Source organism: Myxocyprinus asiaticus, chromosome 45 (assembly GCF_019703515.2).
Source record: "Myxocyprinus asiaticus isolate MX2 ecotype Aquarium Trade chromosome 45, UBuf_Myxa_2, whole genome shotgun sequence".
In the NCBI taxonomy this organism is placed as follows: domain Eukaryota; kingdom Metazoa; phylum Chordata; class Actinopteri; order Cypriniformes; family Catostomidae; genus Myxocyprinus; species Myxocyprinus asiaticus.
In genome coordinates this window covers 32,071,085-32,215,263 of record NC_059388.1, presented here as the reverse complement: position 1 = coordinate 32,215,263, position 144,179 = coordinate 32,071,085, and the positions used below count along the sequence as shown (strand labels likewise).

Sequence of the window (144,179 nt, the reverse complement as noted above, 5' to 3'; positions counted from 1 at the left end):
TTTTGCGTTCCCTCTCAAAAAGTTTTGTATTCCCTCGCATTAGTATTGCGTTCCGTCACATTAGTTTTGCGTTCCGTCACATTAGTTTTGCGTTCCCTCTCAAAAAGTTTTGCGTTCCGTCACAATAAGTTTTGCGTTCCCTTGCATTAGTTTTGCGTTCCCTCTCAAAAAGTTTCGCGTTCACTCGTATTAGTTTTGCGTTCCCTCACAATACATTTTGCGTTCCCTTGCATTAGTTTTGCGTTCCCTCTCAAAAAGTTTTGCGTTCCGTCACAATAAGTTTTGTGTTCCCTTGCATTAGTTTTGCGTTCCCTCACAATACATTTTGCGTTCCCTCACAATTAGTTTGGCGTTCCCTCTCAAAATGTTTTGCGTTTGCTCACATTTGTTTTGCGTTCCCTCACAATAAGTTTTGCGTTCCCTTGCATTAGTTTTGCATTCCCTCTCAAAATGTTTTGCATTCCCTCGCATTAATATTGTGTTCCCTCACAATAAGTTTTGTTCCCTCACAATAAGTTTTGCATTCCCTTGCATTAGTTTTACGTTCCCTACAAAAAGTTTTGTGTTCGCTCGCATTAGTTTTGCGTCCCCTCACAATAAGTTTTGTGTTCCATCACATTAGTTTTGCGTTCCCTTGCATTAGTTTTACGTTCCCTACAAAAAGTTTTGTGTTCGCTCGCATTAGTTTTGCGTTCCCTCACAATAAGTTTTGCGTTCCCTTGCATTAGTTTTGTGTTCGCTCGCATTAGTTTTGCGTTCCCTCACATTAGTTTTGTGTTCCATCACATTAGTTTTGTGTTCCATCACATTAGTTTTGCGTTCCCTTGCATTAGTTTTGCATTTCCTCTCAAAAAGTTTTGTGTTCCCTCGCATTAGTATTGTGTTCCCTCACAATAAGTTTTGCGTTCCCTCACAATACATTTTACGTTCCCTCGCAATTAGTTTTGCGTTCCCTCACAATTATTTTTGCGTTCCTTCACATTAGTTTTGCGTTCCCTCTCAAAAATTTTGCGTTCCCTCTCAAAAAGTTTTGCGTTCGCTCGCAATAGTTTTGCGTTCCCTCACAATAAGTTTTGCGTTCCGTCACATTACTTTTGCGTTCCCTCACATTAGTTTTGCGTTCCGTCACAATAAGTTTTGCGTTCGCTCGCATTAGTTTTGCATTCCTTCACAATACGTTTTGCGTTCCCTCGCAATTATTTTTGCGTTCGCTCGCATTAGTTTTGCGTTCCCTCACTATATTTTGCGTTCCCTCACAATTAGTTTTGCATTCCGTCACGTTAGTTTTGCGTTCCCTCACAATAAGTTTTGCGTTCCCTTGCATTAGTTTTGCGTTCCTTCTCAAAAAGTTTTGTTCCCTCACAATTAGTTTTGTGTTCCCTCGCATTAGTTTTGCGTTCCCTCACAATATATTTTGCGTTCCCTCGCAATTAGTTTTGCATTCCATCACATTAGTTTTGCATTCCCTCTCAATAAGTTTTGCATTCCCTTGCATTAGTTTTACGTTCCTTCTCAAAAAGTTTTGCGTTCGCTCGAATTAGTTTTGCGTTCCCTCACAATAAGTTTTGCGTTCCCTTGCATACATTTTGCATTCCCTCGCAATTATTTTTGCGTTCGCTCACATTAGTTTTGCATTCGCTCGCATTAGTTTTGCGTTCCCTCACAATATATTTTGTGTTCCCTCGCAATTAGTTTTGCATTCCATCACATTAGTTTTACGTTCCCTCTCAAAAAGTTTTGCGTGCGCTCGCATTAGTTTTGCATTCCTTCACAATACGTTTTGCGTTCCCTCGCATTAGTTTTGCGTTCCCTCTCAAAAAGTTTTGCGTTCGCTCGCATTAGTTTTACGTTCCCTCTCAAAAAGTTTTGCGTGCGCTCGCATTAGTTTTGCATTCCTTCACAATACGTTTTGCGTTCCCTCGCATTAGTTTTGCGTTCCCTCTCAAAAAGTTTTGCGTTCGCTCGCATTAGTTTTGCATTCCTTCACAATAAGTTTTGCGTTCCCTCGCATTAGTTTTGCGTTCCCTCTCAAAAAGTTTTGCGTTCGCTCGCATTAGTTTTGCGTTCCCTCACAAAACGTTTTGCGTTCCCTCACAATTAGTTTTGCGTTCCTTCACATCAGTTTTGCGTTCCCTCACATTAGTTTTGCGTTCCCTCACAATACATTTACCATGGATTTACTAAAATAACCATATTTTAACCTTGATATTCATAGTAAAATCATAGTACTAATACAGCAAAAACAAAAATTATGGTAATAAAAAATCATAATTTTGTGTTTATTTTGATTTTACTATTTGTAGTAAAACTATAGTAACCACAAGATTAACCATGGTTAATCTATAGTAAAATAAAAATAAAAAACACTAAAAAAAACATGGTTACTTAACTTGTTTTCATAGTTACTACAATATTACTATAGTAAAACCATGGTTTCCATCAAAAAAATAAAATACATTCATAAATAAAAATAATAATAATAATAATAATAATAATAAAAGCGGTTAGCCTAAAACAATCATTGTCACTAGAATATTACTATAGAAAACACATGTTTTCCCCAAAAGAACTATGGTAACTGCAGTCTATAATATTGGTAGCACTTTATTATAAGGTTACATTAGTTAACATTAGTAAATGCATTAGGTATCATTAACTAACAATGAACAAAATATTATTATAGTATTTATTCATCTTTGTTAATGTTAGTTAATAAAAACATTTTTCATTGTTTATGTTAGTTTATAGTACAATAACCATAGTTAAACTATTGTATTTGCATAGTAAACCCATTGATATGCACAAAATTATGATTTTTATTAACATAGTTTTTATTTTCCTGTTATCACTATGGTTTCACAATGAATATTTTAGTAAAGGGAACGCAAAAAAAAAAAAAAATCCCGCCCTGTCCTCTAAGGCTCCGTAGGTATCTGAGATTTACCCCAAAAATTTGTAAAATGTTCAAATTGACACTACTCGAAAATTTGTATCGCTTGACACATTTCTACTGGTATATCGGCCACTATTAGTAGTACGTAAACTTGATATCCATGAGCAAAACTCTGTTTTTATAAGTGATGTCTGTTAAATAATCTGAACTTATTACATTAGGTCAGACAGGTATTCTCATCACTGAGTCTACACACAATTTCTGCAATTTTATGTATTTTTTGCAGCAGATTAAAACAAAACAAACTGTGGTTGGTTGCGTTACGTGTCAGTCTTTTCCTGTCTAAGTGGGCCATTCTTGGCCAAAATAAACTGCAACATGGACCAGACTTTATGCTGAAAGTCAAAGGTCTGTCTACATGAGAGATATTACAGTAAACTGACCTACACACACCTGCTTCGACTGTCTGGACATAAACATGTGACTGAGCTTCAGAATGGACCGCTTCTACACACGTGAATCTCTTTGTGTTTAAAGTCCCAGATGTTTTTTTGGAGTCTCATTCTTCAAAGTGATCTGAGCTGCTGCACTTCAAATGCTGTAATTAACACACACATGCACGACACATTGTGGTCAGTCAATGAGCGTTTGACACCCACAGAGTTCATATAATCATAGAGTGCCAAATAATGCCAGTAAATGATGTGATGAGAACATTTGACAAACGAAAACAAATCAAAAGTTGGACAAAAAAACATCATCAATGATGACCAAATTATTTCAGAGGAATTTTTATTTCCAAAGATTGCTTTTATGACTTTTAAGGGTGCCTTCAAAGAGTCTGTTTCAGATTTGTTTTGACACAAAAAAATCCCTTCACACTCCAGAAAGAGACTTTAATGCTTTAAAACATTTTCTCCTTACTCTCAATTTGTCTTCTTTGTTTCTCTTTGAACCTTTCTTGTTGTTCCGAGGGAGTGTGCATCTCAAACCATTTCCACGTGAACATGGAGAATACTTGCAAACATCTGCATTTTCCATCAGAACTGGTTTCTGGCTGGAGTTTTGAAGGGGTTGGGAGATTGAAGAGACGGCCAGAGAAACCGTAAAACTCACTCAGCTGTTGAGGTGAATCTCAAGAAAACAAGTCCAGAAGAATGGAAAAAATGTATGTTTGTGAGAATGTTGCAAAGTGAAATTCATAATGTAGCACTGTCTGTAGCACCATCTTTGGTCCAGGTGTTCTAAAGTCTCACAAAAGACTCAAACCTTGAGCAAATATTTCATCTCATTGTCTCTCATCAGTCCTGGCCGGACTAAACACATTGAGCCGACACTCACAAACACACTGATGTGACAGACGCTTCACGTCTCTATTGTTCCTGTGCCATCGCTCTCAAGTGTCTCTGAAGGACGAGCAAATACTGAGAGTTTTACTGTTTGAGAAGATTAACTTTGCACAAGACACTAGAGACTTATTTCTATTGTGTGTGTAAGTGAGAGAGAGAGAGAGAGAGATGGAATTTCTTCTCTCACACTGTTTCAATTTGAATATTTCAGGCTGCCAGAAAGTTCGTTTGCCAAAATAAACAAGACTTTCAGAGGAATGATTGAGTCAGAGACCAATATCTGCTGGCCCGATCAGAGGCTTCGCCCCAACACGATGACCAGCCAATCACAGCATGCTCCCTAAAGGCTCTCAAAAGTGAATTAAACACCGCTGATGCTCAGTGTGAACACTAGAGAGTGAAGTGAATTCTCTGTGCTATTATACAAACACTGATGAGTGACAACTGAGTTTAATTAAGACTACCACTTCTTATTCTGAACCGGTTCCTTTTTTTAAATATACCTGAACTGAGTGGTGTTCATGACTTTCGGTTTTGTTTACGGTTCTTGAACATGCGTACTTACGCCAATGCGAACGCAACACTAAAATACTCTGACAGTGTCTCATGTGCTTTCATTCAGCAGTTGAATCAGCACGATCAGTGTCGTCTGATTCCTGAACAAATTACTCTTATGAATCGGTTCTTTTGAATCCACAGTGTGACCAGTGTCGTCTGATTCTCGAACAAATGACTCTTATGAGCTGATTCTTTTGAATCCACAGCACGATCAGTGTCGTCCGATTCCCGGACAAATGACTCTTATGAGCTGATTCTTTTGAATCCACAGCACGATCAGTGTCTTCTGATTCTTGAACAAATGACTCTTATGAGCTGATTCTTTTGAATCCACAGCACGATCAGTGTCGTCCGATTCCCGAACAAATGACTCTAATGAGCTGATTCTTTTGAATCCACAGCACGATCAGTGTCTGTCCAATTCCTGAACAAAAGACTCTTCTGAATCTGATATTTGGAATCACAGCACGACCAGTGTCATCCGATTCCCAAACAAATGACTCTCATGAGCTGATTCTTTTGAATCCACAGCACGACCAGTGTCTTCTGATTCCCAAACAAATGACTCTTATGAGCTGATTCTTTTGAATCCACAGCACGGCCAGTGTCGTCCGCTTCCTGAACAAATTACTCTTATGAGCCGATTCTTTTGAATCCACAGCATGATTAGTGTCGTCCGATTCCCAAACAAATGACTCTTATGAGCTGATTCTTTTGAATTAACAGCACGATCAGTGTCTTCCGATTCTTGAACAAGTGACTCTTATGAATCGGTTCTTTTGAATCCACAGCACGACCAGTGTCATCCGATTCCCAAACAAATGACTCTTATGAGCTGATTCTTTTGAATCCACAGCACGACCAGTGTCGTCCGCTTCCTGAACAAATTACTCTTATGAGCCGATTCTTTTGAATCCACAGCATGATTAGTGTCGTCCGATTCCCAAACAAATGACTCTTATGAGCTGATTCTTTTGAATTAACAGCACGATCAGTGTCTTCCGATTCTTGAACAAGTGACTCTTATGAATCGGTTCTTTTGAATCCACAGCGCAACCAGTGTCGTCCAATTCCCGAACAAATTACTCTGAGCCGATTCTTTTGAATCCACAGCGTGACCAGTGTTGTCCGCTTCCTGAACAAATTACTCTAATGAGCTGATTCTTTGAATCCCCAGCACAATCAGTAGTCTGATTCCAGAACAAATTACTCTTATGAATCGGTTCTTTTGAATCCACAGCATGATCAGTGGTGTCCGATTCCCGAACATATGACTCTAATGAGCTGATTCTTTTGAATCCACACAATCAGTGTCATCTGATTTCCGAACAAAAGACTCTTATGAATCGGTTCTTTTGAATCTACAGAACTATCAGTGTCATCCGATTCCCGAACAAATGACTCTCGTGAATCAGTTCTTTTGAATCTATAGTGCAACCAGTATCGTCCGATTCCCGAACAAATGTCACTTGTGAACCGGTTCTTTTGAATCTACACACGACAAGTGATGTCCGATTCCCGAACAAATTACTTTTATTAATCGATTCTTTTAAATCTACAGTGCGATCGGTGTCGTCCAAGTCTGTAACGAATGACTCTCATGAGCCGATTCTTTTTAATCCACTGTGCAACCAGTGTAGTCCGATTCCTGAACAAATGACTCTTGTGAATCGGTTCTTTGATCTCAATTCAGTTTTAATTTTTAGTGCAATGACAGAGGAGAGAGACATTTATAGAAATGAATGAATGACTGAATGAACATTCACAAATATATGAAAATGAAAGGCAAACACATGGACAAAAACAAGGACTTTGAAAACCGTAAATGAGCATCAAACTAAAGCTGCTGAAGTATGTGAAGTGTCTGCATGAGCATGAATCAACTGAATTCATTAAGACAGTACTTTATGTACACTCGATAGGACATGTTGCTACATGAGACAAAGGGGATGTGTTTGTGTTTGAAAAAATGAAACAATGAAACAGCACCACCTATAGAAAAAGACACTTCAGATTCTGATGTGTGAGCTGCTGTTTGATGTTTGTGTGTGTGACTTCTGTTTAATATTCTGTTTCAAAGTCTTCATGACAAACATTTCACACTCATCTAAGTTTGATTTCAGTGAGCCATAAGAGCTTTGACGTTCCTTGGAGTACCTTGTGATTACATGGTTTTTGTAAGTTAAATGTGATTTATTTACTAAATCAAAGGAATATGATGTGTTGTGGAGGTCAGAAGGCACAGAAGTGAACTTGGATGCTTCTGATGTATTAAATGCAGATTTTATATTGTTGTTTGTCTAATATAATGTCATTAGTGCACTCATTAGTGTGTTTGCTTTAGTAACTCTTAATTACTGAAGGCCTTTGTGATAGCACAGCTGATGAGAGGCAACATGAGCGGTGACCTTTGACCTGCCCCTCACATCTCTGTTGTTAATGAGAATAAGAAGATCATCTGATGATGTTGAAGGGGTATGCGGCAGGCCAAGGGGGCGTTCACTCCCTGATAATGAACCCCCTGTGGATATCAGGTCAGCGCAGGTTACTGAATGTGTAAACAACCAAGCCGAGGAACGTCAACGGCTCGTTGTGCTTATTGTTTCATTAGAAAGAGGGATGGATGAAACTACACTGCAAACGAGTTTGTGTTAATTGGCCTGATCAGAGCTGCAGTTGCATGTGAATGATGATACTGTATGTCCTCAACGTGTCTCCTCACTTTTTAAAGTGCTTGTTATCTAGTCTTGGCTTCTTCCATTGGGAACAGAGCGAACAGCCCTCATGTCTCGTGGGTGATTTGATCCGCTGTTTGAATCCCTTCATCGGATTCGTTCTGCTTCAGGCTGCAGTCTGAACTGAACACAAGCGTGACAGAGTTCATCTACTAAATGAGACTCACCCGTCATCAGGGACTGACTCGGGTCACATTTATCTGGCTGGTGTGTTTGGGGTCATCAGTCATGTTCCCTTGGTATGTTCCTCAAACACCTGCGGGCCTTTGTGACCTGAATGACTTTTAGCAGACAGTCCAGCGGTGGATATTGACCTCATCCCTGTCCTTGAAGCAAAGCAGCATTTTAAAACAGTTCTACACTTATGAATTGGTTCTTTTGAATCTACAGAGCGACTGGTGTCGTCCGATTCCCGAACAAATGACTCTTATGAATTGGTTCTTTTGAATCTACAGCATGATCGGTGTTGTCCAATTCCCGAACAAATGACTCTTATGAATCGGTTCTTTTGAATCTACAGAGCAACCGGTGTCGTCCGATTCCCGAACAAATGACTCTTATGAATTGGTTCTTTTGAATCTACAGCATGATCGGTGTTGTCCAATTCCCAAACAAATGACTCTTATGAATTGGTTCTTTTGAATCTACATCCCGAACAAATGACTCTTATGAATCGATTCTTTTGAATCTACTGCATGATCGGTGTTGTCCGATTCCCGACCAAAGTACTCTTTTGAATTGGTTCTTTTGAATCTACATCCTGAACAAATGACTCTTATGAATTGGTTCTTTTGAATCTACAGTATGATCGGTGTTGTCCAATTCCCGAACAAATGACTCTTATGAATTGGTTCTTTTGAATCTACATCCCGAACAAATGACTCTTATGAATCGATTCTTTTGAATCTACTGCACGATCGGTGTTGTCTGATTCCCAACCAAAGTACTCTTTTGAATTGGTTCTTTTGAATCTACAGCATGACCGGTGTTGTCCGATTCCCAAACAAATGACACCTATGAATCGGTTATTTTAAATCTACAGCAAGATCGGTGTTGTTCGATTCCCGAACAAATGACTCCTATGAATCGGTTCTTTTGAATCAACAGCACGATCGGTGTTGTCCGATTCCCGAACAAATGACTCTTATGAATTAGTTCTTTTGAATCTACAGCATGATTGGTGTTGTCCAATTCCTGAACAAATGACTCTTATGAATTGGTTCTTTTGAATCTACATCCCGAACAAATGACTCTTATGAATCGGTTCTTTTGAATCTACAGCATGACCGGTGTTATCCGATTCCCGAACAAATGACTCCTATGAATCGGTTCTTTTAAATCTACAGTGAGATCGGTGTTGTTCGATTCCCGAACAAATGACTCCTATGAATCGGTTCTTTTAAATCTACAGCGTGACTGGTGTCATCTGATTCCCGAACAAGTGACTCTTATGAATCGTTTCTTTTAAATCTACAGTACGACCAGTGTTGTCCGATTCCTGAACAAATGACTGTTATGATTTGGTTCTTTTGAATCTATATCCCGAACAAATGACTCATGAACCGGTTCTTTTGAATCTACAGTGCGATCGGTATTGTCTGATTCCCGAACAAATGACTCCTATGAATCAGTTCTTTTAAATCTACAGTGCGACCAGTGTTGTCCGATTCCCAAACAAATGACTGTTATGAATTGGTTCTTTTGACTCTACATCCCGAACAAATGACTCTTATGAATCTATAGCACGATCGGTGTTATCCGATTCCTGAACAAATGACTCCTATGAATCAGTTCTTTTGAAACTACAGCACCGAACAAATGACTCCTATGAATTGGTTCTTTTAAATCTACAGTGTGACCGGTGTTGTCAGATTCTCGAACAAATAACTCTTATGAATTGGTGGTTCTTTTGAATCTACATCTCGAACAAATGACTCTTATGAATCGGTTCTTTTGAATCTACAGCACGACAGGTGTCGTCCAATTCCTGATAACATTTAATGTACTTTTTTTTTTGTGTGTGTGCAAAAGCAACTGCAAAGCGTTCAATCCTGGTGCATTTCTAAAGACTTGTTCACATGACACAGCACTAGTTAAAGTTACTCAAAGTTACCACTACATTAAAGTAGTCTTATTATTTAAATTGATTGTAGGTATATATCCATGAAAATATTAAAATATGTTCTGAAGTATTCTGTTTCACTGACAGCACTTACTGCGTCATTAAACTGTCGAATGAATCTGACTGAATTGCAAATTGATTCGGTCCGTTTGGCCAATTCACTGAAAAGAACCGACTCAAAGGAATGATTCATGAAATGATTCTGAAGTAGTCTCAGGCAGGGATGGACTAGACTAGTGTATGTCTGTTTGTTAGCCCTGTGATGGACTGGCCACCTGTCTGCCTTCGGCCCGAGACAGCTGGGATAGGCTCCAGCACTACTCTTTAAAAAGGTGATTTGTCCCCTGCACTCTTTCAAGCTAAACCCATACCGAGTCCAAATGATGGATTTGTATACAGTATTCTTTGCCTATTGTTACTTTGGGCTGATTGAGCGACCATCCAGGCAATCACAGGTGAGTTTCATGAGCCGAATCAACTCTTATGTAATAGACCATCAGTCAGACAGTCTAATCAACACGGCTCCGTTCATTTCTACAAAGTGTTTATCGGCATTGATGTTGATCTAAATGAATAATCTAGAGATGAGGAACACACAAATCAGAGTTATTTATCAGCATATCGCTCTTGATTGGCAGCATTACATGAAATGCACTGCAGAAATAAACAAAGGACAATCCTTCTTTTAGATATACACATTTGAAAGGATTAACTCATTTCACGCAAGACATCACCAGAAATGGTCACTGAATCATTAAATGGATCCGAACGAATTTTGGTGAACATAATCAAAACACTCGAGCCACTTGGACACATTTAAATCCCCCAATGCACAGAGTAAAAAATACAATTGTGCACATGCACAATTGCCAATATTGATTAAATTTATTCAAGGCCCAGCTTGAGCTCAGTCTTTTATTGTCACGTGTGCAACAGAAGCAAGTGCTCCACAAGATGCCCTTTAATTTTGCAGCTAATTTAGCAAAATTTTGCAATTAATTTGCAATACTTAAAATACTACAAATATATAAAGTAAATAATATTTGTATATTAATACCACACTGTAAGTGTTGGGTCTGTGCAAGCTCACAGCTGTCCCCCCCACTTTTAAAATGACTGCTACGCCCCTGGACTGTAGAAGATGGATAGATGGACTATACATTATATTAAGTATTATATCGTTTAATATATTACTATTATTTAACCTCACTACATGCACAGTGCATAAAAAGCATAAAAATGTAGGACAGTCGTGTTTGAGAACTTCAAAATAAATTTTCTATAACATTTAATAACATTTAAAGGAATATTCAGTTTTCAAAACATTTGTGGCATATTAATAACCACAAAAGTAATTTCTTTATTTCTTTAAAAAAAGGCAAAAATCTGGGTTACAGTGAGGCACTTACAATGTAAGTTAATGGGGACTTTTTAAAGAAAATTTTAAATTTTTGTGGTAATCATCATTATTCCACAAGTGCTGTCGATTGAGCTCAACTGGAATATTTCTTTAAGTCTCAGTCAGATGTGGAAATCTCAGCATGTTATTATTTAGTCTGCTCATATTGGAGTTTATTCTTTGTCTGAGCTCATACAAACAGCAACAGCGCCACCATGAGGATGCTGCTGTACTCTCATGCACTCCGGATCACTTTGCTCTATCAGTGCATCTGCAGAAAATATATGCAAAATGTGATCTGTGATGTATTTTTAAAATGAGTCAATAACTACTGAATTATTCAATCTAATATTTCTACAGACAGTTCTGATGTTGGATAGCAGTAAACTTACACTGATGTAAAAAACATTTAATTTTGAATTATTTAAATTTCAATGCAAATATAACTGTGAAACAACTGATGTTTTTTAAGTATCATATGTGTACAGTTCAACAGTGATTTTGGATTCAAACACTTTATTATCAGAAAATCAATTTCTGCACATCTGAACATCTCATCCTGAACACTGTGGCTTTTATAAGGGACCTTTAATAAAAACCTTTATGATCACCTCTGATATAAAAAGCTCAATTAGATTTGACATCATACAACTTTAACTAATCAATAAATTAAAAAGCTTGCATCCCTTTCAAACTGATGCTCCGTTAAAGAACAATATAAATCAATGTTTTTTTTTTCTTCTCATGACAAAATGACAAAAAAGGCAAATATGTGCGTATAACTCTGATTAAAGATGCTGTAGGTGATACATGGAAAGGTATGCGAAACATTTTCCCACTCCTTGAAAGATATTAATGTAATAAGTGTCGTGAGATATCTCACCGGTCTCTGTGACAGCTCTAGACTCTGTAAACTGCAAACAAAAATGTGTCTGTGGTCTCTGACACTTACGACCTGTCAATCATCTTGCACGTTCTCATAGTATTATAGCTGCAGCGAATTATTGAGGCTTAATGCCATTTTTATGCCATGTTGTTCATAGCAGTTGTCAGTAGAGGGCGCTATTTTGCTGCTGTTGTATTTGACAACCGTTTCTGCATGATGTCAGGTTCAATAAAGCTCATTTGGTATGTTCAGAAGGCGGGGTTTTGGAAAGAGGGGGCGTGGCTAATCCAACAGCTCAGTCTCGTGGAAGTAGAGCAGCTGAAATCGCTTACAGCACCTTTAAGTTCTACTCACTCATACTTTTTGGTAAGTGTAGATTAACAATTAATTAGCACAGCATAATAAAGTGATGTTACACTGTACAAACAGACTAATTAACACTGTACACACATGTAATTGACTGGGAACAGCAGTTCTGTTATAACCCTCCCAAAAGTGTAAACTAAAGTGAATCTGTGAGAATGCAGGCAGTCTGTGCTTGTCTTGCGTAGTTTCACTTTGCTCTTTAATAAAGATGTAATAAAGCACCTTTGGGAGAATCAAACATTTAATAATGCTACATCTGTGTTGCAATTTACAGGTTTGCATAATAACAATCTTTGTTTTCAAAATCCCTGTTGGCGAATTTGGCGTCTTTCTTGCTGTGTGGGATGCGGCCGAAGGGGGCGTGGTCATTAAAACAGCTGTCAAACACCTCGTCAACCACAAGCTCCGCCTCCTCCCTGCTCACCTTCCGTACGGCGAGGATTGAACGCAGTGCGACCCCGAACGCATTCCTGCAGCAAATGGAGGAGATTCACATTATGACTTTGGATTTGCCTTTCTTTCTTATTAATCTTTCATATACACATTTTCTGTGAATAATCTCAGACTAAAAATCTAAATTAGCACATACCATAGACTTCTACATGGTTAGATAAAGTTAATTATAATGACAAAACCCTAAAAGTAAGTTTAAATGAAAAAACAACAAACACTTTAAATCCTTTTATTTAACCTTTGATGACATCACCAAAGGGATATTTACAGTAGCTCAGTTCTGGAGACACACAAACTACCGTAAAGCCAACTCAAATAAATGTTACCTGATGATGTTCTTTGAGGCCAAAGTTAAATCTTGAAATCTCATTAACGAACGAGCAGTCGCCGCTCAGACTGGCCACCCAGATCTGAAGAAAACAGACCAAGTGTGACTCCATTTTTCAGAGCATTTAAGAAACAAAAAACATTACAGGAGTCATCTAAAAGTACTTCAGACAATCTCAATCCATCTTTCTGAAGGATTAACCCCTTAAACGCTCCAAAGGGGGGCGCTATATCGCGAACAAAGTTTATGCTTAAAACATAAAGTCCACGTATACATAAGTCAGGCATATGAGGTATCATTTGAAAGCTTAGAATCTGAACTTTTCATAGATAATCATCATTTCTGCATTTATGTTACTTCAAATAACAAAATAAGGCCTCAAATCATTCGCGTCGCAAATTAGCGCCCCCTAGAGGTAATGGGGTAGAAATATTTATATGAAAATAAAAGTCCTTCATATAGCACATAAATGGACAAGTCATATATCAAATGAAAGCTCTCATTCACAGGAATGTGACTGTATAGTTTATTCTGTTGCATTAATACCACAGTTCAAAAATTTTTCAAAAGAATCACAAAGTGAAATATGATTTCTCTAAGTCATCAAATACAAACATCTCTTTTATGTTCCGATCACTGCTGCTGTAAGCCCCAAATAACTAAAAACTTTAAATCTGGTTTTATCTTAGGAAGTCTTTTAAAAAAATGAGCCATTGATTACTTGTCTGTGAGCTTGTTTGGCTGAATAATCCAATGTTATATCTTAGATGTCCAGAAGAAAATATGCCATCCAGCAGGAAAAGCATGCAAAACAAATCATCAGAAAATATGTTTTCAGCTAAAGATAATAAAATGTTTTATATCATCACAAAGGGGAGGATTTCAGCTTTCTAATGACACTTAGATTGATCTTCTAGTCCACTAAGAGGCTGAGATATTCAATGAAATAATGAGGGTGGTGCTTGAACTGTAAATTAGACTGAATGTCTATGGACGAGCACATCTGTGAGGAATAAAATGAGTTAGAGCGCCACCTACATTTCAGATCTGTATATTGTGATGGAATGTGATAGAGAACAAAATATTTTATCTAGTGCTTTCTGCTAGGGCTGGGCGATTAATCGAATTACGATTTTGGCTTACAACGGTTATGAAAACAAGATAATCGAGATAAAACGATTATTGTGTCGCATTTCGTTTCGCGATGATATGTTATATGTTTAAAGCATCCTTTATTAAAGTTTTATTTGCTGATGACACGTCTTGTTGTTTCACATGAAAACTTTATTACACTGAATCCAGAAGTAAATGAAGAGCTATCATCAGCAATACGCAGCTCTATTAAGAAGAGAAAGTTTGTTTTTTGTGAGTTAAAGATGGATGAAGTGAACATAAAGGAGAGTCTTAGTCCATTATACACCGGAACAAAATATGTTTCTGATTAGTCTTTTTTTGGCTTGTTTTCCAAAATAATATCTAAAACTCCTTTAAAACATCGTACATTTACTTTAGCAGCTATACTGCAGAAGAAAAAATAGTTATCGGAGAATGCTGAATATAATATTTAATCAGGGCTCGACATTAACGCTTGTCCGTGGATTTTTGAAGAGGCAAGTGAAAGAGAATTTTACCAGCTCGACCGGACAAACAGACTGATTCAAACATCAATAACGGAAAAATAACCGGCTGTATTTGTGATAGCCGAGGCCTGTGTCACTTATTAGAAAGTTCATATTCTTATTCTGCTGTTGAAAGTAATCCAGAGCATGTCATTTTATAATTCGCTAGTGATCTAGTAACAGCTGCGCCCTGTTTGATTGACAGGTGGCGTATGTGTGTGTGCTGAACATGCGCTTCTGCCAAAATGCCCGTCTTGGTGAGGTATTCATGTAAACACAGACAGTGATGTCTAAAGTGAACGTAAACAGCGGATTGTGTTAAAATGTGTAAGTATAAATGTCAACTAATAGACCTGCTGCTGTCTAGTGTGTCATTATAATAATCAAACAACCAGAACAAGAAAACACTCACTGCTCTTCACTGAGTAACTTTAGAAAGTATTAATGTGTTATAATCATACAGTGAAGATCAGTAGTACTGTTATGTTGAATAACTGATTCTGCTGTTAAAAAAATAGTGAATTTTCATTCTATAAAAGTGTGATCACTCCTGCTGTAAATGATGATGATGAGGCTGTTCTTTATTTCACTATCATACGTGACATAAAATAATGATCATATGACAACAGTCTCCTCCCCTCCAGTGCAGTTTACATTTCAAGTTCAAGGAAATCCACTGTTAAAAACACAAGTGTTTTAAAAGTTCAATAAATGCATGATGTTTCCAAAGTCAATGAGTAATCATGTTAATTAATTATGATCTCAATATTGACCAAAATAATCCTGATTATGATTTTTGCCATAATCGAGCAGCCCTACTTGCTGCCATCTAGTGGAATAAAATGAGACTTTTTAGAGTGAGATTGAGTGAACAGAACCAGAATTACATGTTTACAAAGTTACAAAAAAAAAAGAAAAGAAAAATCTTTTAAATTTGAGTGTAAAAAAATTGCGATCAACAGCCCAAAAATGCACCAGTTTAAGGGGTTAATGATGGAAATGACAGACTGGACTCAAAAAGTGATGACCTCTGAACAGGCCAGATGTCTGAAGTTGGTGAACCAGTCGACTCGAGCTCTGCAGTGATCAAACGCATGAATCAGTTCATGAGTCATGACTCGGTTCATATGAGCCTGCTGGTGAATGTTGTTCTGACATAAAACAATCTGACACACACAGACGAGAGAATGTTAATTATTATAATAATATTATACAATAAATATATAATCTGATAATACTTCATGTTTTTCAGTGAAGATGAACAACAGGAAACAACCTTCACATAATGACACACCACTTCAATTCAGTCTCAACAACAAATACGATATATATTTTGTGTATTTGGGGTTATAAACAGGTTAGATTGACTCACCTGAGAGGTAGCAGCATCAAATCCACCACTGATGGTCCCATCACAGTCCTCACAGGAGAAATGTCTGTCTTTAAATACTGTACTGATAAGAAACAATCAAATAAAAACACGTCAACAACATGCATCATTAACAGCTGGATAGAAAGTTGCTCTTACCAGCCGGAGCTCTTCATGGCACCCAGCAGGAGTTTCACACATGGGCCTGGATGAGAAAAAAAGGGGTTTATTTTATGCAAAGGAACGATATTCTCAATGGATATTTTGATTGGATGGGGTTCTTTTTAATGATGCAATCCAACTTAAAAACAATAAATCAATGGCGTTAGTTTAAAGACTAATCTACCCTGCAAATAGTTACTGAAAACCTTGAGAAACATGAAAGAATCTGAGATCTTGCATCTTATGTTTGTTTTAAATGCAACTTCATTTCACTCATATCTATATTCATGCACTCTCACTTTCCCTGTCTGTTGTCTTAATTGTCTTTGTATATCACTGTAATGCATGCATACAATCATAAAGATGATCTTTAACATAAGAGTGCATGCATGCAATTCAGTAATGTTGTTACTGGAGATAAACCCTAACATCTCAAGTAACATGCATGCACAGATATGATATTTAACATGAAATGCATGCACAGAGACCATATTTAACATGAGATGCATGCACAGAGACCATATTTAACATGAGATGCATGCATATTTAACATGAAATACATGCACAAAGATTATATTTAACATGAAATGCATGCACAGAGATGATATTTAACATGAAATGCATGCATAGATACTTTATTTAACATGAGATGCATGCATATTTAACACGAAATGCATGTACAAAGATTATATTTAACATGAAATGCATGCACAGAAATTACATTTAACATGAAATGCATGCACAGAAACTTACATTTAACATGAAATGCATGCACAGAGACTATATTTAACATAAAATGCATGCACAAAGATTATATTTAACATTAAATGCATGCACAAATGTTATATTTAACATGAAATGCACAGATAAAATACTGTGTTGTTGTCCTGTCTTACTAGTGTCCATGGCGAACTGCAGCATGATGTGACACTTGTATTTAAAGGTGAACAAACTCTCTCCGATCGAGCCCTCTTTATACTTGCTGGTTGTTCTTCCGGGATATAAACTGTAGCCATAGTCCTCTTCCTTCTGTTTACTGTCAGCCGATGAGTTTGACTCTTCCCTCTGTTTATGTTCATGTATTGACTGTTTATTGGTAAACCCTTCTGTATTCTGTTCACTCTCAACCATTGCTTTATCGTGCACGCGCACCTACAGCTGTCCGCCGTGCGCGCGCGCACACACAGACGTCACGCGAGCGTCTCCGAGAGTCACGTAAATAATAAAATATAATACAAATGAATTACATACAAGTCATATTAAATTATTAATAAAAACTATTTTAAGATCAATAATGTGCTATTACAAAAAAACATTATATTCTCTTTTAACGTTGGCTAGTGATGACGTATGTGTGACGTTGGCATGCGCAGATGAGGATGTCCTGAACACACACACTGCTGATTTAAATCTCTCCATCAGCAATAATACAGGTATGATTTACATCTGATGTTCACTGCCTATAAAAAGGGTTGATTCTAAACTGATCGGGATGGAGTTATCGTTTTACGTGTAAATAAAAAGTTAGTAATGACTAGAAATATGCCACACGCGTGTTAGCACGCTAGTCACTCATGCTTGTCTGTTAGGGAATATTCTGGAATATCTGGCTTTATAACGTTGTATTAAGTTATATTAACTGTATTAAAAGGCTATATTAAGTTGTATTAATTTGGTCACGTATGACAGGGTTCGTCCTCTTCGACTAGTCTTGGGTTAAGTTTCTTATTCAGGTGGCACTATGTTGATAGTTACCATGGTAACCGTAGTTTCCGCCACTGAAATACTAGTTACAGCTTCTGCTGGGAAATTATATTAAGTTAATATGGTCTATACTTCAAACGATGTGGGAAGGGTTAGTTTAATTTCTTTTTATATGACATTGCTGGCTAATAACAAGTTGCCGAGTTTTATTGTTGTAAAATATGGTTTTTAAAGACGTTTTCTAAGGGTTGTGGATCAATTTAGGGTTTAAACCTGCAACCTTTCAGTTACTAGCCTAGATGTTTAACCCTCATATGGTATTCTGTCATTTTTGACCGAAATAAATTTCCTGATTTAATAAAAATGGTTTCCTTTATCTGAAAAAAAAAAAAAAGCATCACCTTTGGTATTCACGGTCAAAATTGACCGACCATTGAAAATTAATGGGAAAGACCAAAAAACAGAGCATTTTTTTTTGACCTGTCAAATACAATCAATAAATCAGCCACAATGCAGAAAACAAACAGACAGAAATTACAGGGTGAGACTCTAAAACATCCTCAGTGCAAAACATACACACCCACTCACAAACACAAACACACAAACACACACACACACATACACACTCACACACACACACACATACACACCCACTCACAAACAAACACACACACAAAAAAATGAACTGATGAGACTATAACACAGAGCTTTTTTGAAGGGGTGAGACGATAACACACTCACAATGCAGAATACACACACACACACACACACACACACACACACACACACACACACACACAGAGAACCAGGGCATCAATAAGTGAAACTCTACAGCCATCTTTTGGTCCATGTTGGCATTTCAAGTCATCTGTTGTTTTCCAGCTATCTGACACACACACACATGTTTGCAAAATAAATTTGAAATTGCAAAATTTGCATTTTTTGATGTTCATTTTCTTGACAGTATTGTGCATTTAATTTGAGTTATTACATTTTTATATTTGAAATAAATTATTGGTGGAAAAATGTTTATTCTGTATTTTCTCTTTGTAACACCATGGTCAGGTTTGATTGCAAACATAATGACATAAACTGCATAAACTGACACTTCAAATCAATTTTAAAATGCTAAACTTTGACAAATAAAAGTTTGATAATGTCTAAATATATATCCAAATGCATATCTTGTGATAAAATCAAATTAGTTTACAACAAGTCATCAGACTACACAGTATGTGTCTACAGTCTGTTACTGACATGAACTCATGTTATTGATATTTAATTCACCAGATGATCAGCATTCTGCCTCCAGTTTATGTCACATTCTCCTATTTTCTTCATGTTTCAACTTATAGAATTGTAGGTTCTGAATTTTTTATTATTATTATTTTTCAAAAATGTGCTTATTTGTATATGCAAATTAATGGTAAAAGTTAGAAATTGACATGTAAATCAGATCAAAATAGCATAAATCCTAAAATAAATGCATAATTTAATTGTTCTTACTTCATGGATGAAGAAATACTATTATTATCTTCATCATCATCATAAAAAAAATAAAAAAATAAATAAAAGAAGTGTTACACATCTGACGCTTGCGGTCAAAAATGACCGTGAATACCAAAGGCAGGTGGCATTTTTCAGTACCATAGGAGGGTTAACCACTACACCACCAGCACCCCCAGAGTTCGCTCTAATTTTTCAGTGGTGTTATAGTTGCTCTGTAAAATGGTAAAGTCATAAATGTTGTGTGTGTTGTAGAGAATCATCTAGCAAGTTCTCCCCCGTTTGTCTGATGTGGGCTGAGTGATGTCTGCAAATAAAGCCCTGGAGCTGCAGATGCAGATGAGACAGAATGCAGAAGATCTGCAGAACTACATGAAGGAGCTCGACAACTGGGAGGAAGAAGTCAAGAGGAAAGACCAGCAGCTTCGTATTGGAAACATAGACGTAACACAAGTAAAAACACTTCTCACTCCAGTATACTAACACACTCAAGTAATCAGAAGAATCTGGGCTTTATTTGAGCTGACGTTTTTTTTGTATGTCTCAGAAAACTCTCCCGCCAGTGAGGAACAAGGATTATACGAAGACAAAGAAGAGGGTGAAACGTAAAACAAATGGTGACAACGGTCAGAAAGAGACACAGCGGATAAAGTCGTACGATTATCAAGCCTGGGACAAATTTGACGTGGTAATGCAGCATTATTGCATTGTTCTGACAGAATGATGCACGTTTTTCTTGAAAAGATGTGTTTATGATTAGTGTTAATTTCCAGGACAAGGCTCTGGAGATCATGGAAACGACGGAGAGCCCGGTGCAGTCCAGTGAGTCCGACTCTGAGAGAGTTCAGGTGGACAGAGATCTGGCGCTCGCTGAGAAAGAGAAAGTATGATTTCTACATACTCTAAATACTGGGCCAAGCGCAATCATTCAGTATTACTTCAGACAAGTTCTGACGGTTGGTTTCACATGCGTCTGTGTAATGTTTCAGGGTAATGAGTTGTTCAAAGACGGTCAGTACGACAGCGCGGTCGAGTGTTACACCAGAGGAATGAACGCAGATCCGTACAACCCCGTCCTGCCCACAAACAGAGCTGCATGCTTCTGCAGACTGAAGAAGTAAAACCTGCATTTCAACCCCTCAATGGATCTTAGTCAGGGTAGAAAACGTATTTAATATATAATCTGCCACCGTTTACTCACCTTCACATCCAAATCCATTTGTCCTTTCAAAGGGAGATGTTAGGCAGAATGTCAGCCTCAGTCTGAATTTTTATTTTTTGGTAAACTATCCCCTTAAAACCGACTGTATGTGTGTATACTTCACTGCCTCATATTTATTTGCATCAAATATGTAGTTTACCCTGACTAAGGTCCATACAGTTATTCATATTTAAGTGTTCATCTGTTTGTTTGTTTGTAGTAATGCTGATTTCAGAGGGTTGTGATTGTGTGACGTGTGCGGCAGGTTTGCTGTGGCCGAGTCGGACTGTAATTTGGCAATCGCTCTGGACAGTAAATACGTGAAAGCTTACGCCAGGAGAGGAGCCGCACGCAGTGCTCTCAAGAACCATCAGGGGGCGCTCGACGGTGAGATCACTTCTTTTATTTGTAAATTCATTCATTTCTTTCAATCTCATAATCAGTTCTTCATTCTCAATTGTTTGTCCAGATTATAAAATGGTCCTCAAATTAAACACAAGTAAACATTTTTGTTGTGCATACTAGTTTATTATGGACATACAGTTTTTTTACAATGCACCTAATGCATACTTGTGTTTGTAGTGCATTCTGTTTTTTGTTTTTTAATGCATGTTTGGTAGTGCACAATAACAAGTGCATACTTTGTTGTAGTGCATACCTTTTAATACATTCTAGTTAGTGTGCACTAACTAATACATGTTTTTTCTTATGCATATTGTTTATGTAGGAGATACTGTTTTTTTTTTGTTTTTTTTGTACAATGCATATTACCCTGTGCATACTTGTGTTTGTAGTGCATTCTATTTTTTGTATTGTAGGCTAGCTAGTGGGCACAGTATCTTGTGCTTGCATGTTTTTCAATTGCATACCTTTTAATAATACTTTCTACTTAGTGTGCACTAATGCATGCTTGTTTTTTGTTGTGCATACTAGTTTGTTATGGACATACAGTTTTTTACAATGCAACTAATGCATACTTGTGTTTGTAGTGCATTCTGTTTTTTGTTTTTTAATGCATGTTTGGTAGTGCACAATAACAAGTGCATACTTTGTTGTAGCGCATACCTTTTAATACATTCTAGTTAGTGTGCACTAACTAATACATGTTTTTTGTTGTGCATACTAGTTTATGTAGGAGATACTGTTTTTTTTGTTGTTTTTTTTGTACAGTACATATTACCTAGTGCATACTTGTGTTTGTAGTGCATTCTATTTTTTGTATTGTAGGCTAGCTAGTGGGCACAGTATCTTGTGCTTGCATGTTTTTCTATTGCATACCTTTTAATAATACTTTCTACTTAGTGTGCACTAATGCATACTTGTTTTTTGTTGTGCATACTAGTTTGTTATGGACATACTGTTTTTTACAGTGCACCTAATGCATACTTGTGTTTGTAGTGCATTCTATTTTTAGTTTTTTTAATGCATGTTTGGTAGTGCACAATAACAAGTGCATACTTTGTTGTACTGCATACCTTTTAATACATTCTAGTTAGTGTGCACTAACTAATACATGTTTTTTGTTGTGCATACTAGTTTATGTAGGAGATACTGTTTTTTTTTTTGTACAATGCATATTACCCTGTGCATACTTGTGTTTGTAGTGCATTCTATTTTTTGTATTGTAGGCTAGCTAGTGGGCACAGTATCTTGTGCTTGCATGTTTTTCAATTGCATACCTTTTAATAATACTTTCTACTTAGTGTGCACTAATGCATGCTTGTTTTTTGTTGTGCATACTAGTTTGTTATGGACATACAGTTTTTTACAATGCAACTAATGCATACTTGTGTTTGTAGTGCATTCTGTTTTTTGTTTTTTAATGCATGTTTGGTAGTGCACAATAACAAGTGCATACTTTGTTGTAGTGCATACCTTTTAATATATTCTTGTTAGTGTGCACTAACTAATACATGTTTTTTGTTATGCATACTAGTTTATGTAGGAGATACTGTTTTTTTGTTGTTTTTTTTGTACAGTACATATTACCTAGTGCATACTTGTGTTTGTAGTGCATTCTATTTTTTGTATTGTAGACTAGCTAGTGGGCACAGTATCTTGTGCTTGCTTGTTTTTCTATTGCATACCTTTTAATAATACTTTCTACTTAGTGTGCATTAATGCATACTTGTTTTTTGTTGTGCATACTAGTTTATTATGGACATACTGTTTTTTACCATGCACCTAATGCATACTTGTGTTTGTAGTGCATTCTATTTTTTGTTTTTTAATGCATGTTTGGTAGTGCACAATAACAAGTGCATACTTTGTTGTACTGCATACCTTTTAATACATTCTAGTTAGTGTGCACTAACTAATACATGTTTTTTGTTGTGCATATTGTTTATGTAGGAGATACTGTTTTTTTTTTTTGTACAATGCATATTACCCTGTGCATACTTGTGTTTGTAGTGCATTCTATTTTTTGTATTGTAGGCTAGCTAGTGGGCACAGTATCTTGTGCTTGCATGTTTTTCAATTGCATACCTTTTAATAATACTTTCTACTTAGTGTGCACTAATGCATACTTGTTTTTTGTTGTGCATACTAGTTTGTTATGGACATACAGTTTTTTACAATGCAACTAATGCATACTTGTGTTTGTAGTGCATTCTGTTTTTTGTTTTTTAATGCATGTTTGGTAGTGCACAATAACAAGTGCATACTTTGTTGTAGTGCATACCTTTTAATATATTCTTGTTAGTGTGCACTAACTAATACATGTTTTTTGTTGTGCATACTAGTTTATGTAGGAGATACTGTTTTTTTTTTTTTTGTACAGTACATATTACCTAGTGCATACTTGTGTTTGTAGTGCATTCTATTTTTTGTATTGTAGGCTAGCTAGTGGGCACAGTATCTTGTGCTTGCTTGTTTTTCTATTGCATACCTTTTAATAATACTTTCTACTTAGTGTGCACTAATGCATACTTGTTTTTTTGTTGTGCATACTAGTTTATTATGGACATACTGTTTTTTACCATGCACCTAGTGCAAACTTGTGTTTGTAGTGCATTCTATTTTTTGTATTGGTGGCTAGCTAGTGGGCACAGTATCTTGTGCTTGCATGTTTTTTTATTGCACACCTTTTAATGTGTTCACATACTGTTTTTTTACAATGCACCTAATCCATACTTGTGGCTGAAGTGAATTCATTCATTTCTTTCAATCTCATAATCAGTTCTTCATTATCAATTGTTTGTCCAGATTATGAAATGGTCCTGAAATTGGATCCTGGAAACTTAGAGGCGCAGAATGAAATAAAGAAATTAAAGCAGGTGTGTTCAGACTAACGTGAATCCGCTTGACTAATGAAATGTGAAATCGGTTTGATGTTGAAGTCATGTGTGTTTATAACGTCTCTGGTTATCGTCTCTCTTCAGGTGTTAGAATCCAGCAGACAGACAGCAGAGGTGAGAGAGAGTGAGACAGCTGCAGCGACTGCGCAGACGCTTGATCCCTTTAAACAGCAGGAGCTGCAGGAACAACACAGGAAACAGGAAGCTGTTATTCAGAAAGACAGAGTGAGAAATGCTTCTTATTCATGTGTCATAAAGTTCATCAATACTGAACACTGATGTGTGTTTGAATGTGTCAGGGAAACGCTTACTTTAAAGAAGGGAAGTATGAGGCCGCTGTGGAGTGTTACACTAAAGGAATGAAAGCAGACGACACAAACGCTCTGCTGCCGGCTAACAGAGCCATGGCATACCTCAAACTACACAGGTAACACACATACACATTCATATGAGAACACACCTGGAGCAGAGCACTGACTGCTGGAACACACATTACACAAATTACAAATATATAGAGGTTTAGAGGTAAATACTGTACAGCTACTTATTGTGCATACTAGTTTATGTAGGACATACTGTGTTTTACAATGCACACTACCTAATGCCTACTTGTGTTTGTAGTATGTTATATTTTTTAGTTATGCATGCTAGCTAGTGCACAGTAGCTAGTGCATACATGTTTTTGTAGTTCGTACCTTGTAATAATACTTTCTACTTAGTGTGCACTAATTCATACTTGTTTTCTGTTGTGCATACTAGTTTATTATGGACATACTGTTTTTTCACAATGCACCTAATGCATACTTGTGGTTGAAGTGCATTCTGTTTTTTTTTTGTAATGCATGCTTGGTAGTGCACAATAACTAGGGCATACTTTTTTTGTAGTACATGCCTTTTAATAATACATTCTACTTAGTGTGCACTAAGTAAACATACTTGTTTTTTGTTGTGCATGCTAGTTTATTATGGACATACTGTTTTTCACAATGCACCTAATGCATACTTGTGGTTGAAGTGCATTCTGTTTTTTGTTTTTTTAATGCATGTTTGGTAGTGCACAATAACTAGTGCATACTTTGTTGTAGTGCATACCTTTTAATACATTCTACTTAGTGTGCACTAACTAATACATACTTGTTTTTTGTTGTGCATTCTGTTTTTTTTTGTTTGTTTTTTTTGTACAATGCATATTAGCTAGTGCATACTTGTGTTTGTAGTGCATTCTATTTTTTGTATTGTAGGCTAGCTAGTGGGCACAGTATCTTGTGCTTGCATGTTTTTCTATTGCATACCTTTTAATGTGTTCACATACTGTTTTTTTACAATGCACCTAATCCATACTTGTGGCTGAAGTGCATTCTGTTTTTTTTTGTTTTGTAATGCACTCTAGCGCATACCTTTTAATAATGCATTCTACCTAGTGTACACTAAATAATACATACTTGTTTTTGTTGTGCACACCAGTTTATGTTGTGGATGCCTGTATTTTAAAATGTACGCTGTGTAGTTTACATTTAGTCCATACTTGCTTTGGTAGTAGTACACACTATCTAGTGCACAATAGTTTTTGTTGTGTAAAGTTGCTTTTGTATTACATACTTGTTTTATCCCATGCACACTACTTGGTACACATGAGCAGAACAAATTTGTGTGTAAATCTTTGGTAAAATGATTCTTATGTAAATTGTCCCATTCAGTCCAATACAGGGATGCAAACTACTCACCATTCAGCTAGCAGGGTTCCCACGCTTCCTGGAAATTTAGGAATGCAGTTTTCCATTCATGGAAAAGTCATGGAAAATAAGAATAATACCTAAATGTCCTGGAAAATAATTATTTGTCCTGGAAAATATTTTAGTGTAATAAAAACCTTTTTAGCAACATAGTCAAACAATTTTGTTACATGTACAAAAACTTGGTAACAATCGGGGACTCGGGATAGGTGTCAAATACACAAATACGGATCCTTTTTTCACTGTTGCCAGTTGTGCATTGTGAAACAACATAATTGCTTTACTGTCATAAACAAAGCTTTGTCACGTACATTCACTGCTCATCTGTGGTCATCTTGTTTGCTTCAACAAAATAGTTTAACCCTTGTGTGTCAATAAAAAAAAGTTACTCAGAGGTCCTTAGAGGACAAAAATGTCCATGTCAAAAAACTGCCATAATAATATTATATATTAATATTATTTTCCACTTTCAATGAGTTAAATTCTTTAACCAACATCAGTCCTGATCATAACTACCAAATATTCATTAATTTTCAGGATTTTAACCCTTTAAATGCCAGTTTGTTTATATAATGCCACTGTTGTTTTTCACACACACACACACACACACACACAAACACTCTGACATCCATACCAACACACACACACAATTTTATCTGCATCATTTATTCAGTTGGCCTGCAGTGCTCTATAATACAGCAAACAGAGAATAGGTAAAAAGCATGTATTTGCTCCATAGGCTAAACATGAGAAAAATGGCACCATCTGGTGGAAAATATTAAAAATGTAAATTTGAAGCCAGGGCTCCGGAATGAAAGTATAATATCATAGAATTCATGATTTTATGCTTTAATGGCACTGGGATCAAATATTGCAGTTTTAATGGGTTTCAATGGGGACATTTTTGTCCTGCAGGTCCTGAGTGTAACTATTTTGTGTATATAGTGTATTATAGATGCATTTTAGGAACTGAGGTTGAAATATCAAAATTCCCCCAAAATACACACCTTATGCAACGTTTGTGCCATTGGCATTAACACAGCCAAAATGATTGAAAAAACAAAAATGTAAAAGACAAAAATGTCCCGAAGGTTGCGCAAAGGATCGATATTTTGCAAAATGTAATTAAGCTGTCGAATATGTAAATTCAGAAAGAATAACCATCCAATAACCACAATACACTCCATAATCTCTTGTGTGTTTTTGCTTAAATATTAAACCTGTTGGGCACATTAAATGTCCTGGAAAAAAGAGTGACAACCCTGAGTTCATCACCTTTTCTGAAGCTAATTTGTTCAAATTGTTTGGTGAAATTTTCAACATTTTCTTTATTAAAATAACCTGAAATAGTTACCTTAAGCTTAAACGTTTAAGAGCTTTAAATACAACAGAAATTAAACATCTGGAACACCTGCCATGACTTTCTCACTCATGAGTTTGCATCCCTGTCAATAAGAATGCATTTACACACAAATTTGTTCTTTTCATGTTTCATGAATAAGGCTAATTATGTTGTGCATACTACCTAATGCATACTCATATTTGTAGTGCATACTTGTTTTTCTGGTGCACACTGCCTATTGATTGTCACTCTCTCAGTGAGTTAGTGTATTGTCTGTTGTGCAGGTACAGTGAGGCAGAGCAGGACTGCAAAACAGCTCTTGCTCTGGACAACACGTACTCGAAAGCGTTTGCAAGACGAGCAACAGCGCGAGCCGCTCTAGGAAAGATCAGAGAAGCCAGAGAAGGTTGATGATTCTACATACGTGTGTTCTACACATACTAGACAGAACTCTAGTTCACTATTTACAGTCTGTGTCATTGCTATTTCTGAGTGACACTCTTATATTTGTTCGTTGACAGATTTCGAACAGGTTCTGAAGCTCGAGCCAGGAAATAAACAAGCCATAATTGAGATTGAGAAACTCACAGCGGTAAATGTCATGACAGAATTCTTTGATGGAGATATCTCTGTTCTATATGTCCCCAAAAAAAAGTAATACATTTGATAAATGAAGTCGTATTGTTATTGTGTGTGTATTGATCAGGAGCTGAGGGCCAGTGGACTTCTGTTTCCAGAGGAGAACACACAGAGAAGAACCATCCAGCCAATCAACAAACCTGAACATCTCAGATCCACTGTGAGTCCATCACACAACAATCACAAACTTTGTTAGGGGCAAAACTGTTTGGTGTGGTGGAAATGATGCCACAACGGTGAACAAGGACAAGGTTGGATCCGGTTACTTTTAACCCTCCTATGGTATTGAAAATTGGCACATCCCTTTGGTATTCGTGGTCATGCAACCCTTTTTTTATGATGATAATGATGCCATTTATTCTTCCCTGAAGTAAGAACAATAAAAGTATGCATTTCTTTTAGGATTTATGCTATTTTCCTGCCATCTGGTGAACAAAATATAAATAACATGTCTTATGGTTAGAGTTGGCATCAGTTCATCCTCTGAAGTCCATCGTCCATCTCAGTTTAGTCGTCATCACTCAGAGACACATAGCAGTGGAGTCCGACACCAAGCAGGAACGGAGCTGGATCTGGCCGGCTCTGGTGACCTTAGGATAGGAGTCCTGAGGTTGAGACAGGGAAACAAATAAAATAATATCAGCATAGATGCTATTCAATTTTCTGCAGAGTTATAGATCATGATCACTGTTTCTGGTTCCGGCAGACCTAACTAAAGCAGCCTAATTGTGAATTGATGGATAAATTAGGTGTATGTCTGCTTAAATATGAGTCTTTAGTCGAGACTTAAACTGAATGAGTGTGTCTGAGTCCTGAACAGTGCAAGGAGTTAATAATATTAAGAAGAGGTTCTGAGATTACAGGGAATACCTCTTTTAAGAGCTTAGTTGGTATTGGATCTAACATACATGTTGTGGCTTTTGATGTTTTGATAAATTTTGTTAGCTCTTCATGACCTATGACAGCAAAGGAAGTTGATTGTGAGGAAAATTGAGACACTGTTTTCTGTGGTACTGCGACAGACGATTGCATAATTCCAATTTTATTTCTGATGATTTCAATTTTATCAGTAAAGAAATTCAAGTCATACCTATTGTGCTGCGACGGAATATCTGGATCAGTCGAGGCTTTATTCCTAACCAATTTAGCCACAGTACTGAATAAACACCTAGGATTGTTGTGGTTATTTTCTATGAGTTTGCTAAAATATGCTGACCTGGCAGCTTTTAGTGTCTGTCTGTAGCTACAGACACTATCCTTCCATGCACCGCGAAATACCTCTAATTTTGTATTCTTCCACTTGCGCTCCATTTTCCGAGCTGCTCTCTTGAGAGCATGAGTGTGATCCTTGTACCACGGTGCGGGGCTTTTCTTTTTTTTCCTGGGCGGAGGACACTATCAAGAGTGCTATTTTCTGTTATTACATCAAGTTCTTCTAGACTTTTTGGCTTATTGAGTGTATGAGATAAATCTGGAAGATTATTAGTGAAGCTATCTTTAGTGGTTGAACCACCTCAACTGGCTCCTTTTCAATGCGGAGGAGCAGCGGCTCTACTTTGAGCCCTTCCCGAATGTCCGAGCTCCTTACCCTATCTCTAAGGCTGAGGCCAGACACCCTACAAAGGAAACTCATTTCTGCCGCTTGTATCCGCAACCTCATCCTTTCGGTCACTACCCAAAGCTCGTGACCATAGGTGAGGGTAGGAATGTAGATGAACTGGTAAATCGATAGCCTTACCTTCAGGCTCAGCTCTTTCTTCACCATGGCTGGCCGGTACAATGCCTGCATAACTGCTGATGCTGCATCGATCCGTCTTTCTGTCTCACGCTCCATTCTCTCATCACTCGTGAATAAGACCCCGAGATACTTAAACTCCTCCACCTGGGGCAGCCAGTCATCTCCAACCTGAAGAGGGCACTCTACCCTTTTCCGGCAGAGGACCATGGACTCGGACTTGAAGGTGCTGATGCTCATTCCTGCCTCTTCACACTCAGCTGCAAACCGTCCTAATAAACACTGGAGGGCACTACCTGATGAAGCCAACAGGACCACATCATCTGCAAAAGTAGATTCATTTAAACCAATATATTCATCCGGTTTAAGCCAGGTTTCAGTCAAACAGAGTGCATCCAATCTCTGTAATCATATCATTTACAATTAGTGCTTTGTTTTAAAGAGATCTAATGTTTTAGTATATTATATAGTTTAGTATATAGTTTATTTAGTGTTTAATTTAGTAGCCCTACATTTATATGATATTTATCTTCAATTTTTTTATTTTCAAGTTTTACCTTAATCCAATTTTTTCTAAATTATTTAGTTTGGTAGTTCAGGGAACAGACACAGTCTCTATATGATATTTTGGTGATACAGTCTCTATGTGTTGTAGTTTATGTGACCTGTGTGACGTCTCAAGGCAGCTAGCAGACGTTCGGATTAGCCAGTTTGTCTTCTTCCTGACCTGGGCCTCAGTTAGTCAAATACTATCACTATTAAGATTATGAGCCAAATTACTAGAGAGGAGAGCCGCACCTTTCCTGTAGGAATGGAGTCTGTCTCTCTTTAACAGGTCAGGTCTACCCCAAAAACTCTTCCAATTGTCTATAAATCCTGTGCTATTCTCCGGACACCACTCAGACATCCATCCATTCAGTGACACTAATCTACTATAAACCTCATCACCACGATGAGCAGGGAGGGGGCCAGAGCATATTACATTTTTGCAAGTTCACACACCTGTTTAACATTATCTTTAGTGATCTACGACTGATGAAGCCGGACATCGTTAGTGCCGACATGAATAACAATTTTAGAAAATCTACGTTTAGCATTAGCCAGCACTTGTGAATTTGATCTGATGTCAGACGCCCGAGCCCCTGAAATGCATTTAACAATGTTGGCTGGAGTCTCTATTTCCACGTTCCTTACAATAGAATCTCCAATAACAAGGGCTCTTTGAACATGATTCTCAGTGGGTGCATCACTGAGTAGGGAGAATCGATTGGAAACCCTAACAGGAACGGGAGAGTGGTGTTGCTTTGCGGAGCAAATATGCTGCCAAGACGTCACCCAAACGCCCTGCTGCAGGGGCTCTACAGCCGGAACCAAAGTGTGTGTGTTGCTCGCTGTTCTACCCACATCTGAAACAGTATCTACCGGCTTCTCTTTCTCACTGACCTCCACTAGCTTTCATATGCATGCCTCTAACTCATTAACCTTCTCCATCATTCATCGGAGACATTATCAATCTATTAATAAACTATTCAGTTTTTGCAGTTGATGTCATTATGCTTGCAATCAAACCTGACCATGGTGTTACAACAGAATAAGTATTTTTCTACTAATAATTTATTTCAAACATAAAAATTTAATAACTCAAATTAAATGCACAATACTGTCAAGAAAATGAACATCAAGAAACAGAAATTAACCTCAAAATTCAGAAAATTCAATTAGAGTATAAAACAGAAGAAAAAAAAGCTCTGTGTTATAGTCTCACCAGTTCATTTTTGTGTGTGTGTGTGTGGGTGTTTATGTTTTGCACTGAGGATGATTTAGAGTCTCACCCTGTACTTTCTGTCTGTTCTTTTCTGCATTGTGGATGATTTATTAGTCTTTCCCATTCATCTTCAGTGGTCAGTCAATTTTGACCACGAATATTGAATCAAGCCCAATTGTTTGTTTGTTTGTTTGTTTGTTCAGATGGCAAATGGAGGAAAAGTCACCAAGTCTAAAGTCCTTTACCAGATAAAGGAAACCATTTTTATTAAATCAGAGAAATTTGGGGGACTGGGTGGTTCAGTGGTAAAGTTCACTAGCTTGAATCCCAGGGTGTGCTGAGTGACTCCAGCCAGGTCTCCTAAGCATCTAAATTGGCCCGGTTGCTAGGGAGGGTAGAGTCACATGGGGTAACCTCCTCGTGGTCACAATAATGTGGTTCGTTCTTGGTGGGGCATGTGGTGAGTTGAGCGTGGTTGCTGCGGTGGATGGCGTGGAGCCTCCACACGCACTATGTCTCCGTGGCAACGCGCTCAACAAGTCACGTAATAAGATGCGCGAGTTGACAATCTCAGACGCGGAGGCAACTGGGATTCGTCCTCCGCCACCCGGACTGAGGCGAATCACTACGTGACCACAAGGACTTAAAAGTACATTGGGAATTGGGCATTCCAAATTGGGAGAAAAAGAGGAAAAATCCACAAAAACAAAAAAAAAATCTATTTAGAAATTTATTTAGGTCAAAAATGACCGAATACCAAAGGAGGGTTAATGACAATGAGCACCTGAAACATGAAAGTGCCCGAAGTTGAAGAAATATATGAAACCTCTACATGTCATTCACAATAACAGCTGCTGTTAAAAATATTTGCCTCCTGTCATTCTCACAGAAACCGTTGAGGAGAATAGACATACAGGAAGTAGGTGGAGAGATGATGCTGTCAGTCAAACCTGAAGAAGCGTCTGCTCCGCCCTCTGTGCTGTCTTCACCCAATCACAAGATCCAGAAGATAGAGATCTCAGATGCCTTCTGTCCTCCTGCTCACAGGTGACTTCAATGCCCAACAATGATAAGTCTGAAAACAGACTTTCATTAGTCAAGAAAAGTAATCTGTGAGGTATTTGGTGTCTGTTTGTGTTTCAGGAGTTCTGATGGTGATTTAAGTAAAGAGATGAAGGATGTTCATGTAGATGCAGTGCGTGTCTCGTGTGAGGATCTTGAACAGGTTCCTGCTCCACCCAACAACAGTTTTCAGCTGGAATCTGACCTCAGAAAGATCAGCCGGCACCCAGAATCCACTTACAGATATTTAAAGGTAACGCCATTTGCACCTGCCACTGACATACAATCCACATCTGTGTTTCTCGTGTAATTAAACACTCTTTTCTATATTTCAGCAAATCAGTCCAGATGCTTTTCCAAAGATCTTCCAGAACTCTCTTGAGCCTGATATTCTTAACGTGCTCCTCAAGACATTCCACAACTTCTACACTGAGTGAGTAAAACATGGTGAATCTCTCAGAAGAACTCTTCAAGGTTACTGGAGTAAAAACTGTGTGTGTGATTTCAGACGTGAAGATGCGTCTCTCGTTCTGGACATCCTGAGGAATCTGGCGAGCGTCAGGAGATTCGACATGGCTGTCATGTTCATGTCGACTGCAGAGAGGAAAGGTAACTAGATCACGAGAAGGAAGTGACATCATCACCCCTGTTGTAATCAACACGTCTGTCAGAAATAACAAGATTTCATCATTGATGTTAATGTTTCAATCAGAATATAAATAAAGAGAACTTTTAGACCACGTCATCGATTGGTCAGTTGTTGATGATGTCACACTTCTGTGTGTTTCAGTGGTACAGGAGCTGTTTGACTGGATTCATCGTGCCGGTCTGACAGACCATTCTGTTCAAGACTTACAGAAGAAATACGGCCTGTGACCTCTGCTCACAGTAAGAGGGGAGGAATCTCACCTGTTTAAACTCGATAAAACATCTGTGACAGAAACATGTTTGAATGTGAATGCTCATTAAATATGTCTGATACCTCAAACTGGATCTCTGGTGCCTTTAAATAACTTCAAACTCACTTATGTTACTCTGACAGAATTCATATAAATGTTCATTTTTGTGCAGGATTCACAGGTGTGAAAAACTCTTCTCCACCTAAATCATTAACAGCATCATGTGATCAGTAGAGAAGATCTGTAATGACTGAAACACACGTGAGTTCAGTTCACGTGTTGAAATAAAAGATATCTGATCTCAGTCAGTTCCTCTGAATCTTCACTACAAATCTGCTCAACACACCTTCATTCATGTGAAGAACTCAGTGGCTCAGGAGGTTGAGTGATGTCACTGAGAGACAGAAGAGCTGAAGATTGCTGGTTTGAGTCCCAGAAGATCATCAATGTCCCAGAACAGCAGCTTCTCCACAAACACCAGCTGAAAAACTCACAACTTAGTTTTACACCAGAAGAATGATGTTTAGAAACTAAGTCATCATTCTCTCTTGCAGCAACAGAACTGCTGCTGGATATTGTTTCAGAGGTCCGGGGGGGGCACCCAGATGTTTGACCCCCCCCCACTCTCTCATTCATCCATCCATCCAGCCAGCCAGCCTCTCTCACCTGATCTGACATCCAATCAGATCACCATTCAACCATCATGTTTCTGTGATCAGGCCAGGTTTCAAACTGGGATCCTCCACACAAGGAGGACATGCTCACACCACTGAGCCACTGACACATCTGCACTAACACTCGTTTATTTACAGACTTAATCTGAATTAATCACTTACAAACTGAAGAAACTAAAGATCAAGACTCAAACCAGGATCCTTCACTCATACCACTGAAATTTACAAACCACTTCAATGTTTTTTCAGTGGTTTGTCTCGATTAACAAACCAAAAATATTAAAGTTAATTTTCTTTGACCAGTCTGGGATTTGAACCCAGATTTATCCACACAAGATGAACTCACTTCTACAACTGAGCAACTCACACACTCAGATATTTGCTTGTTTTTGGAAGGTTTGTCTTGTCAAACTCAAGAAATGACACAAAGTTAGTCTGAGATCTGAAGTTTTCTACACTAGAGGACGGCGCTTATATCTCTGAGCTTCTGGCACATTAACAATCATTTATAAAGAAACTAAAAGAATTCTGTCATTTTTATAATTAAAGTTTCCCATAGAAGAGGAAGTGTGTTTATACCACTGAAGCACTGGCACATCTCTCTTGGGTGTTTTTTGATACATTTATCTTAATCATTCACAATTATAGAAATGGGAAGTGTGGTTTCTTACGCAACATGACTTCACTTATACCACTGAAGCACTGGCATTTACTCAAAACCTTGTTTTAAAACCCAGACTCAGTATGGAAAACTTGCTTTAATTATTGATAAATGATATCCAAATGAGTAGAAGTACCAGTGGTTCAGTGGTGTGAGCATGCAGCTTTTATACAGAGGATCTGGGTTCAAATACCAGCTTGAGAACTAAAAATTTTCTTCAGTTTGTAAGTGATTAATTCAGATTAAGTCTGTAAATAAACGAGTGTTAGTGCAGATGTGTCAGTGGCTCAGTGGTGTGAGCATGTCCTCCTTGTGTGGAGGATCCCAGTTTGAAACCTGGCCTGATCACAGAAACATGATGGTTGAATGGTGATCTGATTGGATGTCAGATCAGGTGAGAGAGGCTGGCTGGCTGGATGGATGGATGAATGAGAGAGTGGGGGGGGGTCAAACATCTGGGTGCCCCCCCCGGACCTCTGAAACAATATCCAGCAGCAGTTCTGTTGCTGCAAGAGAGAATGATGACTTAGTTTCTAAACATCATTCTTCTGGTGTAAAACTAAGTTGTGAGTTTTTCAGCTGGTGTTTGTGGAGAAGCTGCTGTTCTGGGACATTGATGATCTTCTGGGACTCAAACCAGCAATCTTCAGCTCTTCTGTTTCTCAGTGACATCACTCAACCTCCTGAGCCACTGAGTTCTTCACATGAATGAAGGTGTGTTGAGCAGATTTGTAGTGAAGAGTCAGAGGAACTGACTGAGATCAGATATCTTTTATTTCAACACGTGAACTGAACTCACGTGTGTTTCAGTCATTACAGATCTTCTCTGCTGATCACATGATGCTGTTAATGATTTAGGTGGAGAAGAGTTTTTCTTCTGACTCACAATCAGCACACCTGAACTGATGAATTATTACTATAGTTACTGATGCACTATATAAACTTATTATTATTCTTCTGACAAAATTTCCAAAAGTAACTCCTCCTAGAGTTTTCAAGCTATAGCCACCAAACTCAGGACAGACATTTAGACTGTTCTGACTCGTGTTCCTATATCTTTACTAACTGATTGGACTTGCAGTTTCTGCACAGCGGGCTATCAAAAACTGGAAAAATCCCATTCACTTACATTGACGGATTGTTCAGATGGGCCAAGACTTTTTCAAACTTCAACTATTAAAATTTAAACGTAAACAGACCTACACAAGGCCTTAAACTGCACTATCGAATATATATTTCTTTCTGACTTTTCCCTCTCCCTCTCCTTAAACACCCTAGCAGCTAGCCAGATCACCCTGGCAACCAGCTAAAACATGCTAAAAACACCTAGCAACATGCTATCAGTGCCTACCTCCATGCTAAAACATGCTAGCAATGCCTAGCTACATGCTAAAACATGCTAGCAACACTTAACTACTTGCTCAAACATGCTAGCAATGCCAATCTACTTGCTAAAACATGCTAGCAATGCCTAGCTACATGCTAAAACATGCTAGCAACACTTAACTACTTGCTCAAACATGCTAGCAATGCCAATCTACTTGCTAAAACATGCTAGCAATGCCTAGCTACATGCTAAAACATGCTAGCAATGCCTAGCTACATGCTAAAACATCCTAGTAACACCTAGATACATGCTAAAACATGCTAGCTACACCTAGCTACATGTTAAAACATGCTAGAAACACCTAGCTACATGCTAAAACATGCTATCAATACCTAGAAACATGCTAGCAACATGCCTAAATAAGTGTTAAACATGCTAGTAACATGCTAAAACATACCAGAAAGACATAGCTAAGTGCTAAAACATGTTAGCAACACTTAGATAAGTGTTAAAATATGCTTAAAATGCTTAGCTAAGCACTAAAACATGTTAGCAACATGCTAACAACACCTCACTTAGTGTTTAAACATGTTAACAAAGCCAAGCTAAGTGCTAAAACATGCTGTCAATGCCTAGTTACATGCTAAAACATGCTTTCACAGCCTAGCTGCATGCTACAACATGTTAGCTTTCAACCTTTCAATCTGTCTGCCTAACTGAAGGGCTTGTAAAACCTTCAAACTTTTAAAACTTCTTGAATTTACAGGCCAGGCTTTTTCAAGACAACCTCAAAGTTTGTCTACAAACTTTTCAGTCTAGTTAGATAATTATATATCTTGTCTGAAAAAACAAAAAAAACAGAATTATGTTACAGAACGCTTTTTATCTTATGACAACATAGACATTTTAATACCATATAAAACCTGATCGTTTTCATAAGGCATGCCATACTCTTATACTACTTGTACTTTTTTTTAGAGTATGTGTACTGTGCACAATATGTGAATTTTCTGTGTGCTTGGAATATTCGGATGACCTATTACAGTATATACAGTGCATCCGGAAAGTATTCACAGCGCTTCACTTTTTCCACATTTTGTTATGTTACAGCCTTATTCCAAAATGGATTAAATTCATTATTTTCCTCAAAATTCTACAAACAATACCCCATAATGACAACGTGAAAGAAGTTTGTTTGAAATCTTTGCAAATATATTTAAAAACAAAAAACAAAAAAAAAAGAAAACAAAAACAAATCACATAATATGTGAATTTTCTGTATGCTTAGAATATTCAGATGACATATTACAGTATAGAGTAGTTAATAGTTTCTGTAGTTCAACTGGTAAAGCATGGCGCTAGCAATGACAAGGTCATGTGTGTTCCCTGGGAATCGAACCCAAAATGATCAAATGTATACCTTGAATGCACTGTAAGTTGCTTTGGACAAAAGCGTCTGCCAAATGCATAAATTTAAATGTAAATATAGAAAATGACCAGAATATGTATATTTTATCCAAAAATGTAATACACATTAACAGTGCTGACCCCTAGTGTTCAAAGAACGGCCATTTCCCTCATTACATTATATTTTTCCCAATGTTACTGTGGTAAACAAAAATGTGGTACACTTAAAGCCTTCATGTGTTTATTTGAGTTAAAAACAGTAGTACAGATCACTAAAATTGTCTTGATTTTAACATCCTGAAGTGCTCAATGACATTAAAATGACTTGCATGAAATGACAAAATATTGTTTTTTCCACATTTCGGAGCAGTCAGTGCAAACAAGATAAGAGTTCAACAAGGTAAAAAAAAAAAAAAAAATCAGCTGTTTGGATTAAACTTTATACAATAGAAAACATGTATAAAAGACAATCAATTAAAACCAGGAAGGTGATTAAAAGGTTAAAGTCCCTGAGTGCAGAATGCATGTCTGAAGGGTGGTACCTTCACAAAAATGAGCCAATCAGAGCGGGTCAGAGCACCAGAGGGGCGTCAACCTCATTAGCATATCGATAAAACTTTGGCCCAAGTTTCTCACTAAAACGAACAGACTCCGCCCCTTTCTGCCACTCAGCCGCTGGATAGACGTACCACATGACCACACCAGAGGGGTTGATTGACACCACAAACTCTGTGCTGTCCTTCAGTGTCGACATGGGCCTCTCCAAAAACACATCATATACCTGACAGAGAGAGACAGACAGATACAATGAATAAAATATTCAACTCAAAGAGTTTTTAAATTTTATTATATTGGTTTGAGTGGATGTGCAGACCTCATAGACTCCAGGTGTGTAGTTTAGCATCTTCAGTGATGTCATGTAGCGATACGGCATATCAGACCGCCTGCTGAAGAAAACCAGAGCGCTGGCACCTTTCGATAACGGCCGCCAGAACACTTCTATACCGCTCTTCTCCTGAGACACAGAGACAACCATAGAAATGTAAATATACGTCACAGTTAGCTTCAAGACGATCATTGTGGATGGGTTTGTTGTCTCACCTTCAGCAGGCGTTTGCCCTGGATGCCCAGTGGGTCCTGATTGATGCTGATAGCCACTTTATTCTGCAGGATTGTGCGAGCGCCACTGCTGATCGTACGCAGATCGTTGGACATGAAGAGAGGCGCGGCCATGATTCCCCACAGCGCCATCTGAGCACGTGATTGGTCCATACTGAGGCCGAAATCTCCAATGATCAACTGAGAACAGTAACGAGAGGACGTAATGAGACAAAATGCTAATCATGAAAAGAATTAGCGCTAATCATGAATAAACAGCGAATTAAATTGAAAAAGTTTTCACTGAGAAACACAAACAGATTTACCCATAAGTTAATAATAACAACATATACAGTATATCTTAAAATTAATAGTGGTTGACCGTTATATAGCCGAGGCCAATAAATCGGATGTTTTTTTTAGCGTAAATTTTCCCGTTTGGCAGATTAGTTTTGTAAGTCACAATGGCGCCCGTTTGCATGTGTTGGAGCTGTCTGAACTACCGTCTGAACTACCAATCACAGTTCGTTTCGTTGTGTGCCATCGTGTCACAGTAATAGCAACACGGTCTCATGTAAACAGTACAACATGTTATCTGAAACAGAGGTTTTCAAGTAAGGGTCCATGGACCCCCAGGGGGCCACAATGGGGTGCTAGGGGGTCCGTGGAAAATTTGAGGAAAAAAAAGTGTTTCAAAAAATGAAATAAATAAATAAATAAATTGACATTATTACGGTTTCATTCTACGAAGCCCTTTTGAGGACAGGTCAGATTTTTTTCTGAAATAGTTTTCATTCCCTCGCAATACATTTACCATGTTTTTACTTTAGTGAGCATATTTTAACCTTGATATTAATAATAAATCCATAATAATAGTAGTAGAGGAAAATGAAAACTATAGTAAAAAATTTTTTTTATATAATTTTGCAGTTATTTATTTATTTGATTTTTTTCCCTTTTTTTTCTCCTAATGTGGAATGCCCAATTCCCAATGCGCTCTAAGTCCTCGTGGTGGCGTAGTGACTCGCCTCAATCCGGGAGGCGGAGGACCAATCTCAGTTGCCTCCACGTCTGAGACCGTCAAACCACGCATCTTATCACTTTGCTTGTTGAGTGCGTTACCGCGGAGACATAGCACATATGGAGGCTTCACGCTATTCTCTGCAGCATCCACGCACAACTCACCACACGCCCCACCGAGAGCGAGAACCACCTTATAGCGACCATGAGGAGGTTACCCCACGTGACTTTGCCCTCCCTAGCAACTGGGCCAATTTGGTTGCTTAGGAGACCTGGCTGGAGTCACTCAGCACACCCTGGGATTTGAGCTCGCAAACTCCAATGGTGGTAGCCAGCGTCTTTACCACTGAGCTACCCAGGCCCCCATAATTTTGCAGTTATAATGTGCAAAATTGTTACCACAAAAATTTAATGGCAAATTAATTGCATATATTATATATATATATATATATATATATATATATATATATATATATATATATATATATATATATAAAAATACAAAATAATAATACAGATAATTAAAATGCATTACATTATTTTGGCACACGAGTAAAGCATTAAAAAAGACAAAAAGTGGCTTTAGAATGCAATATATAGTTTATTTCTATATTATTGAACATAATCCTGTCATTGACCTACAGTTCACAGCAATCTATTTTGCACTTGAATTCATCAGTCAGTTCGAGATTTATTATGAGGGCGTCAATGTACACCTGCGTCAGACGGACGCTTTTGGAGCGTCTCGGTTGTGTCATAAACGTACAGTTTTTAAGTTGCTGTGTCAAGTTGAACGACGTTGGGATTTGCGCTCCATCAAGCTGTGTTTGTATGCAAGAACATGTTCTCATCTTGTGCTGTCTGCTGTCAGTAAGTGTGGTTTGTTCTCTGTATAAGCTGCTCGTTGCCTGTACAGCGAGTTTCACTTACTGCCCCCTGGAGAAAACAAGTGGTACTACAAGCTTGAATTGCTCAAATGGAAGGAATATTCCATATCACAGTCCAGAGACATGATTAATTGCGTTAATTTTTTTAATGCTTTATTTTTTATATAATTAATTGCACTGAATTAACGCATTAAATTGACAGCCCTAATTTAATCCGAATTAAAATGTCAATTAAAAATTTTCTTCAGGTTTATACACCAAACATTACTTTAATAGTGGGTAGAAAAAAGATACACTGGCAACTTAATACAAAGTAAATATTTTCCAGATATTTTAATAATTTATTTTGGCTTTAGTGCAATTTAGTGACAATATAAAAGCCAATTATTTAATTTTGCCAGCAACATTTTGTCTTTATAATGTCACGCTATCTATTTTTCATACACAGTATAAATTAGTCTTTATACATGGGGGTTCATTTAAGAAAGGGGACCCTCTAGGGATGGGACGATATATCGAATTCAATATTTCACGAAACAAAAAAATAACGAACCATATCGTGACATAACTCGATATTTCAACATTTGCAACATTGTTTCCTGTCCATGTGATCATAAATGAAATGACCCGTCAAACATCATAATCTCTCTATCGTTTGATTTGACCTCTACTGCGCTTTTACTGCACGTTTACACGGTTCACACAAGGTCCTTAAAGTGCTTGAATTTAGTTTTTAGAAATGTAAGAACTGGAATACCTGGAAAATCTCCTTGTTTTGATGAAAAGTGCTTGAGATTGAAACAGATCCTCCGTGTAATGTGTGTCCATCAAACTTTTATTGAATAATGTTTCTTAATATCCTTTCTGTTCTGTACAGTCAGATAAAAAATACAAATATTCATTTTAATCTCACGCAGCATTGGTGCGCTAAAGAAACCGAGCGATTCTCGTTAACGTTCGCTGAAGCGGAACACTGTGAGCCGCTCGTTAAACTCTTAAAGTGACAGTAACCTTTTTAAAATTTCTTATACAAATGAATGTAAACGTTATTACTTGTAAATTGTACACATTATTTCAAACAGTGATAGCTCATATCATTATTTATATACAATTTCATGATATAATATTAATATAATGTAGAATCTTTTTTCTTTTAAAAAGTTAAAATGCGATTATAATAATGATGAAAAATCACTATTATAGAGAAACTCTTATTATTTAAACTTTAAGCATTTATATTGTGTATTAAAGAACTTTATTTTGATTAGAAATGATATTGTGCATTTTGCTCAAACATTTTTTCAGAAAATAATAAAGTTTCTGTAATATTTGTGTTACATCCATTCGAGATTTTATCAAATCGTGAACCTCATATTGTATATCGAACCGAATCGTGAGATAACCATATCGTCCCATCCCTAGGTCCCTCATGACATCATATTTGCGGGTCGTTGGCTTGAAAAAAAGTTTGAAAATTATTATTTATTTATTTAGTTATTTTATTTTTTATTTTTTTACAAAGTTCGTGTTTTGTGTGAAATTGAGTAAATATTATGCTAAATAAAAGTTAAATTTTTTGTAATTTTATGTGCATGTAATTTACTATTTATGATACAATTTACTTTTAATTTACCTTATCGGCCATCCTACACTCTAGATATCGACATCAGCCATTAAAAACATGATATTGGTCGATTACTAAAAAGTAATAACATCTTTTTGCATGTTGTTAGGTTGTGTCTGTACAGTTGTGATTGTTATAACTTGCTAAAAACATCAAACATCAGTTGCTGTAACTGAGAGTGTCTCTACACAAAAGCCCATTTGATGTCAGAATTCGATTCGCTGATACGGTTCACAATTACTATGAAAGTAATCGTCTATGGGAGTGAACTGTTATTGATGACGTATCATTTATCTGTTATAGTCTAATGCATTTTACATTGCATTAAACAGTATATCTCTATATATCTATTACGATGCATCTGCAAGTGCCGTTCTACGCGTGTTGAGTTTTGGTAGTAAAAGCAAAAGGATGTGTTCTGGAAATGCATTCAAGATCGGACCAAATAATTAAACCAAAGTGTCAGTTATTGCAGGCATCATGATCAGAGGTTAATGATCTCACCATGTCAGGGTCGTTCCATCGGCCCGGTCCAGCCGCCGGCTGAAGAACATCCTGATTGTCAAAGAACCAGTCCACGATAGACAGAACACTGTCCCATGAATCCTGGATGTCATCATAGTTACGCCACAGATTACAGATCTCACCCAACAGTGTGTAGTTCACCTGAGAAACAATCACAATCACTCACTAGAAACACGTTTTATCCATTATTATTGACTTTTATAACCTTTTCAACTCACTTTGGGTGGGAGACCGCCCTGGTAGGCGGGCCAACTGCAGGAGTAGCCAATGGGACGGCCTGTAGCATTGAGGGCCTTTGACATCATTGGATAGCCTGTGTTAAAAACAAAAAATAATAAATACTCTCCACATGGCACGTAAAACGAGTGTATTACAAAGATTTTGGTAATGGGAAGTTTCGAGGAAATTAGCTTAATTGTTCTGAGAGTAATGCAAAACAATGAAAAAGTAAAATAACATTTCTAATTTCTTTCTTTTTGATTTTGATTTTGATGTGAAATATGACCTGGGCATGTTCTTGACAGGTTTCATGTAATTCACCTGCTTAAAGTTATTTACAGTGGCAAGAAAAAGTATGTGAACCCTTTGGAATTACCTGCATTTATGTATAAATTTGTCTTAAAAACTGGTTTGATCTTGTCAACAAAAACGAATTAAAGTCAGGAGTTGGCAACCCTGGCATCCAATTAACTGATGATTCGAGATTGGAGGTGTGGGTTAGAGCTACTCTGACTTATGAAAAGCACTCAGTCATTGTGAGTTTGCTAAATGGAGATGATTTAGTACTATAGGTACTCTCTCTAGAAGTGGCCGTCCAGCCAAGATGACTCAAAGTGACACACCGCAGAATGCTCAATGAGGTCAAAAAGAGCCCTAGAGTGACAGATAAAGACTTGAAGGAATCATTGGATACTGGTTAACATCTCTGTTCATGATGTGTCTGTTGTCTCACCCTGCTCCTGGTAGGTGGCGTTTGAATAACAGCCATCCAGTTTTAACATGTCAACGCCCCAGTCAGCAAATGTCTGTGCATCAGTCTCGATTTTATCCAGGGTGGTGCCCGGGTAACCGCCGCACGTGTGTGTGCCCATGTCTCCATAGATGCCCAGTTTTAACCCGCGGTCATGAATGTAACGTGCCAACTTAGCGATGCCACCTGGAAACCTGTTGGTCACACAATAATATCGGATTTGAAATTAATTTAAAGGAATAGTTCACCTAAAAATGAAAATTCTGTCATCATTTACTCACCCTCATGATGTTCCAAACCTTTATAACTTTCACCTGTGGAAAAGGTGAGTATTTACGGGGCTGTTATGCTGTTAAAAGTAGTATCAAACTTCTTTTATGATACTTCACAATCTCAGTTCCCACAGAAGAACGTCACACAGGTGAGTAAATGACTTTAGGTGAACTATCCCTTTATTATGCAGATATTAGAAGGTCAGAGGTCAGATGAGGTCAGGACCTCTTAGGGTCAGACTGCAGTCGCCCCTGCGCGTCTCTCTGCATTGAAGACCAGCAGTCGTCGATGTTGATGTACTCATAACCCAACTCTCTCCAGCCGTCCTCGGACAACCGATCGGCCATATCCATGAACAGCGCCTCACTGGACAACGACAGGAGAGTTTCAGTGTGTCATTACTGACATATGTGTCATGGATATAAAAGACAAACCTGCAGTACCTGATGCAGTTTTTGGAGTCGTTTTGACAGTCAATGTCACAGCGGAAACGTTCCCACGCCAACCAGCCCATGGGTGGGGTCCTCATCAGACCATTGTCCAAAGCAAAGGCAGCCGTGGACAGCGCCAGAACTAAAATGACTGTTTTCATCTGCATATCTGGAAAAAAAAAAAAAAGGAAAAAAATAATAATGATAAATGTTTTATTGCTTGGAAAAACTTTATGCTTGTTTTTGGGCATTTTAGAGAAATGTTAAGGTGAACATTTGCATAAAAAAATGCAATAGAATGTGTATAAATGTGATTCTTGCAAACTGAAATGCTTATAAACAAAACAGTAAAAGTATTATCAAGTGTTATTAATTATATTTAATAGGCCTATTGTAACACTAAATGTACTCATATAATTTATGATGTTGAAAAATCAGCAGGGTCATTACTTCAATTCAGTGCCATTTAATTCTCCAGTATTTATAATCGTTTAGTTTCAACCGATAATAAGAATAAAGACTATTTATAATGTTACACACAACTGTGGGCCTTAAAGTCCAATTTTAAATTATTGAAATTATTTTAATTTGTTGCTCTAGTGTCAGTTACCACAGCGGATGGTATAAAACCGGAAAAATCCCATTGACTTTTAATGACAGAAATCTAAACAAACTGACACAAGGTTTTTATGCTTTAAGCTGCTCTCTCTCACTATATCACTATCTCTCACTCTCTCTCTCTCACTATATCACTATCTCTCTCTCACTCTTTCACTCACACACACACACACACTCGCTCACACACCCACTCGCTCACACACCCACTCGCTCACACACCCACTCTCACTCACACACACTCACACACACACACTCACTCACACACACTCACACACACACACACTCACACACACACACACTCACTCACACACTCACTCACTCACACACTCACTCACACACTCACTCACTCTCACACACACTCTCACACACACTCTCACACACACACACTCACACACTCACTCACTCACACACTCACACACTCACTCACTCACACACTCATACACACTCATACACTCACTCACTCACTCACTCACTCTCACACACACTCTCACACACACTCTCACACACACACACTCACACTCACTCACACACTCACTCACTCACACACTCACTCACTCACTCACTCACTCACTCACTCACTCACACTCACACACACACACTCATACACACTCATACACTCACTCACTCACACACTCACTCACTCACTCACTCACTCACACACTCTCTCACACACACTCTCTCACACACACACACACACACACTCATACACTCACACACTCACACACACACTCTCACACACACTCACACACTCACACACTCACACACACACACACACACTCACTCACTCACACTCTCTCAATTCAATTCGAGTTGCTTTATTGGCATGACAAAAGTACATTTTTGTATTGCCAAAGCATTTAAAACAACATAGAAAATAGTTTAGATCAATTGAATTAGGATTTGAACAAGCAATATAAAAGGAAAAACATTGAAATCATTAAAGAAAAACAGATAATCAAAATGATTATGATCAATTATGTATCAAGTTAACTTTAAATATGAAATATATAAACTGAATTAAACATTATCTACATTAATGTGTAATGAGGGGTTTGCGGTGTGAGTGGGGGGGGGGGGGGTTACATTTTTAATAATATTTAATTCTCTCTCTCTCTCACTCGATTTCAATTAATTTTAAAGTACTTTATTGGCATGATTGTGTTTACATACAATATTGCCAAAGCATTAATACACAAAACAGATAACGACAAGACAAAAAATTATAATAAAACAGAAACAAATAACAATAAAAATAGAATTAAAATCAGGTGCCAGGTAATGAATAAAATAAAATCTAGAATTATAATATACACTATACAATATAAAATGCTAACAACATGCCTGCAATACCTAGCTACGTATTAAAACATGGTAACAATACCTTGCAACATGTTAGCAACAACTAGCAACATGCTAGCAATGCCTAGCTACATGCTAAAACATGCTAGCAATGCCTAGCTACATGCTAAAACATGTTAGCAATGCCTAGCTACATGCTAGCAATGCCTAGCTACATGCTAAAACATGCTAGCAATGCCTAGCTACATGCTAGCAATGCCTAGCTACATGCTAAAACATGCTAGCAATGCCTAGCTACATGCTAAAACATGCTAGCAATGCCTAGCTACATGCTAAAACATGCTAGCAATACCTAGCTACATGCTAAAACATGCTAGCAATACCTAGCTACATGCTAAAACATGCTAGCAATACCTAGCTACATGCTAAAACATGCTATCTATCTGTCTGTCTGTCTGTAAAAAACTCCAAGCTTTAAATCTTTTTTAAACTTTCAGACAATGCTTTTTCAAGCCAATAAAGTTTTTCTCTCAATAGCATGTATACTTTTGTGGTAAATGTGTCATTTTAACACTGTTTCAGGAAGTTATTGTGTGTCCCTTAAATTACTGTCCATCCCAGCCCGTTATGGGAAGAAATGGGGAAAATTAATGTCATTTTAAAATTTCAATATAGATAGATATCATTCAATCACAGACCATTAACTTGACCGGAATGACTTCATATACTAACAAAAGTGTTTCATTTGTATGTTTTATTTTTTCATAAACACATTCATGTAGAATTAAAATACATGAATCCATTTTACTAATTTAATGTTATTTAATTATTTTTTATTTTAAACACTATATTTGTCCATGCAGTATCACGTGACTGCAGTCCGTGTGTAAAACTGCTCTAGTAAGCAGAGAAACACTTTAATAATACACAATCACACACATGACAATCACTCACCTGACAGTCACCTGAAACACACACACACACACAAAGGTAAATAAAACTCCTCACGGGTCACATGACAGAACTAATGTTTTCTTTAACAAATAGAACAATGTGACTGTAATACTGAACATCAGATCAGAGTAATTAATGTGTGTGTTATTGTGATTCAAAATCCAACAGGTCAAATTCACTTCCTGTTGTACTGGGGAGGGACGGACGCGGACACGGACACACACAGACACACACAGACAGACAGACACACACACACACACACACACACACACACACACAGACAGACACACACACACACACACAGACACACAGACAGACAGACAGACAGACACACACACACACACACGGACAGACAGACAGACACACACGGACAGACAGACAGACACACAGACAGACAGACAGACAGACAGACAGACACACACACACACACACACACACACACACAGAGCAGGGACTCTTTCAGCTTTAAAACTGTATGTTTCACTGTATAATAATGTATAAATAAAACAATCATCATCAGACTATCAACACAGAATGAATCTGAATACAACAGCTGATTTGTTCAGAACTGCACCAAACTTTAATAAAACATGTTAGAATCACCCTAAACAAACACACATGATTTATTTTAATTAAACGAGCGTCACTCACCGGATCTGTGATCTTCTCACACTCTTTAATGTTTTCAGTGTCCGTTTCACCGGCGCTCCGGTTCAGCTCTGCTGTGAGTGTGTGTGTGTGTGTGTGTGTGTGTGTGTGTGTACAGCCGGTCATGTGACAACATGAATGTCATGTGACGCAGCATCAAAATTTCTTTCAAGGCAAGTCAGTCCACTCGGCGGCTATCTTTGGAACACTCTAGTGCAGCTGTTTTCTGTGTTAAACAAAAAAACATAAAAGTACAGCTCCTATCTTCTTGAACGGGGAAAGACCGAAATCTCCAAAACGGTCGGTCAAGATTACGATTTAAAGAACATGACAACAAGGGTATCATAAATTGTGCGTTTTTAGTTCAGATCACGCTAATAAAAGACTATTTTTCAGACTGGTTCAGCTAATGCGCATGCGCGTTCTCGAGATGACTGACAGGCGTTCTAGTCAGATGTCACATGATACGTGTTGCTTTTCCATTTCCCTTATAATAACTTGATACCGATTGTTTTTTATGTGATTAATATTATGGAGACTGCTGGGGTGGATTTCTATTTGTATGTCAGGTACCCATCCTTAAAATTAGGAACTGAAACGATTATACATTGTAGTGGACAAACGTCTCCAATAGGACAAAAAAAAAATAAAAAATAAAAAAATAAAAAAAAAGTCCTGAGATTTGAATGCGGCCAAAGTCCCTTTCAAGGCAAGTCAGTCCACTCGGCGGTTAACAGTCTTTGGTGCGTCTCAATAGAGGATTCGGCTTTGACCCCTCATGCGCCCCCTGGTGGAATAACAGGTTTATGTCTCATAGGAAACGGTTATCAGCTAGTAGCATTTATGCTAACATCCAACGCTGTACATTCGATTAAAATCAAGTGCATTTTTAAATATTGTTTCTGTAAAGATCTTGAAAAGGCACGAAAAAGGCAGTCTAGTCAAGTAGAGAGTTATAACTCAACTAGACATTCAGTGTGTTTAAATACAGGTGCTGTTTGATATTTTCATGGAAAGATATGCAAAAAAATGTTCCTACTCCCTGAAAGATATTCTCTGTGACATCACTAGACTCTGTAAACAATACAAATTTAAATGTGTCCATCTGGACGCTTTCTGCCTGTCAATCATTTTGCACATTCTCATAGTATTGTAGTTGCATTGAATTATTGAGGCTTAATGCCGTTTTTATGCCATGTTGTTCATAACAGTTGTCAGATGAGGGCACTATCTTGCAGCTGTTGCGAACGCTGTTTCCTGTTGAATTTTAGTAAGAGAAACAGTCCAATTGATCTAGATAGAATAACTACTATGCAACCAAAGAACTTATACACTGCCAAAAACGACCATAAACAGCTCTCTATCTCACACACACATACAAACGTAAAATATATAACACGGCACGTTGTACACAGTATAATCTCTTTTTTATTACAAGTTGAGCTTTGAATAGTTCTCCACCCAATGCTGTTTGATCGTGGTTCTTTTCTGTAGATTACACGCGGTTTGGAGAAATCTTGTGACTGCTCGATACATTATACAGAGACATCCCACCTTCGGATAGAACACAAGCATTAACACACAGAAACAGAAAATATGCTTATAAAACAATAAAGATGATTTCTAGAGACAGAGAGACATTGTTTGCTCTCAGTTTGATTGACTGACATGTAGCGTGCATAAATCTGGGGCATCTAATGTGGTATTGTCTGACTGCCAGTTTAACCTACATTAGCTCAAGACACACCAATATAAAGATTTACTACAAAATTTGTCTGTACAAAAACTGCTTTTTTCATGTTATAAATCTCTGTTGAATGACAAAGAAAGTTAAGTTGCCTGTGAGAGACTGAATGGACGCTAGTAGAAAGGCTTTCTAGAAAAGTTGAAGTTTATCTAAACGACAGAACTTTGGCTTGAGTCGTTAATGACATGAAATGTTCATCTCGGCTGCAACATAAAATTCACACAGTTTAAACTCGCAACATACAACTGAGAGACATTATTTCATTGTTTTTACTGCTGCCTTCAAGTTAGTAGTCATGTCGGAATGATCGTTTGTATGAAATAAGCGCATATAAACATCAATGCAATGTCGTAATAACCAGTGTTGAGTAAGTTACTCAATAGTAATCCACTACAAATTACTAATAACTTAAAATTGGAATCAGATTACTTTACTGATTACTTAATCGAAAACGTAATCACATTACTAATTATTTTACTTTTGCTACTTTCTAAAACAAATTTTACAGAATTGTTTTTCTGCTCAACAAATTCAAAATGTTGTCTATATTTCCTACTTGTTTACTTTTGTTGTCCCTTAAGCTGTCACAGAAACAAAAACACGTACATGTGAAAATAATTCATGTTTCAAATGTATTTGACATAAATATTATTTTTGAAATATTTGTAACCCAAGTAATGTACTTAAAAGTAATTATTTTAGAAATATGTGTAACCCAGGTTTGGGTAAATTACTAAAAAAGTAATCCACTACAAATTACTAAATACTTCTGTAAAATTATAATCAGATTACTTTACTTATTACTTCATTGAAAAAGTAATTACATTACTAATTTACTTTTAAGTTACTTTCTAAAACACTTGTCACAATTTGTTTTGTTTTTCCACTCAACAAATTCAAAATAATGTCTATTTTCTCCTTGTTCATTGTTGCACAACCCTTAACAGTCACAGAAATGCAAACAGACGTACATATGAACATATACATTCATATTTTAACTGTATTATACATAAATAATATTTTTTAGAAATATTTGTAACCCAAGTAATGTACTTAAAAGTAATTACTTTCATTGAAAGTCAGTAACTGTAATCTGATTACAATAATGAAAAAATGTAATATGTTACACTACTAAAAGTAATTTGATTACAGTAACTAATTAATCTGTAATCCAATTACACCCAACACTGGTGTAACCTAAGTAATGTACTGAAAAGTAACTTATTTTAAAGTCATTAACTGTAATCTCATTACAATAATTGAAATTGTTACACTACTTTTTGACTTAAAAAGTAATTAGAGTACATTGAGTAATTACTTTGTAATCCAATTACACCCAACACTGGTGTAACCTATGTACTGAAAAGTAACTTATTTTAAGGTCATTAACTGTAATCTCATTACAATAATTTAAATTGTTACACTACTTTTTGACTTAAAAAGTAATTAGAGTACATTGAGTAATTACTTTGTAATCCAATTACACCCAACACTGGTAATTACTGATGGGAAATTAGTTTTTTGTTGGTGGGGCCAATTACTGAAATTGTGGCAATAACTAATTGTAATTGGTCATAATTAAATTGTAATTGATCATATATTAGCCACATGAGTATGATTTCAACTTGTTTTTTAAGATCTTGTGTTTAATTGCCAAATTCATGGTGCAGAACTACACTACCCACAATCCTGATGAGAGATCCACCAATCAGAGAAGTGGAAACAGAATCACTGGAAATGGACTTTTCTTGAAGACAGCGATAAAGGCAGAATATGATTATTTCTCCTGAATGAAGTGGGCTTCAAAAAACATTTCAAACATTTACTTCCTGTTTCACGGAACAAAAGCATCCTACACGTCTTTGACCAAAAAACTAAAGTGTAAAGTAAAATTAAAACATTATTTATTGTGTGATGTTTCTTTACATTTAAATGTCCAGCAGGACAGAGAGACAAATGTTTTATGTGTGCGTGTGAAATTCGCTGCACACGTCTCTGTGGTTTGGGACTCGAGATATCAGCTAATAAACTGCTGCTGCTCTGTGACAGATGTGTCTCGCTCGCATATCCGGATTTCCACAGGAAACATGTTTGAGTCCGTCGCTTGGACGAGCGTTACAGGAGTCCAGCGGGATTTAGAGGCATTATGGGATAGATCCTGTCCTGGCCTCTCTAGCGCCACCCCAGTGGGCGTTTTACGCCATCGTCTCTTTCCCTGGGAGTCTCCTGTCGTTAAAGGTATGCATGCTTATAACCTCCTCCGTTTTGACAATGGCGGGGGGCTGTGGTTTCTGTTGCCGTCGTCGTTGGCATTTCAAAGACACTCTGAGCTCCTCAACCATCGCGCTGCAGAATGAACGCTAGAGGAGAGACGGACAAAAAGAGAAAAGATCAGGTGAATTTAAGAACTTAAAGGAATATTCCGGGTTAAGATCAATCGAGCATTTGTGGCATAATATCCAAAATAAATTTCTTTTCTTTAAAAAATCACAAATGTGTGTTCCAGTGAGACACTTACAATGGAAGTCAATGGGGTCAATAATCTGTAAACATTAAAATACTCACTGTTTCAAAAGTATAGACACAAGACATAAACAATATGTGTGTTAACATGATTTTACTGTGATTAAATCACTTACTAACCACATCTGTGTAAAGCCAACTTTACAGCTCAAATAATACACGAGTTTTAACAGAAGAATTAATGTAAGTGCTTTTATAAAATTATAAGCTTCACTTTTCTGTCTTTAAACCCTCCAAAAATTGACCCCATTGACTTCCATTGTAAGTGTCTCACTGGAACACACATTTGTGCTTTTATAACCCTTTAAGCTCGGATGGGCCCGCGAGAAAACAAATACTTGTCAAAATATTAATAACTAGTCTTGATGGGGGCCTGGGCAACTCAGCGAGTAAAGATGCTGGCTATCACACCTGGAGTCACGAGTTCGAATCCAGGGCGTGCTGAGTGACTCCAGCCAGGTCTCCTAAGCAACCAAATTGGCCCGGTTGCTAGGGAGGGTAGAGTCACATGGGGTAACCTCCTCGTGGTCGCTATAATGTGGTTCTAGCTCTCGGTGGGGTGCGCGGTGAGTTGTGCGTTGATGCCGTGGAGAATAGCGTGAAGCCTCCACACGCACTACGTCTCCACGGTAACGCGCTCAACAAGCCACGTGATAAGATACGCGGATTGATGGTCTCAGACGCGGAGGCAACTGAGATTCATCCTCCGCCACCCAGATTGAGGCGAGTCACTACACCACCACGAGGACTTAGAGCGCATTGGGAATTGGGCATTCCAAATTGGGGAGAAAAGGGAGAAAATAAATAAATAACTAGTCTTGACCAACACAAAATGGGTATCGTTTGAAAGTTTAGAAGCTCTACTTTCCAATGCATGTAGACATTATGACCAAAACTGAACAAATGCTTTGAAATTTGCAGATAAATCAGAAGTGTTCAGTTTTGATAATTTATAAAAACTAATTTCTTTTTAAATTTCACTGCACATATTATTGCAATCAGTAAAAACATCAAACTCATCAAATAGCCATGTGTCATATGCAACTATTGAGTTAATTTAGTGCCAAAATTAAACAAACAAATATAACTTTTTGCAAAGAAAGTGATTTACAAATACAAAGTGACATTTGAGAGAAAATAAAGGGTAGTTGTCAGGCTTAACAAACAAATGCGCTGTGAGTCACGTGACTTTTGGCACAATTTTCTCAACCAAATGTGTCAATGCAGATTTCCTCACAGATGGGCTGAGGTCCTCTTTCTAAACAGTAGATGGCGCAGTGCTACCACAAACTTTATATTTTCTTTTACTCAATTATGTAGCTATTACAAGATATTACGTGGTAAAGATGACTCATTTTATAGTAAAAACAAGATCCCTGAGAATGAGAAATAAGGAATTATGTCATAAATAAAAACACTTTCTATTAAAAACACATCTGATCTGGTAAAAACAAGACATTTTCTAGTAATAACGAGATAAAAACAAGAGAGTCATTTTAACTAGATGATTTTGATATGACAATGATTATTAATGTGCTTCATTCACTTAACCGGAAATGAAATCAACCAACAGGAACAGTATTTGTAATCATCATAGCATAGTTAATCGAACTGATCTCTTTATACTTTATCCTCACTTTAAACCATAAATACATTTTAATAGCTTTAAATCTAAGGTGGGGTTTCCTGATCATGTTGCAACTTTTGCAACTTCAATGCTGCATGCTTTTAAGATCATTTTACGACACAAAGTGTTTAGTCCTGAAACCAGATGATCAATGAATGAACAAAGTGTCTCTACAGTACATGGATATATAGAGTAGTTCAATACAACGCTGAGAACCGTCACTGTAATCCTCTTGTGGTCCCTAGAGCCCATTATAACAATCAAATAATGAATGTTATTAATCCCAGTGAAGCTGAACATCAGTACATATGAAACCTGTCTTTATCAAAGCCAAAATTGTTTCTTTTATTAAATAAACGTTTAATAACTTTAATAAGGACCTATACAAGATGACGTGCAATTTTCATGTTTGGCAAACTCCTGGACATACTGTTAAAAGTTTCAGCTGTAGTTCAGCACCTTTAGACAAGAAAGCAAGTGAATGAAGCACATTAATAAGCTGTAAAATCATCTAGTCATAGCATAATTATATAATTATCATAATTATAGAGATTTTAGAGACTGTTTTAAAAGAGCATTGCTCAGGACAATTGTGACAAAATCTGCAAGTCATGTGACTCACAAGTGGGTTTGTTCAGTGATGGTGTAGAATAGATTGTATTTATTTGTGAAACATAACGTGTGCTCATATGGAACTAATTTTATATATTTGTACACCACAGCACATTTGTTTGTTAAGCCAGTGGTACCCGACAATTACCCTTTATTTTCTCTCAAATGCCACTTTGTATTTGCAAACAACTTTCTATTTGTTTGAGAGTTGAGATTTTATTTGCAAAGCAGACTGACAAAAATTTTAGACAAAAAATATAGCGAGTAATAGCTAAGTATATGCCTTTGACAGTTATGTTAGTGTTGCTTATATGCCGCGTTTTCACTTATAACTTCAGATAAAATAAACGGAACACAAAATATCACATAACATTACTTATTGTTGGTGATTATCTTTCAAACGAGTCCACACACAAGGTAATCAGATGTATAGATCATTAGATAATCCACATGAAGCACAATGTTACATATGACCACCAGGAGATGGCACCAAATACATGACACAGACTCAATGATGACTCAGATGACACAGAATGAAACTCATTCTGTGAAATCTCATTACTAAAATCATGTCTGCATGCTATGCAAACCTTTAGTCATTGTTGTGTTTGCATGTGTAATTAGTTCTTATGTACAATTATTATGTTTTATTTGTTTGGAGACGTTTTTGGACACTATGATAAATTATTTTTGTAATGTTATAACTTTTGATTGCTTTGTTGGATCAACACAAACATTTTTCTCAGACACAGTTGACATGATTGGGAACAAAACAAAAGCAGATTTTCTGAGCCATCTTATTTACACCCAGAGATATATAATGTCAAATCAGAAAAATAAGAAAAAAAAGGCTCTATTTTGTGTGATTTTTCAGCAGTTTCTAAGGCAGAGAGTCTCAGAATGTATCATAATCTATATCATTCAACTTTTGTGAAAAGTTTTCTTTACTATGAGACCAAACACTTGACTCTCCTTGTTTTTTTATTTTATTTAATTTTACCACTTTTTCTCCCAATTTGGAATGCCCAATTCCCACTACTTAGTAGATCCTCGTGGTGGCACGGTTACTCACCTCAATCCGGGTGGCGGAGGACAAGTCTCAGTTGCCTCCGCTTCTGCGACAGTCAATCCGTGCATCTTATGAATGAATGAAAGAACGTTATATTTATATAGCGCTTTTCTGACACTACACTCAAAGCACTTTACACAGTGAACAGGGGAATCTCCTCAACCACAACCAGTGTGCAGCTTCCACCTGGATGATGCAACGGCAGCCATAGTGCAGCAGTACACTCACCACACACCAGCTATTGGAGGAGAGGAGAGAGTGGAGTGATAGTGCCAGTTCATGTATGGGGATTATTAGGAGGCCATGATTGAGAAGGGCCGATGGGGGGAATTTGGGATTTTTAATGACCACAGAAAGTCAGGACCTTGGTTTAACATCTCATCCAAAGGAGCGTGCCTTTTTACAGTATAGTGTCCCCATCAATATACTGGGGCATTAGGACCTACACAGTCCACAGGGTGAGCACCCCCTACTGGACTCCCTAATACCTCTTCCAGCAGCAACCTTAGTTTTCCCAGGAGGTCTCCTATCCAGGTACTGACCAGGCTCAACCCTGCTTAGCTTCAGCTTATCACGTGACTCGTTGTGCATGACACCGCGGAGACTCACAGCATGTGGAGGCTCATGCTACTCTCTGCGATCCACACACAACTTACCGCACGCCCCATTGAGAGGGAGAACCACTAATGGCGACCACGAGGAGGTTACCCCATGTGACTCTACCCTCCCTAGCAACCGGGCCAATTTGGTTGCTTAGGAGACCTGACTGGAGTCACTCAGCACACCCTGGATTTGAACTCGTGACTCCAGGGGTGATAGTCAACGTCAATACTCACTGAGATACTCAATACTCACCCAGACCCTGACTCCCATTGTTTTTTTTTTGTTTTTGTTTTTTTGTCAAGTTATAAGCCTTTAATTTTGGGTATGCCACTGAAACAGGAAATCTTTAAAAACACCTTCAGAGCTAAAAGGATTAAGAAGAATGATTCACTGCAAAAAAAAAAGTATTTTTGTCTTGTTTTACAGTTAAAGTATCTAAACATCCTTAAAATGACATAAGATTGTTTGTCTTGTTTTCAGAGTAATCTAACAAAATTATACAGAAAAAAAGGGAAAGCAGCTCTATTGAAAACACTAAACCAATACACCTGAAATCAACTTAATACATTTATGTTTGAGATGAGAACATAATTATATTGCGTTAAAGTATGCTTATGCAAACTGCAAGGTTCAATCGAGTTATTTGAACAGATATAAGTCAAGTAAACTCAATTAATTTAAGTTTAGCTATTTAAAGTATTTTAATGTCATATCAAAGAACCAGTGTCCACAAATGAATTCAGTTAAACCAATGATTTTTCAGCGTAGTAACGTTTATGCTTATAACAAGAAAACCTATTTGCCAATGGGGAAAGAATAAGTGGGACACATCAGACATCACTATGACATGAGAGCAAGTTTTACTTTACACAAGAGAAATATCTGGCTCATTAAATGTTTCCATGACTTTTCTGTGATTTTTGACATGTTATTACTAACCATGACTCCTCCGGGCCTTGAAAGTACAACTGAAAAATATGCTGATATTTCCAGACTTTTCATGAATATGGGAACCCTGTGTTTAAGTTCCTGAGACTCCAGCGTGACTGCTGTGTGCATTTTCCGTTCCCCCTTTTGATATGTAAACTAGTAATATATATATATATATATATATATATATATATATATATATATATATATATATATATATATATATATATGTTTTGTTTCCCTAAAAATGTATGTCCTCATAGGTGGACAGGGGTACTGATTATCATTGTCCCATGTCTGTCAAACATGTTGAGTGATCCAAACATCATCTGCAGCCTGAAACTGAACTTTTGATCGGATTTTAGGAGTGAATGCACTTAACTGCATAGAGAGCTATAGGATGCTCCCTTGCTCCCTATTTAGTGAATGACTTAACCTCCAGTGTGCTGTCTGTCTGCACTGGTCTCAGAACAGTTTGAAATGCACCTTATTTTCATCCTAACTCCATATAAAGTCTCTGAAAGCAACATTTATCAGCTTTTGCATGCATTTATTCTCATTCTGATAATGTACATAAATATAGGATTTCTAATGAAAACTTTATGCTACTGTCCACACACGTGGACATTGTGTTTATCAGCATGCCGATCCGTGATAAATCGCTCAAATGTTTAAAAATGGCATACCGGATGAAACTAGAGACTCTAATCTTTTGACTCAAACAGGTTTCAATGTAAAAACTTAATGAGGTTTCTTACCAGATGTAGTTTTGTTGCCGTTTCACCCAAAGACAAACTCCGCTGTGATCAGCGCCATGTTGTTTGGTCACATGACTCGTGTGTCAAAAGTTTAACACTTTACTGACAGTACAGAGTCTCCTGAACTGAGATCAGTCAGTTTAAATTAAATTAAACTATGCGTTGCATATAGCAAAGCCAAAATACAACGTCCACACATGTGGACGCAGGGTTGCACATCATTTTAGGCATTGTGAAATCTAATATTATTTTACATCCATGTCATGTTGCACCAAATGCTTCTCATGGCTAACTGCTACTGAACTTTGGGCTTTTTAATGATATGTTTGTGCTGACTGGTACCTTCTCTATCTGAGCGTTTTGTTTGGATTTGTACAGCACCTCCCCGACAGCGACGAACACGGACAGCACCAGACCGGCAGCGAGAACGATGAAGATCCCTCCGATGTTCTGCACGCCGAGCGCGCTGGCCTCTTTACTCTCCTCCTCCGGACAGCCGTTTCCTCTCCACCACTTCTCCTTCATCATGTGCAGCTTCCCCTCCTCCTGGAGCTGCAGGATGGCGATGGTGATCTTGTCTCGATATGGAGAGCCTGCGGGGGGGAGACCAGATTACAACAGCAGGAGGTGAAAGACATGATGGGAGATCCGCAGGACTGCAGCACAATTCAAGACTCAATCATTCACATGGAAACTGTGTTTTTCAGGAGTATTCGAATGAGCCTTTGTTGAGATTTATATTCTGGCTGAAAAACAAAATCACATTTCAATATTTTTCACCCTATATTTCATTATTCAGTTTACTGTACGTATTTGCTCTGAAATGGCTTAAGAGTGAATTTACTAGTTAAAAAATGAGTTTTTTCACAAAAGGAACACAAGGAAGAATTTTAATTAATGATTTTCATTTAGGTGTGTTTTATACGGAGCCCCTTAGAGTGGTAGTGGCGTAGTGGGTTAAAGCACATAACTGGTAATCAGAAGGTTGCTGGTTAAATCCCCACAGCCACCACCATTGTGTCCTTGAGCAAGGCACTTAACTCCAGGTTGCTCCAGGGGGATTGTCCCTGTAATAAGTGCACTGTAAGTCACTTTGGATAAAAGCGTCTGGTAAATGTAGAGGACAGGGTGGGAATTATTTTCCCTTGCAATAAATTTACCATGGTTTTACTATAGTAACCATACTTTAACCTTGATATTTGTAGTAAAACCATAATAACCACAAGCCATGGTTACTATATGGATACAGTATACTGTATTAAAACCATGGTTTCAGGCAAAAACTATGGTTACTATAGACAGTTTACAAAATTATTATAGTAAAACCATAGTTAAACTATGGTATTTGTGTAGTAAAACCATAACAACCACAAAATTATGATTTTTTTTTACTATGAATATCATGGTTAAAATATGGTTACTATAGTAAAACCATGGTAAATTTATCGTGAGGGCACGCAAAACTATGTCAGAAAAAAAAATCCCGTCCCGTCCAGTAAGGGGCTCCGTACTCACAGGGGTTGATGTTTATTAGAACCAACAGATTTAATCTTTTTTCTTTGTGTTATGTGAAGGTCACATTAAAACTGAATTGGAAACTTTTCTCCAGGGATTCAAACACAAAGTGCTGAAACTCTTTATATTTGCTAAGAGTTTTATTATTATTATTCTGCCCTAAAACTGATCGTGCAGACCAAACCGTAAAACCTTGAGACATGAAACTTTAGGGAACAGCAGTACTCCAGTTGGCTACACATGCGCATGTTCTAGCTCTGATTGGCCTGTAGGGGGCCTCTGTAACAAAAGCAAAAGTGTTTTGGGCCATAAATCCTAAATCATTTTTTTTCTCGCAATTTGCGATTTTTCGAAAAAAAAAATTTGTGCGAACTAGTTCTAAGCTGGTCGACCGATCGGAACCAAACCAGTGCAAAAAGATTCTCTGGAGACCGACTATCAGTAATTATCAAAAACGCAAATGCCTATAACTCTTAAACGGTATGAGATATTATCACAAAACTCGAGGAACTTTTGAATGGGGTCATTCTGAGGACACAAGAAAAATAATGCGCACCTCAGCCACTTGGTGGTGCTATAACAATGAAAAACCTAAAATAGCTGTAACTGTGGAACCATTGGTCCGATCACCTTAGAAATTTGCATGCAGTGTTTTTGTCCAAGGTGACATTAAGGTCTATAAGGACAGTCGCATAAAAACATGGCCACCATTGACCAATCAACTTTCAGCAGTTATTTGACAAGGTTAAAAAAGGTTGACATGGTGGGCCTATTTATAAGGAGAGCTCTCCTTATTCTGAACAACTGCGTCAAGAACCATTGGTGTCAGTCAAATTGTTCATTAAATATTTGAGATTATTTAAAAAACCTTCTTTTGCAAACTAGTCTTACATTTTTCACCCGACATCAACAAAACTTGTACAGGAAGATTCTGTGGACAGCCTAGATCAATATTTATCAAAAACATTTAACTTTTTATTTTGCTCAGCTCTTACAGGGTAATTTATAATTATGGGTGTGGCCTCGTTTACCCAAAAGCCTGTAACTCCTAAAAGAAATCTTCGATTTTAATCAAATTTAGTATGCCTGTGCAATGCATGATTCCAAAGAAGCATGCAAAATTTGGTGGGGATCGGACAATAGGTGGCGCTATAACAGTCATAAATGTTAAAAATACTATATCTTGAGGGCCTGTGTATCTCAGCGAGTATTGACGCTGACTATCACCCCTGGAGTCGTGAGTTTGAATCCAGGGTGTGCTGAGTGACTCCAGCCAGGTCTCCTAAGCAACCAAATTGGCCCGGTTGCTAGGGAGGGTAGAGTCACATGAAGTAACCTCCTTGTGGTCGCTATAATGTGGTTCTCGCTCTCGGTGGGGCGTGTGGTGAGATGTGCGTGGATGCTGCGGAGAATAGCGTGAAGCCTCCACACATGCTATAGACTAATTTAATCAACTAGTGAGAGTGTGAAAAATGTTTTAACAAGACTTTCTAAAAGTCCAAAGTGATAAAAGTGACAAACGTTGAAGACACACCCTCATATGCATCAACAAAACAATATATAGATATATTTTAGCTACTACAACATTTCAATACTTGAGATTTCGGTGAACATTTTTGAGTGGTTTTACTTTTCTAGGTAGTTGAACATGTTGCTGATGTAATTAATGTACGTGGAGTTTCCTCATATGTAAAACAGGGTTTTTCAAACTTTTGCACACTTATGTAAACATATATAATGTTTAGGTCTTAGCTATACTTTCAAACAATGTGCATTTTAACGATAATAATGCTGCCCAAATAACTTCCATTATAAGTACCTTACAAATACAAGTGACAAGTCATAATATTTTTCGGTTGTAAACAACATTATGATATAAAATGCTGTTTGAACTTGAACTGAACCTGAAATATTACTTTAAGCTAATGTCCTCTGTGCCTAATTTACATACAGAGTCTGTTCTTTACATCTTTAAACATCATAACATGAGATGTATTAATTTAAAAAAGCTTCAATGTTATTCCAGGAATATTTATTTTGTCCTCCAGTGGAACCGCGCAGTGTCCCGCAGAATTAACAGCGGTGAGTCAGATTTGAACCCTCGTCCCGCGAGCATGCTAAATGCACAAACCGCAGCGGGACACCAGCAGATCAAAGTCACTTGAATCCCTAACAGCAAACGTTCGTCTGTCAGACAGAGTCTGGGGAGATGCGATTCAATGACTGTTAATCAGAGAACACAAATTGTGAATTATAAAGCGTGTTTGTAGTTAACGGGATTACACAGATGAGCGACAGAAATAACACAGAGGAAGGAAAGCCAAGTGAGAGGATTTGAGGAAATAGAGATGGATACATATTTCCTTTTTTAATATCTCAACCCACACACAGCTCCTTTCAGATATTAATGCTTATAAAGCCTTTCTCTCTCTCGTCATGATCGCTCACATACTAACAAACAGAGTGCTGTTCTAGTTACCAGAGCATCACATGACCAAAGTGAAGATGTGATTAATGAAACAACTTGGAGCAAGGTGATAATCGTTTACACGTCAAACACATTCGTACACCTCTTTTTTGTCCTGTGCAACAGTGAAAGACCACCTACTCACCTGTCAATCAACCAGTGAGCTGAAACAAGGCTGTCATGCAAAGGCAAAATGCAGTAACTACACTAATTTAGTCCAAACAAGTTGAGTTAAATGAGGCATTCATAGACAGGTGGGCTTGGCTCAAACACAGTCAGATTCAGAGAAAACATTGCGTTAAAATACCAGTAACATCCACATTAACCCTTTAAGCTGGGATAGAAAAAGAATCATCAAAATATTAATAACAGCAGTCTTGACCAACACAAAATAGGACTAGTTTGAAAGCTTAGAAGCTCTACTTTACAATGCATGTAGACATTATGACATTATGTGCTTTGAAATTTGCAGATAAATCAGAAGTGTTGCGTTTTTATTATTTGTTAAAAAAATTGCACTGTACATTTTATTGCGATCATTAAAAAACATCAAACTGATCAAATAGTCATGTGTCATATGTTGTTGGAAAGCTCTCAAAGCGTAGAATACAACCAGCCTGTTTGTTTTACTCACAGATAAAAATATAGTGAGTAATAGATAAGTATATGTCTCTGACAATTATGTTGGTGTTGCTTATATGCCGCGTTTTCACTTATAACTTCACGAAAAATAAACCAAACATAAAATATCACATACCATTGCATTGATCATTAGATAATCCACATGAAGCACAAAGTTACATATGACCACCAGGAGATGGCGCCAAATACATGACACAGACTCAATGATGACTCAAATGACACAGAATGAAACTCATTCTGTGAAATCTTATTACTAAAATCATGTCTGCGTGCTATGCAAACTTTTAGTCATTGTTGTGTTTGCATGTGTAATTAGTTCTTATGTACAATTATTATGTTTTATTTGTTTGGAGACGTTTTTGGACACTATGATAAATTATTTATGTAATGTTATAACTTTTGATTGCTTTGTCGTATCAACACAAACTTTTTATCAGATACAGTTGACATGATTGGGAACAAAACAAAAGTTTTTCAGAGCTATCTTATTTCCACCCTGAGATATGTAATGTCAAATAAGAAAAATAAGAAAAAAAAAATTTTTCTTAGAATTTAGCATAATCTATATCATTATTTTTTTTTTTACGTTTTCTTTACAATGATACCAAAAACATGACCCTCCTTGTTTTTGTCGAGTTATAAGCCTTTAATTTTGGGTATGCCACTGAAACAGGAAATCTTTAAAAACACCTTCAGAGCTTAAAGGGTTAAAACAAAAAACATTGAAGACATTTTTCTCGGTGTTGGCATAGTTTCTGCATTTTGACTTTGTAGGATCAAAGGATTTCAAAATTTGCTGTTAACTAGAAAAGCAAATAACGACCAATCAAAAATGCGTAAACCTGCCTCCTATCACAAGCCCTTTTGACGTTTAATCACATGCAGGATATGAATGATAGATTTCTACAATTAAATTTTCACTAGTTAAAATGGCAATTTGTGATATCAGTAATTAGTAGAGTTAGACCGATATATCGGTTTTACCAATTAATCGGTGCCGATAGTTGTAATTCCTCATCAATAAACCTTATCTGGTGAAATATATATACAGTATATACACAAAACTCTTCATCTAGTGAATATTTAGGCTATAAAAAGCTTAATTTGAAAAACGTACATATATAGCATTGTAACAGAGCCAAGTCCCCAGTTTATTTCAGGCTTGTTTATAGTTAAAAGTCCAGCATTACGCATCAAATTGTACTTTTTCTGGTTTTTATTGGGACTTCGGTTGCGCGATAAACTGCTTTTGGGATTTTATTCATTTTGGACTCTTGTAGCCTCAATGTCTGTGCCCGTCATAGTAAAGAAAGACTAAGAAATGTCGTATCATTCCATAAATAGATTTCTTTTTAACTATCGGCTGATTGGTTATTGACCTGTTCCACCATCTTGGTTATCGATATCGGCAAAATCCATTATCAGTCAACCTCTGTTAATTAGGTTTGCGCTTGTAAAAACTGTCATTCATGATATAAACAAAATGGAATTTCAACTAGTAAAAAACATAAGTCTTGATATCTGTAACTGAATTTTACTACTAGAATTTCACAATGATCTGTCATTCACTCTAATGTAAATAATCACTAACACTGATATAATTAATTTTAATTTCACATATCAGCTACGCACTTCTTACTAGTAAAAATGATAATTTTTGATATCAATAATTATATTGTTACAAGTGCAAATATCCGTTCCTGATATCAGCAATGGAATTAAAACTAGCGATAATGCTCATTTTTAATATCTGTAATTTGGTTTCGACTAGTGGCAAAGTTAATCTCAGATATCTGTAATTGTGGATATCTACTCTTCAATGTGTTATTATATCTGAAATACCTAACGTTTTGAGATAAATGTACATATATCAAAATAATTTTTACTAGTAAGAAATACAGCAGACACTACATGTGAAACTGGAATTTCAACTAGTAAGAAATTAATTGTAGATATCCATAATTGCATTTTGAACAGGAGCAAATGACAGATAATTGTGAAATTCTACTAGTGAAAATGTTAATTTTTGATATCTGTAAACTTATTTCAACATGTTAGATTTAGTTTTTAGATATCTGGTAATTTATTTTTATAGATATCAATAAATTAAAGAGTAATTTAAGATATCTTTAAAGGCTTTTTTTTTAATTTGTTTATTTATTTACTAGTTACAATTCCAGATATCTGAAATTAACATTGCCACTAGTAAAAAAAACAAAAACAAATTACAGATATTAAAAATTAGAATTTTTACTAGTTGTACTTCAATTACTGATATCAGGAACGAACATTTGCACTAGTAACAATGTAATTACTGATGTCCAAAATTGTCTGATTTATTAGTAAGAAGTACATAGCTAATATTTGAAATTGGAATTTTCCTAGTAAGAAATTAATCACATCTGTAATTGATTTTGAACAGGAGTGAATGACAGATAATTGTGAAATTCTACTAGTGAAAATTTGAAAATGCAAAATAAAAAAATTTACTTTTTGAAAGGTCATTTTTGATATCAAGAATAAATGTTTTTTACTAGTAAAACCAAATTACAGATTTTTTTTTTTTTTTTCACCCAATTTGTAATGCCCAATTCCCAGTGTGCTTTTAAGTCCTTGTGGTTGCGTAATGATTCACCTCAATCTGGGTGGCAGAGGACTGCCTCCGAGTCTGAGACCATCAACAGCATCTTATCATATGGCTTGTTGAGCGCGTTGCCACGGAGACATAGTTCGTGTGGAGGCTTCACGCCATCCACTGCGGCAACCACGCTCAACTCACCACACGCCCCACTGAGAACGAACCACATTATAGTGACCACGAGGAGGTTACCCCATGTGACTCTACCCTCCCTAGCAACCGGGCCAATTTGGTTGCTTAGGAGACCTGGCTGGAATCACTCAACACACCCTGGGATTTGAACTAGCGAACTAGCATAACAGGGGTCGTAGCCAGTGTATTTTACCACTGAGCTACCCAGGCCCCCCTAATTACTGATTTCTAAAATTAGCACTTTAGTAGTAATTCCATTGTTGATATCAAGAATTAGCATTTTAATTAGCCCTGCACTTGATTAAATGTCAAAATGGATTGCAATAACCTTCTACCTTCTTTTTTGATTATTATTAAAAATAGTAAACATACTAAATATCCTTGTGCGCAGTATATGAATTAATTCAGGTCTCCGTGTCAGAGTCATCAATCAGGACTGATCTTCACGGTGACAGGTTTATAATGATGGGATGGTGATGTGTGTGTCTCTCTCTCGTGTGTGTGGCTGTCATGATTTGTGTTGATGGTGAAATACATTTTGTTGTGATGGATATAAAATTATATGTGTGGCTTGGTTCCCTAATACAAGTCTATGGGGTTTTTTCAGGTGAAAATGGTTATTTTGATGTCAGTAACAGCACACCACATGATTTGATGTATAATTCATGTCTGGAGCACACGTAATAAACCCCTAATAAACAGCGTGATTGTAATTAGGATATTTAGGTGTATATTTCTCACCCATGGGAGTTCCCACGCCGTACGCCTTCGAGTCGATGAGTCCTCCGATCTGCGTGAGGTTACAGTTTCGCTGGGTGACGAACTCGATGGCGGTGGACTCCATCAGGAAGGCGTAATCAGACGTGAGCACTCGATGGATTCCCTCCTCAACGCTCTTCACCATCACTGACTGTCGACGGCTGTTCATAAACTCCCACATCTTATCATACGTCGAGATCTTCGTTTTCTATAACAGAGAGAATAAAATTAATAAGATCCAATATAACAAAATAAAGTACGGTGGGATGCAATACAATAAATAACATCATATAATATTAATAATAATTAAAGCTGCAAGCAGCAATGCGGATTCCTCCTCAAAACTGCAAATTATGTAAAAATTCACATGGTAGAGACATGTACTTCACACGTGTACACAACATTTCATTAATTTGTTATTAAACATTGCAAGAGTCTTCATATGAACTGGTGATTGAATCAAAGTATCGGTTTTATGACTAGCGGATTTGTAAAGCATTAATTTAGCATTAGCTATAAATAATAGTATACTGTAATTCTGTCATCTTTTGACATATCAAGGTGAAATTTTGCACAGTACTTCAGAGTGATGTCATTTTGAAGCCTGTTAGGTTGGAAAAAACAGTCAAAATGGCATTAGATTTTTTGGACATATGGATATTGAGACAATGTGGACATTTACATAAATGCGCACCTTTCAGCCATTTTGTATTGTATTCACTTTTGTTCAATATCAAATTGAAAGACATGTATCCTACACATACATACCGAGATTCAAGCCAATTGGAGCTATGGTTCAGGAGGAGGAGATTTTTGTAGTTTTGGACAAATTTGTATTGTACAGGAAAATCCATCATGGTGGACTTCATGGGTTCTAGAGGCTTTTTTGCTCCTCATGAGAAATGAGGCACATATACCAGGTTTCCGAAATTTTGGACTTATGGGGTGGAAATGGCAACACTTTGAAAATGGACAAATTTGGGCGTGGCCTGTAGCGCCACCTATAGGCTCACATGGGCCATTTTTGGTGTGGTAGTTACTCGTGGTCTGTAGTATCAATGTGCCAAATTTCAAAACTTTTTACCAAGGAGATCTTGAGTTATTGGGCAATTTAGAGCTACAGGAATAATAATAAGAAGAAGAATACTAACAAAAACAATAGGTTATCTCCTACCGGAATCCTAATAACATAATATTGGGTGCCACTATATGCAATAAAATATACAGCTCAGTAAAATGAAATGAGAGACAAATAAGATCATGGAGATACATCAAAAATTCATTATCTAATAAAATATACACTGTAAACCCTAAAGATGTAGAAATGGCAAGTTTTGGGCTCATAACTCAAATATCTTAGTTCCTTGAACTTATTTTTCTTAAAAATCCATACACTTAAGATTAATTGTTAATAACTCAAACTATTGTGCTTGAATTATTTATTACAATTAAAATTAAGTAGAAACAACAACATTTAAATAGCAAATCTGAGTTAAGTCTGCATCTAGTTACCTTAACTTAAATAGTTAAGTTCATTGTATATGACCACCAAGTTAAGTGAACTTAATTACACAAGTTTTGAAAACGCCATTACTCAATTCAATCGAATAAAGCCAACTTATTAGTGTTTTCATTACTGGAAAAAACAAGTTGTCTTAATTAAACATTACTTGAAATGTCAAGTTTTGGGCTCATAACTCAAATATCTGTTCCTTGAAATTATTTTCCTTAAAAATTCATGGACTCAAGATTCTAAGTGATAATTACTCGAACTATTGAGTACAAAAATTAGGCTATGGAGAATTCCCATTTACTTACAGTCAGTTATAATCTGTGTTATTGTATGACCTAAATTTGAGTCCATTAAAATTATTAAGTAGAAACAACAACATTTAAACAGCAAATATGAGTTAAGTCTACTTGCATCTAGTTACCTTAACTTAAATAGTTAAGTTAATTCTATAAGATCACCAAATTAAGTGAACTTAATTACATAAGTTTTGAAAACGCCATTACTCAATTGAATTGAGAGAATGAGTTTACTCAATCAATCTGAGTAAAGTCAACATATTAGGGTTTTTAGTGTACTGTAGATCTAAATGTCATAAAATTAGAGTTTTACGTTAATCAGGGAAATTTCGTTCTCTGAATGGACCAAATCCACCTGCAGTACCTTAAAGAAAGTCATGGTAGCGCCATCCTCCACCACACCATACAGGATCTTGGTTTGTTTTGCCAGATCATCAGCTGAATCGATGGGCGACTCCATCCGCTCTACGGTTAGGAAGGCGGCGAGGTTTGCCGTGTATGATGAAATAATAATGAGAGTGAAAAACCACCAGATTCCTCCAACGATCCTCGTGGAGAGAGCTTTAGGCATGAGCTCCGAACCTGACGAGACGAGAAAATGAGCTTAAATTCAATGCAGTGTTATCTTAAATGAGGAGTTCACACAAAAATAAAAATTCTCTCATTATTTACTCACCCTCGTGTTGTTTTCATGAACACAAAAGTGACATTTTTGAAGAATATTCATATAGATATTTTTCATACAATAGTTCATAGTGACCACGGCTGTCAGATTAAAAAAATCTGCCATTAAAACCAAAACAGCATTGTTTCACACCTGTGTAGTAACCAAATGTAATGCACATTTTTTTGTATTCTCAATGCAATCAAGTTTACAAACCTCTCTGATCAATTTCTCCCCCAAATTCAACGACTGCATAACTCTTATAACACTGCAAACAATTATTTTCCTAATTTGTATTTTTGTTTTGTTTTCTAGTAAAAATATTAAACATCCTTAAAACAAATTTACTTGAAAAGCAAAACTGTGTGTGTGATTGTGTGACAAAAGAGAGCAGAGAGAATGTATCATTCATTTTTATTCTTTTTTTAAAACATAAATAACACAATTTAAAGAGGTTTATGTGTTTAAAAAGAGAAACTTATTTGTTAAGAAAAATAAACAAAATTTAATTTACAGTATATTCTCTGAACAACAAAAAAGCCTTTGTATTTCATGCAATTCACCTCCTGAGACCCTGTGTACACATACGTGGACATTACGTTTTGGCTTTGCTATAGGCTATGCATAGTTTAATTTCATTTAAACTGACTGATCTCAGTTCAGGAGAATCTGTGCTGTCAATAAAGGGTTAAACTTTCAATGTACGTAGTCATGTGACCAAACAACATGGCGCTGATTACAGCGGAGTTTGTCTTTGGGAGAAACACCAACAAAACTACATCTGGTAAGAAACCTCGTTACGTTTTTACATTGAAACCTGTTTGAGTCAAAAGATTAGAGTCTCTAGTTTCATACGATATGCCATTTTAAACATTTGAGCGATTTATCGTGAATTGGCATGCTGATAAACACGATGTACACTAATGTGGACAACAGCACAAGGTTTTCATTAGAAATCCTGTATTTACTGAACATTATCACATTGAGAAAAAAATGTTGCTTTCAGAGGCTTTATGTGGAGTTAAGATGAAAATAAGGTGCATTTCAAACTGTTCTGAGACCAGTGCAGACAGACAACACACTGGAGGTTAAGTAATTCACTAAATAGGGAGCAAGGGAGCATCCTATAGCTCTCTATGAAGTTAAGTGCATTCACTCCTAAAATCTGATCAAAAGTTCAGTTTCAGGCTGCAGATGATGTTTGGATCACTCAACATGTTTGACAGACATGTGACAATGATAATCAGTACATAGATTCAGAATTTATAATGTATCATTTTATTTTAACATGATTGACAGTGATTGGATGATGCTGGACATTACTTTGAATCTGAATTAATTATGCTAATTTCTGATTAACATCTCAGAAACATGAATAATCAACACCCCTGGAAAAATCATAAACAATTTGATTTAAGAAATCAGACTTTCTATAGCTTAGAGTTATTTAAAATATCACAACTTAGTCCCGCTGTCCACATATGTGGACATATTTACTCCCCTTTTTCTTCCCAATTTGGAATGTCCAATTCCCAATACGCTCTAAGTCCTCGTAGTGGCGTACTGACTCGCCTCAATCCGGGTGGCGGAGAACAGTTGCCTCTGCGTCTGAGACTGTCAGCCCGTGCATCTTATCATGTGGCTTGTTGAGTGCGTAATTGCGGAGACATAGCGCGTGTGGAGGCTTCACGCTATTCTCCGCGGCATCCACGCACAACTCACCACGTGCCCCACCGAGAGCGATAACTACATTATTGCGACCACGAGGAGGTTACCCCATGTGACTCTACTCTCCCTAGCAACCGGGCCAATTTGGTTACTTAGGAGACCTGGCTGGAGTCACTCAGCTCGCCCTGGATTCGAACTCGTGACCCCATGTGTGGTAGTCAGCGTCTTTACTCGTTGAGATACCCGGGCCCTGTGAACATACATTTTTAGGAAAGCTACCTGATCTAGAATTTTTTTGTTTGTTTGTTTATTAGGTGCTACTAGTTACAAATTAAAAAGGGAAATTAAAAATGCACACGGCAGAAGATTTTCAGTGAATAACGACTCAAATCTGAATCGGTTTCTCGTGCAAAGATGACTTAAAATATAGCACACGAGTCATTTGTACTACTTTTATGGTGGTTTTTGTCATTGTCACTATGAACTGTGGCTGTATGGAAAAGAGCTGTGTGAAGATGACATGAGGGTGAGAAAATAATGACATCATTTTCGGTTATCTTTCACTTTAAAATCATTTTACACACACATTATATACATCAAAAGGCTACTTTAGCAACATACACAATGCAAAGTTTTCTGAGTGACAACCGCATTTAAATGCATAAATTAATCCCTTAATTATCATTTCGTTTGCATTGTGAATGCAGCTTGTATGTGTACAGAACTAGATTCATTTTGTTGATTGGATCTGGGCCTTGTTTCCCAATAACAACTGATCTAGTTAAGAGTGTTTTCTACGAGCGATTTTACGTACGTTTGTTATTTTTTACGTGTGTTTCCCAAAACTGCACTTAACATGAACGATCGAGGACGTGCTTTAAGCACTACTTAAGAGAGATGCTGTCCATAAACGTGAAGTACCGAAATGTGACCGTATAGTGCTGTTCGTCATTGCAACTTCATTATATTTGTTGTGTAACTTGTGCATTTTATTATTTTGTTTGTGGGTCAAGGTTAAAGCTTCCAGGATCAGTGAAGACAGTGGAGACCCTGTGTACGGTCCTGCTAATGACAACAAGCATTAATTGAATATAACGAGGTTCACCAAAATAAAGAGATGCGTGGAAGCTGCACTTTAGGGACATTCACCAATCAAAGGGAGATCTGCTCTTTACTCCCAAAAGTGATAACGGTAACAGCAATGCTACACAACATGTGCGGTACTACACAACACGTGGTGTGGGTGAGAGCGCCCTTAGGTGTCAGAGAGGAAGAGGAGATGAGGATGAGGAGCCAATATACTGTACGGACGATTTTCATGCACGGCAGCAAGTTATCGACATTTTTTCCTTCTCTCTCTGATTGCAATTTTTACAGTTTTCTGCAACAATCATCCCACCACTTTGTTGTTACCAACTAGTCCACAAAAAACTTTATTTGTTTACTTATTAATTTATATGTTCATCCAATACTGACTAACCATTTTCTGCATTTATTTGTGACTATTATTATTATCATTATTATTATTATTACTACTATTATCCTTGTCGGTTAAAAATAATAATAAAATAGAACGTATGTATACTGATATTAAATGGGCATAAAGTGTAGCTATAGGTGTTTAAATTGTATCAGGTGTAATTTCACGATTGTCCTGCAGGTGTCTGCATGAGTCTGTGTCCTTAAAATGTTCTTAGCGCTGTACGATTACTCCAGAGCACTCGTTAATCTACGAGCATTTTCAAGTACTACATAAGTTACGATGCTTTTGGGAAACGGTCTGCAAAACTAAGATGAGTCGTAAGATGGATTCTACGATCTACTTAAGACTTACGATGCTTTTGAGAAACGAGGCCCTGTTCTTTTATTCAGTTTTCTGTTTAGAAAACAGATGCTTAATCCAGTAATTTCTCTTATAATCAGGATTGTTTGCGCTGTATCTATAGCAGTGTGTAATTGCAGCTGTGCACCAGTAGGCGCTGTGAAGCTGAGGAGCAGAGAGGAGACACAGAGAGACAGAGACAAGATCTGAGGGACTCACCCTGCCGCATGAGTGCTCCAACACCAAACCAGAAGCTGTTGAGCAGCGTGAAGTTATTCTCCACCACGTCTGAGTCGGGGTTACAGGGGTGAGGGTTATACCACTCATATGGACTGAACCTGAATGCACAGAGAACACACACTAATGCATTTACTGTGACAGCACACACACAAACACAAACACAATCTCTCTCTTTCATAAACTGGTCAACAAAGAGAACAAACATTAAGATTTCTTAAAGACACGACAGCCACATCGTCAACAAACACATTTGGATGCAGAAGCATTTATGGCAGAGAATCTACATGCAAAATCCACACTGGTGCAACAACCTGCCCTAAATGACGTCATGAGCTGTTTGACTGATCACTGAACATAAAAATTAACTGTTTAATATTCAAAAATAATGTTTACAACACAATTCATGTGATAAATTCCTCCCTATAAGCCTCAAAGACCCAAGCAAAGGCATTGATGATTTATTTAATGTTTTCCTCCTTGATCGTGTTTTTAGGAGGCCACAGATTAAAATTTTTTTTACTTTGTTTTGGGGTGAATTACTGTCAGTTAATGGGGACTTTTAACCCTTTAAGCTCTGAAGATGTTTTTAAAGATTTCCTGTTTCAGTGACAAACCCAAAATTAAAGGCGTATAACTCGACAAAAAACCCCAAAAACTGCTTTTGTTTTGTTCCCCATCATGTCAACTGTATCTGAGGAAAATTTTGTGTTGATATGACAAAGCAATCAAAAGTTATAGCATTACAAAAATAATTTATACTAGTGTCCAAAAGCCTCTCCAAACAAATAAAACATAATAATTGTACATAAGAACTAATTACACAACAATGACTAAAGATATGCACTCTCTCCAAAGCATGCATGCATGAGTAACAAGATCTTATTCAGTTCCATTCTGTGCCATTTGAGTCATCATTGAGTCTGTATCATGTATTTGGCGCCATCTCCTGGTGGCCATATGTAATTATAGTGAACGATCCTCTCTGCCCATATTTGGATGACTTCCACATCTGGTTTCAGTGATCTGAATCCTAGTACAATTGGTTTAGCGTTTCATGACGCTGGACCACATACTACATCATTTTCGATGAAGTCATCTGATCCAGGAAAGAAATTTGTCTGCAAATTTTAAAGCACTTGTTTAGTTTTGGTAATAATACCTTCATATAAAGTAGAGCTTCTAAGCTTTCAAATTATACCTATTTTGTGTTGGTCAAGACTGCAGTTATTAACATTTATTTTTTAAATATTTCAGCGGGTTGGCCATATTTTGCTTTGAATGTGACTATTGTGTGACTTAAGCAAGCTGTGACATTTAAGTCAACCAAACAGTTGTTGTGATACTGTTCAGATTGTCAGCTACTGTTATGTGTAGTTTAAAATTATTATTTTTTTAAACAGAATCTGTAAACAGACGATGCAATAATCATAAAATCCCATAAAACACTGCAAAAAAAAAAAAACAAAGTCTTGTTGGTCTTCTTTTCTTGTAAAAATATCTAAACCTCCTTAGAACAAGATGCATTTATTATTTTTTATGCACAAATCTAACATAATTCAGTGAGGTTTATGCCAACATCAAGAAATATAAACAATTTTATTTTAAATGTAAGTTAATATTTAAGAAAAATTACTTAACCCTGTAAAGCCTGACATATGAAAGAATTGTCAGACAATTCTAAAAATTGTTTTTACATTAAACAGTTTTTAGTACCTTTAGACAAACTATAAAAATATATCATAAAAAATGTTTTATTTAAAAAAAAAATTATGTATCATATTTGAGGTCCAGAAATTAAATTTTGTGTAGGACATTTATTATGTGAGTTTTTCTACATGGGTAAATCTTGGGGTATTATCAGAGGACTCTCTGGACTGTTCAGAGATACTAAATGTTTGAGAGTTTGACCATGACAACTTCCTCTTCTTGCTCTATAAATATGGATTGAAATGCATCACAGTTTTTCAATAAGCAATTTTTTATCATATGTATTTTATGCACCAAACACTATATTGACATTAAAAAAGGGAAATTGTAAAACTTTTTCGCTGGGTCTCATGAACTCATGGTAAGATGACATCATAATAGCTTATAATGTAAAATAATGAGATCTTTATAATAACAGAGCAGGCTGCATATATGAAAATACACAGAAATATTAGTTCACACTTTAAATATATCTTATAAAAAGTATATGTCAGAATTTTCAAAGCTCTGTGATTTTTATTTTTATTTACATTTTTTATGGTGTGCATGAATGTAATGTAATGGTGATTGAGAGATATTCCTCAAAAGCCTGTTGAATCATATTTAATACATGGATTTTAAAGGGGGTTTTCAATAAAATAATATACACAATTTTAACCAAGCACAAGTTGCTTATATTCAGCAAATACTCATTTTAAAATATCAGTGAATATATAATCATTACTGTCACTTTTCCTTTATTAAAATAAGCTGTCATTTATCCCAACATAAGAGTCACTTTTCATTTTAAATAGATCGATATAAACATTGAAACCACTTTTTTCCATAAATAACCACTACATGGTGCCATAAACATGTGAAACTTACATACTATAGGTTGTTTGGATCATCAGCTTGAAAAGAGAGTGAAACAGGAGCCGTCAGACATTGTGTGTCATATTTGATAAAAAATAAAATAAAAAAATGTCTTATTATTTAAAACCAGCAGCAGGGGAATAAAAACAGACATTTCAGCCCAAGTTACACTGAAGAAGGCCTTTGGGCTGAAACATCTGTTTTTATTCCCCTGCTGCTGGTTTTAAACCATAAAGAAGCTATATTTTTTGTAAGACATTTCCAAAGTGCAGATCTTCTTTTTCTTGTATGGACTTAATCATTTGGTCATAGCACTTGGATTAGCTGGGAGAGCGAGGTGATTACCTCTTTCTGGATATTTTATTTGATACACACGTTATAGGGTTAAATTAACCATATAATCTCTTAAAGTCTTAATATCTTATAGAATTTTGCTTCTCTAGTAAATGTATCTTCTTTTTAGGATGCTTAGATATTTTTACTGGAAAACTAAAAATACTGATTAAGAAAATGAATTTTTGCAAAGAAAATTTTAATATATGTTGTTTTTTCTTTGTTTTTTTTCTCCTATTTTTCTCAGATCATGTTCCATGTGAAATAGGATTTGTCTGTGTGTGTGTGTGTGTGTGTGTGTGTGTGTGTGTGTTTGTGTGTATGATTGTAATTCTCAGACTGCATCTGGCAGGTAAGGTCGCAGCAGATCTATGATCATACAAGCATCCGTGTTCAGAATGAGAAAATGGTCCCTCGTTCTCTATGTACCTCTCTCTCTCTCTCTTTCTCTCTCTCTCTCTCACACACACTCACACACACACACACACACAAACACACACACACACACACACAGTCATTCTCGCTCTGCTGTGATTCAGTTGCTCCTGTCTGTGTGTCTGTGAGGTGAGATGGATCGAGTCTTTGTGTGTGTGTGTGTGTGTGCATAGCTATTTGTCCCCAGAAATGAGCTAAATCTGACAAAACCACCCTTTGTGGATATCCAGGGATGTCCTCATTTAAAAAAAAGAAAAAAACCGATTCATGCATGAATGAATATTTTTTTAAATACTAAAAATACAAAAGGTTTTCTGTTAGGGGTAGAATTTGGTTTTAGTCAGTAGTATTATAATTAGCTTTATATATAAAAAAAAAATAGAACTCTATGGTACATCCTCATTCAACTAAAATAAATGTGTGTTTGTTTTATACATGTACATGTGGGATTTGAAAAACTCTATTCTGTGCGTTTAGAGCAAAATTGGGGCTTTTCTAATCAATGCAGTAGTTAAAACATCAATATTGCAATAACAGAGTCGAATAACCTGCTATGAGGAAATCAAACAGTATATAGATGAATATTACATTCCTCTATACAAAACCAACAATGAACTTATTAGTGCATCAGTTTAAAATGTTCGCTCCTTAAGAATTGTAAAAAACCCAATTAGCATCGTTGTTATTATGTTCACTTACCGGAAATGTCATCATGTCTACCTGAGTCTCTTCAGTCTTTAGAGGATGAGCACATGTGCATATTATTTATGAGGTCAAAGTCGAAATATTATTTTTCATCTATAATGTGCATGAAAGGGAAACAGTCTTTAAAATATTATAGTTGTTGGAAGATTAAAAATAGACTCATTTGTATTTTATTTCTTGTGTAATTTATCTTTCATAATAGCACTGTAAGTTTCAGTATTACAACAGAAATGCACGATAGTGTCTTTAATATAGAGATATTGTTGATCAGTCTTGGGTGTAATCTGGTTAAAAAGTAATTTGTTACTGTAATCTACTGACTTTTTTAGTAAAATATAGTAACATAGTGTAACACAGTACATTTTAAATTATTGTAATCAGATTACAGTTACTTACTTTCAATTAAGTACATTACTTGGGTCACACATATTTCTAAAATAATATTATTTATGTTGAATAAGGTTCATATGTACCAGGGGTGGTACCAGGATGCGTTCTTATAGACATATATAAACAGTATTATATTAATATATACATTATTTTAAATTCTTTTAGTTAAAAAACAAAAACTTTTCTAAAGTGTTTTTGAAATATACTTACAAGTAATTTGATTACTATTTATTGTAATCCGTAAAGTAATCTGATTACAACTTTATAAAAGTAATTAGTAATTTGTAGTGAAATACTTTTGTGAGTAACTTACCCAACACTGTTGTTGATTAATAACAGCTGTGTTTAAAAGCGTGACCTCGTAGTCGTGTCCCATTGCCAATTGTCCATGAAACTTACCCAGATGGTCTCATCAACACACTCACTGTGCATATTCCAGACTAACTTAGGTGACAGTCATGGCTTCATTTCAGTATCATTTGGCCAGTAACATTAAACACCCAACAAAACACTGACAGTAACACGTCCAGGGCTTTTAAACAGTATTTGCCCTCCGGAGGTGTATTGATCAGCGCTTGTTAGTTTGATTTAGAGTTATGATCACAAACCCTGATGTTGGGCTCATAGTGTCTGCTCCGTAAACACAGTTTGATTGATTTCCACTGGAGAAATTTAGATCATTTCCAATGAAAACAGTCCTGTCACAATTCTCCATTGAGATTTGGCCATAAACGCTGAAGATATTGAGTTAACGGAAGGGGCGAGAGAGATATTAAAGCGAGAGAGACAGATATTAAAGAAGATAAAGGGCGAGAGTAATTATGGGATATCCAGAGGGGTTTCAACAAAACACTACGAAACAGTGGAAGACAGAAAGACGAGAAACTCATGAGACAGGAGAGAGATGCTGGTGAAATATCAGGACTGTTAGGCCTTATTTACAAGAAACAAAGCCATTTGTGTTCTATGATTTGTTCAGGGTTTAGTGCTAAAGATATTTACCATGTTTCGTTTTAATACGCCAAACTATCGTAAGATACAGCATTGAACACACATTTTAAAATGGTTAACTCCATTGATCAATGGACTCCGTATGACCTAAGGAATCCACGAAGACCACACTCTTGAATTTAGGCCAAATGGTCCAAAATCTATGAGCAAAAATACACTGCAAAAACTCTTACTGAGTATTTTTATCATATTTTCTGGTAAAAATATCTAAACATCCTTACAACAAGAAAAAATGACTTGAGAAGCAGAATGGCATAAGATGTTACGTCTTGTTTTCAGAGAAATCTAACTAAATTTATGCTTAAAAAATTTCCTTCTACTCAATTCCGACAAAACAGGTACTAATTATTGGACCAAAAACCTCTAAAAATAAGCCGCTAAAATATAATTGTACTGTTACTTCATCTTCTACAGCGAAGAACTTAGGTGTTATATTTGATACCAATCTGTCCTTTGAAAATCACATTTCCAATGTTTGTATTACAGCATTCTTCCACCTGAGAAATACTGCTAAATTACAACACATGCTCTCTGTTGCTGATGCTGAAATACTAATTCATGTGTTCGTGACCTCAAGACTAGATTATTGTAATGCATTACTGGGAGGATGTCCAGCAAGTTCAATAAATAAACTTCAATTGGTTCAAAATGCAGCTGCCAGAGTGCTGACGAGAACCAAGAAATATGATCATATTAGCCCCATTTTATCATCGTTACATTGGCTACCTGTTAAATTTAGTATTCATTTTAAAATTCTGTTAACTATGTACAAAGCTTTGAATGGTCTAGCTCCACAGTACTTAAGTGATATTCTGACACGCTATATTCCATCACGTTCATTACGATCACAAAACTCTGGCCTGTTAATAGTTCCTAGAATATCAAAATCACACTCAGTTTAAGTCTAGACTAAAGACTCATCTATTTAGCCAGACATACACCGAATTTATCCATCAACTCACAATTAGTCTGCTTTAGTTAGGTCTGCTGGAACCAGAAACATCTATCATGATCTAAAACTCTGCAATAAATTGAATGGCATCTATGCTAATATTATTCTATTTGTTTCCATGTCTCAACCTGATGTATATCATGAGGTCACCAGAACCGGCTCGGATCCAGCTCTGTTCCTGCTTAGTGTCGGACTCCACTGCTATGTGTCTCTGAGTGATGACGACTAATATGCAGCCGGTGCCAGCCAGACATCACTTCAGTCTGTTACGATGGACTTCAGAGGATGAACTGATGCCAACTCCAACTGTAAGACATCGAATACTTCATATGCCACTGCCTGAACCTTGGATTTAGGATGGACCTCACTGAACCTCACCGAAATGACCTGCTGGTTGAACTGAGATGCACCTCACTGATCTCTGACTGCATCACCTTTGTCTATTGATGGACTACACTCTTATAATGGAATACATAAACTATCATTTAATTGCCAACAAAAGCCTTCATCAACCAACTAACAAAGGACAATGCATCAATGTGAACTTCTGCAGTTAATCCAGGATGAACTTCAAAGACATTAGTCATTAATCTTACAGTTCTTACAAAATCTTTTTTTAAACACTGACCCTTAACACTTACTTAGTTTACTAATCTCAAACCATGACCTGCACTGCACATAAATAACTAATATTGTCATTATATTCATGATGTTTAGTCAGAGGGGAACTGGTCCTGAGTCTGAGTCTGGTTTCTCTCAAGGTTATTTTTTCGCTTTGAATCAAGTTTCTTTTTTCTGACCTCATTGGCAAATAGTTTTTTTCTTGTTACAAGCATAAACCTTAATTAAGTTTGCTCGATTTATCTGAAAAACAAGACAAAATATCATGTCATTTTGCTTCTCAAGTAAATTTATCTTGTTTTAGAATGTTTTGATATTTTTACTGGTAAACGACAAAAAATATTCCATAATAGCAATGTAGCCAATTTGAGATTTCTTGACCAGTAGGTGGCGCTGTCACCAAAATTGGCAGGTACCCTCAGTTTACGGTCCTAATGAAGTATACCAAGTTTCGTTTCGATAGACCAAAGCGTCGCCAAAATTTAGCCTCACTTCCTGTTTGTTATCCTCGCCACTGAATTCGTTGATACGTTATAAGGAAATGGCTTGGTCTGTTAAAAAGATTTTACTAACTTCTGGCCAGCAGTATCTCACGATAATCGGATCCGATGAAATGGGTTGCGGGACGAATTGGAAAAAGTAAGTTTTTGTTTTGTTGAACTGAGATGCAACACTAGTATTGAGATGAATGGGGGAAATTGGAATCAGTGTTATTATTGTTAAGGAAAACTAAGTGAAAACATTTTTGTCGAAATAAAATAAAAACTGACATTGGTAAAAACTGAAACTGAACTTAAATACTTTTTCATAACTCAAAAACTAAACTAAAATAATACATTTTAGTTTTAGTTTTATGATAGAATTTATAATCAACCTTAATTTAACATGAAAATATAACTAGATAGAGGTAACACAATTTCTTTTTTTTTTCCAATGCGCTCTAAGTCCTCGTGGTGGCGTAGTGACTCGCCTCAATCCAGGTGGCAGAGGACGAATCCCAGTTGCCTCCGCGTCTGAGACCGTCAATCCGCACATCTTATCACGTGGCTTGTTGAGCGCATTACCGCGGAGACATAGCGCGTGTGGAGGCTTCACGCTATTCTCCGCAGCATCCACTTACAACTCACCACGCGCCCCACCGAGAGCGAGAACCACATTATAGCGACCACGAGGAGGTTACCCCATGTGACTCTACCCTCCCTAGCAACCGGGCCAATTTGGTTGCTTAGGAGACCTGGCTAGAGTCACTCAGCACGCCCTGGATTCAAACTCGCGACTCCAGGTGTGGTAGTCAGCGTCAATACTCACTGAGATACCCAGGACCCCAAGACCCCAAGAAATTTAATAATATTAAACATGTTTAAATTGTATCAGTAAACACTTTTAGCTTTGGAAGCCATACAATACTAAAACTAAAATAAAATAAAAATTAAACTGAAACTAGAAAACACTGAGAAAACGAAAACTAAACTGAAACTAACAGGCAAAGTGTGAAAACTAATCAAAACTAAACTAAACTTGGATGACAAATTCAATATAAAATAGAAATAAAACTAAATAAAAATTCCAAAACAAGAATAACCCTGATTGGAACGGCCAAGATGGCAGGTGTCGAAAGGGAAGTCCCGCCTTACAGGTACAAGAGACAATAACATGCTTGATAGACATCGTCTGTCAGATTTGAAATTTGTTCTTTAATCGTAATCTTGACCATCTGTTTTGAAGATTTCAGTCTGTTAAAACGGCTTTCCATATAGGCCACACAGTTCATTTTTTTAACAAATGGTGGCGCTGGAGAGTTTGAGTTGGAGACCCTAAAGTTGGATAGATTGATGATCAGACCCTCAGCAATTAGTGTGCCAAATTTCACGACTTTCCTACGAACAGTTTTATGGGCTGCCATTGACTCCCAGCCAGAAGAAGAATAACACAAACGAAAATTTGGAAGGAGCTTGGCTTTTAATAATCCTGAAATTACACATATGGCACTGTTTCCAGAAAATGGGCTTTGGATGGATCAAAACGGATGAAAACAGATGAAACAGACGCATGTTTCTCCGAGGGAGGGTCACATGTTACCTGGCTATGACAAACAGCACACAACTGACACCCAAGCAGGCCAGCAGAATATACATCCAGATATCAGGAGAGAGAGGGTTGAGGAAGGAGAACACGCCGGGGTTGGTGCCGTTGGGTTTGCGGTACAGGATGCTGATTCCCAGCGTCATGTAGGGTTTGGAGAAGTCAATCACCTTCTCTCTGGCATACGTGATGGTCAACGGGGCCACGGCCAGGTCTGCTTTCTGTCAATCACCAACAGATAACACAACATACAAATCAGGAGAGAAAGATCTGGTAGAAAAAGAGCCAACCAGATGACTTTCAGGAAGTGTGTAGGGCGTGTTTGGAACAATATGAGGGTGAGGAACTGATGACAGAATTTCTGTTTTTGGGTGAACTATCCCTATCACTTTCAGCTTAAAAAATATAGTCCATCTGCTTAATTAAGAAAAATAATTTCTTGGAATTTGTCAAAATGATCCAGACTCATAGATTCCAGCAGCGCCGCAACCATTTCAAATGCAGATTATAAACGTAACGAGCAGCGAATTTAAAACCAATGTGTGAGATCCACCAAAATCAGCTGATGTGTGTCGTGTTGTTCACAGCGTTTGAGAATCTGATCATTAATTTATGTTGTGCTTGTCCCTCGGTCTGCTGTCAGGTCGAGTTCTTACACGCGAGGACGTTCAGGCTACAGTGTTCGTTAACAAGACCTCCGGAGACACAACACTGTTATAACACTTCCAGAATATCCAGCTGTATCTAAACTCACTGTTTTCTGAAACAGTAATTCTATCTTGTTTTTCAGTAAAACTAACTAAACCTCCTGAAAACAAGATGCATTTACTTGAGAAGCAAAATTGCATTTATTCCACATCAAATCAACCAAATTTCAGAAACTTTACCAACTAAAATGTTTGATTTTGTTAATACTTTTTCTGAAGATAGATGAACATAAATGATGATAAAAGCCATGCATCAATATTTACGGAGTAATCCATTATTTTGTAGAAGGGGGTCAAAATGACAATTTCCGCCTATGATTTTGGAGCAAAACTACAGGTCAAAAAAATACCCTTAGAAAGGTGTCAGCATCATGATTTTATTTGTACACAGAGATTGGTAGATCTGTTACTAAAATCAGTTGACTTTAGCAATCCTTGTTGCATTATCTGCCAATGGTGAGAGTCCAAAAATGGGAAAAAACACTTTTTTGTGTTGTTTTTGCAAAGTTGGCGTGCCTATAACTCTAGAAGTATTAAAGATATCTTAATATCCTTTTAAATTCTACTTCAGAACAAACTTTCCTTTTTGTATCTTCATTTTTAAGGCCCTATATGGTTCACTCTCAGAGATACGGGGCTCTCAACATGGCTCCAAGCATAAATTGGCCAATTTTACCCATTTTCAATGGTCGAAAACCAAATGTGGATCACATGAAGCTAGTCCAACTAAACAAAGGCCTGAAGTACAAATAATGTTGAAATTAGAAATATAAAAATAAAATATTAATGCTTCTACCTTTCTAAGATTAATTTTCTGTCCTGTAGTTTTGCTCCAAATCTCATGGGTGAATATTGCCCCTCTACCGAATAATTGAATTGAATTGAATTTTCACATATGGATTATGATCTCTGACCCATAAAAATATGTTTTTTAGAAAGATTTTCTTATGCCATTAGCATTTATTTTTTTCTCATTTTAAGCATTATCTCACTTCATTTTAGTAGTTTGATGCTTAAAACAATAATAAACCACTCAACATATATTCTTTGACAACAAGTCCTAATATCTTACGCAGTTTCAATTCCCATGCAAACTGATCTTGTTTTAAGGATATTTTACTGGATTAAGAAAATGATTTTTGCAGCTCTCCACTGAGGAAATGACTCATGCATTTAATAGAGAAGTGACAAATTATTTACTCATACAAACACCATTTTATTCACATGAATGACAGTGTGAGTCACCAACATCCGCCCACTGAACGCTTCTTTAAACATCAGCGCTGCATAACCATGGCGACCACTCACATGATCCATGAGCTCGCGCACCATGCCGTTCCACTGGCCCAAGCTCTCCTCAAACGCGCCGTACTTCCCGTCCTCCACTAATCGGATCTCGTAATGAAACCCCAGGATTCCGGAGAGTTCCCGAAGCAGATCCACACAGAACCCTTCAAAGCGGTCGTTACCGTACAGAGGTTTATCTGACTTCTTAAACATAACGTACGGCTCCTCCTGAAACAGAGAGAGAGACAGAGAGTAGCTCTGAGATACTCCAAAATTACAAAAATGTTACATAAGAACCTTCATATGTCATTGTGTTGTTAAGTTGCTGGTTTTACAGAACTCTGTAAAAATCAACGTGACATTATATTCGCAACCCATTTTACTTCTTTAATGTGACGTGTTTCTGCTTACATTTTCTTTCAACAAGATAGAAATGTAGGGCAGGACTCAATTTTATCAATGGAGAATGGTGAGCTTTCGTACAAAACCCCTGAACCACATTGTGAAATATATATATATTTTTTCCTTTAAAAAAAAAAAAAAAAAGCTTTTCTCTCAAAAACAGTTTTGCAATAGAAAATTTTTTTTAGAAAAAAAATTTGAGAGCGAAACTTTTTAAAGATTGCGTTTTGCAACTGCACTGTGAAAAAAACAAAAATATTCCTCTCCAAAATTATTTCAAAAACAAATTTAGACCGAAAAGTTTTTTAGAATTTTTTAGGATTTAGAGAACATTTTTTTTTTAGATAATTTTTTTTTTTTTTTTACAGTTTTTTTTTTGTTTTGTTTTTTGTAGGAAGGCATTTTTAAGACACCTAAAAAAATATGCACAGTGCGGTTCAGGGCTTCCATACTTTAGTGTGACATTGGAAAACATTTTTATTACCATTCACTTCCAATACCTTTAATACTGTAGCACAGGGTTTCTCAACCACTGGGTCGAGACCCAAAAGTGGGTCACGAGATCTTTTCTGTCATGAGTACAAATGACCGATTAGAAGGATAGAACTGTACATTTGCAATGTTTGGGGCAACAGTTTCTCTGATATTAATTATTAGCTGTCCAATCACAATAATCCATCAATGCTACGAATCGTTCTTTTTGGACAAGGTCTCTTTACGTAGCTCCATGCGTTACCGTGCTAGTCTGAATGCAATCCAATCTCTGAACAACATCATTTCAGAGCAGCAGTCCAAAGTAGGGTTGCCACCCATCCCGTGAAATACGGGATCGTCCCGTATTTAAAGATCTGGTGGTGTCACCGTGAAATCGTTCAAGATCATTCATTTAACCTTGTTATTTGTTGGAAATTGTGCCTACGGTGGGCAAAGGACCGTCTGAAAACTTCAGCCAGCAGCACCAAAGCTACAAATTCTGGGCTATAAATATTAAGCCGCTATTTTATAAGCATATAAACATAACTAGATTAATTAAGTACCTATTAATGACCCCACTCCCCCCCCCCCCCCCCCATGTTAATGAATCTCAGTGTTTACCAGTATGGTGGACACTCGCAGTGATTTATTGGACAGTGAGTCTGTAATGTTGGTGATTTTGCTCTTGTGATTCTCTGTCATGTTCAGGCCACGAGGAGGATCCCACGTCCCGATCTGTACACGAAACACACACACACCAATGCATGAATGCATACATACACATTCATCATGCTTTAAGTACACATACACACACACACACACACACACACCTTCTCGAGTCCGTTCTCTTTCAGACTGATCACGTCCAGGTCAAAATCTGTTCTCAGGCCGTTAGTTTTGTTGAACAGAATTCGTCCCGTCAGTCCGTCCCATGAAGCCTGAGGAGAGAAAATTAAAAAAATGACATATGTGTTCTACAGAAGAAATAAAGTTCTGTCCTGGTCATATTTAACCCCAAATCAATTTAATATATATATATATATATATTATATTATACTTTGCATAACTAAAATAAAGCTTACATTTAAGATTTTTGCATTGTGACATTATTTTATGGACACTTAAGCAAATTTTACCACCAATTCTCATTACCATAACACGTCCGGACGTTTTGTGTTTACCATTCTTATTGTTTCCAGTGATGATTCTCATTGTCAGTGTATGACTTGTGTGTAACAATGAACAAGAAATAAATATAGACATTATTTTGAATTTGTTGAGCAGAAGTGTTTAAAAGTAAATTGATCTTGTTTTAAAGGATTAGTTCACTCAAAAATTAAAATTCAGTCATTGTTTACTCACCCCTGTGTTGTTATAACACTATATGATTTTCTTTCTTTTTCTGAACACAAAGGGAGAAATTGTGAATAAATGTTGTGCTCAGTGATGTCATACAATGGCAGTTTATGGTGACCACCTCTTCAAGCTTCAAAAGAACACAAAAGTATAATTCAGAAGTCTAATAAATTATTCATGAGACTCATGATTGTTATGAAAGCATACGATAAGATTTGATGAGAAACAAACTGAAATCTAATGTATTATTTAGTGAAAATGTTCACTGACCGTTGATCTCCTGTGCACGCTCGCAGACCCCTCGCGACATTGGGGCGTTCAAGAGAAAACTCGTTTTGTTTATCTAAAAATAGGTCCGCCACAGTGATAGAGACAACAGAACACAACACAGCTGCACACAAAACAGAGAACAGAACTTACTAAACATGTCTGAAGAGTTTGTAGTTGAAGAACTGATGCATTTCTATGCCCAGCCTTATTTTTTTAAACGGAGTACTCGGAAATCAAACAGAAACATAGAAGAGGCTACAGGACGCCACAGTCACACCGTGTTCTAACCTGACAGCAAACGACATGTGATAAAAGGTATATTTTCTATGTTATTCAGAGTTTTTTCCTAACCAGCAGTAAGGAGCGATGGTAAATTCTATCGATCGCTTGTTTTCGATTTTCGGCATCGCGCAGGTAACTGGCACCGGTCCAAAAACTTTAAAAAATAAGGCTGGGCATAGAAATGCATAAATTCTTGGACTACAAACTTCAGACATGTTTAGTAAGTTCTGTTCTCTGTTTTGTGTGCAGCTGTGTTGTGTTCTGTTGTCACTATCGCTGTGGAGGGCCTGTTTTTAGATAAACAAAACGAGTTTTGTCTTGAACGCCCCAATGTCACGAGGGGGCTGTGTGAACTGTTGCTCTCGTGTCCTATCATGAACACACACAGGAGATCAACGGTCAGTGAACATTTTCACTAAATAATACATTAGATTTCAGTTTGTTTCTCACCAAATCTTATCGTATGCTTTCATAACAATCATGAGTCTCATGAATAATTTATTAGACTTCTGAATTATACTTTTGTGTTCTTTTGAAGCTTGAAGAGGTGGTCACCATAAACTGCCATTGTATGACATCACTGAGCTCAACATTTATTCACAATTTCTCCCTTTGTGTTCAGAAAAAGAAAGAAAGTCATATAGGGTTATAACAACACAGGGGTGAGTAAACAATGACTGAATTTACATTTCTGGGTGAACTATCCCTTTTAGGATATTTTACTGGAAAACAAGACAAAAACACTGATAAAGTAAATGATTTTTGTCTCAGCATTGTTTACAAACTGAGACAGAAATACTGGTAAAAAAAAATAAACTTAGAAAGTAGCAGCATTAATATTTAATTTGTATATTTCTAATTTCAACAATATTTGTACTTCAGATCTTTGTTTAGTTGGACAGGAAATTCTAGCTTCACGTGACCTAAATTTGGTTTTTGACCATTAAAAATGGGCATCGTTGTTATTACTTTTTAATGAAGTAATTAGTAAAGTAATATGATTAAAATTTTACAGAAATCATTAGTCATTTGTAGTGGATTACTATTTTTAAGTAACTAACCAAACACTGCTGTCGTACAATGATTTTTAAAATTAAAATCAGCTAATTGAAAGGCGGTATCAAGGGAGCACTACTATAATGCACTTTATAATTTAAATAATCATTATTTTTCACATTGTGGTAATGAGAATATCATAATTACCATCTTTTTTTGCATTATGGTAATTAGAATTGGGGGTAAAATATCATGGAAATGTAAAACATCTTATTGGCCCTAAAAAAGGCTTCAATTTATCATTCGTACCTTTCGATTTTGGAGTCAAATTAGACCAGGACATTTTCTTGACAGTTTTGATAGAATCACCCCTACATGAGGGTGATAAATTATGACAGAATTTTTATTTATAGATGAACTTGACAAGTACTATATAGATAAGGTCAAATTACAACAACATTTAACTCTGAATATTAGAGGTCTAATTTAGTTTGAATGATTTATTATGAATTTACAGAAAGTTTTACATCTCATTTGAGACCTTTATGTGAAGTGAATTTGAATAAATGTCGTTTTTTGCAAGTTGTCTGTTTATTAGAGGCCAAGCACTGAAAGTGCATAGGCACCAATTGTATTCGTTAGTGTTCGTATTATTATCATACTTCCGCTTTTTCTTCTTCCGCCATTGAAGTCTATGGCACCCCATAGAACCGTACATAGGAAAGTTACAACATTTGGCACACTAATAGGGAACAATATTAACTATAACTGACCCAAATTTGGGGTCTATAACTGAAACCATCTAGCGCCACCAACTGTTCAAATTTTCACTTATGTTTATGTTTATAACTTTTGAACCGTAAGGCCTAGAGTCAAAATTATTTTTTCCTTTGATTCCTTGGCTCATGCCGAGTCGAATACACACCGACTAGATTTTTCGGCATTTTAAATTTTGGTCCTGTATTATCTAGATACACTGGGAACAAAAAGTTACCAAAACATTTTTGATAGTCCAAATCTTTTTCGAATATGACATCTTTGTCTTTGCAACGCTTTGGCGTATTGATACGAAACTTGGTATATGTCATAGCCATCATGACTTGAGGGTACTGCAGCGTTTCGGCACAGCGCCACCTAGTGGTCAGGAGATATGAAAAATGGCTATTTTTGCTTATAACTTCTGAATAGTTTGGCCTAAAATTATGAGGCTGTTCTCTTTATATTCCTTGGTGCATATCGAGACGAATAATACCCAATTTTCCTATGTTGGCCATTATGGGCGTTGCCATTTTTAATTTAGTCATAAAATGCTGTATTTCACAAACGCATTGGCGTACCGTTGCAAAACTCGGTATGCATCATTGGCACTATGCCTTGAGGGTACCTATAAAGTTTTGGGCCACCTTGTAGTTAAAAGTTATATCGAAATGAATAAAAATGCTTATAACGTATGATTATTTTGGGCTATCGTCCTGTCACTGCTCTTTCTAAATTCCTTGGGTCATGCCGAATACGCTGATACCAACTTTGCCATGGTTGGCCATACTTCCTGTGCACCATTTTGAATTTAATTGAAAACATACTTTTTCTAACTCCTCCTAGGCTGTAAGTCTGATTTGCACAAAATATGTTGTGCATCATCTAGGGACACTCACGATAAAATGTTAATAAAAGCTTTTTGATAGACAAAACGGTTCTCAAATAGCGCAATAACGAACTTGATGGCAAGTCAACAAAAAGCATCTGAGGCTGAATCTCTGCAACACTTTGCCACAATTTCATAAAACTTTTTGTGTAGCATAACGACCCAACCCTGACCACACAATGTAAATTTGGTGACTGCGCCACCTATTGGTCCCAAGTTATAATTAACTGTATTTTCATTTTAGCAATTCTACCTATGTTTATTATGTGCTTTTCTTAAAGTCATAATCACTGATGTCCATTGGCACTTCTGTACATGCCATTGGTGTGCATGGCCCCGTAATTGCTGCTTGCAGCTATATTGTTTTTATTTGAATTCACATTTAGAGGAATTTTTCCTCTAAATGTGATTTTTCCATCAGTCGGATTTTTCCATCCGACTGATGGAAAAATTATGCAGAATTTCAATATGTATCTGTCACAGTTTTACACGTCTCTCTGTGTTGACTTTATTGTGTTTTATTGGCATGACAAATATCAGTACATGTGTATTTGCAGAACAGCTGCAGTGTAATATCTGTCTCTCTTTGTCTCGTGTGTTTTCAGTGACTGGAGATCAAAAGCATCTCTGTGTGTGAAAGAATCATTGTTCTTCAGACAACCCGTTCTGAAGTTTCACTTCAAAGCTCAGAGAGAGAAAATAGAGGGTTTGTTCCTAAAGGAAGATGGAAGAGGATTCACTTCAGGTAGAACGTGTCATTTTCACAAATTACCCATGATGATACCACAGATCTGAGTAGAGACACTGAACATTACTGCACACAACAAACAAATCAATATCAACATATCAGAAAATACAAAACAAACACACCTGGAGAGTAACAAACAGTGATTTGTGTGTGAGATAATGATAAGCTCAGTCCACACAGAGATTTTGCTCCAAACACCATCCTGCTGGTCTTAGCTGGTCTGCTATGCTGGTTTTAGAGGGGTTTTGGGCTTTTGCCCAGCAAAACCTGCCTTTTTAAGCTGTTTTTTCAGCAGGGATAGTGAGGTACCCAACTGTATACTCTTTACATAGGCAGCTCTCTTCTTAGGGAGCATCCTAGCAAACTGAAGCTCACTAGGTTTTGGAGCAGATCCAGACTAAGAATGTTTGTGTTTGTCAGGTGTGTGTGTGTGTGTGTGTGTGTGTACCTCTTTAATCAGGTTGATAAAACGTCCTCCGAAGCGCCAGGGTTTGTGTCTGTTACACTGCAGTGAGCTGACGGTGATCTGCGGCGACTGTTGAACAGCAACTGCGACCACGTGAATCGCATCATACATGAGAGCTGCGTCCGTCTGCACAAAACACACACACAGGCCTGTTACATCTGTATCCAGGATTGTAAAATAAATTGTAGCATTTAGGATACGGGCTAGGGATTCCGGCATCAAACTCGTCTTGCACCGTTTGTCATAAACCTATAAATGAGGACTCAAATCATCCAGCTTACTGAGAAGAATTCTGCTATGACTTTTATAAGTGATCGGGCATATGATGTTCGCTTGGTGGTTGAAAAATCTGGCAAAAACCCCATAGACTTACATTGACAAGTGATTAGTAGGATCATATCCCTGGATTAAAATGTCATAGAGACTTGGGGATTGGCTTGTTTGACCCGGGCTAGCAAGCAGCCATTAATAATCACCCCGGCAACTGCCTAGCCACTCTGTTGCAACCCTACAGAGCACCCTAGCAACCGAACCCCATAGAATTATATTGAAAATGGCTCAGAGGGATATCTTTGGATTAGAACATTGTAGAGACATGGGGATGGCCTCTTTTGTCTCAGGCTAGCAGGAAGCCTTAGTATCACCCTAGCAACTGCCTAGCCATGCTGTAGCAAACCTCCAGAGCACCCTAGCAACCGAACCCTATAGAATTATATTGAAAATGGCTCAGAGGGATATCTTTGGATCAGAACATTGTAGAGACATGGCTCTTTTGTCTCAGGCTAGCAGGCAGCCTTAGTATCACCCTGGCAACTGCCTAGCTATGCCGTTGCAACCCTCCAGAGCACCCTAGCAACCGAACCCCATAGAATTATATTGAAAATGGCTCAGAGGGATATCTTTGGATCAGAACATCGTAGAGACATGGGGGTTGGCTCTTTTGTCTCAGGCTAGCAGGAAGCCTTAGTATCACCCTGGCAACTGCCTAGCCATGCTGTAGCAAACCTCCAGAGCACCCTAGCAACCGAACCCTATAGAATTATATTGAAAATGGCTCAGAGGGATATCTTTGGATCAGAACATTGTAGAGACATGGCTCTTTTGTCTCAGGCTAGCAGGCAGCCTTAGTATCACCCTGGCAACTGCCTAGCTGTGCCATTGCAACCCTCCAGAGCACCCTAGCAACCGAACCCCATAGAATTATATTGAAAATGGCTCAGAGGGATATCTTTGGATCAGAACATCGTAGAGACATGGGGGTGGGCTCTTTTGTCTCAGGCTAGCAGGAAGCCTTAGTATCACCCTGGCAACTGCCTAGCCATGCTGTAGCAAACCTCCAGAGCACCCTAGCAACCGAACCCTATAGAATTATATTGAAAATGGCTCAGAGGGATATCTTTGGATCAGAACATTGTAGAGACATGGCTCTTTTGTCTCAGGCTAGCAGGCAGCCTTAGTATCACCCTGGCAACTGCCTAGCTATGCCGTTGCAACCCTCCAGAGCACCCTAGCAACCGAACCCCATAGAATTATATTGAAAATGGCTCAGAGGGATATCTTTGGATCAGAACATCGTAGAGACATGGGGGTGGGCTCTTTTGTCTCAGGCTAGCAGTAAGCCTTAGTATCACCCTGGCAACTGCCTAGCCATGCTGTAGCAAACCTCCAGAGCACCCTAGCAACCGAACCCTATAGAATTATATTGAAAATGGCTCAGAGGGATATCTTTGGATCAGAACATTGTAGAGACATGGCTCTTTTGTCTCAGGCTAGCAGGCAACCTTAGTATCACCCTGGCAACTGCCTAGCTATGCCGTTGCAACCCTCCAGAGCACCCTAGCAACCGAACCCCATAGAATTATATTGAAAATGGCTCAGAAGGATATCTTTGGATCAGAACATCGTAGAGACATGGGGGTGGGCTCTTTTGTCTCAGGCTAGCAGGAAGCCTTAGTATCACCCTGGCAACTGCCTAGCAACCATGCAGAACACCCTAGAAACTGTATAGCAACACCCGTATCTCTGCATCAGAACATTGAAGAGACATGGGGGTGGGTTCTTTTGAATTGGGGGAGTATGCTGAGGCCCTTGGTGGGAAATTGTGATGATGAGTTTTGCCACGGCAAGCACCACTCACATTTTCTTCAAGTTGTTTTTTTATAGGGCTGTGAATCGATTAAAATGTTAAATTAATTAATCACAGTTTTCTGTGGTTAATCACAATTAATCATGGTACATGGCACATTAAAAAAAAACATTAAATAAATATATTTACTTTATACTTCGTCTTAAAGAACTTGCAAGAATCATTTTTAATTTTAATTATTTAAATATTTACATCTAAAAATGTTCAGTTATTTTCTCTGGCTGCCGTTCAGTCTCTTTCACGCACACACTGAGTCTCTCTCGTGCAATTTCGAAATTGAGACTAGTTCAGATGATAGTGAGTGAGCGTTTTCGTGCAATGCGAAGAGATACTGCAGCTTGCCCGTATCTCTCCCACACCAGGCTCACCATTTGCGGGTGTAGTCTTCATTCTCCGTAAAGTAAATCTTCTCCCATGCTTCGTATGCCTGGGACATGCATTGCACGTCATGAATAAACATGCACTACTCCACACAATCAGTTTCTGTGCTAGGATGTACAGTCGAGTCGAGCGTGTACCTCCTGGAAATTTACATTAGTTTTAGAAAGTGAAAAAAACAGATATTGCATTAATTACAATTATTATTTTTAACGCGTTAAATTGTCAACTATTAATCGTAGAAATGTCCCAGGCCTAATTATTTATTATATGAAATAAATTCTTTCTCAGTTAATGTTGTTAATTATACAGGGAAACTTCTAACTTGGTACATTACGAAAATATTAATTACATTTTTTAAATTTATAATTAGTTTTTCATCCACATTTTTAGCTTATTAAAAAGATACAAATCTATGTATTCCATCAATACAAATTATGTCTTGAAATTGCATATATATATAGATATATATATGTCTATATGCTTATTGTTTGCAGGCATAATTTCTTCTATTTACAAGTATTTACATTTATTTGTAGGACAAGTGCTAATATGGTAGTGTCTCTTTACTGTCTTTTTATGTTGTTTTTGATCAACACTGACTGTAAAGAACAGAAAGGTTATTAAAAGAGACAATATTCAATGACAAATGAATTGTGTGGATCTCGTCTTTGGACACACATTACACGGAACGAGTCAAACCAAACTTTTACTCTTAACACACAGTGAAAAAATCTCACTGCTGAACTTCTTCTCCACTATACTACTCAATCACTGCTGAGTGAAATCTGAATATTTACAGGCCAAATGAGTATTACACACATTTACAATCGCATAGCGTGGAATTTGGTTGCATTTGTGAGTGATTTAATCTCATTGTAGAGAGTTTTGCATAGAGTAAAAGATTGATCTTGGGTTTTAAGAATCAATATCCAGATCACGATTCATCTGAAAATTTATATTTTCACCCAGCACTTGATATGACCTCTTTAAAAACATTAAAGTAGTGTCATTGCTCTATTCTCTAGATGAACACAATACTCAGGAGTGAAATGTTTTTCACAGATGCCCCAGACAACATTTTCACACCAGACAGACACAGAGATGACTTTCAAAGAATACACGCAGCACATTTACTGGACGCAACCTTCAGGATTTCTCTTTGTCTCTGTGTTTCGACAGTTATTTAAATTGGATGAAGATGTCATTGTGTTTTCTAACACTCAGAGACTCAAAGTCAATGTCGATAAATGTCTTTTCACATGTATTCCTCACACAGAGCAGTACACACCCACTCACGCGCAGACTAAATAAAACTCCCTCAGACAGCACGGATCAGCGTCACGTCTCTGGAAGGTCGAATCAGTCACAGGAAACATGATAGGACGATCATTTACCACCAAATAAATCAATTCAACAAACCCCAGAGACAAGAGCACAGACAGACAGAGAGACATGTTGCTTTCCTCTCTGTTGTGAAGAGTGTTTTTGTTTTGTTCAAATTGAGCTGAAAATTCACAAAAAGTGCAGTTTGTGGGGTTGAAACAATCAACTTGTTCTATTGAAACTGGCTGTTTTTAGAGGGTTCTATACAAGTTAAGCTAAATCGACAGCATTTGTGGCATAATGTTGACTACCACATAAAATACATTTTGACTCATCCCTCCTTTTCTTTAAAAAAAGTGCAAAAATGGAGGTTACAGTGATGCACATACAATGGAAGTGAATGGGGCCAATTTTTTAAGAGTTTAAACACCTTATACTCTGGTGCATTTTTGGGCTGCTGCCCGCACATTTTTCACACTCAAATTTAAAAGCTCACCATTCACACATACTGTGGACTAAAAACAATCACGTTCCATCATTAGAAAGCTGAGATCCTCTCCTTTGTGATGATATATAACATTTTATCATCAATAGTTGAAAACATATTTTTCTGATGATTTGTTTAGCATGCTTTTCCTGCTGGATAGCATATTTTGTTCTGGACATCTAAGATATAACTTTGGATTATTCACACAAGCATGCTCACAGACAAGTAAAAAATGGCTCATTTTTTTTTAGAAAAATCCCTAAGGTAAAAGCAGATATAAAGTTTTTAGCTATTTGGGACTAACAGCAGCAGTTATCGGCACATAAAAGAGATGTTTGTATTTGATGACTTACAGAAATCATATTTCACTCCCAGGATGGAAGGCCACTTGTGGTTCTTGGAGATTTCAACATATACCAAGACAAGCCCCAGGCCACTGAACTTCATGCTCTTCTGGCCTCATTTGATTTGGAAAGACTACGCACACCCGCAACTCACAGATTGGGCAACAAGCTGGACCTCCTTTTTACACGTAACTGTACCAACACGAATATTCTTGTTACTCCTTTACATGTCTCTGATCACTACTTTGTTCAATTCAACATGACTCTCCCATCTATATTAAAACAGACTCCGCCTTTGGTTTCCTTTCGCCGTAACCTCCGTTCCCTTTCACCCACACGCCTTTCCACTACTGTCTCTACTTCTCTTCCCACACAAAATTATTTTCCACCCTGGATGTAAACACTGCCACAGACACACTAGGCTCTACTTTAACAATCTCTCTAGACAGCATCTGTCCTCTCTCCTCTAGGCCACACATATGACACCGCCCAGCCCCTGGCTCTATGATTTTCTTCGTGAACATCTGACTGAGCTCAGAGAGGCTGAGAGGAGATGGCGGTAATCTAAAGATCCAGCAGATCTGAGTAAGTATCAGTCTCTGCTTGCATCTTTTTCAGATAACGTTAAATCTGCAAAAACTCCCTATTACCAGGACAAGATCAACAGCACCACAGACACTTGCAGCTTGTTTAGAACATTCAACACACTCCTCTGTCCTCCCCCTCCACTGCCTGACACCTCACTGACAGCAGATGTCTTCACCACATTTTATACTAATAAGGTTACAGCCATCAGCAATACATTCTCAGCACCACACCCTCTCAAACACCTATCTCCTGTATACAGCTCTTCTATCTCTATGTTCTCTCCTCTGACTGACACTAAGGTTTCTAAACTCCTCCTTTCCAACCACCCCACCACCTGTCCCTTTGACCCCATTCATTCCCACCTTCTCCAAGCCATCTCTCTCCGTCCATCCTACCTGCACTCACACACATAATTAACACATCTCTACTTACAGGCATTTTACCCACTACATTTGAGCAGGCTCGAGTAAACCCGCTGCTTAAAAAACCTGCACTTAACCCAACATAAGTAGAACACTACAGACCAGTCTCTCTCATCCCATTCATGGCGAAAACACTTGAAAGGGCAGTTTTCAATCAGATCTCTGCCTGTCTCTCGCAGAACAAGCTGCTGTATGACAATTAGTCAGGCTTCAAAAGTGGACACTCCACCGAGACTGTCCTGCTGTCTGCCACTGAGACAGGTGAGAGCTGGATCCAGATCATCCGTCCTGATTCCACTGGACCTTTCTGCAGCCTTTGACACAGTCAACCATCAGATCCTACTGTCCACCCTCTGTACTCTGGGCATCACAGTGACTGTGCTTGACTGGTTTAATTCCTATCTCTCAGGTAGGTCCTTCAATGTAGCCTGGAGAGGTAAGGTGCCTAGTCACATCAGCTACTTACTGGGGTACCTCAGGGCTCAGTGCTTGGGCCACTTCTCTTCTCTATATATCATTCAAGCACATAGGTTCTCTTACCACTGCTACGCCGATGACACACAGCTCTACTTGTCTTTCCAGCCCAACGACACCAAGGTGACTGCTCGAATCTCGGCCTGTTTGGCAGAGATCTCGGCATGGATGAAGGAACACCACCTGCAAATTAACCCAATGAAGACTGAGCTCCTCGCCTTTCCAGCAAACCTTGCTGTTGAACACAACCTCACCGCTCAGCTGGGTTCAACTACAGTAACGCCTTCCAAAACGGTCAGAAATCTAGGGGTAACCATCGATAACCAACATAATTTCACAGACCACAGATAAAAAGATAGCAAGATCATGTAGATTTACACTCTACAATATCAGGAAAATAAGACCCTTTCTCTCTGAACATGCAACACAACTTCATGTTCAGTCACTTGTCATAACTAGACTGGACTACTGTAACGCTCTCATTGCAGGCCTCCTTGCATGCGCAATTAGGCCCCTGCAAATGATCCAGAATGCAGTAGCATGTCTGTTTGTTTGTAGCTTGCTAGCCTGCTTAGCATTGCTTATTCCTCTACACTCATCGTTTTATCCTTTGCCAAGCGCAAAGCGACACCACTCTCCCGTTCCTGTTAAGGTTTCCAATCGATTCTCCCCACTCAGTGATGCACCCACTGGGAATCATGTTGAAAGTGCCCTGGTTATAGGGGATTCTATGGTAAGGAATGTGGAAATAGAGACTCCAGCCACTATTGTTAAATGCATTTCCAGTGCCAGAGCGTTTGACATCAGATCAAATTTACAAGTGCTGACTAATGCTAAACGTACATTTTCTAAAATTGCTATTCATGTCGGCACTAATGATATCCGGCTTCGCCAGTCAGAGATTACTAGAGATAATGTTAAAGAGGTGTGTGAACTTCACTGCAATATGCTCTGGCCCCCTCCCTGCTCGTTGTGGTGACAAGGTTTATAGTAGATTAGTGTCACTGAATGGATGGATGTCTGAGTGGTGTCCGGAGAATAGCATAGGATTTATAGACAACTGGAAGAGTTTTTGGGGTAGACCTGACCTGCTAAAGAGAGACGGACTCCATCCCTCCAGGGAAGGTGCCGCTCTCCTCTCTAGTAATTAGGCTCATAGTCTTAATAGTGATAGAATTTGACTAACTGGGGCCCAGGACAGGAAGCAGACAAACTGGCTAATCCGAACGTCTGCTAGCTGCCTTGCGACATCACACAGGTCACATAAACTACAACACATAGAGACTGTATCACCAAGATATCATATAGAGACTATATCTGTTCCCCGAACTACCAAAATCAAAACTCTCACTAAATCATTTAAAAAAAATGAATTAAGGTAAAACTTGAAAATAACAAAAAAAGATAAACATCATATAAATGTAGGGCTACTAAACATTAGATCTCTTTCAACCAAAGCACTAATTCTAAATGAAATTATTGCAGATCATAGTTTGGATGTGCTCTGTTTGACTGAATCCTGGCTTAAACCGGATGAATATATTAGTTTAAATGAATCTACTCCCCCAGGTTATTGTTATAAACATGAGTCTCATCTGAAGGTTCGAGGAGGAGGTGTTGCTACAATTTACAGTGAAATGTTTGGTGTTGCTCAGATGACAGGATATAAGTTTAAATCTTTTGAACTAATAATGCTTAATGTGACACCGTCAGATATAAATAAAAAAACTCTTTAATGTAGATAGAGATTTAATTGTTGGTGACTTCAACAATCACATAGGTAATGAAAATGACACACTGGGATTAGCATTTATCGATATTCTCAACTCTCTTGGAGTCAGACAAAATGTGACAGGACCAACTCATCGTCATAATCATAGGCTAGATTTAATTCTGTCATATGGAGTTGATGTTGATACTATAGAAATTCTGCCGCAGAGTGATGACATCTCAGATCATTACCTCGTCTCTTGTATGCTGCGATCAGCTAATGTCACTCAATCTACACCACGCTATCGTTCAGGTAGAACTATTCTTTCGACCACTAAAGATAGCTTCACTAATAATCTTCCAGATTTATCTCATACACTACATTAAATTAAGCCAAAAAGTCTAGAAGAACTTGATGTAATAACAGAACCTATAAATACAGTCTTCTCTAGCACTCTTGATAGTGTCACTCCCCTTCAATTAAAGAAAAGTAAAGAAAAAAGCTCCACACCATGGTACAATGATCACACTCATGCTCTCAAGATTGGAAGAATACAAAATTAGAGGTATTTCATGTTGCATGGAAGGATAGTGTCTCTAGCTATAGACAGGCACTAAAAGCTGCCAGGTCAGCATATTATAGAAAACACAATCCTAGGTATTTATTCAGTACTGTGGCTAAATTGGTTAGGAATAAAGCCTCGAATGAACCAGATATTCTGTCACAGCACAATAGTAATAACTTCATGAATTCCTTGTCACAGTCGCCTTCAGCTTGCTCACAATGGTTCTAAATACAATTACTGATTTCATAACAATCATGAGTCTCATGGAATAATTTATTAAACTTCTGAATTACACTTTTGTGTTCTTTTGAAGCTTGAAGAGGTGGTCACCATAAACTGCCATTGTATGACATCACTGAGCACAAAATTTATTCACAATTACTCCCTTTGTGTTCAGAAAAAGAAAGAAAGTCATATAGTGTTATAACAACACAGGGGTGAATAAACAATGACTGAATTTACATTTTTGGATGAACTAATCCTGTAAATCATTATTCACAGATAATCTTCACCTCCGCCAAAGTTTGACTTAAAAATGTACACCATCGTTGGATGGCAAGAACTGCATAAAGACTCTAACAAAATTTCTCCTTTTGATGTTCAATTGAAAAAATAACAACATGATGGTTAGTAACTGAAGACAGAATTTTCATGTTTGTGTGAACTATCCCTTTAAGAAAACAAATATCTTCTCTGCTTCCTCTGTGTGGTTTGTTAGTGTCAGATATTGAGAAACATGTTTACATCTATGACAATAAGAATGAAAGACTGCTGTTGAATTGTGTGTAATGTATAATCTCTCTCTCTCTCTCTGCAGTGATACAGTTATAAATCACAGCACACATTCTGCAAAATGGACTGAAGTCACTGTGGCAACCCTCATCCCATCACAGGCCTCATGCTGTACGCTAGCAACAGAGATCCACCACACGGGTAACAGTTTCCATGGCAACTCTGCCTCACTGGCAGCAATGGTTGTCGAGATTACAGAGAGAGAGAGGGAGAGAGAGAGAGAGAGCACGTGAGAGTCTTACTCTCTCTCTCAAACATTGCTCTGTTTTCTATTTGAAATATTTTCTGCTCACATAAACACTCAGAAGATTGTGATGTTGTAATCGTGTGTGTGTGTGTGTGTGTGTGTGTGTGCGGTCTAATATCACATCAGCTATTTCATCTCTTTGTTTTTAAATGACATGCAACAAACCACAAATGAACTTGCAGCCATACTCAGTGAAATCATATTGAAGGATAAGTAATAGTTCTCCAGCTAATGAATTCCATTATCTGGCCGTATGATTAGATCTAAAGATCAGCTTTACTCAAGCAAATGAGGCCAGAGGAAGAATTCTCCCACAGAAAGTCATAAACATCCGTTATTCTAATGAAACACTTCATCAGTTATTTATTATTTAGCTGAGTCCTTTATCTTCTGATATTATTAAGAGTTTAGCCGATTAAATGATTTACTGAGCTGCAGATTTGAGCCCAGTTTAAGAGAGCATTTCTTCAGGGAAGATCGAAGATTGACTCATATTCGCAAGTCTGTGTTTTTTCAGAAAGAGATGTATTAGCTGAGAGATAGTTAGCATCCCAAGCGCTATATATACCTGTCTGAAACACCAATTGATTTTAGGTGAAACTGCTGACACAAACAAACACTCTGTGAAAACATAGTAAGCTGCTACGTACACAGGACACTTTGTTGCGTTCAAATAAAATAGAACAGAATACATTCACCTTAAGATGCATTTTAAAGGTCGGATTTCTTATAACTGGACATCCTGTAGCATGTTCAAACATGACATGAGGTGCAGCATTCAGAGACGTACTTTTAGTGCATGTTTACGTTGAAAAACAATTAAAAAAATAGCTGAGATGGTGATGGATGAACCAGCATTAAACTATAATTTTATTGGTATTTAATGAAATATAAGTATATTTATGATCAACATTTCTCTTGACTAGTTCTCCATCTTTGGTTGATAATTTTTATTGAAGTTGTTGCAATGCATTCTCCGCTTCTTTCGAAAAAGATGCTTCATGACTACGATCAAATGGTTTTAATTAGCGGTTCTAAACAGTATGTTTTATTAAAACATACTGTTGATGAAAATCAAACTGATCAAATAGTCGTGTGTCATATGTTGTTGGAAAGATCTCAAAGAGTAGAATACAACCAGCCTATTTGTTTTACTCACAGACAAAAATATAGCGAGTAATAGCTAAGTATGTGACTTTGATAAATATGTTCATGTTGCTTATATGCCGCGTTTTCGCTTATAACTTCACGAAAAATAAACGGAACATAAAATATCACACACCATTACTTAGATTAGGTGATTATCTTTCAAACAAGCCCACACACAAGGTAATCAAATGCACAGACCATTAGATAATCAACACGAAGCACAATGTGCACACATCATCTTGCAATCTGGCTGAAAATACGTTAGCTTTCCTGGATCAGATGACATCATCAGAAATGATGTAGCATCATGGAATGCTAAATCAGTCGGATTGGGTTCAGATCAGTGCAAAAAGTCATCCATATTTGGGAAGAGAGACATGTGATGTGTTGACATGTGTTGTCTGTTACATATGGCCACCAGGAGACGGCGCCAAATACATGACACAGACTCAATGATGACTCAAATGACACAGAATGAAACTCATTCTGTGAAATCTCATTACTAAAATCATGTCTGCATGCTATACAAACCTTTAGTCATTGTTGTGTTTGCATGTGTAATTAGTTCTTATGTACAATTATTATGTTTTATTTGTTTGGAGAGGCTTTTGGACACTATGATCAATTATATTTGTAATGTTATAACTTTTGATTGCTTTGTCGTATCAACACAACATTTTTCTCAGATACAGTTGACATGATTGGGAACACTTTATTTAGTCTCAGAATATATCATAATCTATATCATTAAAAAAATTTAATAGTTTTCTTTACAGTGATTCCAATCACTTGACCCTTGTTGTTTTTTTTTGTTTTTTTTTTTGTCGAGTTATAATCCTTTAATTCTGGGTATGCCAATGAAACAGGAAATTTTTAAAAAGCTTAAAAGGTTAATACTGTATGTTTGTTTTTTGTAATTTTTAAGTAGTTCAAAAAATTCAAAGTATTTACATATTTGGCTAAAGTGTTTACTATTACAGTAACAGGTTTTTGGCATTTTGCACATTGTTACTTTTGTTGACTAAAATTACATGCCATTTTTAGTCAGACTCAAATTAATGAATATGACAGGATAAAATATTGACGATTTTTTTTTTATATTTTCATCAAAAGACAAAAATTAAGACAAAATTAAAAAACTGTGTATCTTTTGGAACAACCTTTACATCAGAAGTGTGCCCCTAATACTGTATGATGCCTTAAAATGCTGTCTACGTAGGCAGCTCACTAGGTTTTGAAACAAAGATACTGTCTCTTTAAACGTGTTTCCTCGAGCTGTGTGTGATGAAGGTTCCTCTGAACCAATCAAACACTTCACACCAGAGAGACTCAACACCACACACACACACACACACACACACACACACACACGTTTGTTCAGTCTAAGGGAGACAAATAGAACAAACATCGAAAGAAAGCACAAAGATGGATAAAGACTTTCAAACAGGAAGCTTTATTCCCACTTCAGGGCTAAATCTCTAGGATTTAGACCCAAAAAATGCTCTATAATAGTGCACGCACACACACACACACTTATAAGTGGGGACTATAATATACCCTAATCCTGACACAAACCTGTTGACATTAGATTTCAAGCTTAATATGAAATGGCCAATTTATGAGCACTTTAAATGTCAGTTCTAGACATATTTGAATAAAATCGTGGCCCTCACAGGTAAACCTGTGTACACACACACACACACATCACACACACACTCACTCACCGTCATGAAGCCGTCCAGCATGCCTGAGTCGGGTTTGGGTGACGCCTGCAGTCGCTCCATGGACCATTTCTCGATGATGGACGACACCTGTGCGCTCTCCGTGTTCAGGATACGGAATCCAGTCATATTCACTCCACTGAACCGATACGGCTCCATATCCAGAGCAAACAGATCCTGAACACACACACACACACACACAAGCCAGACAGTGGCCCCTTAAAAGTATTAGTTGTCAGTGGTTTTCAAAGTGTGGGGCGCTGACTGCTCAGTCCCCAAATCTTGTTCAGTTTCACTCATTAAAATTTGCCGCGGTGACAATACACGCAAGACTGCGTCAACTGCCTTCTCATCATACGATGTCAGATGTGTTTGCTGCACCGCACTTACTGTATGTAAACAAAGACATTCTCTTGTGCGCGTCAGATTTGAATGAGTGAAGGGGAAGATTTTCAGTGAATTAACACTAAATTTTCAGTCTGTTCCCCACACAGTGCTATCGTATGACTTCAGAAGACTAGAAATATAGAGTACGGGTGATATGGATGACTTTTACAGTGCTTTTCACAAACAAGTATATTGTGGATTTCCCTTAAATCTTGAACTAAGCGCTAGTCAGAATGTGTAACTCGCAATTTCCTTAAAAACAGTCTAAACAGAGTCACTTCTAAAAGTAGCTCATACTTGAGTATATTCATGATGTGTTATTATTTCAGGAGGTTTTCAGGATAGTTTTCTCATGTTGTTTAATTAAACATATTCATCTTTAACCCCATGCGACCCCGCATCCACATGCGTGGACGTTGTATTTTGGCTTCGCTATACACAACACACAGTTTAAATTCATTTAAACTGACTGAGTACTGTTCACAAAACTCTAGACTGTCATTTAAGGGTTAAACTTCTGCCGCACCGAGTCATGTGACACAACAGCATGACATCGATTTCTTTGAAGTGCTTCTACTGGGCGCAGAGCCGACAAAAGTTATTTTAATATTTTTAAAGCATAATTTTTTCATTATTATTATAATGATTATTATTTTATCAGATACATTGGAGTGCAAAAGTTTTTTTCTAGTTTCAAAGGGGGGTGTAACCACAAACATTGAGGACCAATGACTTAAGTCATTCTTGCACTCCTTTTTTTGTTGTTGTGGATTTTCTCCCTTTTTCTCCCCAGTTCGGAATGCCCAATTCCCAATACGCTCTAAGTCCTCGTGGTGGCGTAGTGACCCGCGTCAATCCGGGTGGCGGAGGACGAATCTCAGTTGCCTCCGCGTCTGAGACCGTCAATCCACACATCTTATCACGTGGCTTGTTGAGCACGTTACCGTGGAGACATAGCGCGTGTGGAGACTTCACGCTATTCTCCGCGGCATCCACGCACAACTCACCACACGCCCCACTGAGAGCGAGAACCACATTATAGCGACCACGAGGAGGTTACCCCATGTGACTCTACCCTCCCTAGCAACCGGGCCAATTTGTTTGCTTAGGAGACCTGACTGGAGTCACTCAGCACACCCTGGATTCGAACTCGCGACTGCAGGGGTGATAGTCAGCGTCAATACTCGCTGAGATACCCAGACCTCCATTCTTACACTCTTAAAACTGTTTGAATATCTTTGCATTAGATAAGAAAATATCTAAACAAGAGTGATCTGTGTGTCTCAAATGCTGCTCAAGTTTTTCTCAGAACTAACTTTTTTCAGAGTAGTTTCATCCTACAGTTTTACTGCATATGTGGAATTCCAACTTATTTATTGTACTACTTCTAGCATACTATTTAGTAGAGAAGTATGCATATTTAGACATGGGGAGAGAAAGAGAGAGAGAGAGAGAGAGAGAGAGAGACTTTTGTGACGTTCAGGTGGAGTGTTTGTGTAAGAATCTCTAATTTCAACACAATAAAACAGCTGTTCAAACAACACAAACACATATAAATCTCTGACACTACAGCAGCTGTCTCACTCTCAGAGCACAGACTGTCTGTCTCTCTCTCTCACACACACTTCTGTCAGTGAATCAAGGTCTCTTGGCTTCAGTTTGGCTTTATAAGTCATGCAGAAGAATCAGGTGGATCTGAGAGGTTTTTTGTTCAGTCGAATAAAACTCCAGTGGGGTTCTGACAGCACATGGACCGACGGCGAATCTGAGACGGGTTCAAAGTGTCTCGAGTGAAGACACAAGTGCTTTTATACCCCATCAGATTTCTTTCAATGCAAGTCAATGCATGAATCAAAATCAAAATAACACCACAATTATATCTACAAATTAACAAGGATATAAATTACACCAATTTTCCTGGTAAATGTAGCTTTGAGTCAGATTCCAAAATGGAAAATTCAATATTCTTTTCCATGAATAATGCACACATTGAATTTGTGATTGTGCATTTGTGTGTGTGTGTGTGTGTGTGTCTTACCAGTGTGGTAAAGATGTAATGGTAGTATTCAGTCACCATTCCCATTGATAGAGCCTGTTTGAAAAAAGCAAAATAAATAAACAAACTTAAATATATCATAACATACAAAAGACATATTTCACCCTAAAATCTAAAGAGATAATATAAGAATCAATATTTTGTATTGTTAAGAACAATAATATAAAATATTAATCATTAATTTATATTATGTATTATTAATAATTAATATAAAACAAAATTAAGCCTATTTTAAGGCCATTACATTTTTAAGTTATTTAAAAATAAGGCTTTATTTTTTATATATTTATATTATAGAAATTATTTTATATTTATTTCTTCTAATTTCAGGGTAAAATATGACCCGGGCATGTTCTTGACAGATTCTGTGAATTTTAGAGTTCGACCGATATTGTTTTTTAATTTTTAATTTTATTTTTCTGTTTAAGTTTCCGATTATCAATATACATAACTGATTTTAAATAGATTTATTTTGCTTTTAGGTACAATAACAACTTAATAATTTATCACTACCCTCTTAAGGTGAACTGCTTTACAAAACTGCTGAAAAATCACAAAATAAATAAATAAATAATAAACCAAAAATTAACTTTTTTTCTTATTTTTCGGATTTGACATTATATATCTCTGGGTGTAAATAAGGTGGCTCAGAAAAACTGCTTTTGTTTTGTTCCTAATCATGTCAACTGTATCAACTGAGAAAAAAGTTGTGTTGATTCGACAAAGCAATCAAAAGTTATAACATTACAAAAATAATTTATCATAGTGTCCAAAAGCCTCTCCAAACAAATAAAACGTAATAATTGTACATAAGAACTAATTACACATGCAAACACAACAATGACTAAAGGTTTGCATAGCATGCAGACATGATTTTAGTAATGAGATTTCACAGAATGAGTTTCATTCTGTGTCATTTGAGTCATCATTGAGTCTGTGTCATGTATTTGGCGCCATCTCCTGGTGGTCATATGTAACATTGTGCTTCATGTGGATTATCTAATGATCTATGCATCTGATTACCTTGTGTGTGGACTCGTTTGAAAGATAATCACCTCCTGAGTAATAGTATGTATATTTTATGTTCCGTTTATTTTTCATGAAGTTATAAGCCTCGTTTTCACTTATAAGCAACACCAACATAATTGTCAAAGACATATACTTAGCTATTACTCACTATATTTTTGTCTGTGAGTAAAACAAAAAGGCTGGTTGTATTCTACTCTTTGAGAGCTTTCCAACAACATATGACACATGACTATTTGATCAGTTTGATGTTTTTACTAATTGCAATAATATGTAAAGTGCAAAATTATTCATAAATTATCAAAACAGAACACTTCTGATTTGTCTATAAATTTCAAAGCACTTGTTCAGTTTTGGTCATAATGTCTACATGCATTGGAAAGCAGAGCTTCTAAACTTTCAAACGATACCTATTTTGTGTTGGTCAAGACTGTAGTTATTTTGACAATTATTTTTTTCCCCAATTGAGCTTAAAGGGTTAAAGAACCAATAACCGATTAAGTGGAAAAAATATAAATATTGGTTAAAAATATCAGTTTATCTGTCTATCTAGTGAAATGCACCCACAAGTAAACTTTCAAAAGTCGATTTGGAGAAGCGGTACAAGAATACGAAGTTCATCTTATCGTCAGAAAGACCCTCATCAGTGAGTGTCGTTTTTAATGAATGAGAAATCTTCATCAGAGCTGCATGTTTAATCAGAGATCTTGAAGCCCTGCGGCCAAACCACACATTTAATTACATTACTATTCTGCTCTGAGGCCTTTGTCACGTTAATAGAATTTCAAACAGTGATATTTAACATATGAAATATGATTGGATGAGCAGTCATCATTCATACGGGAGACGAGAAGAAAGCAAGTTCTGAAACTGATCCATCCTGAATCAGTCAAATGACGACAGCGAGAAAGAGTTGAGAAGTTTCTTGGAGATGAAGGGACACATCGTCAAACTGCTGTTTTACAAAGTGAATCATAGCTAAATCACAAAGGAGATCTCTCTAGTATCTCAACTGTTTCTCTGAGACAGCAGTGAGATTAAAAAGAAATCAAAATGAGATTTGAAATGATATTCATGATGTATTCTTTAACAAAAAACAAAACAAAAAAACAAATACAAAAAAGACACAAATTGGTCACATTTTAGCTTTTGTAAATATTGTTAAATTTTTATTGTTTACTTGCATAATTTGTACTATTAACAAGTACTATTGTACTATTAACATCAGAGATCGACCAATAGTGGATTTTGCCGATATGATAAATAAGGTGGAGGAAAAGGCAGATAACCGATTAATCGGCTGATAGGTTTTAAAAATCGCATTTTATTTCTATGAATGGTACAGACATAGAGACTACAAGAGTCCAACATGAATAAAATCCCAGATGCTGTTTATTGTTCAACCAAAATCCCAATAATTACCGGAAAAAATGAAGCTGTGGTGCATAACGCAGGACTTTTAACTATAAACAAGCCTGAAACAAACCAGGGACTCTTATTTTGAAATGACAGAGACATGTTTCCATTACAATGATCTATATTTAATTATTTTCAAAATTATGTTTTTTTAATAGCCTATACTGTATATTCACCACATGAACGGTTGTGTGTATATATGGGGATATACAATATACTGTATGTTGAATAAGGAATAAGGAGGAATAAGGTTTATTATTATTATTCAAAAGATATGAATCCTCCAGTGCCGGCCACAGTGTAACACAGAGGAAAAAAATATAAAAATAATATCAACTATCGGCAAAAATCTATGCCGATAGTTGCCGCTATGTTTTATATTTTTATATCGGTTATATATCGCTAATTTACATTGATCATTACCATAGATTTTACCAAATCAATACTGTCTCTTTAAGAATAGCGGCATCAACCAGTAAGCGCATATAACGAGAGAAGACACGCGTGTTTACTTTAGCGCATCTATGTGTGATTAGAATTAAATGTTTAGTTTTTATGTTGTTTTTAATTAACAACTGACTGTAAAAAACAGAAAGGTTATTAAAAGAGACATTATACAATGACAAATGGAGCCGTGGATCTCGTCTTTGGACGCACAGAACGAGTTAAACCAAACTTTTACTCTCAACACACAGTAAAAGGTCCTCTGTGCTCATAACTTCACTATACTACTCAATCACTGCACAGTGAAATCTGAACATTTACTAGCCAGTGGCTAATCACAGACATTTTTAGTCGCATAGCATGATATTTGGTTTCATATATGAGTGATTTACTTGCATTATAGAAGGTTGCCACATAGAGTGAAAGACTGACCTTGGGATTTAAGAAATCGATATCGCTCAAACGAAGATCGCAATGCATCGGAAACTTGATATTTTTACCCAGCGCTAATCAAAAGTCAATACGAACTCAAAAACAATTCACATCAAATTCTCTCAAGACCATATTATCTACAAATCATCCTGAGATTCCTAGGAGACATAAAAATAGACACAAGTGAGTCAATCTTCGGCATTCAACTATTATTGCACCAACTTTATATTAGGTGTCTTTAACTACTAAGCCCTTAAATATTTGATACAATGTACTGTTCTTACATTTAAAGTACCAGCTAGTGTTGTCAAAAGTACCGGTACTTCCGTACCAAGTCGGTACTAAAATAAAAAAGATGTCACGATATGAGTGTTTGTGCAGTTCCGGTAGTACCGAACACAATTTAACCCGATAACGCCGTATGTATCAAATATGATACACAATGTTTGACGGCTCCTGTTTCACTCTCTGTTCAAGCTGATGAGCCAAACAACCTATAGTATGTAAGTTTCATGTTTATGGCACCATCTAGTGGTTATTTGTGAAAAAAGTGGTTTCAATGTTTATATCGATCTATTTAAAATTTAAGATTGGGATAAATGAAAGCTTATTTTAATAAAGTAAAAGTGACAGTAATGATTATATTGTTACTGATATTTTAAAATGAGTATTTGATGAATATAAGCAAATTGTGCTTGGTTAAAATTTTGAATATTATTTTATTGAAAATGTCTGTTAAAATCCATGTATTAAATATGATACAACAGGCTTTTGAGGAACATCTCTCAATCACCATTACATTACATTCATGCACACCACAAAAAACTTTCAATACTTTCTATAAAATATATGTAAAGTGTGAACTAATATTTCTGTGTATTTTCATATATGCAGCCTGCTCTGTTATTATAAAGATCTCATTATTTTACAATACAAGCTATTATGATGTCATCTTACCATAAGTTCATGAGACCCAGTGAAAAAGTTTTACAATTTCCCTTTTTTAATTGTCAATATTGTGTTTGGTGCATGAAATACATATGATAAAAATAGTTTATTGAAAAAATAATATTTGATTCATATTGTACTTGAACTGTGATGCATTTCAATCCATATTTATAGAGCAAGAAGAGGAAGTTGTCATGGTCAAACTCTCAAACATTTGGTATCTCTGAAAAGCCCAGAGAGTCCTCTGATAATACCCCAAGATGTGGAAAAACTTACATAACAAATGCACAATCAATTTGATATATTCTAGTGTGATTATTAAACCGTGAAAAGCTGCAATCTTAGCCTGCATTCAAGCTGCATGAGCTTTAAGTGAATTCCGCTCATACACTGGAAACTCCACTGACATTGAGAATCATTCTCAATGTATGAGATAAAAAAACAAAGAGCACTAATCCACTGTGTAACACATGTAGACTATATATTTACATAATTAAATCACAGCATTTGCGCTTTAACGATCACACTGGGCCATGTAGTGAACTGTTTATCCATCAGAAGAAAGTAAAGTTTCCATCAAACCACACGTCAAAATAAAAGCATGATTCAAAATAAAAGCTAGATGCTTGAAATTGAAGAAATTTCAAAAGAAATATTACAACTGTATAGTAAAATGTAATATTCATTGTAGTAATAATAATAATAATAATAATAAAAATTAAGCAATATATCACAAACAAGAGTGCCATTGAACTAAACACAATTTGTTCAAATGCATTGGTGTTGAAAAGTAATTGTTGTAGGTCCTCGTGGTGGCGCGGTTACTCACCTCAATCCGGATGGCAGAGGACAAGTCTCAGTCAATCCGCGCATCTTATCACGTGGCTCGTTGTGCATGACACCGTGGAGACTCACAGCATGTGGAGGCTCATGCTACTCTCCGTGATCCACGCACAACTTACCACACGCCCCATTGAGAGTGAGAACCACTAATCACGACCACGAGGAGGATGTGACTCTACCCTCCCTAGCAACCGGGCCAATTTGGTTGCTTAGGAGAACCTGGCTGGAGTCACTCAGCACACCTTGGATTCGAACTCGTGACTCCAGGGGTAATAGTCAGCGTCAATACTCGCTGAGCTACCCAGGCCACTAAGCAATGCGTTCTTAATTGAGAAACACTTGAAGAAAACATGCATTTATTTTAATTTATTATTTCCATTGAAATGTAACTTTAAATAGGCTAAAGGTGTGGGTTCAATAGCACATTACCATATTAGCACATTTTTGCTGTGGCATCGAAATTGGTATAGAGAACTGTATCAGTATCAGTACTGACTACTGAACTTTTGGTATCATGACAACACTAGTACCTGCATTTAATTACATCTATAGTTACACTGTTAACCTTAACCCCTAACCCTAATCTAACCCTAACCCTACTCCTTAACCTACACGTACCTCGACACCAATAGCAGCAAATGTGAATCTCGTGAGAATTTTGCAGAACTATATGTAGTTACACAATATGTACATTGTTTTGTATGTATTTTAATGTTAGTATATAGTAAGGGGGCCTGGGTAGCTCAGTGGTAAAATACACTGGCTACCACCCCTGGAGTTCGCTAGTTTGCTAGTTCGAATCCCAGGGCGTGCTGAGTGACTCCAGCCAGGTCTCCTAAGCAACCAAATTGGCCCGGTTGCTAGGGAGAGTAGAGTCACATGGGGTAACCTCCTCGTGGTCACTATAATGTGGTTTGTTCTCGGTGGGGCGCATGGTGAATTGAGCGTGGTTGCCGCGGTGGATGGCGTGAAGCCTCCACACGCACTATGTCTCCGTGGCAACACGCTCAACAAGCCACATGATAAGATGCGTGGGTTGACTGTCTCAGATGTGGAGGCAACTGGGATTCGTCCTCCGCCACCCGGACTGAGGCAAATCACTACGCCACCATGAGGACTTAGAGCACATTGGGAATTGGGCATTCCAAATTGGGAGAAAAAGGGGAAAAATTCACCCCCCCCCCCCCCCAAAATAAAATGTTAGTATATAGTAGTTAAATACACATAACACCTTGTATTATTCAACAGACCAAAATCACCAGACATTTGATGCGTTTAAAACTAGCTGCTGTGGTTATTTCATGGTAGATAACTGTTCCCAACAAAGATTTGTGCCTCTAATGCTTTAAAAAAAAAAGCCATGGGACCCTATTTGTGTGATTTATTTTGGATGACTGTAAAGACTTTCTGAAGGGGATTTGAGACGGTCACCTGTTTGAGGATCCATGCGGCCATCTCATGACTGCAGTCGAAGATAACGTGGAACTCTTTGGATTTCTTCATCTCTTTAAGCAGCGGTTTGGCGTCCTTGGTGTCGGCGGAGAGCTGTCGGATCTTCAGCCGGAAGTTGTATCTGGACGGAGCTTTAATGAGCTCCTGCAGACGGATCAGACCTGCGGGACACACATGACACTTCGCTGATGGCGTGCTACAACAGATCCATGTCAGACAGCATGTGCCACAAACACACAAGAAACGGTTACACCGCAAAAATATCTGTTGACTAGCAGTTTATTTTATTGTCTGTTTGAAGACAGATTCCACTAGAGCCATGGTTTTACACTGTTAGGTCATGACCCAATAAACAATGCCAAATGCAAATAATAAAATGCAACTAATTGTATCAGCATGCATAGTTAGGATGGGAAAATAGATAGACTTATCAACTTTCAAAAGGAGAAAACAAGCCCCACATCTTTCGTTGTTGATGTCAAAGGTCGTGCGTGCCATCAAACTCTACAGTATTTTGGCACAAGAGTGTAGAGTCACTTGTTGCACAGGCATAACTGAAATACAATTTTGTGAGTACTGTTGGTGAATTTTGTTGGTACTGTATTGGGTCACCATTTGATGTCTGTGTTTACATTGGCCAACAATTAGTAGTCACGGTCCTGTCACTCTGTCAGACTGGGTTTTTGTCTGACAGGACAGTGGTATCATCGTCCCATGTCTGTCTTGTGTTTCGTTGTCTGTCTTTGAGTGAGCACGCGGTTTTGGTTGTATTCCCTGCCGTGCGCTCTTCGGTCTTGTTTCATGTCGGGAGCACGGTGTCTGGATCCTGACTTCCTGTCTGGTTCGGCTTCGGTCTGTATCGGTATCCGGTAATCAAATAGATGTCACATAGATGCATTGTCCTTTGTTAGTTGGCAAATGAAGGCTTTTGTTGGCAATTAATTGATAGTCTACGTATTCCATTTCAAGAGTGTAGTCCATCAATAGACAAAAGTGATGCAGGCAGAGATCAATGAGGTGCATCTCAGTTCAACCGGCAGCTTGTTAGCTGAACCAAACCAGACAGTTACTGAAGTGCAGAGGACAGACTCAATGACTGCTGAGTAGAACTGTATCAGCAGCACCTGTGGCAGGTTGAACTTCCTCAGCTGGCGAAGGAAGTACAACCTCTGCTGGGCTTTTTCACAATGGAGTCAATGTGGGTCTCCCACTTCAGGTCCTGTGAGATGGTAGTGCCCAGGAACCTGAATGATTCCACTGCTGCCACAGTGCTGTTCAGAATGGTGAGGGGGGTCAGTGTTGGGGTGTTTCTCCTAAAGTCTACTATCATCTCCACCGTTTTGAGCGTGTTCAGCTCCAGGTTGTTTTGACTACACCAGTGACCAGCCGTTTAACCTCCCTTCTGTATGCAGACTCATCGTCATCTCGGATGAGGCCGATGACAGTGGTGTCGTCTGTGAACTTCAGGAGCTTGACAGAGGAGTCCTTGGCGATGCAGTCATTGGTGTAGAGGGAGAAGAGTAGTGGGGAGAGCACACATCCCTGGGGGGCACCAGTGCTGATTGTACAGGTGCTGGAAGTGAGTTTCCCCTGCCTCACTAACAGCTGCCTGTCCGTCAGAAAGCTGGTGATCCACTGACAGATAGACATGGGAACAGACAGTTGGTGTAATTTATTCTGGAGTATAGCTGGGGTGATGGTGTTAAAAGCCGAACTGAAGTCAACAAATAGTATCCTTGCATAAGTCCCTGGTCTGTCCAGATGTTGCAGGATATGATGCAATCCCATGTTGACTGCATCATCCACAGACCTGTTTGCTCAATAGGCCTACTGCAGGGGACCCAGGAAGGGTCCAGTGATGTACTTCAAGGGTTGCCAACACCAATCTCTCAAATGACTACATGACCACAAACATCAGAGTGACGGGTCTGTAGTCATTAAGTCCTGTGATTTTGGGTTTCTTTGGGACAGTGATGATTGTGGAGCATTTGAAGCAACTCACAGGGATGCAAACTCATGAGGGGCAAAAAAGTTGAGATAATCACTGATCCACAGACATGTTTTCTGGGGTTATTATTTTTTTTTTTTAAAGAATAAGCTAAAAGCACCACCTTAAGCTATTTGAATGATTCAAGTATAGAAACGTGTGGACATGTTGCTTTGCTGGGACATGTCTCATTTGAGTAGAGCATCTTGGGATATAAGAAGGAGGGGCTGAGCAGAGCCTTCAGATGACCTTAACGATGGGTAACTAATGGTCACCTGGCAACCGCCTCAATCGCTACAGGAGGTGAGATTGAGGACATAAGCAACGATACCGTAAAAACATATCAAACCTTCCAACAAAAGTTGTATTTAACCTGGAATATTCTTTTGCTCTGATGTGTTATAAATTGTGTATTGTATGTTTGAATGCAGTTATAAATGAAAGCAAAGAGCATGTTTGAATGTCAGTCTCAGAAGAGGCTGAACACTCCACACATCCAGAATTGAAGAAATATTTTTCTGCCTGCATTCAAAGCCCACACTGTTTGCATTTATGAGCACAAGTGTCATTTGTGCAAGCGAGAAGAAGCTAATCTTCTTACACTAATCGAGCAGGAATTACTAACGGATGCCAGTGCTTTCTAAAAATACATGTTTAATGCAGAGCTGCGCTTCCATGCCTCAGGTCACTAATAAATACTCTATAGAGTGGAATATGTTTTCCAACAGCATTTGCCAACAGCATGAGCCACTGTTGAATATGTAATTAAAACAAATGATTCCAGCTCCTGGTTTGATTCAATTTGCGTGATTACAGGCGAAATGCTCGGAGAACGTAATAAAATTCTTGCTATTAATTAGAAAAGACTAATGAGGTAAAGCAGCTACGAGATTCATTCCAGCAAAATCAAACGGCGTTTGGAGAGAGTGAGTGATATTTTCAGCGTGTTTAAAGAGCGCTGAGATTACTATACGTGCAGAAAACCAAATGAGCAGATAAATATGTTTTTATTATGATCATAATCTACATCAACATTAGTCATTTCAAGCTATCCAAAATAACAAACCGACACCTGCTTCATTCAGAATAGCATACTTCCATTCTACTCATTCTAATGCAACAAACTTGAATTAAAAATGCAAAATAGCCATATTTATTTCTGGGGTGATAACTGGATGCTACTCTCTAAATTAATCACGCAACGTAATCATATGACAACAATATAGCATATAACTGTTCCACACTAATCCAATTTCATTTGAAAACGTTTTCAGTTTCCTAGCGTCATCGTTTTCCAAAGTATGCAGTAATGGAGAGCGTTTTCGATGGAGGAAACGGATGAGATGCGTAAATGTAGCACAATTAATGTGTTTTCACGCAAGGAAAGAAGAAGTGTAAGGCTAAAAACTAACTGTACGCAGATGTGAGCGCTTGGCCATCGCAATGCTAACGCGCGGTCTGGTTGAACATGCTAAACGTATGTTCTTGTGGCGGTAGAGTCATTAGAGTCATTAAACCGAACGTGTTATTATTCTGGTAAGTAGCTATAAAAATATTGATTTGAACAGTGATAGAAAACTCACTGTAGAGGAAGACAGTTCACACTAATCTCGCAATAGCGCCCCTTGTGTCCACTTTGAGAATGCAACGCGTACTTGTGTTATGAATATTTGAATATTTCGGACACATTTTGGAACGCAACTATGCATGAAATCAGGCTGGCGTGATAGTGGCTAGAGTGTGTTTTGGCCGTGAACGTAGTGAAATTAATGCATTTTCAAACGAAAAATGATCAGTGTGGACACGGCTTTTATATTGTTTCATAATGCATATTGTTTTACAAAAAAAGTAGGGAGCATACAGTGTATACTATGAGGCATTACATTCTAAAAATTCTGCTCCAGTGTGCAGTAGAATCAGCCCTCTCCATCCTGATTGGCAGAGGTCTCACCAGCTATGAATGTGATTGGCTGTGATCAACTTACCGGTGCTGTCATCATACACCACAGTGACCATCCTCCATCTGAAGAAGTGCACTAGATCCAGTATGGCACGACTGAGGGAGGAGAAATCCGGGTACAGACTGACGTAATATGCATCTCTGTTGTCAGACACCTGATGCTTCCAGCGCGTCTGAATGTGAGGGACGCCCAGGGCGTTAGAGATCGACTGCACCGCATTGGCTGACGTGCTGTGGGAGGGGCCAAAGATCGCTGCCACGCCCAGGGAGAGCTGCTCGCAGGCTGGTGGTTGGACGAAAAATGTGTCAGTCACTAATAGTTTAAAAAAAAGGCTTAATGCAAATATCTTACACACAGTTAACAGACATTTCTCTCTCTCTTTTGATGGTAAAAATCACAGTCAAGGTCACTAATGCAGATATTCAAATGACGTGCTTCTGTTTGTCCATTTCATCTCAGTCTACAGGATTAAAGTGAATATTGTTCTGCAGCAAAAGCTCCTCAAATGGTTTTTCTCTAAATTGAGCCCAATTTCACTTTTCACTCTGCAGTAACAGTCAAAGCGCTAAGCAACCGGAGGAAAAATGGCTGAAGCGCTCTGTTTGAAAATGATAAAGCACGTAAAAATAGGCCAGCACGAGACAGAAGAATCCTTTTCTCCCCAATTTGGAATGCCCAATTCCCAATGCGCTCTAAGTCCTCGTGGTGGCTCGCCTCAATCCGGGTGGCAGAGGACGAATCTCAGTTGCCTCCGCATCTGAGACCGTCAATCCGCGCATCTTATCAAGTGGCTTGTTGAGCGCGTTACCGCGGAGAAGAAGCATGTGGAGGCTTCAACGCTATTCTCCGCGGCATCCATGCACAACTCACCACGCACCCCACCGAGAGTGAGAACCACATTATAGCAACCACGAGGAGGTTACCCCATGTGACTCTACTCTCCCTAGCAACCGGGCCACTTTGGTTGCTTAGGAAGCCTGGCTGGCATCACTCAGCACACCCTGAATTCGAACTCATGATTCTAGGGGTGGTAGTCAGCGTCAATACTCACTGAGCTACCCAGGCCCCAAGAAGAATCCTTTTTATTTTAGCCTACTTTTTAAGGAAAAGAACATGAATGTTTAAACGTATTTGAGGAGAGAGGAAAAAAATAACAAAATTCTCCTCAGAACAGTTCTAAGACTCGAGTCATTTCCAGGATACTTAAAACAATCTCCTGTATCTCCATTCATGAGTGCTTCTTCATCTATGGCTAACAATTCAACCTTAGTTTCATCAGTCCACAAAACATTTTCCCAGTAGCGTTGTGGAGTGTCAAGGTGGTCTTTGGCAAACTTCAGGTGCACAGCAATGTTTCTGTTGGAAAGCAGCAGCTTCCTTCGTGATGTCCTGCCATGAACACCATACCTGTTTAATGTTTTCAGTATAGTAGACTCATGAACAGAGATGTTAACCAGTATCAGTGATTCCTTCAAGTCTTTATCTGTCACTCTACAGCTCTTTTTTACCTCATTGAGCATTCTGCGGTGTGCCCTTTGAGTCATCTTGACTGGACGACCACTTCTAGTGAGAGTACCTATAGTACTAAATCATCTCCATTTATAGACAATTTGTCCAACTGTGGACAGGTGAATATCTAAACTCTTAGAGATAACTTTGTAACCCTTTCCAGCTTTATGCAAAGCAACAATTCTTAATCGTAGGTCTTCTGAGATCTCTGTTTGTGAGGCATGGTCCATGTCAGCAGATGCTTCTTGTGAATAACAAACTCAAAATGTTTGAGTGCTTTTTGTAAGTCAAAGTAGCTCTAACCCACACCTACAATCTCGCTTCATCAGTTGAATGCCAGGTTTGCCAACATTAGCCTAGGGGTTCACATACTTTCTCCAACCTACACTGTGACTGTTTGAATGATGTATTCAATATGTACAAGAACAATACAATAATTTGTGTGTTATTAGTTAAAACAGATTGTGTTTGTTCATTATTGTTACTTACATGAAGATCAAACCAGATTTTAAGACAAATTTATACATAAATGCAGGTATTTCCAAAGGGTTCACATACTTTTTCTTGCCACTTTAAAAGATTTCTCACAATAAATATTGAAATGGTTTATGGTTATTTCACACTTTGTTTAGATTATCATAGGTTTAAAAAATGTATAATTAGCATTTTTATGATACATTTCCATATTTTAACATTAAAAGTCTTAGTCTGGGACAACACAAAAATCTACACATAATATAGATGCAATAGATGTAATATATTTGTAAAATCATTTTGATTCAGGCTGATTTGCTAATGAATCATTTAGACCAATTTGTGAACAGTTTCAACCAATTTTATTCTTAAAGAAGAATAAAAAAACAAAAGAACAAATCGAACATCACTACAGTTTGAGAGCCGTTTACCTCTACACAATTGCAATATCTACAGTACTATTTTCATATTATGTTTCTTTCGCAATATTTTGCAAATTGTGGTTCGTGGTGGAATTAATGCTAGAAACAGTCGTAATTTGTGTATAAATTGAATGATTATATCACAATACATATTGAAATGTTTTTATTTTATTTTACTCTTTGCTTACATTATTGGAGTTTTAAAATGTCCTAATTAATATTTTTATATTGATATATATATACAGTAGATCTATACAAATTTTTACATTTTAAGATTGGGTATGGGACAAGGCTTAAACACTAAAATCTACAGAGAAAAAGGCCTTTGAAAAAGATAGGGTTCTCACGCTTTTTGACCAACGAATTTCCCTGACTTCCTATTTTTTAAAACTCATTTTGATTTAGACTGATTTGTTACTCAAAGAAAATAATCCACTACAAATGACTAATTACTTCTCTAAAATTGTATTTGGATTACTTTACTGATTACATAATCAAAAAAGTAATCACATTACTAATTACTTTACTTTTAAGCTACTTTCTAACACACGTGACAGAAAAGTTTGATTTTCTGCATAACGAACAATAAACAAAGTTTATAATGATTCGTTAGAGGGCTCTTATATTTTCTATTATTTTAGAAATATGTGCCATCCATGTACTTTCTAGTTAGTAACTATGATGTGAATACAATATTTTAAAATGTAATGCATAACACTACTTTCTGTCTTAAAAGTAATCAGATTAATGTAACTAATTACTTTGTAATCAGATTACACAGCTCTGTGACTATTCAGGAAAGTCAAAACACTCGTCAGTATTTCCACACAAACACCTGTCCTCACCTTTCCTGGAGGCCTCAAAACTGTCGAAGACGTTGATTCTCTGGATGTCGTACGTAAGGGTTGTGTTGGGCAGAAGCGTTCGGTTTCTGTTAATGGTGTTCAGTGCAAATTTAAAGGCCAGTTCCTCTGGTCCTGACGGCCCGCTCTCTATTGACTCAAATATACCACCTGCACACAAACACACACAGGTTTTATTTTTATCTTTGTGCACTGAAAACCTTCATGCAGCCAAAACATGTCTCGCTTACACACACACCAACAGCATCTGGATACCAAAACATTTAATTAACGAGGAATCTCCCACTGTGACCAGATTTCCTCAATTAAACATGTGGGCCATTATACACTGTTTTTCTAGCATGTTAAAGGGGCTATAAACCATTTTGTGTAATGACACACATACAATATTGCTAGGCTCTGATAAAACCAAGTGACATAAGTGTGGTGAAAAATCACACCCGTCTCTTGATTCTGTAAATGGCAAAAAAAACAATTAAAAAAGTGGCCCCTTTGTAAGCATGTAATTCTGGTTCTGTTCACTCTACCTCACTTTGAAAAGTCTCATTTCATTCCACTAGATGACAGAAAGCACTAGATAAAATATTTTATCTCTCTCACATTCCATCACAATATACAGATCTGAAATGTAGGTGGCGCTCTAACGCATTTTAGTCCTCACAGATGTGCTCGTCCATAGACATTCAGTCTAATTTACAGTTCAAGCACCACCCTCATTATTTCATTGAATATCTCGGCCTCTGAGTGGACTAGAAGCTCAATCTAAGTGTCATTAGAAAGCTGAGATCCTCCCCGTTGATATATGTTGATATATAACATTTTATCATCAATAGTCAAAAACATATTTTATCTGATGATTTGTTTAGCATGCTTTACCTGCTGGATGGCATATTTTGTTCTGGACATCTAAGATATAACATTGGATTATTCACACAAACAAGCTCACAGACAAGTAAACAATGGCTCATTTTTAGAAAACTCTCTAAGGTAAAAAGAGATATAAAAATTGTAGCTATCTGGGGCTTACAGCAGCAGTTATCATAAAAGAGACATTTGTATTTGATGACTTACAGAAACTTTCAAATGATACTTCATATGCCTGACTTATTTATACGGAGACTAGTGATGGGCACGAGTACTCGAGTACATGGCAGCAATGATCGTTCATGAAAATGATGATCGATGGTGATCATGCATGATTTGACTTTTCACTTAATTCGAAATCCAGTGACAATTACCTGACAACTAAACACAAACGTTTTTTTTAGATTGATTACGTTGTGATTTTCAGGGGTACATTGATTATCAGAGATGTCTCATAGCAACCAAACTGATATACGAAGCTGCAATGCTATCGTTACAGTAATCAAAAGAGAGTGTAATTAACCGTCTTCAAAACTGAACTTCAACTTAACACGCATATTAAAACACGATGGTTATGGCGTCTCCTGATAAGCCAAATGTGATTTGAAAATAGACGGTTCAGACAGACAAAAACTGGTGCGTGCTTACTAAGATTACTTCAGTAACCTGAAGGAAGAACAGACAGACGCGCATTGCGCACATGCTTTCCGAGCTGGGCAGTGAATCTTCACATAATGACAAAATATGGTGCATTATATTTTGATTATGCAACCTTTTGTACATTTTGTAACATTTTATTTTATAACAGCCTATAATAATGAATAGACAATACACTGGAACAAGACACAATGCAGCAGCTATAGATGTTTGTCAGACATGTTATTATATATAAAGTTATTATATATAAAAATGTAATCGCCCCGTAGACAAAATGACCAAAATGCCCATCCCTAACGGATATAGCGCCCCCTTAGGACCCACCAGCGGGCCCAGATGGAATCTGTGGACTTTTTAGCATTTTCTGCCTTGATTTTGAAGGAAAATCTGTGGAATTCTGTGAAAGGGAGAATAACATAGTAACATTTATTAATATAAGCTATTATGAGAGTACTACACTTTTATTGGTAGCTAAAACCATCATGAAATTAGCCAAAATATACTGTATAATAAATGATGAGGTGTGGAATGCGTAGAGCTTTTATGAAAGACAGATCTGATACATTTTCTCTGTGAGTGGATTAAATCACTGCCTGCTTATGTTATCTTACATATATTATTTCACAGTTACTTACCAAATAAATAAATGAATGGACATCAAATGTTGATTTAACCCTTGTGCGACCTTCTGGACATTTTTGTCTTTTTCATTTTTGTTTTTTCAATCATTTTGGCTGTGTTAATGCCAACAGCATACATTGTGCCAAAGGTGTGTATTTTGGGGGGAATTTTGATAGTTCAACCTCAGTTCCTATAATACATCTATAATACACTCTGTACACAAAATAGTCACACTCAGGACCTTCAGGACAAAAATGTCCCCATTGAAACACATTAAAACTGCAATACTTGATCCCAGTGCCATTAAAGCATAAAATCATGAATTCTATGATATTATGCTTTCATTCCGGAGTCCTGGCTTCAACATTTACATTTAATATTTTCCACCAGATGGCGCCATTTTTCTCATGTTTAGCCTATGGAGCAAATACAAGCTTTTCCCCTATTTTCTGTTTGCTGTATTATAGAGCACTGCAGGCCAATTGAATAAATGATGCAGATAAAATTGTGTGTGTGTGTTGGTATGGATGCCAGTGTGTGTGTGTGTGTGTGTGTGTGTGTGTGTGTGTGTGTGTAAAAAACAACAGTGGCATTATGTAAACAAACTGACATTTAAAGGGTTAAAATCCTGAAAATGAATGAATATTTGGTAGTTATGATCAGAACTATGTTGGTTAAAAAAATTAAATAAAAATATTATTATGTAACATTATTATGGCAGTTTTTTGACGTGGACATTTTTGTCCTCTAAGGACCTCTGAGTAACTTTTTTTAAATTGACGCACAAGGGTTAAGTGTAATGATCACTGACAAATAAGGTTGTCCGAGGTGATTCAATTTGAGAAATCTTTAAAAAAATCTAGTTTTAAACACACGCCAGTAGTAAGGTAATATTTGTGCCAAAGTTGGATTTACACATTTTTGATGTTGGATTTTACAACATTTATAGAATTGATAACAAAAATGTATTTAGTGACTTCAAAATGTCATCAAGTAAAATACATTTCTTGCCCCTTGAATGCCCAATTCCCACTACTTAGTAAGTCCTCGTGGTGGCGCAGTTACTCACATCAATCCAGGTGGTGGGGGACAATTCTCAGTTGCCTCCGCTTCTGAGACCGTCAGTCCGTGCATCTTATCACGTGACTCGTTGTGCATGACACCGCGGAGACTCACAGCATGTGGAGGCTCATGCTACTCTCCACAATCCACACACAACTTACCACACGCCCCATTGAGAGCGAGAACCACTAATCACGACCACGAGGAGGTTACCCCATGTGACTCTACCCTCCCTAGCAACCGGGCCTATTTGGTTGCTTAGGAGACCTGGCTGGAGTCACTCAGCACACCCTGGATTCAAACTCGCGACTCCAGGGGTGATAGTCAGTGTCAATACTCGCTGAGATACCCAGACCCCCACTTACAAATATCCTGAATTTTTGAGTGACGAATATCAAGAAGTTTTCTCATGGTTACTCCAAATGACCTGAACAAAATATACTGTTTTTAAAAATGTCAGAATATTGATATTTAATGATATGATAATATATATATATATATATATATATATATATATATATATATATATATATATATATATATATATATATAGACAAATTAATTAATTAAAACTTTAATTAAATATTTAAATTTTTTAACCTAACATTGCATTATTTTTTATCAAATGAAGTGCTTTTATACAAAATCCTCACAGCACAATTCAAAACATCACTGGAGATATTTTTGTCAAATGAAATGCTGCACTACAGAACATCACAAATGTGAGAAATTGCTTTAACACATTATTATGATCACTATTAAATTATAGTAAACATCACATTACTAAACAGTAGTAATATATCTTTTTTTCCCATTTCACGTGTCCATTTAAATGAAGCTTTATCTTTGAATTATTGAATATGAATTCATATCCCGTTTCTGGTGGTGCATCTAAATTAAGCACTGACTATGTTACAAACTAAAAAGTCCTTAACTAAGCCCTTAGTTTAAACTTTACGTCCCAACTTAAGTGAGACCTTACGCACTGCTGGTGTAAACTCTACTCAGATAAGCAAGGCATGTATGTGACAGATCATCGTTTATGATCAACGGTTGATGTTGTTTCACAATGCATAGCCACTGACAGTGAAAAACAATACAAATGTGTATTTGACATGTGTATCCTGAGTCCCGACCATGTTTCTGGACATGTAACAAAAACCTTGTTAGCGACACAGTCAAGTTTTATTATATTTAATTATTTTCCAGGACATTAGGGTTATTTTCCTCATTTTTCACACATCACACATACCAGCGTTTTGGATGTGTGTGAGTGTGTGTGTGTGTGTGTGTGTGTGTGTGAGTGTGTGAGAGTGTGTGTGTGTGTGAGTGTGTGTGAGTGTGTGTGTGTGTGTGTGTGTGTGTGTGTGTGAATGTGTCTGAGAGAGTGTGTGTGTGAGTGTGTGTGAGAGTGTTTGTGAGTATGTGTGCCTGTGTGTGTGTGAGTGTGTGTGTGTGTGTGAGTGTGTTTGAGTGTGTGTGAGTGTGTGTGTGTGTGTGTGTGTGTGAGTGTGTGTGTGTGTGTGTGAGAGTGTGTGTGAGTGTGTGAGTGTGTGTGTGTGTGTGATTATGTGTGAGTGTGTATGTGTGAGTGTGTGTGTGAGTGAGTGTGTGAGTGTGTGTGTGTGTGTGTGAGTGTGTGTGTGAGTGTGTGTCTGTGTGTGTGAGTGTGTGTCTGTGTGTGTGTGTGAGTGTGTGTGAATGTGTGTGTGAGAGTGTGTGTGTGTGTGTGAGTGTGTGTGTGTGTGTGTGTGTGAGTGTGTGTGAGTGTGTGAGTGTGTGTGTGTGATTGTGTGTGAGTGTGTGTGTGAGTGTGTGTGTGAGTGTGTGTCTGTCTGTGTGTGTGTGTGTGTGTGAGTGTGTGTCTGTCTGTGTGTGTGTGTGTGAGTGTGTGTCTGTCTGTGTGTGTGTGTGTGTGTGTGTGTGAGTGTGTGTGTGTGTGAGTGTGTGTGTGTGTGTGTGTGAGTGTGTGTGTGTGTGTGTGTGTGTGTGTGTGTGAGTGTGTGTGTGTGTGTGTGTGTGTGAGTGTGTGTGTGTGTGAGTGTGTGTGTGAGTGTGTGTGTGTGTGTGTGTGTGTGAGTGTGTGTGTGTGTGTGTGTGTGTGTGTGTGAGTGAGTGTGTGTGTGAGTATGTGTGCCTGTGTGTGTGTGAGTGTGTGTGTGTGTGTGAGTGTGTTTGAGTGTGTGTGAGTGTGTGTGTGTGTGTGTGTGAGTGTGTGTGTGTGTGTGTGAGTGTGTGTGTGTGTGAGTGTGTGTGTGAGTGAGTGTGTGTGTGAGTGTGTGTGAGTGTGTGTGTGAGTGTGTGTGTGAGTGTGTGTCTGTGTGTGTGTGTGTGTGTGTGTGTGTGTCTGTGTGTATGTGTGTGTGTGTCTTAATGGACTCAGATCATCCATGACGCTGTGAATTATAGAGGAAATTAATTATGCAAGCGAGTTACGGAATATCGCCATCTGGGAATACCTGCTACAGCAATCACTCTCTTTCTCTCTGACTCGCTTTATATCTCGCACACTCATCTGTCTCATTTTGCGCAATTTCCACGAACAAGAACACGCACACACACGTTTATTAAGCCATCAAAATGAGAACTTTTTATACCTAAAGCTTCTAGTTTTACACACTATCCCAAAGTAGAACCATAACACTAAAAAACAACATTATAAAACATTATTTACTGCATTTATTAAGCATTTTTACGTTTGAAAATGTCCCTAAAGTTAAGTTTGATAGAGAAGCACAGTCTAGTATTTATTCTCTGTTATTCTGAGCGGATCATTATATTTTCAAGCCGATTTAAAGGTGTTAATGTGTTCATGTTAAAGTGTGAATGTGTGATTGCAAACAGCACGGTGTAAATGTGTTATTAACACATCTCTACTGCTCACAATCTTCAAAACACACCGTTTATATAACACTCCAAAAAGAAAGAAAGTAAACGGCAATGAAAGTAAATAGAGAGCAAATAGAGGCTTGTGTAGATGTTTACTGCTTCAGTTGTCTCATACATTGTCTCAATTTTTTTTTTCTCCTGAGGAATTTTAGTGGAAAAACTTGAGAATAAGTTGATCCTTAAAGGAATATTCCTGGTTCAATATAAGCTAAGCTCAATCGACAGCATTTGTGGCATAATGTTGATTGCCACAAAAATTAAGTTTGACTCATCCCTCCTTTTCTTTAACCCTCTTGTGGTGTTCGGGTCATTTTTACCCATTCTGATTTTGTGTCTTTAATAAAGATTTTATCCTTAGTCTGAGTAGTACAAGACTTGGTGACTTTTCCTCCACTAGCTATCTAAACACAAAAAAATCTGGACTTGATTCGATTAGTCTAAGTAGTTGTAAAAAAAACAAAAATAAAAAAATAAAATAATTTCACTTGTGGTGTTCCGGTCAAAATTGACCCGCCATAGGAAATGAATGGGAAATACTAAATTACAGAGTTTTTTTTATTATTTGTCAAATAACAATCAATAAATCAGACACAATGCAGAAAGCAACCACACATAAATGAATGGGTGAGACTATAAAACATCCACAATGCAGAAAACACACACACACACACACACACACACACACACACACACACACACACATACAGGTTTGTTTGACTATATATTAGTGATCTCTCATTGACTTCCACTGATTTCATATCAGGCTAATGATATTTTCTATTTTCAAACTCTACCCCTAAACCTAACCATCACACAAACATGTGCACATCACTAGATTTGAAGATCAACATCATCTGACCAATTTAAGAGCTTTTTATTGTTTTTTTACTGATGAGGATATTTGGCCCTATACAGATACAGGTTTGTCTTGTAGATACAAGACAAACCTGTATCTATATACACCAAACATACCACACAGGTCAAAGTCTGAGTCTGACCCCTGTGTGACAAAGTTTATGGTGGAAAAAAATGACAGGTAACACAATAATTACTCAGTCTTTTCTTTGTAGCTCAATCAGATTTGACTGTAACAGCATGGTCAGGTTTGACCGCATATTGGAGCATCATTGCAAAATCTGACACTTCAACATAAGTGGTTTAGAAAAAATGCTACAATTTGACAAAAAAATTGCTTTTTTATAATGTCTAAATATATATCCAATGAATAACTTATGATAATATCTAGAAATTAAGTTTGTTAAAATATGAGCTTATAGACATCCGCCAATGCATGGAGAACTGGAGACATCTACTGGACATAGTTGTTATTTCATGTAAAAAAAAAAAAAATGTATTCCAGCAGATGTCACCAGAGACCACCAATGCATGACAAATTGTGATGTTTTGACACTCTTTCAATTTACTGAAATGAATGTTTTAATTGAAGTGAAGATAACATAAAATGTGCTTATTTTATATGAAAATGAATGTTGTAATATAATAATTATGAGCTAAATAAGGTCTACATACCATAAAATCCCCCCTCCCCCCTTTAGAAAAAAGTAAACTTATGCTTTAGTAAAATTTGTGTTTTTACATATCTTTAAAAAAATGCAAATAAATTCACCAAGAAAAAGTAAAGTATTACACATGTATGTTTGGGTCATTTTTGACCCGCGAACACCATGAGTGTTACTCACAAACGAACACCACACAAGGGTTAAAAAAAAAAAGCACAAAATGTTTTTATAAATCTGGGTTACAGTGAGACACTTACAATGGAAGTAAATGGGACCAATCCGTAAACGTTAAAATACTCACTGTTTAGTAATGTCATTAACCCTACAATGGCCGTAAAAAACAACAACTTTACAGCTCAAATAATATGTTAAATAAGTTTTAACAGAAGAATTAATGTAAGTGCTTTTATAAAATTATAAGCTTCACATTTCTGCCTTCAAACACTCCAAAAATTGACCCCATTGACTTCCATTGCAAGTGTCTCACTGGATCACACATTTGTGATTTTTTAAAGAAAAAGAGTCAATTATTGACACACAGTTAGAGTATAGAGCTATAAAATGAATAGCTCAGAACATTTGCTCTTGGATGAATTCAATGAGATATGTTTGAGCTCATACTGAAATCTCGAACTCTCGATTGCAGACTTTGGTATCTGAGCACAGTTTGAGACATTGTTTAGCTCTCTACTGAGACTCAAGTGAGAATACTGGAGTCTTTTTGTCAGGAGAAACATCTGAGCAGCAGGAGACTTCATCTTCTGCACTCATTCATCTCTGTGCTCTCTCTCTCTCTCTCTCTCTCTCTCTCATTACATCATTGTTTAACTTAAAGTGTCGGCAGCAGATAACAGATGGTGACCCGCTTCTACTGTAAAAAACAAAACAAAAAAGCTGTCTAATCAAGAAAACCAGATGTTAACTTGATGTCACATATAGGTGTTTCTTCAACACTTTTAACACTGTGGGCTTTTAGAAAGTCTCATTAAAACATTTTTCACACTCTCACTAGTTGATTTAATTAGTCTATTAACAATGTCCAACAGTGTGTGTTCATGCATCACAGGTGATTTATGTCATTTCTGTGTCATTTTCAGCACATCTCAAATTCTGTATTATGTTTAATAGAATTCTGTGCTGGAAATGACGCTGATGGAAATGACATTTATCATGTTTTTCAAATAAAATGACCGACTCCTTTGTCTTGCTAAGACTAATTTCATAGTTAACATTTAATATATCCTGAATACACACAGTTTAAATCATAATTTCACACTTTTTACAGCTTGACTGATAAAAATATTCTGCTCACAAGTGATTTGTTGTGTCTCATTTTTCACCTCAAGCATGCTCTTCACTGACACTTTTGTCCACTTGGTTAACTTTATTAGGGACAAAATTGTTTTGTGTGGTGGAGAAGACGTCAAAACTGTGGGACAGTCATAATAAAAAAAAAAAATATATATATATATATATATATATATATATATATATATATATATATATATATATATATATATATATATATATAAATCATTTTCCCACAATGGTTCCTTTTTATTTCTCTCTTTGTCTAGATGATCATAGTTTTAAACATGTAATTATTAGTATTTTTATAATGTATTTTCATAGTTTAATACTGAAAGTCTGGGTCTGGGACAAGACTAAGGGCTCTATTTGCTTGAGTGTGCAAAGCAACCGTGCGTAACATCTTATCCATTTTTCATGCCAGCGCAAGGCAAAAGTGGGTGTGAGTGAGAGTGTTTGTGCTACTGCGGGTGTATTGCATGTTAATCAGAATCAGAATCACAATGAGCTTTATTGCCAAGTATGCTTACATATACAGGAATTTGTCATGGTGACAGAAGTTTCCAGTGCAAAGAGAATGCAACACATATACAGTACATACATACAAACATATACATTTAAACATATATACATATAGTGACACAAAATTTAAAAAATAAGATGTAACAGATATAAAAAGAGAAATATACAATAAAGCAATAATTTTTTTGAATTATTGAATAAGTTTGAATATTTTATATACAGATATTCAGTTATGTGCAAGTGATGTAATGTATTGAAGAAGAGGTAGGATATGTTAAAGAATATAAATGAAATATGGATATAAGTTGGAATGGATGGATTGAATATTGCACATGAGTTGTATTGACAAAAGGAAAGTATTTGGGGGCAGTTTTAGCTGTTCATGAGATGGATAGCCTGAGGGGAAAAAACTGTTCTTGTGCCTGACGGTTCTGGTGCTCAGAGCTCTGTAGCGCCAGCCAGAAGGCAACAGTTCAAAAAGGAAGTGTGCTGGGTGAATGGGGTCAAAAGTGATTTTACCAGCCCTTTTCATCACTCTGGATGTGTACAGTTCTAGCAGGGTGGGTAGGGGAGTGCCGATAATCCTCTCAGCAGTCCTGACTGTCCTTTGAAGTCTTCTGATGTCTGACTTGGTAGCTGAACCAAACCAGACAGTTATAGAAGTGCAGAGGACAGACTCAATCACTGCTGGGTAGAACTGTATCAGCAGTGCCTGCGGCAGGTTGGACTTCCTCAGCTGGCTATGAGTCTATGTGGGTCTCGCCCCTTCAAGTCCTGTGAGATGGTAGTGCCCAGGAACCTGAATGACTCCACTGCTGTCACAGTGCTGTTCAGAATGGTGAGCGGGGTTAATGTTGGGGTGTTCCTCCTAAAGTCTACTATCATCTCCACTGTTTTGAGCGTGTTCAGCTTCAGGTTGTTTTGACTGCACCATACGGCCAGCCGTTCAACCTCCCTTCTGTATGCAGACTCATCAGCATCTTGGATGAGGCCGATAATGGTAGTGTCGTCTGCAAACTTCAGGAGCTTGACAGAGGGGTCCATGGTGGTGCAGTCCTTTGTGTACAGGGAGAAGAGTAGTGGGGAGAGCACACATCCCTGGGGGACACCAGTGCTGATCGTACAGGTGCTGGAAGTGAATTTTCCCAGTCTTACTAGCTGCTGCCTGTCCATCAGAAAGCTGGGGATCCACTGACAGATAGATGTGGGAACAGAAAGCTGGGTTAATTTGGTCCATAGGAGAGTGGGGTTGATGGTGTTAAAACCATCATCCTCGCATAAGTCCCTGATCTGTCTAGATGTTGCAGGATATGATGCAATCCCATGTTGACTGCATCATCCACAGACCTGTTTGCTTGATAGGCAAACTGCAGGGGATCCAGGAAGGGTCCTGTGATGTCCTTCAGGTTGGCCAACACCAGTCTCTCAAATGACTTCATGACCACAGATGTCAGAGTGACAGGTCTGTAGTCATTAAGTCCTGTGATTTTTGGTTTCTTTGGGAGAGGGATGATTGTGGAGCATTTGAAGCAGCAGGGAACTTCACACTGCTCCAGTGATCTACTGAAGATTTGTGTGAAGATGGGGGCCAGCTGGTCAGCACAGGATTTTAGACAAGCGGGTGAAACCCTGTCTGGGCCCTGTGCTTTTCTTGTCTTCTGTTTCCGGAAGACCCGGCACACATCCTCTTCACAGATCTTAAGTGCAGGTTGAGTAGCAGGAGAGGGGAGGGGGATGGTTGCAGGTTGTAAATGTTTGTGTGCTGTGAAGGTCGGAACAGGTGTGGGGTGTGTGACTGGGCTTTTCAAATCTACAGTAAAAACACATTCAGCTCATCTGCCAGTTGTTGATTCCCTACAGTGTTGGGGGATGGTGTCTTGTAGTTGCTAAAGACTTTCAGGCCTCTCTACACTGATGCAGGGTCGTTAGCTGAAAACTGACTTTTCAGCTTTTCAGAATGGCTTCTTTTAGCCACTCTAATCTCCTTTGTCAGTCTGTTTTTGGAATGATTGTACATGATTTTATCCCCACTTCTGTTTTGCTGTAAACCACGGTTTGTCATTGTTGTATGTTAAAAAGTCCTAGTAGGAATGCACATATCCTCACAGAAACTGACATATGATATCAAAGTATCTGTGAGCTTGTCCAGGTCTGTGGCAGCAGCCTCAAAAACACTCCAATCAGGGGCCTGGGTAGCTCAGCGAGTATTGACGCTGACTATCACCGCTGGAGACGCGAGTTCGAACCCAGGGCGTGCTGAGTGACTCCAGCCAGGTCTCCTAAGCAACCAAATTGGCCCGGTTGCTAGGGAGAGTAGAGTCACATGGGGTAACCTCCTCGTGGTCGTGATTAGTGGTTCTCGCTCTCAATGGGGCGTGTGGTGAGTTGTGCGTGGATGCCGCGGAGAAATGCGCTACGTCTCCACGATAATGTGCTCAACAAGCCACGTGATGTGTGGATTGACGGTCTCAGACGCGGAGGCAACTGAGATTCATCCTCCGCCACCCAGATTGAGGCGAGTCACTACACCACCACGAGAACTTAGAGCGCAGTGGGAATTCCAAATTGGGGAGAAAAGGGGAGAAAATCAAAAAACTGTTGTAGCTGTTTTAAGAAAAAAAAATTATGAGGTTGTGTTAATCTATCTAAAGGTCATGGCTTATTTTTCGATTATTATTATGTTTATATTTACAATTGTATTTGTGATCTAATTCGTACTGGTATTTTTTCCACCTGTTGTTGTAGAATGATTTTTAAGTCACTGCAAAAGGAACCGGTGGAAGAAGTTGGATAGAGTAAAATGTTTGAATTTGGTATGTTTTTTTTACCACTTTGTTATTTTGATTATATTTTCGTTTCGTTTGAAGTGTAATTTTTTTCGTGTTTCAATAAATGAATTTACTTTTTTTTTTTTAATCAAAATTGAAGTGAAGTGTGTGCCGATACAATCAATGTTAATACTAGCCATGTCTTGTAGATGTAAATGATTAATAATACTTACATTCTCTGTAATTTAACGGAGCATACATCCCAATTCTGACGAGAATAATTGTCACACATTTTCCATGTGTATAAAAGGAGCGTCACTGTCATAGAAATATGCCTGGCATTCAACAAGGATGCAGTTAATGCACAAAAGAATGTAAGTCCATATTTCTATTCGTCTAATTCATTGCATACAGTCCATTTACACTAGCAACTTCTTATGAATGTGCTGTCTTTGTTTATATCGCTGGTGTTTGAGGGAATGGACTATATTATAGGATGCAGACCCTGGAATAACCGGAGAATTAAATTGCACTTGACCCGGCCCATTAGCACTTTGCACATGCAATTTCGCCAAACCCACTTAGCGTATGCTTGCACGAAAATACCAAAACTTCCTGGTAATGCACTGACTTTATGCTTATGATTTATCACTAAGCACTCTTAAAATAGCGCCATAAAACAGTCAAATCTATATATAAAAACCAATTCAGTTTTAATGAGACCTTCATATAACACAAAGACTTGAAATCTGTTCATTTGAATAAAAATCAAAGTTGAAGAAACCCCATATACAGTGACCCTCAAAAGTATTTGGACACTTAAGTTATACCTAACAATGTCTGAATGTCATTAGATAACAACTGTAGTTTATTTGAAAGAGAGATAGCAAAAGCACACTTTAGGCAAATCATTTGACAAAAATGAAGTTTGTTATGATTGAAATGCTAAACGTTGAAGAGAATCCACTAAAAATCACGAGAACACCAGTTGATTTAAAGTCATTGAGCAGAAATTAGTTCTGAGAAAAGATCCAGCAGCATTTGTTTGATATGTTTATATCTAATGCAATGACATTCACACAGTTGTAAGTCTAACTTTAGTGTCCAAATACATTTGGGAGTCACTGTTTTCTGTATAGTTATTCATGTTCACAGAAACGAGAGTTGATTGGCAATCTCATGAGAGTTCTGCACCCGCACGGGAAACTACCTACTGTACAGAAAGAGTTGCAGGATTTTTTAACCTGAATTTACGGTGGTCTCTCTCTATTCTCTGGCTCTGTAATTATGATAAACTGTTATCTTACTTCAGTCTTTGTGGTGCTAAAAACAGCCGTGAGTTGAGCCGTAAGCCTTGAGATGTTATCAGCCTCCAAAGGTAAAATGTCAAGCCTTTGCTCCGGGGAAGCACTTTTATTCAGCACAAAGCAGCAGCTCTCAGATCAGTTTTCAACAAGGACATTACAGTCACAGAACGGTGCACTTCATCTGTATGGCCAACCCAGATCAGTCCAGAACTGACACAGAATACAAAAAAGGAAACAGAGTTCAGCTCTATTCAATTGCTCAAATGAAGATTTTTCTAAAGCTCTAGAGACTTAATGGAGTACTCATTTAAGTTTCAACTTTGTCTCAAATGTTTCTCCTAAAAATTCCATTGATGAAATAAAAATAGACACAAATGAGTCAATTCTTCACATTCAGTAAGAGTAAAAAGAAATAATTACTGGGGGCCTGGGTAGCTCAGTGGTAAAATACGCTGGCTACCACCCCTGGAGTTCGCTAGTTCGCTAGTTCAAATCCAGGGCGTGCTGAGTGACTCCAGCCAGGTCTCCTAAGCAACCAAATTGGCCCCGTTGCTAGGGAGGGTAGAGTCACATGGGGTAACCTCCTCGTGGTCGCTATAATGTGGTTTGTTCTCAGTGGGGCGCATGGTGAATTGAGCGTGGATGCCACGGTGGATGGCGTGAAGCCTCCACACGTGCTATGTCTCCATGGCAACGCGCTCAACAGGCCACGTGATAAGATGCGTGGGTTGACTGTCTCAGACGCGGAGGCAACTGGGATTTGCCCTCCGCCACCCGGACTGAGGCAAATCACTATGCAACCACGAGGATTTTTTCACCCCCATGTGTGGAAAACAAAATGAGATGTTTAGCAGAATGTTCAAGCTGCTCCTTTCTATACACCATTAAAGTGTCATAAAAGTAGTCCATGTGACTTGAAGTCATATAATAAATTTGTGTGAGGAACAGACCTACATTTAAGTCATTGTTGACTGGTATTAACCATGTACTATCAATGTTTCTTTCTTTCTAACTTTCTAAAGAAACATCTAGAAAGAATTAATTCAAATAATCCATTCCCTGCTTCACAAATGGGTTAATTACATCACTTAAACACATCCTATATATGTGAGTTTAATCCCCATTATATCTACAACATAAACATCATATTACAACACACTCAATGAGGACAATAAACAGGTGAACTTGAACTCTAGTCAGAATGCGTAACTTGGTGTTTACTTAAAAACACGCCACACGTAATGCAATATCCTAAACTGTCTTTACATTAATGCATTTAGCAGATGCTTTTATCCAAAGCGACTTACAGTGCATTCAGAGTATACATTTCATCAGTTTGTGTGTTCCCTGGGAATCAAACCCATGATCATGGCGTTGCGAGCACCAAGCTCTACCAGTTGAATACAGAACAATATCAAAAGTGTGAAGAATTAAGGGGGGCCTGGGTATCTCAGCGTGTATTGACGCTGACTATCACCCCTGGAGTCGTGAGTTTGAATCCAGGGTGTGCTGAGTGACTCCAGCCAGGTCTCCTAAGCAACCAAATTGGCCCGGTTGCTAGGGAGGGTAGAGTCACATGGGGTAACCTCCTCGTGGTCGTGAATAGTGGTTCTCTCTCTCAATGGGGCGTGTGGTAAGTTGTGCGTGGATCGTGGAGAGTAGCATGAGCCTCCACATGCTGTGAGTCTCCGCGGTGTCATGCACAACGAGTCACGTGATAAGATGCACGGATTGACGGTCTCAGAAGCGGAGGCAACTGAGACTTGTCCTCCGCCACCCGGATTGAGGTGAGTTACCGCACCACCACGAGGACCTACTAAGTAGTGGGAACTGAGCATTCCAAACTGGGGACAAAAGGGGATAAAAATTTTAAATAAAGTGTGAAGAATTCACAACACAGTAACATCTAAAAAGTAGTTTTTCAGGTTTTCTCATGTTATTTATGTTGATAAATCATATGTTTGATAAATGTTTAAATATTTGGTCATTTAGCACATTATTGCCAAATAAAATGTTTTTTTTTTAGTTTTTTTTTTACTAAATATATATGACATTTTAGTCAGTTTAGTCAGACTAAAATTCATGGACATGCTAAATTTGATCGTCAAAAACAATTCTAATCTTTCCTTTACCATAACATTCTGTTTCGCTAGATATTTGAGGTTTATTTTACACTAAGCAGTTCTCTAATAAAGGTAAAAACTGTCTTTAGAAATAATGTGAAATGTAGACAGTCTCCAAAGATTATTGATATGAGGAACAATAATAATCTATCCTTAACAGTGGGAACATGTTCACTTGATTTCTGAAGTTTGTTTTTAGGCAAAGCAATTATATTATAAGAGTAATAAATAACTTTAGAAATGACCTCAAACGCCGACATTTTCCAGATGCAAATGATATTCCAAAGCTGAAAGGGGCAGCAGAGACGATCATGCTGATCCATGTCAATAGATGGCAGTATAGCGTCTAACACCACTGTAACATCTGTACTTAAAGTACACGAAGAAGAGCAATGCTAATGCTAGCTAGACAACTACTGAATGCCCCTTTAAAGAAAAACTGCTGTTGTTTTATTCCCAATCATGTCAACTGTATCTGAGAAACATTTTGCCTTGATACAACAAAGCAATCAAAAGTTATAACATTACAAATATAATTTATCAGTGTCCAAAAACGTTTCCAAACAAATAAAACATTATAATTGTACATGTAAACACAACAATGACTAAAGGTTTGCATAGCATGCAGACATGATTTTAGTAATGAGATTTCACTGAATGAGTTTCATTCTGTGTCATTTGAGTCATCATTGAGTCTGTATCATGTATTTGGCGCCATCTCCTGGTGGTCATATGTAACATTGTGCTTCATGTGGATTATCTAATGATCTATGCACCTGATTACCTTGTGTGTGGACTCGTTTGAAAGATAATCACCTCTTCTAAGTAATGGCATGTGATTGTTTTTATGTTCCGCTTATTATTCATGAAGTTATAAGCGAAAACGCGGCATATAAGCAACACCAACATAATTGTCAAAGACATATTCTTAGCTATTACTCGCTATATTTTTGTCTGTGAGTAAAACAAATAGGTTGGTTGTATTTTACTCTTTGAGAGCTTTCCAACAACATATGACACATGACTATTTGATCAATTAGCTGTTTTTAATGATTGCAATACTGTGTACAGTGCAATAATTGTTTTTTGGTCATAATGTCTACATGCATTGTAAAGTAGAGCTTCTAAACTTTCAAACGTTACCTATTTTGTCAAGACTGTAGTTATTAATATTTTTATGATTATTTTTTTCTCGCTGGCCCATCCGAGCTTAAAGGGTTAAACCTTGAATATTCCTTTAATGAATATGACATGATGAAATTTTCATCAAAAGATTAAAATTATGACTAAAATAAAAATCAGTGGGGTGTATAAATGATGATAGAATTTAAATTTCTGGGTGAACTGTAAAGTTGCCACTATGATGTTTGTAAAATATTGTTGCATTTTATAACATCTTTTTCAACACTGATGTGATTCAATAGATATTTGTAGTGTTAATCTGTACAACAGCAAGAAGAGACGGCTGTACACACAGACAGAAAGTGTGAGATATGTGTTGTGTTTTGTTGTGTGTGTCTCTGGAGATATCGATCAGCTTCTCAAGGTTTCCTGACTGTCATTCACAGCTTCACTGTAAACATTACATCTGTTAACCAAACACTATCTGACAGCACCACAGTGTGTGTGTGTGTGTGTGTGTGTGTGTGTGTGTACGCATTTATATGAACAGAACAACACACACACAAACACACAAACACACAGGTATATCAAGGGATGATCAGGGACAAATAAAGCAATAAACAGCCTTTGCTAGCGGTGAATTCGCTTTTATAAAATGATGGCAACAGGAATATGATAAAAGACACCAACGTTCAATTATATATATCAATGATAATAATAATTCTTCTGCCAAACTGTGTAACAAGTCCAAATTGTCCTCTGTAATCTACATCATGCAATCAGACGCTGAAAACAGAGTTTAAGTCGACATAAAATTATGTTCGTAAACCATTTTAATTACGTAAACTTTTTATTGGATCGTGTCTTACAGACAACATGAAACAGCATTTGCAACACATTTTACTTTGGTAATTTGACATAAGTATTTCCAAAACAGGATATTCAAGGAGGAAAATACAACTCGTTGTTAATAGTACAAGATGGTGAAATTGTAAGAAATCGTATGTGTTCGCTCATACAAAAATGTACAACTTTTAATTCCATTGAGAAAAATAAATAAACCAAATATGTACAGGTAATTACAAATTTTCCTACGTTTAAACCCAAATCCAAACCTTAACCTGACCATGCTTTTAACCCCCCTATTGTGTTCGGGTCATTTTTGACCCGGGAGGGTAGATTATTTTTAAATACCACATAGCTTTTAGTACGGGAACCAAACTTTGTTACTTTGTCAAGACTATAAAAATACACATAAAAGATTTTTTTCAGATTTTTTTATGAAAAATTTTAAGAGATATTACCATTTAAAAAATTATATATTTCACGATCGCAGGTCAGTTGTGGCTTACAGTAAACTCACGCATTAACATTCAACACTTCATGCAAGTAAATAGTATAGACTTATCTTAAAAACATAGTGAAGAAGTATTAATGTTGTACACTTGAGTTGTAAAGTTGTTTTGATGAAGTTTCGTTCAAAAAGAATACGTTGCTTTCATCACTTTTGACCACCAAGTTGAATTGAGCAGTTATGAGTAATAGTAAAAATAATCCTCACATTAGATGTTAATATAAATTGTATATTATGTTATATTTAGATCAAATTTCACAGAAATGTTGATAAAAAAGATGTCTTCACATGTACCTCACTGGTTTTGCTGTAGTTCATGCATATTTTGAAATGTCAAAGAATTTGTGAAAAAATGGCATATTAATTAATAACTTTTAACGTGCCAACAATATCAATCTTTTTACATGTTTGAACAGTTAAGAACTTATTAATGCTTTACAATATAGTTTTAGATGAACACCATCAGGTTATGAATGATTTATAAGCTTGAATTCCACCGGGTCAAAATTGACCCGCCAATGCAAAAGGTGCATGCAGATTCTGAACGCAATATAGGACAATAACTTTTGTGTACTACGGAAAGAGAAACATCACGGTTTGTAACGAGAAGAGTGAAGTGTATTATAGGTTATTGACATACATCAGTCATTTAACTAAATTTGTTCACAGACTTTCTTCCTTTCTTAAAATGTTGAGCTAAAATTTGATGTCTGTATTGTGTCGATTTGAAATTCTGTTTGTTGATTGGTTGGTGTCTATGGGAATAAAAGTTGTACCTTCTTACAATTTTGGCATCTTGTATTAATTATAATGAGTGATGCACTTCCTTCTGTCTGTTTTTCCATTTCAAATGTAGCGATCCGTTTCATTCACGACCATTTCAGTGTATCAGAGGCCATAAACATCACACACAACATCACTGACGCTCTGATCTTACTGAAACACACCAGATCTCTCTCAGGAAAACATCAGTTGCCTCACTTGACCTCTGACCTGCAGCGGCCCCAGGCTTCTGTTTGAGAGCTGTCAGCGGCAGTGATGTAGATTTGAACAAATCCATCAAACTCATCCTGTATCATCTGTGTCTCACTGGAACACAGATTTGTGCTTTTTTTAAAGAAAATTTTTTTGGTAATCAACATTATGCTGAAAATGCTGTCGATTGAGCTTAACTTGTACTGAACTCTGATTATTCCTTTAAAACACAGTGACTACTGTTATGATATTTTATGGTGCTTTAATGGTGTTTTGTTCAGTATATATATATATATATATATGGGAAAGAACAACAGCATGAACATTCTACATTCTGCTTCATTTTAGGGTGAATAATTATTTAGTTGTAAAGCTCCTAGATGGTTGATTCTAACAAAACCTGTCAAGAAAATGTCCTGGTCATATTTAACCACAAATCAATACAAAATGATTTGAATTATATTATAAATTATACTACATTTAGGACCATTAAGATAGCATTGTGGTGCACTTGTGGGCTGCCGCCCGCAATTTGTTGCACTCAAATTTAAAAGCCCACACTAATTGCAAAACATTAGTCTCAAATCCACTCCTCCCCCAAAAAAAGACTTCCATTATTCATAAATAATATTGTTCATAATCTTGTGATAAACAAAGTTTTTTTGGGGAAAAAAAAATGTTTTTGTTTTTGTTGTCGTTAATTTGTAAACATGTAATTCTGGTTCTGTTCACTCTATCTCACTTTGAAAAGTCTCATTTTATTCCACTAGATGGCAGAAAGCACTAGATAAAATATTTTATCTCTATCACCTTCCATCACAATATACAGATCTGAAATGTAGGTGGCGCTCTAACTCATTTTAGCCCTCACAGATGTGCTCGTCCATAGACATTCAGTCTAATTTTCCAACCCATTCTCATTCCCTAAGCATCCAATTTTGACGCTTGTGCAGAAGCCGTCCGCGTCTGCATGATGACGCCAAAGGTGCCCCGCGGCGTCCTCTCCTTGACGCGGTGAGAAACCCCATTGTTTTTAACAAGAAAACTTTGGTGTCCGTTATCAATCTTTGAATATAACTTCATGTGCCAAACCTCAATGTTTTATAATACTTATAAATATATTAGTGAGATATACAGTCATTTATGACATTTTAGATCCCCTAACCCAACCCCATTTCTAAACCTAACCAAATATCAACAACATAAAACATGAAAGAGACACTTAAGTTTAGTAACAATAATGTGGTATATATTACACTATTTTATACATATTTTCTGATGATTTGTTTAGTATGCTTTTCTTTCTGGATGGCATATTTTGTTCTGGACATCTAAGATATAACATTGGATTATTCACACAAGCAAACTCACAGACAAGTAAACAATGGCTCATTTTTAGAGAACTCTGTAAGGTCAATGCGGATATATAATGTTTTTAGCTATTTGGGGCTTACAGCAGCAGTTATCATAAAAGAGATGTTTGTATTTGATGACTTACAGAAATCATATTTCACTTTGTGATTCTTTTGAAAATCTTTTGAACTGTCGTATTAGAGAAACAAAATAAACTATACAGTCACATTCCTGAGAATGAGAGCTTTCATTTGATATATGACTTGTCCATTAAGGTGCTATATGAAGGACTTCATATACATTTTCATATAAATATTTCTACCACATTACCTCTAGGGGGCGCTAAATTGCGATGCGGATGTTTTGAGGCCTTATTTTGTTATTTTAAGTAACATAAATGCAGAAGTGATGTCATCTCTGAAAAGTTCAGATTCTAATCTTTCAAATGATACCTCATATGCCTGACTTCTGTAAACAGGGACTTTTACGTTTTAAGCGTAAATGTTTTTCGCGATATAGCGCATCCCATTTCTCATTACGTAACACATCCAGACTTTTTACTTTTACTATTCTTATTGTTTTTAGTGATGATTCTCATTACCGTTACACTCATTATCATGTATTACAGTTAAAAAGATGTTGTTGTACAATGGAAATTTTTTCAAGCCCTAAAAATAGGCTTTATTTTCTATAAGCAAAATATCGTTTCTTATTTGTTTCTTTTGATTTTGGAGTAAAATAGGACCAGGACATTGTCTTGACATCTTTCGTGAGAATCACCCAGATACAGTCGGCTGCGAGAGATTTTCAAGAGATTCCACCATTTGTGTTTCCATGATGGTGTGTGTGTGTGTCCGGTATAAGGAGACATTCACAAGCTGCGGTCCCTGAATCCATCCATCATCCCTTCCACCCAGATCTCTCTCTCTCTGACTCATATATGTGAGATGCATGCTAATAGCTAATGGATTTCTTCTCTGTTCTTGAAAGCTCTGGTTATATTTTTAAACCGTGAAAGGTGCAATTTGCTGCGAGAATATATAGTTGTGCCCATTTCTGAGAGTTTGACATGAATGTGTAAGTCAGTGTGTTCTCGTGTAAGTCAAATTTATTGCATTTTTGTCCCTTTAAAGCAGCATTACTCCGGTCAAACCTCACAGGGTGACCTGTGTTTGACAAACGGGCACAAATGTAAATGTTTCTTCCTCAAAAGTGCTCTTCAAAAACAACTGACTGGATTTGTAGCCAATAAACTCCAAACCCTCATAAGAGCCACACATCTGTTAAACCAAACATCTTCAGAACTCAAAGTCCAAAAGATAGGAGTTAAAATATCAAGTAATTTTTAAAGAGCAGATACTGTTGATCAGTAACTGAGTCGAGTTCATTGTGTTTGATTACAGACCATCAGTGTTTGTCTAGTGCCACACACTTCAGTCTGAACTACACTGTGATGCATTCATACACCTCCAGCAAGTGTGTTTGTGTGTGATGAATTCTAGATGAGCTGACTTCAAGCTAGACAAACACACACAAAACACACAAGCATACAAAAACACACTAAAACAACATTACTCAAGCATGACACCTGCGTGATTTATTAACAAACATAGCACACGCAAAAACACACAACTGTAATAAATACACTGTTTACACAATCTACACACAAATGTGATTTAGTGCTCATATGTGTGTTAGACTGAGACTAGTGCTGAAACCATTCTCTCTCAATATATATCAGCCATTTGACGATAGATATATTAAGAAAATATTATATATAAACATTTAATTTTCACAAATATTTATATATCTACAATATGTATTTGCTCTGAAATGGTACAAAAGTGTGGTTTGTTTATTTATTTATTTATTTATTTATTCAGGGTGAAATAGTAAAACATTTTCTTTCAATATATATCAGCCCTTTGACAATTAGCGGGAAAAAAATATAGATATTATATATATATACAGTATATATATTTGCTCTAAAATGGCTTAAATGAGTGGTTTATCTAAAAGTAGTAAAAATAGTAAAAAATATTCTCTTTCAATATGTATCAACCTTCTGACGATAGACTATATTAATATATATATATATATATTTTTTTTTTTTTTTAAATATTCAAAAATATCCATCCATCCATCCATCTATCTATCTATCTATCTATCCATCCATACATCCATCTATCATCCATCCATCCATCCATACATCTATCATCCATCCATCCATCTATCTATCTATCTATCTACAGTATCCATCCATCATCCATCCATCTATCCATCCACCCATCCACCCATCCATCCATCATCCATCCATCCATCCATCCATCATCCATCCATCCATCCATCCATCCATCTATCTATCTATCTATCTATCCATCCATACATCCATACATCCATCTATCATCCATCCATCTATCTAGTATCCATCCATCTATCCATTCATCCATCCATCATCCATCCATCATCCATCCATCCATCCATACATCCATTCATCCATCTATCATCCATCAATCTATCTATCCATCCATACATCCATCTATCATACATCCATCCATCCATCCATCTATCCATCCATCCATCTATCATCCATCCATCTATCTATCTATCTATCTACAGTATCCATCCATCTATCCATCCATACATCCATACATCCATCTATCATCCATCCATCTATCTAGTATCCATCCATCTATCCATCCATCCATTCATCCATCATCCATCCATCCATCCAACCATCTATCTATCTATCTACAGTATCCATCCATCCATCATCTATCCATCTATCTATCTATCTATCCATTCATCCATCCATTCATCCATCCATCCATCCATCCATCCATCAATCCATCTATCAATCATGTATCTTGCTCTGAAATGGCATAAATGAGTTTTTTTGTTTTGTTTTTTACCATTTTCTGGATGATAAAGAAAATCTCTCAATAATTATCATCCTTTTGACAATTGACTATATTCAAAAAATATTATATATAAATGAAATATTCAAAAATATCTTTATATATATATATATATATATATATATATATATATATATATATATATATATATATATATATATATATTACTATTTATGCTCTGTGCTCTGAATTAGCATTAAAGAGTGATTATTGTCATAAAAGAAAATTAACTTTTGACCAAAACAGTCATTGTAGCCAAATCAATTTAACATTCTTAATGCAAAAAGCATTAAAAATCTAGTTTGAAAGTAACCAAAGTACATTTTCCGCATACAGTTGATCATGAGTTCCAAAAAGGATGAAAGCACCATAAATGTAGTTCAGATATGATGATTCGAACAATTATTGTGGACCAAAATGAATGATGGCAAAATTTAAATTTTTGGTAACTGAGAGGTTGTATGTTCGATTGTGTCCTTGAGTAGAAAATCGAAGTAATAAACTGTAAGTCACTTTGGATAAATGCATCAGCTAAATGTCTAATTAGTGTTCAGCATCTGAGCTCTGAGCTGTATGTGGGCAGCTGTCCATGGTGCTGAACCGCATCAGCTGATGAATCAAAACACACACATTCTCCTTCTGTAACCAAGCAGAGGTCTATATGAGAATCCCACCGAGACGAGTCGATGTATGAACAAAGATGCAGTTCTACCACCCTAAAGCACTCACACAGCGGCCTCACTTTCCCCACATGCAGCAGCTCCGGCCGTGCCGGTGGTACAAGCGCATCTGTGTTGCCATAGCGGCTCAAAGTCATGCGGATGCGGTCTGACTGTTAAACAGACAGACTGAACGTTCAGAGAGAGTCAGATGCATCACTGATCACCATCCACTGCATTCAGCCATTCATAACGCACATGAGCATGAATTAAACCATCTGAAGTTGTGTGTACACAGTGAGGAAAGACAGAAATTGTGTTTATGAGCTTTTGTTGGTCAGTTGAGAGGATCACAGATTAACAACAGAACAAAACATATGTGGAATTATGACATTAATATGCTCTTTTTGCAAATGTGACCATACATGATATTCACCCAGAAAATGACTTTGCATACAAAATAAGTACCAAGAAGTGTTACGGTCATAACATTGTTTTTGCATATCTATTTATATGCACTAGATGTAGACTGGTATATCGGTTTTACCGATTAATCGGTGCCGATAGTTGCTTTTCGGAACTATCGGTTATCGGCAAAAATCTCTGCCGATACTTGCCTACATATTTTTTTCTCTATCTTTCATCATTGACAATATTTTTATCCTCACTTCAATGCATATTTTGATTAGATAATCAAGTATCTAAACTGAAGTGAGGGCATGCAACGAAAAATGCGACTAGGCCTATATTGAAACATGCCTTATCAGCACATGCATCATGTCTCGAACGTCATATCTTGTAAATAATAATAAACCTTATTCATTACTAAACCTCATCTGGTAAAGTATATATATACAAAACCCTTCATCGGGCTATAAAAAGCTTAATTTGCCCCTTAATGGAACAATTAATTTCTGATACTGATATTTATATATATTCATATATATATTCGGCCAAGCAAATCAATGTAGATAATCTTAAAATTGCTATGTTTTGGAAAGCATTTGACTCTTTTGAAATGTCCACATCACAGCAACAAATTTGGCAATTATCGATTTTGTTTACATCGTCTGTGAATGAGTTCAGAGATGTTTTAATATCAGGTCTGATATCAAATACTGCATTAACCACACACAGATGATGCATCATTCACAGCAGATGAGCCCAAACACAAACGTTTGATAACGTGAATCTGACTCAGTCAGAATGACTCAATATCACCGATGAATGATCGATAAATTCTCACCGAATCTGAGCACGTGCGGCATCCCGCTCGAACCGGCGATAAACACGAGCACGGTGAGTCTGATAAGAGTCCCGCTCCTCACCATCATCATCTTCATCATCTTCATCTACCTCATTCACAAACACGCGTGACGCGTCCGCGAGCGCGGCACCATCACGGCATGATCGGCAGCGGTCCGCGCGCGAGTCTCCGGTTCGCGGGAAATCCACGCGTGAGCGGCGTCGAGCTGAGGCTCCGGGATCATCGGCGGGTGTCGGTGTCGGTTGTCAGAAAGAGCGCGAATGATGCTCCACTGCCGCACCGAGTCTAACAGGCAGTCACGAGACTGTGAGTCTGCGCGCGCGCTTGAGTGTTCTGATCGATCCGTTCATTCAGATCGACTCGTACATCTGATCAGTTGAACACATGAGATTGACCAAGAAAATGACTTCACTAACAAGGATCTCCTTTTATGGATATGTACCATGGTAATACCATGTTTTTTTTTTTTTTTTTTTTTTTTTTAAACCATGATTATACCATGTTTTTTGTCTGGATATTTTACCATGTAATTACCTTTATATATATATATATATATATATATAAATATATATTATCATGATAATACCATGTTTTTTTTTCTTCTTCTTCCTTTTTTGTGTAGTCTTTTTTTATTTATTTATTTATTTATTTATTTTTACCATGATTATACCATGTTATTGCCATGATAATATATACATACATATTTTTTTGGACATCTTTAACGTGGCTATACCATGTTTTGTATCTAGACATTGTACCATGGTATTACCATGTTTGTTTGTAGTTGTTTGTGGGCATGGGGACGTGGTACCATAGTCATACCATAGTTTT

At 37.2% G+C, this 144,179-nt stretch overlaps 3 protein-coding genes and 1 pseudogene across 4 annotated transcripts; 1 reads left to right on the top strand and 3 right to left on the bottom strand.

Moving 5' to 3' along the window:
• Window positions 1-11,565: 11,565 nt before the first annotated feature.
• On the bottom strand, window positions 11,566-17,401 carry LOC127435211 (mitochondrial inner membrane protease ATP23 homolog; annotated as a pseudogene).
• Window positions 17,402-17,573: 172 nt separating this feature from the next.
• Window positions 17,574-33,234, top strand: rpap3 (RNA polymerase II associated protein 3). Its single transcript, XM_051688452.1, has 17 exons — window positions 17,574-17,672; window positions 19,705-19,902; window positions 19,997-20,137; window positions 20,223-20,333; window positions 20,439-20,566; window positions 20,916-21,037; window positions 23,858-23,928; window positions 24,034-24,174; window positions 24,249-24,376; window positions 27,309-27,430; window positions 27,546-27,616; window positions 27,731-27,823; window positions 32,053-32,210; window positions 32,307-32,478; window positions 32,561-32,658; window positions 32,734-32,834; window positions 33,016-33,234. Exons 2-17 carry the CDS (start codon window positions 19,753-19,755, stop codon window positions 33,099-33,101), a joined length of 1,893 nt encoding a protein of 630 aa, XP_051544412.1. The 5' UTR covers window positions 17,574-17,672; window positions 19,705-19,752; the 3' UTR covers window positions 33,102-33,234.
• A 4,183-nt stretch (window positions 33,235-37,417) lies between these two features.
• naga (N-acetylgalactosaminidase, alpha) lies at window positions 37,418-47,694 on the bottom strand. The gene is made up of 9 exons (XM_051688483.1): window positions 47,544-47,694; window positions 44,034-44,190; window positions 43,816-43,956; window positions 43,300-43,511; window positions 42,566-42,660; window positions 42,327-42,488; window positions 38,295-38,492; window positions 38,068-38,208; window positions 37,418-37,974 (listed from the first exon to the last, which is right to left on the bottom strand). Exons 2-9 carry the CDS (start codon window positions 44,186-44,188, stop codon window positions 37,765-37,767), a joined length of 1,314 nt encoding a protein of 437 aa, XP_051544443.1. The 5' UTR covers window positions 44,189-44,190; window positions 47,544-47,694; the 3' UTR covers window positions 37,418-37,764.
• A 1,266-nt stretch (window positions 47,695-48,960) lies between these two features.
• On the bottom strand, window positions 48,961-143,607 carry LOC127435174 (glutamate receptor ionotropic, kainate 2-like). 2 transcript variants are annotated; one of them, XM_051688417.1, is made up of 16 exons: window positions 143,328-143,607; window positions 118,042-118,209; window positions 114,816-115,073; window positions 110,823-111,004; window positions 104,265-104,318; window positions 101,843-102,016; window positions 89,472-89,615; window positions 84,557-84,664; window positions 84,348-84,461; window positions 82,872-83,078; window positions 80,854-81,077; window positions 71,745-71,863; window positions 67,736-67,953; window positions 65,545-65,770; window positions 57,752-58,002; window positions 48,961-51,647 (listed from the first exon to the last, which is right to left on the bottom strand). In XM_051688417.1, exons 1-16 carry the CDS (start codon window positions 143,431-143,433, stop codon window positions 51,483-51,485), a joined length of 2,718 nt encoding a protein of 905 aa, XP_051544377.1. In that variant the 5' UTR covers window positions 143,434-143,607; the 3' UTR covers window positions 48,961-51,482. The 2 variants fall into 2 exon arrangements, with proteins under 2 accessions (XP_051544377.1, XP_051544378.1); XM_051688418.1 differs by lacking the exon at window positions 57,752-58,002 and having other exon boundaries at window positions 51,496-51,647.
• Between the last annotated feature and the right edge of the window lie 572 nt (window positions 143,608-144,179).

Bases quoted from the DNA above. Each gene is read 5' to 3' on its own strand.
- rpap3 (XM_051688452.1), top strand. From the start codon at position 19,753: ATGTCTGCAAATAAAGCCCTGGAGCTGCAGATGCAGATGAGACAGAAT. The intron at 20,138-20,222 runs GTAATGCAGCAT...GTTAATTTCCAG, and splicing joins CCTGGGACAAATTTGACGTG to GACAAGGCTCTGGAGATCAT. The intron at 24,175-24,248 runs GTGAGAAATGCT...TGAATGTGTCAG, and splicing joins CTGTTATTCAGAAAGACAGA to GGAAACGCTTACTTTAAAGA.
- naga (XM_051688483.1), bottom strand. From the start codon at position 44,188: ATGCAGATGAAAACAGTCATTTTAGTTCTGGCGCTGTCCACGGCTGCC. The intron at 43,512-43,815 runs GTCCTGACCTCA...TGTGACCAACAG, and splicing joins CTGCAGTCTGACCCTAAGAG to GTTTCCAGGTGGCATCGCTA. The intron at 37,975-38,067 runs GTCTGCACATCC...TCTCTCTGTCAG, and splicing joins ACACACCTGGAGTCTATGAG to GTATATGATGTGTTTTTGGA.
- LOC127435174 (XM_051688417.1), bottom strand. From the start codon at position 143,433: ATGAAGATGATGAAGATGATGATGGTGAGGAGCGGGACTCTTATCAGA. The intron at 104,319-110,822 runs GTGACCGTCTCA...TTTTTCAAACAG, and splicing joins CCGCATGGATCCTCAAACAG to GCTCTATCAATGGGAATGGT. The intron at 58,003-65,544 runs GTGAGAAATATA...TCCCCCCCGCAG, and splicing joins CGGCGTGGGAACTCCCATGG to GCTCTCCATATCGAGACAAG.